This window comes from Lathyrus oleraceus, chromosome 1 (assembly GCF_024323335.1).
Source record: "Lathyrus oleraceus cultivar Zhongwan6 chromosome 1, CAAS_Psat_ZW6_1.0, whole genome shotgun sequence".
Lineage (NCBI taxonomy): Eukaryota > Viridiplantae > Streptophyta > Magnoliopsida > Fabales > Fabaceae > Lathyrus > Lathyrus oleraceus.
Window position 1 is genome coordinate 29,588,757 of NC_066579.1, and position 144,179 is coordinate 29,732,935.

General features: G+C 39.9%; 2 protein-coding genes across 4 annotated transcripts; both read left to right on the forward strand.

Annotated features, from left to right (window-relative positions):
• The first annotated feature begins 32,393 nt into the window (after positions 1-32,393).
• LOC127076130 (uncharacterized) lies at positions 32,394-81,620 on the forward strand. Of its 2 annotated transcripts, none has more exons than XM_051017803.1 (3): positions 32,394-32,717; positions 70,164-70,228; positions 79,712-81,620. In XM_051017803.1, exon 3 carries the CDS (start codon positions 79,757-79,759, stop codon positions 81,455-81,457), a length of 1,701 nt encoding a protein of 566 aa, XP_050873760.1. In that variant the 5' UTR covers positions 32,394-32,717; positions 70,164-70,228; positions 79,712-79,756; the 3' UTR covers positions 81,458-81,620. The 2 variants fall into 2 exon arrangements, with proteins under 2 accessions (XP_050873760.1, XP_050873688.1); XM_051017731.1 differs by lacking the exon at positions 32,394-32,717 and adding an exon at positions 51,535-51,858.
• Positions 81,621-97,667: 16,047 nt separating this feature from the next.
• On the forward strand, positions 97,668-102,569 carry LOC127076277 (uncharacterized). Of its 2 annotated transcripts, none has more exons than XM_051017919.1 (8): positions 97,668-97,844; positions 98,109-98,317; positions 99,075-99,359; positions 99,571-99,636; positions 100,500-100,553; positions 100,673-100,780; positions 101,343-101,427; positions 102,139-102,569. In XM_051017919.1, exons 2-8 carry the CDS (start codon positions 98,120-98,122, stop codon positions 102,324-102,326), a joined length of 984 nt encoding a protein of 327 aa, XP_050873876.1. In that variant the 5' UTR covers positions 97,668-97,844; positions 98,109-98,119; the 3' UTR covers positions 102,327-102,569. The 2 variants fall into 2 exon arrangements, with proteins under 2 accessions (XP_050873876.1, XP_050873947.1); XM_051017990.1 differs by having other exon boundaries at positions 97,682-97,844; positions 98,094-98,317.
• The last annotated feature ends 41,610 nt before the right edge of the window (positions 102,570-144,179 follow it).

The following is a 144,179-nucleotide window of genomic DNA, read 5'->3' on the forward strand; positions in this document are numbered from 1 at the left end:
TCATGAATTTTTGATACCTGGTCAATGAGCAGCAAATTCTGGAACTTAGGTGTGACAATTTGTGTCACACCTCATTATGTCAACTTGCTGGATTTTTTTGAGTGACCTATACTTGTTGGATTAATGTGAAATTTTGCATGATGGTTGATTAACATGTTAAGATGCTGTATGAATTTTTGTGGAATTTTACATTGCATTTTCAATTTGATTGTGATTTTTCATTTTTGTTGGTCAATTATGCAAGCTTGTTTGACATAGGTTGGTAGATTGAATGAGAAATGCTCATATGGTATTGGATTGTCATGAAATTTGATATGCTTGTAGTAGACACATAATGTGACATCCCTGTTTTTGTCTCACTCATTTCTTTTTTGTTTTCATTGAGTTATGAATTTTTGAAGTGAGTTCATGTGTTGATGTTGTGATTTGGAGCCTATAATTGTGTCTGTTTTGTTGATTTTCATTGACATGGTTCCATTTGCCCAATTAAGCTGAAATTTGGTGTGCCATACCTGGATTAGGCCCTGTTTAGGTGTAATTTATTTGAGATTTTTTGGATTTGTTTTGGTGTGGATTTGAATGCAATAGTTCTGTTTGCATGCTTGATGCTTCATTTGAACTAGTTTGCCTTGTTTTGTGCACAACATGAGCATAATGAATGATATAAACATGAGTCCAAGGATGTTTGCTCTTGTTTGACTTTAATTTGAGATTGGTTGGTGGATATCTTGCTGTTTAGGAGTTTTTATTGCCTTTGGACCCTAGGCTTGGCCTAGTGGTCTAGTTGCTAATGTTTGCTTGATTTTTCAGGATCAAAAGCATAATGCACATGGAGAATGATCCAAATCAATTTTAATTGGTGTTGTTGATGTTTGTACACTAACATAACATTGTTTTGTAGGTGGTGAAGCTTAGGCTTGAGCTTTGAGCTTGCTTTATTGTGCATTGCTTTGTATAGTTTGATTGATTGAACACTTGCTGTTTGGTTTTGTCTGTCTGAGTACTAACTGTGTTTGACTGTTTCCAGGTACTTTTAGTTGCTCAGTTCCTTGTGAACTTTTGCTTTGCTTTGCTTAAGCAACTTGCATTGAGGTATAACTTCCTAACTTCATGTAGTCTGGAGACCCGGCTGTTACCGGGCCGGGCAAATAAATGTCTGAAGTCCTCCTTAAGAGGCAATGATTGTGGTTGTTTATTTTTAAGCCCAAGCAGGTGAAAGTCCTTTAAATAAGGCAATTGGTGGAAGGTAGGGGTATGCAGCCTACCCCCCACTATTCAGTTGAGTCTTCTCCTTGCTCCCATTACATGGTTGTAGCATTGAGATCAAAAGCCCAAGATCCGTTGTGTCAGAGTCATCGAGTATAAAAGGGTTCCCCTATTCTGGACCCATGCTCATTTGTCAGCTCTCCCTGGTTAGGGATAAGAGCTGTGAGGTCTGATCCTCACTTCATCCTTTCATCTGCTTCACCTTAGCCTCGTAATGGCAAGGTTAAGAGCAAAACCAGCCTGTACAGACGACTTGCTTAGGCAGTCAAACCTGATTGATTGAGCCCCCTTGTTTGGCTATAGTGCGTGTTATGTGGATATCTGATTGACATGCTTGTTTGAGATACCTGTTCTCATTTGATGATATATGATTGTATGCTTGTGTGCTAGCTTCTTTCCTGGTTAGGTTAGTTTGCTTATGCAAGTAGGATAGAAAACCGAACTTAGGGTTAACGATGCATGACAACATTAGGCTCGAGTCTCAGCTCCCTAGTTGTGTATCTTTCCCCGGTTTCTGGTTAGCAATTCAGTCCCTTTCAGGGGAACTACATCGCCCTGATCCTCGTGCCAGACGAGGTATGTAGGCAGGTGGTCGTGCGAGACCACTCCGGGCAACCTTTTTCTTTTTTGCGTGTGTTTAATTGTTATATGACTGTGTGTTTTGGCTCGGATGCCGACGTAAGTCCAATAATTGGCTGTCGGGCTCCACGTTTGCCGTTTTGTGCGTGTTTTGGTTCGGATGCCGACGTAACTCCATCCAGTGGTTGTCGGGCTCCATGTTTGCCACCCTTGCTTGTTTGTATGTTTTGTGTTGTTTGGCGTGCGTAAGCCGAACTACAGTGGCTCTGATTCTTGTTCCAGACAAGATATGTAGGCATAAGGTGCGATACCTTATCGAGCCCGTTTCTCCTAACCCCACCTGCGTTCCCTTGTGTGTGTGTGTGATGTTTAGCAACCTTTTCTTTTCTAGGACGTGGATCCCGTCGAGTACGACGGACGTGAGGGGTGCTAATACCTTCCCCTTGCGTAACCGACTCCCGAACCTTTTCTCTCTGGTCGCGAGACCATGTCTTTCCAGGTTTCTCTGAGCGTTTCCTTTCCCTGTCTTGGGATAAATAACGTTTAGTGGCGGCTCTGTGTGTTTTTATTTTTAGGCTCGCCGGTTGATTTTTCGCAGGATGCGACAGCCTTCAATCTTTTTGAAGCCAAAAAGCATCATAATGTTAAGCATGACTCCTTCCGAATCGATGCCACCAAGGAGGGACTAGTTGAGATTGCAAACCAGGTTCATGTTTCTAATCCATCAGAGAAATCTCTTATCGGAGTCTACAAAGTTTCGACCAAAAATGAAGGAAAAGAGATGGAGGCAACGTTGCATGAATTAGAGTCTTGTGGAGAACTTGTTTATCATGAAGAGACAAACGAAGGCTTGGATGTGACAAAGAAAGTGGAAGAGCCAAAACTAGAGCCACATTTGAAGTATGTGTTCCTTGGTGATGACTGTACTAAACCGGTGGTCATTAGCAATACCTTGTCCATGAAAGAGGAGAATCAATTGATACGAGTGCTGAAAAAGAAGGAAGTTGTCAAATTAGTAGAGGCCGGGATGATTTGTTCTATCTCCGATGGTGAATGGGTGAGTGTTGTGCAAGTAGTTCCGAAAAAGGGCGGTATCAGATTTTATCGAAGGTTCATCAAGAACCTCTTGAAGACAACAAAGCCCTTGAGGAAGTTGCTCAACAAAGCCGGACCGGGCTAATCATTGGACCGTCGAGCTCTAAACGACGTTAAACAAAGCGCTTGTTGGGAGGCAACCCAACGTTGTAAGTCTGCATTTTAAATTTTCTCAATTATGCTGTGTTGATCTTCTGATGTGTTAAATTTTGTGAAACTTGGATTCTGTCCACTGCAGTTCGCCCCGCGACTATCTTTCGCCCAGCGAACTGAATGCAAAGCTTCAGTTCGCGTCGCGAACAAGGTTCGCCCCGCGAACGGTGCGTGGCAGAACCACTTAAGTTCTGTGTAAGTTATTTTTTCTGTCCACTCTATTTCATTTTCAAAACAACAACTTTCCCTCTTTTCCACTCCCACTTCCAAACTTTCAAAACTAAATTTTTTTTCCTTTTCCATCTCCCAAATCCTCATTTGTAACAAAGAATCAAGTGCAATTCAATAAGATATCTAAGAGATTGATATATTGATAGTTAGGTGGAAAGATCGTCTAAGGATCAATATAGTGATTATCACAATATCATTTAGACATAAATGATATTGAGAGGATACTTGAACATCATCAATAATCTTAAATCTATATAGTTATCATAAGGAAACATAAGCACTTGGAATAGTGAACTCCAATCTTGCCAAGCTTTTACATTTGATTAAAACCATTTTATTGTTTTAGTGACATTTTACTCAAAAGATAACTTTCCAAACAAAACAACTTTGTTACTTTCTAAACTTATAACAATTTGGATTATAGAACGGCGGTAATAACAACCAATCTCTGTGGATACGATATAAAAATATTTGCTGAAGATATACTTTTCAACACATACTGAGTTTTTGGCACAATCAAAGTCTCTGTCCATTTCAGGTCCACACATAAGCACTTCGGGTTGACGTATGAGCCTCTCAGGTCGACACATACGTCGTATAGGCTGACGCATGCTGAGTTGTTTGCAAAATCAAACTTTCTATCAGTTTCAAGTCAACGCATAAAGTTATTAGGTCGATACGTAGAAGCAAGAATGCTTCTATAGGTCGATGCATACTTCCTAGAGATCGACGTATGCAGTGTAAAATTCCAAAAACTTGTAAATTTTTCTAAGTTTTATTTTCCTTCTCTTTTCTCACTTACACACACATAATCATTTTTGTTGCGTGCAATCTAGATTCAAGTTTGATAAGGTCCAATTTATGATTTATAAAATCAAATTAGGTTGAGATTACTTTAGGGGTTTTATTGATAAAACCAATTGGGGGTTCCCTTCAAGATCAAGTGTGATTTGAGGATTTTTGGCATAACATTTTGCAATTAGGATTCAGCCGAGTGAAAGCTTTGAATAAATGGGTTTATGTCAAAGAAGTAGCGCAACCAGAGGATCGAATTGAAAATCTTGGGACACTTGATCTTACTTAAGATCAAGAGAAGAGAAGAAGATAGAATTTATATCAAATTTGGGATTCGGGGGTTTGAATTTCTATTTCTCTCTTGTATTAAACATTTTGCAAAGAATATTGAATATCTCAATTCCGTTTGGAATTGGGGGAAGACGTACCTATAATGGGGACAATTAGAGAATTGTCTAAACAAATCTTTGCTCTCTCTCTCTCTCTCTCATAATTTGTTCATATACTAAAATGTGCAAATTTTCACATATTGATAATTTTTTTGGTGTTGAAATATTTCAAACTATTTTTATTAAGATAATATTAATCTATAACATTGCAATTGGATTTTCATATCAACAATACAAAGGAAAAATCAGCTTGGTATTTATGGCACACCAAGTGTTTAACAAATTTTCATAGTCAATTTTTGTTTCTTAATTTCATTGGAAATTGATTATAGAAGTGTAAAATTGTTTGAGCGCTATTTTGAAAAACTTATTAATTTGGTTTCTCATCATTGTGGTACGCTAATTTCATTTCATCACGAGTTAATATGCATATCCGGTTCTTTTGATAACAGTTTGGGACGCTTTCGCTTGCCATAGAAAATATTTTTAAAATATATTTTTAATCAAAGAAAATTTATTAGCGATCTATCCACCCCACCCCTCTAGATCATTGATGTAACACCATAAAAACCCATGCGTAATTATCAAATAATTTTATTAACGAAATACAATCACTTAAGGTGTCACTCATAACAATCATAGCCTGCTCCATAACATGGGTTACAACAAAATATTTTACTACATACATTTGCACTTAGGATGTTTGCACGATATCCAACTCATCTGAATAACTTCACAGCGAAATCATTATGAAAAACATTTTAATTTAAAAAATCTCATAATAGTTTTCATAACAAAATTAAAAGTACCGACTCGTGAGTCTTCTCTAAGTACATAAAACAAATACGAGAGCATGCATTGTCTCTCAGAAAATTCCAACACAAAACAAATAATTCGCTCCCTGGTGTTACATATCAGAGCATAACCAAAGCTAACAAGAATAAACTAAAAGAAATAGCTCAAGGAGCTAAGTTTCACTCACAACAGCGTCTCTACTCTTGAGTATTTGTGTGATGCCCATGTAAAAAGACAACATTCAAACAGAAGGTGATAATTCATTTCAATAATAACAACATAGAATGTAAAATAAAATACAACATCTACACAATCATGAACAACAATATATCACATTCTCACGACCAATCATTATCAGTATCACATACAACAACAACATCATTACACATAATCATATTTCACGCATATATTTCATTCATGTCATGCGACTCACTACAACGATAACGACAACGACAACGGCAATGACTCATATGCACGTGGTACCAATTCAACATTTGGTTCTTCTTACGAACCCGATTCCCCCTTCGGAATCCCGAACTACCTCTTCTGAGTTTCAGATAAGTCTTTCTCCCCCCTTTAGACCTATGACTTATCTCTTTCAACATATCAACAATGAATGTCTGGTATGATAATTAACCTAACAATTATAATAATATTTAGTGACCCAATGTAATACCCCAAAATTTACCCTTCATTTTTCTTGGAAACATGGAATTGTGTTTCACATTGCATTAGCATCATACTAGGTCATACCCATTGCATACTGCATTAATGACTTGGGAAATCAGGGTTTGATTGATCACTCCTTGCCAAAAGGAGCCCACACAAAGCAAAGTTGAGAGTTGGATTTCATTCTCCAATTATATAAGTTTCAAGGGTCTCAAGAATTTCCATATGTCTTGTTATGTTCCTCAGTTCATCAGTGGAAGATTCAGAGCTCTCAGAGTATGCATATGGAGTTAATCAGAAATCAGGGTTTCAGGGCCATCTGCAACAGGTAATATTTGATTGGAAGTAGAAGGGCTCATTCATGTCATGATTAGAGAGGCATCTTTGCCTAAGAAGATCCACAGTTATCACAACAAGATCCATTGGCAATCAGTGCAATCAGTTCCTAGTCATTTTTGCCCTAAAACCAGGGTTTGGTATAAAATCAGTTTGTTTCTGATTCCTTGAGTGAAACTCATTTCCATGGCCCTCCACATGCCCACAAGGATCTACATGCAAAAAATCAGCTCTTTATTTGAGCCAGAGGTGCTTCAATTGATCAATGGAATCGGGAATCAGACGGTTTGGGAAAAGTCAACTGTGGGGCCAGAAAAGTCAACTCCTGACATTTTGAAGGTGGAATCTCAAAATTCATGCCTAATGAAGTCCACATGTGAAATTTAATCAAGGTTGGATCATGGATTCATCATTTAATCAGGAGTTGGAAAAGTTACCAAATTTAGAAATAGTTGACTTTCCATTTAAGGCAAGTTTTTATGTTTTTTGCAACCACTTTAGGCCTATATTCCATCAATATGCAAGACCCATTTGGAAATTTCTTCAATATGAAAGTTATTCCTCTTGTTTTAAGCTTTCTAGAGATATAAAGTTTGTTTCATTTGGATTAAAATTGAGAAAGTTAGGCTTGGTCAAAGTAAGATATTATTTTAGAACACTTAGAAATTTTTCTAAGTCCAAAATTTGCAAAATTTGTCAAGACTTATGGACCCGTTTTCTTGCACTTCAAGGCATCTTTTGAAAACACTTTCTTCATGACAGTTGTACCTTGATATGTCCTCTTTCACATCTTTTTAGAACCACCCCATTTGGATCATTGGTTTGGAAGATACACTCATCTAAAGTTGGTATCATAGGCTGAATTTTTTTGACAGCATTTAGGCCAAACTGGCCCAACCATTTTGCAGCCATGAAACCTGAACTTTATGGCCATTTTCCACCCCTTTCCACTCACCATTTCAATATGTGTTCAACATGAAAAATGTTAAGTTTCATGCCCTCTTTCTACTGTTTGCATTGCCTTGTCATTTGGATCATTGGTTTAGAATATACACTCATCTAAAGTTGGTATCATAGGCTGAATTTTTTTGACAGCATTTAGGCCAAACTGGCCCAACCATTTTGCAGCCATGAAACCTGAACTTTATGGCCATTTTCCACCCCTTTCCACTCACCATTTCAAGATGTGTTCAACATGAAAAATGTTAAGTTCCATTTCCTCTTTCTACTATTTGCATTGCCTTGCCATTTGGACATGTTCTCATCAAGTTACTAGGTCATAAAGTCACCCTCTTGAACTTATTTCAAAACAGAAAAACCATGTCATGTTGCACAAACCAACCAACACACTCTTTTCCTCATTTGGTCATTTGTTTTATGATCACTCACTTAAGTTTTGCTACTTTTAGAACTTGCTCATACCACCCCACTTTTTGCATCATTTTGCATGAATAAAAAACAAACATTCCAAGCCCATTAGCCATCATTGAATCCAACATATATAAACATCATAAAACCCTAATCTGAGATAGAGGCTGTTGTATTTCGAGCTAGGCAAGGCAAGAGGAAAAAGATCAAGTTGCATTCCCTTCCATTTTCACAAGTTCCAAAAGTTCTCAAAGCACAAGCATCTCATTTTCATTCCATCCTTCCATCTTCAAGGGGCAGTGGACCTTGCATCCACTAGGTAAGCTCTAGTCCATTCTCTTCCATGGTCTTGTTCATTTCATTTCATGCTTGTTCATTAATTTCATTTCATGCTCACTATGCTTGCTACTGTTTTTTTTCCATGTCATACCATGCTTGTTTCATGTTATTTTCCTATGTTAGCAATATACCATACTTGTTTATGAAGCCCTCACCATGAGGCATTGCTTTAAATTGGAGTTTTGCAACTTTGAATTTTCACTCATATCCATGTTCATATGCTTGCCTTGTTGTTCATTTTTCTTCATGCTAGAGTCATCATTTTTCATAAAATAAAATACCATGTTGTTCCTCTCATTTTGTACTTAAGTTTTGCTTTTTACATCATTGCATTTGGAGCCCTATAGGATAAGTTATGTTAGTTGGAAAATGGAAGGATGTTGGCCGTGTTTCACGTATTTTCTTTAGTTGCATGGCCTTAGGTTTCTTTACTGCATGAAAAGGTGGATGTGTCGCGTTGTGGGCCCTCGGATCATGCGTTCGCTGTGCAATCTTGCCCGTCCATGCCTCCTTGTCGTTTAGTGACTTAAGGAAGTCACCATGACCAATTATCATGTTGGACATGCTGTTTTAATAAGAATGCATGTACCTTTATTTTTATTTTTTCTGTTGTAACGTTGGAATTCTTCATGGGCCGGGTTTAACATGCTGCTTTTCCCACCACCCCAAACAAGCCCATCACCATTTCATTCATTTTTCTTTTTAATCCCACATTTGATTTATGTTTTCATTTTAATTAATAAAAATATTCTATTTATTCATAAAAATACCAAAAAATATTTTTTACATTCTTTAATGTTTTATTTAATTTATTTAATTTTTATTTTTATATTCTATTTAATGTTAATATTTTATTTCAATTATTTATTTCAAATGGTTCATTTTAATACACTTTTTTCATTTAATTTATTTCCATGACTTAAAATTATTTTTAGATTCTGATTTTTGGGATGAGGGTTGACCAATGTCTCATGGTCAACCTGAACTTTTATTGGAATTTTATTTACCATTTTAAATTTATTTTGGATTTATTTTTGACCTAGTTTGCTTGGTTGACTTTTCATTTGACTTCTGTTTTATTTCAATTAATTTATACACTAATTTTCATTATTTTAAAAATATTTTTGGGGGATGATGATGTCCTGACCCCACCTCTTTTAATTTATTTTTTCATAATTTATTGAATTAATTTACTATTTATTTGATATTTTTTCAGTTGACTGGACTTTTCGGTTGACTTTTCTATGATTGATGTTTGACATAGGGATTGCTTAGGGCAATTGAAGAGATCTTTTGATCCTCCCTTGTTCATATCATGTGCCACATATTAGAGGCCTTTCATCTTGATTTTATTTGATCCTTGCATCATTTCCCGATTAAATTATTCATTGATTCTTTGTGTGCATAATTTCACTTGTCTTATTCATCTGATATTTTTTATACTTGTTTCTTTCATCCATGTCTTTATTGTGTAATTGTTTAATATGTTTATACTTCTCATACATTGTTTAATGCTTCATTATTTCATTCTTTGATTATTTGATTTGATTATATACTTGTTTATATCTTACTTGTTTGATTAACTGTGGCCTACTTGTATGGTGTATGAGGCATATATTATTATTGTTTGATTGCCTTGTACAATCCCCATTCATTACAAATGTATCCCTCTCCCATGAATTGTATAATGTTTATTTCTCTCATTCTTTATTCATCTGTTAATACAAGAAATAAAATGAACATCCGATAACCATTTCATAACAAGATCAAAACCTCGATTCAACATCGAGTAATCATTTTCAAAACTTAACAGAACCAGCACGTATTCATCCATCCTTTTGTAAGTCGATTGCTTTATGCATCGCCATCAACCTTGTAAGTCGATTGCCTCACGCATCGCCATCTACCCTTATCCCTAGCACCTCTCCTTGCTCCACTCGTCAATTCTTGTTCCGTCTAGATAACACCCATTAGGTAGAACCCTTTGTATGATAACATAGGTAGGATTCCCATATCCTTTGTATGATAACATAGGTAGGATTCCCATATCCTTTGTATGATAACATAGGTAGAATTCCCTTATTCTTTTGTATGATAACATAGGTAGAATTCCCTCATTACTTTGCATGCTAACATTAGGTAGATGTTCCAATTTGTAAATCCTAACACTTAAGTACATATTACATGACAACTCTAGGGCAGTGCTTCCCCACTTCTAGACCTTTCTGAGCGTCTCCGATCTTGTGGCATGTAGTCCGTTCTATTGCAAAGAGGTAACTGCCTAAGACTCGATTCAGCGAGCTGCGACACCTACTGCTAGGACATAAACACATTGCCCACTCTCTTTTGACACAACTGGTGTCTCCCTTTGTAAGTCCATGTTCAGATGGCAATCCCTATGTAGCTGAACTACGGCAACTCTGATTCTCATGTTCAGATGAGATACGTAGGCACAAGATGCGATGTCTTGCCGAGTTTGACTGACAACTAACAACTAATCTTTGCTTGTTTTCGCCCTCGTTGAAATTGTTTTCTCTCGCCCTCGTTGCGATCGAGACATTCCCTTTCTCTTGCCCTAGTTGCAATCGAGACCCTTATTCCCGTAGTTAGCTGAACTACGTTTTGCTCTGATTCTCATTTCCGATGAGATACGTAGGCATAAGACGCGATGTCTTAGCGAGCACACATCCCTTTAACCCATAGGTAGCCGAGCTACGAAGACTCTGATTCTCATATTCATATGAGATACGTATGTAGTGGATGCGACATCCGTGCGAGTCATTTTCTTTTGACCCCTCTTTTAGTAAATAGTACATTAGATAAACACACACCCTTTAGACAAGAACAACAAGAGTGGATCCCGTAGAGTACTACGGATGCGTAGGGGTGCTAATACCTTCCCTTCGCATAATCGACTCTCGGACCCAAGATTTGATTGCGAGACCTTGTCTTTTCCTTTCCTTTATTTAGGTTTACTTCGAGCGTTTCCTTTCCCTCCTTTGGGATAAATAACGCACGATGGCGACTCTTCTGTCATTTTCTTTTTCGCCGGTTGTTTTTTCGCATACTATATTTTTTAGGCTGCGACACCCACAATCGATCACACAATTGAAACCATGCGTAACGTAATCCACCATTTTGGACTATCACATATATAATCAAACACACCATCCCAATCATTCACAACACATCAAATAATTTGTCAATACGGACCTCGCCCATATTCATCACATCATACACTTCTATCCCACCTGCTATCAACCTCTAATAAAATCGTTAAAAACTTTATATCCATAAAACAAAGTTATAGCTCTCTGTTTTAGTTACCTAAGCTTTGAACCCCGTCCTAAAATTATTTACGAGTTGAAAGTTATGATCAAAACAGTGCACGAATGCGTTACTAAAATGTTGTTGTTGTTCTAAAATTTCCAGTACGCTTTTCATCTTCTCCAATCCCAAATACGTCCATGAAATTATCACCAAAAATATTTTACCTCTTAAGCAAAGTTACAGTCCTCTGTTTCAGCTACCCAACACTTCAAATCTTATCCCAAAATGATTTACGAGTTGAAAGTTATGATCAAAACCGTGCACAAACGCGTTACTAAAAAGTTGTTGTTTTTCTGAAATTTTCAACATGATTTTGATCTTCTCTTACCCCAAAAACATCCATGAAATCATTACCAAAAATATTTTATGATTTTAAATTCAGTTATAAATATACCTATATTAAATACTACTTATATTCATATAATCATGGATCTATATACTATATTAATCCATAAAAACTTCAAACATCATAAATGGTGAAAATACATGAACACTTTAGAGCATACATTTCATTCAACAAATATCAACATTCATCATCAATCCAAAAAGAATTAAACATTCCTCTACCTTTTCATTCATATCCCTATTATTGAACCAAATTCTCACCCCTACCTTGTAATTCTAGAAAAATCCAAGCTTTTGGCTTTTGCTTCTCTTCCCTAGAGCTCTCCTTATGCTTTCCTTGCTTTTATCTTCTCTTGCCTCTTTTTCTCCAATTCCAAAAGTTTCACTTCACTTCACTCCTTATAAATCAAAAACCAAATTTCTATCTTTCTAATATTCAACTAAGGTCCAACTTACTACTAACTTACATTATTTATTTTAATTCTCCACAATTCGCAATTTCCACCTCAAACTCATTATTTCCTTTTATTTTATTATTTCATTTAAATAATAACACCAAAACATTATTTAATCAATTAAATAATTCTAAATAAATCTATCAACCTCTAATTACTTGTCACACTCTCTACCTAAGGGTCACCCACCCTTGTTGCCCTAACACATCTTAATTATCACACAAATAATAATTAGATACAAACATAAAATTATAATTAATTAATATAAATAGTTTTTAGAAAAACGAGGTGTTACAACTCTCCCCCACTTAAAGAATTTTCACCCTAAAAAATTACCTCAAGTGAACAGATTCAAATACGAATATCTCATATGGCTCACAAGCTCGCAAATTGTGTTTCCACCAGCTGGTCCTCCCCAAGCTACCTTCACCAAGGTAATCTCTTTACCACACAATTGTTTCACTTCTCGATCCTCTATCTACACGGATGATACCTCAACAGTCAGATTATCTCTCACATGCACATCATCCACTTGGATCACATGAGACAGATCCAGAATTTACCTCCTCAACTAAGACACATGAAACATATCATGAAGATTAGAAAGCGACCGTGGAAAAGCAATCCGATAGGCCACTTCTCTTATTCTTTTTAAAATCTAGTAAGGACTAATGAAATGTGGAGTGGGCTTTCGAGACTTCAAAGCTTGACCAACGCCAGTTACTAGAGTAACCCTAAAAAACAAATGATCTCCCTCTTGGAACTCAAGTGTTTTCCTTAGTCTATCATGATAACTCTTTTAGCGACTATGAGAAGCTTTTATATTTTCCTAAATCACTTTGATCTTCTCTGTCGTATGTTGGACAATCTCAAGTCCAATCACATCACTCTCTCTTGACTTATACTAACACAAAGGCGTCCTACACCTTCTACCATATAATTCCTCAAACGGTGTTATTCCAATACTCTAGTGGAAGCTATTGTTGTATGTAAACTCAATCAACGGTAAAAAAAGTCATCCCAAGCACCTCTTTATTCAAGTACATAGGCCCTCAACAAGTTCTCTAGTGACTAAATAGTCCTCTCAGTCTGACCATTTATCTAAGGATGATAAGCAGAACTCATATGCACCTTCGTACCCAAAGTCATACGCGAACTCTCCGAGAACCTCAATGTAAACCTGAGATCTCTATCAAATACAATACTGGATGGAATATTGTGCAAACTGCAAATCCTCTTGATATACATAATTTCGCTAACCTCTCCAACGGATAATCTAGTCTCATCGGAATAAAATGAGCATACTTTGTCAACCTATCCATAATTACCCGGGTAGTATCACAATTATTCATAGTCCTTGGCAATTCATACACAAAATCCATCAAAATGTTGTCCCATTTCCACTCAGGAATATACAATGGTTGCATTAAGCCCAACTACTTTTGATACTCAATCTTTGACTTCTGGAAAGATACACACATACACAAACTTTCTAATCTCTTTGTTTATCCCAGGCCACCAAAAAAACTTTCTTAAATCTTGATACATCTTTGTTGCACCTAGATAAATACTCAACCCACTTCGATGTCCTTCTTCAAGAATACTCTTCTTGAGTTCAGACACATTAAGAACACAAATTTTGTCATGGAATTTTATGACACCATTATCATCAGTCTTGAAATAACCACCTCGACCTTGATTGATTAAAGCCAAACTATCTACCAATTCCAAATCAGTCATATGACTTTCTCTAATCTCTTCCAAAACAACACTAGTAATCTTTAACATACCTAGATTAACACTCTGTGGTGTAACTTCACAAACCAAACTCAAATCTCTGAATTCTTCTATTAGTTCTAACTCTCTAGCCATTAATGTCAACATATGAAACGTCTCCCGACTCAGTGCGTCGGCCACTACATTGGTTTTACCAGGATGGTAATTCAAACCAAAATCATAATCCTTTAACAATTCAAGCCACCTTCTTTGCCTTATATTTAACTAATTATGATCAAATAAGTACTTCAAGCTCTTATGATCACTGAACAATTTAAATATAGAGCCAAACAAATAATGTCTCCAAATTTTAAGTGCGAACACAACAACGACCAACTCTAAGTCATGCATCTGATAATTCTTCTCATGAACTTTAAGTTGTCTCAATGCATAAGCCACAAATTGTCCACTGTGCATCAACACACCACCCATACCTATCTTGGAAGCATCACAATACACGACAAAAGGTTCAGTTGTACTCGGCAGAATCAAAACTGGAGCATTCGTCAACTTTTTCTTAAGTTCTACAAAACTCTCTTCACAAGCGACGTCCCACACATAAGCTTGACCCTTTCGAGTCAACTGAGTCAAAGGTATTACCAACTTTGAAAAACCTTATATGAATATATGATAATAACCGGCTAACCCAAGGAAACTTCTAATCTCTGTAGTAGACTTCGGAGTCTCCAACTGCAACACATCATCAACCTTCGTATGATTAACCATAATACCACCACTAAAATTACGTGGCCAAGAAAACTTACTTCTCTTAACCAAAACTCAGACTTAGATAGATCAACATATATTTTCTTCTCTTTCAAGAACTTTAACACAATTCTCAAATGCTTAGTATGCTCTTCATCAGTCTTCGAATAAATTACAATGTCGTCAATGAATACCATCATGAGCTTATCCAAATACTGATGAAAGTTCCTATTCATATACTCCATAAACACACCTGGCGCATTGGTCACACCAAACGACATCACAAAATACTCATAGTGACCATATCCCATTCTAAACACAGTCTTCAAAACACATTCTGGTTTCACTCGAATTAGATGGTAACCGGACCGCAAACCAATTTTACTAAAAACACGAGCAACGACTAATTGATCCATCAAATCATGGATTCTCAGAAGACGATATTTATTCTTAATCGTCACCTTGTTCAACTGTCGGTAGTCAACATATAACCTCATGCTACCAACCTTCTTATTTACTAACAATACAGGCACACTCCAAGGAGAAACACTTGGTCTAACAAGTCTCTTCTCAAGTAACTCTTCCAACTATTTCTTTAGCTCCCTCAACTCAGAAGCATATTGTCATACGGTGAACTGACTTCAATGTGTTTTTTAATCGCAATGTCGCGGTTAGCAAGAGTCGCCACCGACTTTTCTTTTATCCAAAAAGGAAAGGTGGAAAAGAACAGGAAAGACCTTAATTTAGATTCTTAGGTTCGGGAGGTACATTATACAAAAGGAAGGTGTTAGCACCCTTTGTATCCATGGTTATCCATGGGCTCTTAATTGCTCAATCATTTATGTTTTTCTAGTTTGAACAAGTGTTTGAGAAATGTGTAAGAAAATGTTTTGAAAAGGAGAATTTAACTTTGTAATGATTCTTGTATGAATGTATACAAAGTGGTTATCTCGTTTAGTTTTGAAAATCGTTTAGAAAAATAGAACTCGGCAATGATTCTAGTACGAATGTATGTCAAGTGGTGATTTTCAAATGGATGTTTGGAAATGTGTAAGATGTGAAAAGTAGTTTTGAATTATGAATGAGCAATTAAGAGTTATACCTATCCGAGGTCTTTCCGGGCATTTCTTATCCTTATGAGGGTAGAACTATCCTTACTATTGAGAAGTAAGTAGTTTTATCCTTCGGATGTAAGAGGGTCATCGTAGGGTCATCGATTGGTCATTGAAGGCAATAGTTGTGAGGATACCTTAGCATTCGAAGGGACTATCATCGTTTAACCGTAGGCTACACCGAAGGGTCATCGAGGGACAAAGGCAACATTCGAGGGACTATGATGATTTAACCGAAGGGTCTTTGCTAAGTGTATCCCCATATTCGTGGGACATTACCATAATACCGTAATCGTGGGGGTAACAAAAGAGAGGTCCGATATCATTTATTTTAAGGCAACAATTTACAATTAATTAAATAGCCGTAATCAGTTAGGTAATTAGGTCCACATTAAAATTAATACATTAAGACCAATTACGCCATTAGGGTGGATCTTCGCCATAAGATTAATACATTAAAATCAATTGAGTAATTCAGGGTGAATTTCCATAAGGGTATCCCACACATAAGGTGGAGTACCTAGCCGGCCGTTTCCTCGGGAATATGTAAACCTTTGCACCATTCAACACACGGGTTAGAGCATCAAAGTAAAGTACAATTGAAAATTGCACTACAACACAACAGTCATAATCTCAGGCCAAATGATGCAGAATTATAATAAGTCTTGGTTAGATAGACATAAGGCATAATAGAAAAGAAACAAAGCAGCCACTGTCCCGTTCGCCTCTGCTTCGCCTGGCGAAGGCTCAGCGAATGCTTGCTACAGGCTCGCTTAGCGATGTGCTAGCGAGCGGCCACGGGTTTGGAGTTTGACAGCAGCATGACCTCCGAAAACCTGAACTTGTATGGCACTTGATTACAGGAATAGCATGGACAAACATTCATGATATTCAAGCATATTTAAATTCGCATGTGAAATCAAATTACATATTCGAAACTTCAATCATGATGCTTTATGTATATAGAGATTACCGATTAAAAGCATAAAACAATAGTGATGCGCAAACCTGCTTGCAACTAAGTTGCTATGTTGAAGAGACTGATCGCTTTTGGTATCGGATGGAGTTGGGCGGCGGTGGCTTCGGAGCGGAGGAGCGGCCTTCAGGGTTTCTTCACTCGGAACTCTCTGAAGTAGCCTCCAGGGTTTCTGTGCCAGGGTTTCCGTCCGTCTTCCTTTGTCTTCGTCCCCTTTTTTTCGTGACTGAAGCTTGGCTATTTATAATGCTCCGGTTGTGACCTAATGGGCTCAGAATGAAGCCCAGAAATTCTGATATTCGCAAGCTTCGCTAGGCGAAGGAATTGCTCGCATAGCGAGCCAGCTAGTTTGGGCTTTTACTGGATCTGGTGCTTCGCCAGGGCGAGTGTCATAACGAAGGGTTCGCTAGGCGAAGGAGTTGCTCGCCTAGCGAGCAGGCCAGTTTGGGCCACTTTCTGGATTGGGCCTGTTGTGGGCTGAGCTTTTGTCCCTTTAATGTCAGTGCCTTGTAGAATAAGTCGGAGTGCCTTGGAAAGTGCCTTGTAATATTAACGGGCAAATTTTGGGGTATGACAGCTGCCCCTGTTCAATATTCTTGAACCGAGAGAGTTAGGATGGCAAGTATGCCGTTCGTGGTCTGGAGGTGGAAGATTATTGAACACTAGAATTCCCCAACAATTTGCACTTGTCAATCGAGGGGTGGGCTTAAAGATGCCATCCAGGAAGTTTGATGATGAGAGCTTCAGAGTGCGTCGTGTAACACCCTTCTACCCAAACGACATATTTAAATAGATTATCAGAGTACAACATGTAGAAGAGTTTACATTTCTTACAACATAACAATTATCGCATCACAACATAAAACATATTATTTATTTTATTAAAACTTCGCAGCGGACAACAATATTAATATTATCATTCATCACATAACAATTCATAATAATGGTTCAACATTATCTCAACAAAACATCTCAACATGTTAGTCATCATAAACAACTTAAATAATAATCAATTATCTATCGAATCCCATAACCCCGGTGTCACATGACCAGAGCATTTGACTCGACTCTGTAGAATAACTCTACACTTAGTCTTCAAACCTCAACAATAGCTACTCCTCTTTATCTGCACATTGCTCATCATAGATGAACATAAACACATGCAGAAGGGGTGAGAATTACATTATTAAATAATAATATAACGACAGAAATATAAACATAAATATATTTCACAGATGCTAACACAGCTCATCATAATCATCATAATCAACATATTCATGAACATCAACAAAACAACATATCAAATGCAATGCACACACCCATGCATGACTCAACACGACTCGGTATACCCATTTTGTGACCAACTACAGGATCACCACTCCCAGATTCATCACCATAGAATCTGAGTTCCCCGCAAGGAACCAAGCCTCTCAACAAGCCCGGAGTCAACAACATCATTGGAACTCAGTCCGTTCATCACTAGGCATCGGCCTTTCATGAATGCATGCACACCAAGCATGCATCATAATCAACATAGCAACAACAGCATCATATAGTCATGTTATCATCATCATTAACACATTCTATCACAAAAGCATATCACATCATGCCACATAATCAAACACAGTATTATCACACTCTACTAATATCTATACCACTCAAAGCAACGGGAAATGATCCCTCGTATACCATGCATCAGCTAAGTTACCTCGCTCAGCCTAAACAATAAAAACTGCTCAACAACAGTCCAGGAAAGACCACAATTCTGCCCATACGCGTATTGCCTATGCCCATACGCGTATTGCCCACGCCTGACCAATTCCATACGCGTATTGCCCATGTCCATACGCGTATGCTACGCGTATCACATTCCCATACGCGTACCAACAGAGACCAAAACACGTTCAAAACATCATCTTCCTCATCCATACGCGTATTGCCTAGTGCCATACGCGTACCAGGCCATCTCATACGCGTATTGCCTAGTGCCATACGCGTATGACCAGAAACCAGATCTCCAGATCTGCAATGGCTTCTCTGCTACGAGATCTATCCAAATTCATCCTTCCACAGTCCAAATTTCGCACAAAATCACTCATATCATCTAACACAATTAGTCTCCTATTCGATTTCACAAATCCTAACATCATTGCATATAATTTCTACGAATTCCTTCGATTAAAATCCCAATTTCGTTCATCTAATATTTCACCATTTTCAGCATATTATTATTTAATAAGGTTCAGACCCCTTACCTCTTTGGATTGAAGGAAGTTCTGAGCAATCTTTGGCCTTTTTCCTCTTTCTTCTCTTCCTCTTCAGCGTTTCCCCCTTTCTCTGACTCTGAGGCAAAATACGTGAAAACACTCTGAGTTCTCCCTTCGGCCTCTTATCAAATTTCCACTTTTACCCTTCCACTCTTCATATTCCATTTATTTTATTATTTAATTATTATTAAAATAAATAACACCTATAATAATAATAATAATAATAATAATTCCCGATATTATTTAATAATTCCTTTTACCTTCCAATAATCATATTAAATAATATTTAAATTACTCTAACAATATTTGGGGTGTTACAACTCTCCCCCACTTTAGAAGTTTTCGTCCTCGAAAACATACCTCAAGCAAATAGAGCCGGATACGACTCCTTCATCTGATCTTCACGCTCCCAAGTCAAGCTCTCACCAGCTGGACCTCCCCAAACAACTTTCACTAGAGCAATCTTCTTACCTCTCAGGGTCTTCTCTTCTCGGTCATCTATCCGAATTGGCAACACCTCAACGGTCAAATTATCCCTCACCTGGATATCATCCAACTGAACAACATGCGAAGGATCCGCAATATATTTTCTCAACTGAGATACATGAAACACATCATGCAGATTAGAAAGCGACGGCGGTAAAGCTATCCGATACGTCACTTCCCCAACCCTCTTCAAAATCTGATACGGACCCACAAACCTCGGAGTAAGCTTTTTAGACTTTAAAGCTCTACCCACACCTGTCGTCGGAGTAACTCTCAAGAACACATGATCTCCCTCTTGGAACTCAAGTGCCTTTCTCCTGTTATCATGATAACTCTTCTGACGACTCTGAGAAATCTTCATTTTCTCCTGAATCATCTTAACCCTTTCAGTCGTCTGCTGCACAATCTCAGGTCCGAGTACAACACTCTCACCTGATTCATACCAACACAATGGAGTTCTACACCTCCTACCATACAATGCTTCATATGGAGCCATACCGATACTAGCATGAAAACTATTATTATAAGTAAACTCCACCAACGGCAAATAACTATCCCAAGAACCACTTTGCTCCAACACACAAGCTCTCAACAAATCCTCCAAGGATTGGATAGTTCTTTCGGTCTGACCATCAGTCTGAGGATGATAAGCTGAACTCAACCTCAACTTAGTTCCCAACGCTTTCTGCAAACTTTCCCAAAATCTAGAAGTAAATCTGGGATCTCTATCAGACACAATACTGGATGGAATACCATGCAGCCTCTCATGAACTTTCAACTGTCTAGAAGCATAAGCTACAACTTTATCATTCTGCATCAAAACACCACCAAGACCCATCAAAGAAGCATCACAATAGACAACGAAGGACTCACCAGGATTAGGCAAGATCAACACTGGAGTACTGGTCAACCGCCTCTTCAACTCAACAAAACTCGCTTCACAAGCTGCATCCCACACATACACTTGACCCTTCTTAGTCAACTGCGTCAACGGCAATGCCAACTTAGAGAAGCCCTCAATAAATCTGCGATAATAACCAGCTAACCCCAGAAAACTGCGTATCTCAGTAGCAGACTTCGGAGTCTCCCACTGTAATACGGCATCAACTTTAGCCGGATCAACAGAAATCCCACCACTCGAAATCACATGGCCAAGGAAACTCACTTCCTTCAACCAGAACTCACATTTAGATAACTTTGCATATAATTTCTTTTCTCTTAACACCTGCAAAACAATTCTCAGATGTCCTGCATGCTCTTCTTCCGTCTTAGAATATATCAATATATCATCTATGAACACCACAACAAAATTATCAAGGTACGGATGAAATATACGATTCATATATTCCATAAACACACCTGGAGCATTAGACACACCGAACGGCATCACAGTGTATTCATAATGACCATACCTCGTACGGAAAGCAGTCTTCGCAATATCATCTGACTTCACTCGGATCTGATGATAACCCGACCGCAAATCAATCTTACTGAAAACATGAGCTCCAACCAACTGGTCCATCAAATCATCAATCCTCGGCAATGGATACCGATTCTTGATAGTCACCTTATTCAACTGCCGGTAATCGACACACAACCTCATCGTACCTTCTTTCTTCTTCACTAACAATACTGGTGCACCCCAAGGAGAAACACTTGGACGCACAAACTTCTTCTCAAGCAATTCTTCAAGTTGCTTCTTCAATTCAACTAATTCAGTTGCCGACATTCTATAAGGAGACATCGACACTGGACTCGTACCTGGTACTAAGTCAATGGCAAATTCGACTTCCCGTTCTGGAGGTAATTCACTTACATCCTCCGGAAACACATCCTGAAATTCACAGACAACAGGCAAATCTACACTCACCACTTTCTTATCCGATTGCAGAGACGCAAATAAAGCGAATATCTGAGCTTCATCTTTCACAAATTCCCCCACCTACCTAGCAGATAGAAATCTTGCCTCATCATTCTCACCAACTTCAGAAAACCGCACCGTCTTACTATAGCAGTTGATAAACACGCCATAGAATTCTAGCCAATTCATTCCTAGAATAATATCAATTTGGTGCAAGGGTAAGCACACCAAATCAACTACGAACTCTCTCTCAAAGATCGTCAAACGACAACCTCGACAGACAACAGAAGTCTTCACAGAACCATTAGCAGGAGTATCTATCACCATACTTCCGCCTAGGGACGACATAATCACACCAATCCTGGTCGCACACTCATACGAAATAAACGAATGAGTAGCACCAGTGTCAACAATAGCAAGCAATTCAACATTATTAATCAAGCAAGTACCTTTAATCAGATTATCTTCTTTAGGAGCTTCAGCCCCACTCAGGGCAAACACCCTACCAGTAGTATGAGCTGCAGTAGCCGCCTTCTTCGGTTTCGAGCACTGCAAACTGATATGGCCTTTCTCGCCACAATTAAAACATGTCGGACCAGCATCCTTACATTCCGTAACTCTATGACCAGCCTGACCGCATCGGAAACATCTCAGCACTTTCTTGGTACAGCTATCCGCACGGTGGCCTGGCTCGCCACACTTGAAACATTTACCAGCTATGGGAGATCCTCCTCCACTTGGCTTCTTCTCATCTACCACTTTCTGCTTACCTTTACCATTCGGAGATGCATAAGGACTACCACGATCCTTATTCTTCTTCTCACTAAGACTCTTGTAATGAGCAGTCCTAGCCTTGCTATCTTCATCAAATATCCTGCACTTATTAACCAGCGTAGGAAACCTACGAATCTCCTGGTAACCAATGCCTTGTTTGATCTCGGGACGCAACCCGTTCTCAAACTTGACACACTTGGATTCCTCAGCATCAGCATTATTATAATGAGGACAATACTGCACCAGCTCCTCAAACTTCGAAGCGTAATCAGCAACAGACATGTTACCCTGCTTCAGTCCCAGAAATTCCATCTCCTTCTTACATCGCACATCAGCAGGAAAATATTTCTCCAGAAAGGCCGCCTTGAACCTTTCCCAAGTCATCTCAGCACCTGGTACTACAATTCTCTGGCGAGTGTTATCCCACCAGTTTTCAGCCTCTTCAGATAACATATGCGTACCAAACTGCACCTTCTGTGCTTCAGTACACGTCATCACCCGGAAAATCTTCTCAATTTCCTTCAGCCAAATCTGAGCACCATCTGGATCATAGCGCCCCTTGAATGTAGGAGGGTTATTCTTCAGAAACCTTCCCAAATTCTTAAACTCGTCGACCGGCGGATTCTGTTGCGCCTGCATAGCCTGCGCCATAACAGCCAAAGCCTCAGCAATCACACGGTCATTTTCTCCAGCCATACTCTGCACAACACCACCACAACCGTTAAATATCGACAGTGTCATTTACACTAATCGATCATCAGGGAAAACATCACATTATGACTCGACTGGACTGACTATGCTCTGATACCACTAATGTAACACCCTTCTACCCAAACGACATATTTAAATAGATTATCAGAGTACAACATGTAGAAGAGTTTACATTTCTTACAACATAACAATTATCGCATCACAACATAAAACATATTATTTATTTTATTAAAACTTCGCAGCGGACAACAATATTAATATTATCATTCATCATATAACAATTCATAATAATGGTTCAACATTATCTCAACAAAACATCTCAACATGTTAGTCATCATAAACAACTTAAATAATAATCAATTATCTATCGAATCCCATAACCCCGGTGTCACATGACCAGAGCATTTGACTCGACTCTGTAAAATAACTCTACACTTAGTCTTCAAACCTCAACAATAGCTACTCCTCTTTATCTGCACATTGCTCATCATAGATGAACATAAACACATGCAGAAGGGGTGAGAATTACATTATTAAATAATAATATAACGACAGAAATATAAACATAAATATATTTCACAGATGCTAACACAACTCATCATAATCATCATAATCAACATATTCATGAACATCAACAAAACAACATATCAAATGCAATGCACACACCCATGCATGACTCAACACGACTCGGTATACCCATTTTGTGACCAACTACAGGATCACCACTCCCAGATTCATCACCATAGAATCCGAGTTCCCCGCAAGGAACCAAGCCTCTCAACAAGCCCGGAGTCAACAACATCATTGGAACTCAGTCCGTTCATCACTAGGCATCGGCCTTTCATGAATGCATGCACACCAAGCATGCATCATAATCAACATAGCAACAACAGCATCATATAGTCATGTTATCATCATCATTAACACATTCTATCACAAAAGCATATCACATCATGCCACATAATCAAACACAGTATTATCACACTCTACTAATATCTATACCACTCAAAGCAACGGGAAATGATCCCTCGTATACCATGCATCAGCTAAGTTACCTCGCTCAGCCTAAACAATAAAAACTGCTCAACAACAGTCCAGGAAAGACCACAATTCTGCCCATACGCGTATTGCCTATGCCCATACGCGTATTGCCCACGCCTGACCAATTCCATACGCGTATTGCCCATGTCCATACGCGTATGCTACGCGTATCACATTCCCATACGCGTACCAACAGAGACCAAAACACGTTCAAAACATCATCTTCCTCATCCATACGCGTATTGCCTAGTGCCATACGCGTACCAGGCTATCTCATACGCGTATTGCCTAGTGCCATACGCGTATGACCAGAAACCAGATCTCCAGATCTGCAATGGCTTCTCTGCTACGAGATCTATCCAAATTCATCCTTCCACAGTCCAAATTTCGCACAAAATCACTCATATCATCTAACACAATTAGTCTCCTATTCGATTTCACAAATCCTAACATCATTGCATATAATTTCTACGAATTCCTTCGATTAAAATCCCAATTTCGTTCATCTAATATTTCACCATTTTCAGCATATTATTATTTAATAAGGTTCAGACCCCTTACCTCTTTGGATTGAAGGAAGTTCTGAGCAATCTTTGGCCTTTTTCCTCTTTCTTCTCTTCCTCTTCAGCGTTTCCCCCTTTCTCTGACTCTGAGGCAAAATACGTGAAAACACTCTGAGTTCTCCCTTCGGCCTCTTATCAAATTTCCACTTTTACCCTTCCACTCTTCATATTCCATTTATTTTATTATTTAATTATTATTAAAATAAATAACACCTATAATAATAATAATAATAATAATAATAATAATTCCCGATATTATTTAATAATTCCTTTTACCTTCCAATAATCATATTAAATAATATTTAAATTACTCTAACAATATTTAGGGTGTTACACGTCGTACATTAGACGATATCCGAAGGCAGAGGTGTCATATTGGGTCATACGCTAGACCGTATAGTGAGCCCTCCATTATGCTGTCGACTTCGATGGGGAGTCATGGTGTGTTATACACTGCTGGGGATAAGGGATCAGAATGGATTGTACGCTAGATCGTATCTGAATAGCGGACTGAATCGTCCATTAGGCGGGTGACTTCACTGGGGATGAAAGATCAGAATGGATCGTACGCCAGATCGTATCTGAGTTGCAGAATGAGCCATCCATTAGGCTGTATTTGAGGAAGGTGGAATTAGAATAGATCGTACGCTAGATCGTATCCGAGTTGAAGATCCAAAGGGGTCGTATGTTAGGCCGCGTCTGAGGATGAAAGGGGTAGTCGTATGCCGGACTACACTTCAGAAATGTACCGTACACTAGGTAGCATCTGAGGAGATGAACATCCGAATGGGTCGTACGCTAGACCGTCTTGAAATAATTGAAGGAATCATATGTTGAGCTGAATCAGAATGAACCGTGCGCTAGGCCATATCTGATAGTATTTGTATATGTTGTATTCGCAATAAATGTCTGGGATGGGCTTAGGGATGCCATCATTAGGAGAATGTCAGGATGAATGTTGACATGGAGTATATCTGAAAGACGTATCTGTAATCGATAAAGATGCCCGCCTGAGTGGATCTTTATTTGACCGTATCAGGAGGATGCTTAACCTGAAAAATCAAGTTAATTTCATGTAATGTCATAATGCATGAGATGTTTTACGCTTCTGAAAATAAATGCGAATAATGTATGCATGCATATGCTGTGAAATGATGTAATGAATGAATTATGCATCTGACAAGTTCTTCCCGAGGACTCTACTGGGGAAATAAATCTCAGTCTTCTGGTCGGAGATATTTGTATTGATGACCCTTTCTTAGCTGAGGATACTTGATTTCTGTCTGATGGTGGAAATATCCAACAGAGCCTGGCTGGGGATAGAAGAGATGACCAGTCTGTATGGTAATGCCAATTGCTTTTGGGGAATAACTGGCTTTGCTGGGGAATAGAATTAGCAACGGATTCGTTGGAAAGCATGGTTAGACCTTTTCCTCGATCCTGAAGTCGCATAGTAATTGCTATTACTATTCTAGGCATGCAATCTTTGTAAACATTGATCATATTCAAATGCATAAATCAATTCAAATTAAATCAATGGACATTTACGCACACAAAATAAAAGCATCTTTTTGGAAATAAAATTATATTGATTTGAAAGAGGGCCTATAAACAGGCAATTTGTGTACAAGGAGACAGAAATCCTAGTAAGAGGAAATTGTCAGGCAAACAAAGAGAAAGATATGCAGAAAAAGTCCTATCGATTCTAATTCCACTACTGTCATTATGTCTTCAAGCCTCTCATCTCCTGCTGTCGGATAGAAGTGATTGGCTTGTTCAGTCCCTTGAACTTGGATAAAGCTGTCTGAGAACGGGACATAGTCATACGCTTTTAATCCCTAACTTTTGCCTGGACCGCCTTTTCAGGTTTTCAGTCCACCAGGATACCCTTTTTTGCCCAAGTCGCCTTTTCAGGTTTTCGACTTGCCGGGTGCACCTTTTTATATGTTTATCCCTAATTTTTGCCCGAACCCTTTTGGTCCGTCGGGATGCCCTTACTTTTGCCTAGGTATGTCGACCTAGCGGGTCTCTTTTATGCGTAGTATTTTTTAACTATGTCTGCGTTCACGGGATGTGGGAGGTCTTCTCCATCCATTGCAGCAAGTATCATGGCTCCACCAGAGAATACTTTCTTAACCACAAATGGCCCTTCGTATGTGGGAGTCCATTTGCCCCTGGGATCACCTTGTGGTAGAATGATACGCTTCATCACCAATTCGCCGATTTGATACACCCGTCTCTTGACTTTTTTGTTGAATGCCTGGGTCATGCGCTTCTGATATATCTGCCCATGACAAACAGCCGCGAGTCTCTTTTCATCAATCAAACTTATCTGATCGAGTCGAGTCTGAATCCATTCATCCTCGTCTAAACCTTCCTCTTTCATGATTCTTAGAGAGGGAATCTGAACTTCCACAGGTAAGACGGCTTCCATTCCGTAGACTAAAGAGAAAGGAGTTGCCCCTGTCGAAGTTCGTACTGAGGTGCGATAACCATGAAGAGCAAATGGTAACATCTCATGCCAGTCTTTATATGTTACTGTCATCTTCTGTATGATCTTCTTGATATTTTTATTAGCAGCTTCCACGGCGCCATTCATCTTCGGCCGGTACGGAGAAGAGTTATGGTGTTTTATTTTGAACTGCGTGCAAAGTTCAGTAATCCTCTTGTTGTTTAAATTCGTACCATTGTCAGTGATAATTCTTTCAGGGACGCCATATCGGCAAATAAGACTATTCTTGATGAACCGTGCCACCACATTCTTGGTAACAGAAGCAAATGAGGCTGCCTCTACCCACTTTGTAAAGTAATCAATCGCAACAAGAATGAAGCGATGTCCGTTAGAAGCAGTAGGTTTAATCTCCCCAATCATATCAATCCCCCACATTGCAAAGGGCCACGGGGCTGTCAACACGTTTAATGGAGCAGGAGGCACATGTACTTTATCCGCATAGATCTGGCACTTGTGACATGTTCTGGAGTGATGGTGGCAATCAGTTTCCATGGTAGACCAATAATACCCTGATCTCAGAATCTTCTTGGCCATTGTATGTCCACTAGAATGGGTCCCAAAGATACCATCATGCATGTCTTCCATAATCTTTTCTGCTTCCTTTTTATCCACACAGCGAAGCAAAGTCGAATCGTGATTACGTTTGTATAATACTCCATTACTCAGAAAGAATTTAGCGGAGAACTTCCTCAGGAATTTTCTGTCATTGATGGATGCCCCTTCAGGGTATTCCTGAGCTTCTAAATATCTTTTTACTTCGTGGAACCAAGGTCTCTCCTCTACTCCCTCAGTGTTAAGTTCATAACAGTATGCTGGTTCATCTAATCGTTCAATAGTGATCCTGGGAGCTTCACTATCCCATCTGACTCTGAACATAGATGACATGGTAGCTAATGCGTCTGCCAACTGATTCTCTTCCCGTGGAATATGTTCAAATGTAATCTCTTCAAAATACGGGATTAACGTCATCACCCGCTCTCGATAAGGGATGAGATTCGGATGTTTAGTGTCCCATTCTCCTTTGATTTGACTGATTACTAATGCTGAGTCTCCGTACACATTCAAAAACTTGATTCGCCAGTCTATAGCAGCCTTGAGTCCCAAAATACATGCTTCATACTCAGCCATATTATTGGTACAATGAAAGCATAGTCTAGCAGTGAAAGGTGTATGGTAACCCCCGGGAGAGATGATTACCACACCAACGCCATTGCCCAATGCATTAGAAGATCCATCAAAAACCATAGTCCATCGGGATCCCAGTTCGGGTCCTTCATCCGGTTTAGGTTTTTCATCATCAGTAACAAACATGACATCCTCATCTGGAAACTCAAAATCCATAGATTGGTAATCGTCCATCGCTTGATGAGCCAAATGATCAGCTAGCACGCTTCCTTTGATTGCTTTCTGGGTAGTATACTGGATATCATACTCTGTTAAGATCATCTGCCATCTCGCTATTCTTCCGGAGAGGGCAGGTTTCTCGAATATGTATTTGATGGGATCCATCTTAGAAATCAACAAAGTGGTATGATTCAACATATACTGTCTTAGTCGGCGAGCAGCCCAGGCCAAAGCGCAGCAAGTTCTCTCGAGCAGTGAGTATCTTGTTTCACAGTCGGTGAACTTTTTGCTAAGGTAGTATATGGCGTGCTCTTTTCGACCAGACTCGTCATGTTGCCCCAATACACACCCCATTGAATTTTCTAACACGGTCAAATACATGATTAGAGGTCTTCCTTCAACGGGTGGTACCAGAATTGGAGGTTCCTGGAGATATTTCTTGATTTTGTCAAAAGCTTCTTGGCATTCATCATTCCATATCATCTCTTGATTTTTCCTCAGTAATTTGAAGATGGGTTCGCAGGTAGCAGTTAAATGGGAGATAAATCGGGCGATGTAATTCAAACGTCCCAAGAAACCTCTGACTTCTTTATCTGTACGGGGAACTGGCATTTCTTGAATAGCTTTCACCTTAGCCGGGTCGACTTCAATTCCTTTACCACTGACAATAAAGCCCAAGAGTTTACCGGATCTCACACCAAAGGTGCATTTGTTCGGGTTCAATCTCAGCTTGTATTTCTTCAACATCTCAAACAGTTTGTATAAATGATCGAGATGTTCTTCTTCAGTATGAGATCTGGCTATCATGTCATCCACATATACTTCTATTTCATGATGAATCATATCATGGAACAAGACTACCATAGCACGCTGGTATGTTGCTCCGGCGTTTTTTAAACCGAATGGCATTACTTTGTAACAGAAAGTGCCCCATTGCGTCACAAACGTAGTTTTCTCCATGTCCTCAGGTGCCATCTTAATCTGATTATAACCCGAGAATCCATCCATGAAGGAGAATACTTTGTGTTGAGCGGTGTTATCTACCAGAACATCGATGTGCGGGAGTGGAAAGTCATCTTTGGGACTCGCTTTATTCAAATCTCTGTAATCTATGCACATTCGCACCTTACCATCCTTCTTCGGCACTGGTACCACATTAGCAACCCATTGAGGATAAGAAGTAACGGCTAGAAAACCGGCATTGAATTGTTTCATAACCTCGGCTTTGATTTTCTCAGACATTTCAGGACGCATGCGGCGAACCTTTTGCTTGACAGGACGACAGTCTTCCTTCGTTGGCAGACGATGCACTACTATGTCAGTATCCAATCCGGGCATGTCTTCATAAGACCAAGCAAAAATCTCTACGTAGTCACGTAACATCTGAATCAATCTTTCTTTGATACTGTTTTCCAAGCCTGCTCCTATTCTGACTTCTTTCTTGTCTATTTCAGTACCCAGATTTACAATTTCGATTGACTCTTCATGCGGCTGTATGGTCCTTTCTTCTTGCAGTAATAGTCTGGCAAGTTCACCAGGGACTTCACAATCTTCCTCACTTCCATCCTCGGCTTGGCAGATCGGATTTTCAAAGTCATAATGAACAGTAGTAAACCTATTATCAACAGGATCCAGAGTGGATACGGATCTGCAATTTGTTACGTGAGTGTGTGTAAGAGAGCATAGCTTGTTTGAAAAACTGACAGGAAAGATAAAGAGCGCAATATTTGAATGCAAAAAGGTCCATTGATTTATTGAATATGAATATGCTTATGAAATGACAAACCCTTAACAAACTAGCTATTGTGCCCCGGGCCTGGACACAACGCTTTAAGAGGTTCAATTGAAAAACTAAAAAATTTGCAACACTAAATAGACAATAACAATTACTCCTGACTAAAGGAGATCGGGATAGTGTCTTCAGCCTTCCAATTATTGAGTCTGTCACCAATTGTTGGGTAAATCCAGCTATCCAGGTCGCAATCGCTGTCAGCATCTTCTACGGCATTGATCTGGTCTTTGACCATCTTTTCAGAATTGAATCCCAGGCCAAATTTATCAGACTTGTAGGGTATGTTGATCAGTTGACCCCAGCCAGTACGACCACCATCTTCAACCACGGCCTGAGCATCTTTCAGAGAAATCATAGCAGGAGGAGCACGAACAACCTTGGGCACACGGGGAGTCGGCTTAAGGACAGGACTGGTCGGAGGAACTACTTCAAATGACTGAGAGGGAGTCTCAAAGAATTCGCCATCCATCTCGACGTATCTGAAGGTATGCACACTACTGACGATATACTCTTCTTCTCCACACACAGTGACGATCTTACCCTCCATTGGATATCTCAGCTTTTGATGGAGAGACGAAGCTACAGCACTTGCCCCGTGAATCCAAGGGCGTCCCAGCAAGCAGGAATAGGCAGGACGGATGTTCATTACATGAAAGGTAGTGTTGAAAACCTGAGGTCCTATCTTGATAGGGAGAACCACTTCACCATGGACAACACTTTTCGCACCATCGTAAGCACACACCACAATGTCACTAGGCTTCAGTTCAATGCTCTGGCAGTCAAGTTTATCGAGCACGGCTTTCGGTAGCACATTCAAAGAAGAGCCATTATCGATCAGCACATGAGACAAGGTTGTAACACCTCAAAATTTGCCCTCCTCTCTTGGGACTAGCATTAACATATTTGCATTTCATTTTAGGTCATTAGGCATTGCATATTGCATATCATGTGGTTACATTGTGCAAGCTATCCTCCCAAGTCTTGATCAGAAGATGAGGGAGTCAAAGTGCAAGCCTAGGGTTTATTGACTGATCATTAGCCATCTGAGGATTGGGCTGTGAATTAGGGTTTTATGATTCTCAAAGGATATTGGTCTTCATCTTGATTGAAGTGATACATCATCATCATCATGGTTGGATGTCATCAGAAGATTGAAGAAGATTCCTTGAGATTAGGGTTTTGACCATTGGTCAACCCTAATCAGTTGCATTGGGCCAATCAGGGCATGATCAGGAGATGAGGTTTATGATGGTTATGGGGTTCATTCTATGATTATATTGTGTTAATTGAGGCTAGGGTGTCACCCTTGAGCCATTTCAGTTGAAGATTGGGGCTTAATTTGATCTATGCATTGCCAAATTCATCTGTCAGATGAAAAGTCAACTGTGGTCAACTGTACATGATCTGGTGGATTTGAAGGTGGAAACAAGTTAGACACACTTCATTCATGTTGGAACAAGTGTTATATGACATCTCAAAGCTTAAGAATGAAGAAAATCAAGTCAGGACAAAAACTGCCAAAAATAGCAAGTGACTTGTAACTGAAGTTTCCAAAAATGGAAAGTTTTTGACCCCAAAAACAGATGTCCAAGGAAGCTTCAAATGAAAAATTGTTCAACATGACAGATGTAGATCTTGCTCTCACCTTTCTAAAAAGTCCAAGAACTTGAAAATCCAATGTACGGTTTGCAAAATATGGCTCAGTGAATTTCAGAAAAGACCCGTAATCAGGAGGTCATAACTACCACATACTTTGTCCAAATTGCAAGTTCTTTATATGCACAAACTCCATTTGACATGTACTTTGAGGGTGCATCATTGGATTTGTTCAAAAATGGCCAAGGCAAAAAGTCACTTTTCAACTGGACAGCTGAATTGGACCAGGGGCAAAATGGTCCAAATGTCAAAATAATTGGAATTTTTGAATGGGACTTTTTCCAACACCTCAAAAATGGCATTTTAAGTTTGTTTGAATATTCATTTCATGGCTAAGGCATGTAAATTGGATTTTGGCTTGGAAAATGAAAGTGCTAAAAATGGACATTTTGCAAATACAAGGTGAAATTGAGAAATACTCCACCAATGGACATGAAACAAGTTTCTACACATCACATATGTCATTTGGGGATTGCTTGAGCTGTCAAAACAGCTGGCACTAGCTGTCATAGTGCATTGACCATTTTACCCTCCATTTGCAAAATTGCAATTTCACTAATTATGCCAAAATGCTAATTAACATGATTAGTGATGGATTAAGCTACCATATATATTCTAAATCATTGCCTAATCATAACAGAAAATCATTCACCAAAATTCAGATCTAAAAACCTCTCATTCTCTCAAAATTTCATCAAGAACACATAGAACTTCAAATCCAAAATTCTTCCTCATTTCTTGCTCAATTTGCGAAGTTCCTCTTGCATTGATCTTCAATCTTCATTATCTCCATCTGTTTTGGAAGAGTGGAGTGAATAGAGCTTCGAATTACAACTGTTCACACGAGCTCCATTGATGGTGAACTAAGAATTCGTGCACTAGAAGTGGAATTGATCGAACCTGAGCCTATCATTCACTTTCTTGAAGTTTTTTCTGCATCTGTTTCGGACCTAAAAGCTTCGAAACATCAAGATCAATACTGTCTTCAAGATTAAGGTCAGCATTCGAATTCCTCTATTGTGCAAATCTTGATATGGTTTAGGTAGGTCTTATCATGTAGAACACCGTGCACTTTGTCGTTTTGGATTTGGTGAACTGTGGATCGAGATATTATGAATTTTAGTTAGGAGATGAAAACTTAATTCCTTCGATTTGAGAAATGTATGAACAATTAGGTGAAATTACTTGCATATTTGGACTCTACGTGACGATACCTTTCCAACGCCTATTCGCTTGTTGATTTTCATTGAAGTTTGTTGTTCGTCATGTTTACGGATTGCCGGAAAAAACGCGTTGAAGAAGGAGGAATTCTGTGAAAAAAGAGATGTTTGATCCTTGTTTTCGTTTGATTTTGTGATTTTGGTGTTTCCCGCGCCTGGCATTGGTCTGTGTAATTACAATACTGCTGTTAACACATTTAATTAATTATATTAATTCTAAAAAATTTCTTAAAATTCATAACATGTTTAAAAATTCACCAAAAAATCATTAACACATGAAATAATTCATAAAAAATTGTAGAAAAATCAGAAAAATATGGAAATTTTTGTGTTGACTTTGTGGTTGAGTGTAGAATTTTTTTGACCTATTGGTCAAAGTTGTGCTTGGCAAATATTTTATTTGGCATAGGCTTTTCTAATGTATGTCACATTTTGATACATTTTGGCAATTTGATCATGAAATACTCATATCATAAAATAAATGGCTGAAAATTTTTGTGGTGGTTCTTGACTCATTGAGGATTATTTATATGTAAATTTCATGAATTTTTGATACCTGGTTAGAGAGCAGCAAATTCTGGAACTTAGGTGTGACAATTTGTGTCACACCTCTTGATGTCAACTTGTTGAATTTAATTGGATGATCTATGCATGTTGGAATTGGCTGAAATTTTGCATGATGACTTGTTGATATGTTAGGATGTTGTATGAATTTTTGTAGAATTTTTCACTGCCTTTTCTAATTGATCATGATTTTTCATTTCTGGTTGTTGAAATTGCAAGCTCATGTGATACATGTTGGTAGATTGATTGGGAAATCCTCATATTGTATTGTATGGCCATGAAATTTGATATGCATGAACTAGACACATTGTGTGACCTCCCTGTTTTGGTCTCATCCATTTCTTTTTTGTTTTCAATGAGATATGAATTTTTGACTTGGATGTATGCATTGATAGTGTGAATTGAAACATGTAATTGTGTCTGTTTTTGTGGATTTTCATTGACATGGTTTCATTTGCCCAATTAAGCTCAAATTTGACATGGTAGACCTTGATTGACCCCTGTTTAGGTGTATTTAATTTGAGATTTTTTTGATGTGTTTTGGCATGGCTTTGAATGCAATACTTCTGTTTGTATATTTGGTGCTTCATTAGAACCAATATGGATTGTTTTGTGCATGAATTGAACTTGATGGATGATATAAACATGAGACCAATGATGTTTGATCTTGTTTGATGTTAATTTGATGTTGGATGGTGGATACCTTGCTGTTTTAACTTTTTGTTGCTTTTGGACCCTAGGCTTGGCCTAGTGGTCTAGTTGCTAATATTTGCTTGGTTTTTCAGGATCAAAAGCATAAGGCACATGGAGAATGATGCAAATCAATTTTAATTGATGTTGTTGATGTTTGTATATTAACATAGCATTGTTTTGTAGGTGTTGAAGCTTGGGCTTAAGCCTTGAGCTTGCCTTGTGTTGTGCATAGTTTGTTTAAACTGGTTAACTGTTTGTTGTTTATGGTTTGTCTGCTTGAGTACTGACTGAGTTTGATTGTTTCCAGGTACTTTAGTTGCTCAGTTCCTTGTGAACTATTGCTTTGCTTTGCTTTGCTTAAGCAACTTGCATAGAGGTATAACCTTCTTACTTCATGTAGTCTGGAGACCCGGCTGTTACCGAGCCGGGCAAATAAATGTCTGAAGTCCTCCTTAAGAGGCAATGATTGTGGTTGTTTATTTTTAAGCCCAAGCAGGTGAAAGTCCTTTAAATAAGGCAATTGGTGGAAGGTAGGGGTATGCAGTCTACCCCCCACTATTCAGTTGAGTCTTCTCCTTGCTCCCATTACATGGTTGTAGCATTGAGATCAAAAGCCCAAGATCCTGTGCAGTGCACATTGTGTCTGAGTCATCGAGTATAGAAGGGTTCCCCTATTCTGGACCCATGCTCATTTGTCAGCTCTCCCTGGTTAGGGATAAGAGCTGTGAGGTCTGATCCTCACTTCATCCTTTCATCTGCTTCACCTTAGCCTCGTAATGGCAAGGTTAAGAGCAAACACAGCCTGTACAGACGATTGCTTAGGCAGTCAAACCTGATTGATTGAGCCCCTTGTTTGGCTATAGTGCGTGTTATGTGGATATCTGATTGACATGCTTGTTTGAGATACCTGTTCTCATTTGATGATATATGATTGTATGCTTGTGTGCCAGCTTCTTTCCTGGTTAGGTTAGTTTGCTTATGCAAGTAGGATAGAAAACCGAACTTAGGGTTAACGATGCATGACAACGTTAGGCTCGAGTCTCAGCTCCCTAGTTGTGTATTTTTCCCCGGTTTCTGGTTAGCAATTTAGTCCCTTTCAGGGGAACTACATCGCCCTGATCCTTGTTCCAGACAAGGTATGTAGGCAGGTGGTCGTGCGAGACCACTCCGGGCAACCTTTTTCTTTTTTTGCGTGTGTTTAATTGTTATATGACTGTGTGTTTTGGCTCGGATGCCGACGTAAGCCCAGTGATTGGCTGTCGGGCTCCTCGTTTGCCGTTTTGAGTGTGTTTTGGTTCGGATGCCGACGTAAGCCCAGTGATTGGCTGTCGGGCTCCATGTTTGCCACCCTTGCTTGTTTGTATGTTTTGTGTTGTTTGGCGTGCGTAAGCCGAACTACAGAGGCTCTGATTCTTGTTCCAGACAAGATATGTAGGCATAAGGTGCGATACCTTATCGAGCTCCCTTCTCTTAACCCCACCTGCGTTCCCTTGTGTGTGTGTGTGATGTTTAGCAACCTTTTCTTTTCTTAGAACGTGGATCCCGTCGAGTACGACGGACGTGAGGGGTGCTAATACCTTCCCCTCGCGTAACCGACTCCCGAACCTTTTCTCTCTGGTCGCGAGACCATGTCTTTCCAGGTTTCTCTGAGCGTTTCCTTTCCCTATCTTGGGATAAATAACGCGCAGTGGCGGCTCTGTGTGCGTTTTATTTTCGAGCCTCGCCGGTTGATTTTTCGCAGGATGCGACAGCTGGCGACTCTGCTGGGGACTTGCGATGTAGACCTATGCTGGTCCATCGTCCCTAAGCGAGTCCTTCCTAGCGTTCTAGGATTAGTTTAGGTTGCTTGTTTGTGTTATTTATTGCATTTATTATTCTAACCAGTGTGTATATATTTGCATTAAATGTTTGCATGCATCATACTATCATGTTGTTGCTGTCCTCTGCAGGTGGTTCTGTTGTGTGGGGTGGGTGTTCTGAGTGGGGCTAAAACCCAGGCCCGAGTATACACCTAGGACTAGTGTGGTCTCACGTTGCCTCTTTCATGTTAAGTCAACATGTGCCTGGCGGCGTGATGTGCCACAAGCCGGACGAGGCTCACTTGATAGTGCTCATCTCTGTGGATATTCCGCTTTGTTTGAGTCACTCCATTTGAGTTGTTGACTCTGGTGACCGATCATTCCCGGATCTTTGGTTTAGACGATTTTAAGGGAGCTACAATGGCACACCCGAAAGGGCAAACCCATTGAGTATCTCCGCCCGATTGTCGAGACCATTATCCGCCTTAGGATGACTTGATTAGAACTTACCTGTGAGGGGAGGGTTGTTCTGTCAGATGTTTGTTCAGATAGCCTTCAGATGGTGACTTTTGATCTGTGATTCAGAGACATAATTATAAGTCGGATTTATGGTCATTTATTGCCGTGACGCCGGAGTGCTGTCTGTGACTTATCAGTGGGGATCCGTTTATTTCGGATTTCCCGGGCCGAGATATTTTATCAGTGGGGATCCGTTTATTTCGGGTTCCCCGGGCCGATTCAGATAAGGGTGATGTGTCTACTCGGATATGGTTTGGTGATGATGGTGATGATGATGTATCTGTCTTCCGTTTATTTCGGAACCCGTGGGTCAGAATTGGGATTGTACATTCCTCAGATGGTTATGATCAGTTCAGAGCCCAGATTCAGTGCAAATGATCAGATGGCTTGGAGGATGGCAACGCATTGCATTCATTCATCAGCATCATTACATTTTGCATTAATTGCATCTAACACATGTTTACCCATATGCAGGGACATTTTTGATCGACATCCTGGTTGAGAGATTTCTGCTCCAATATGAGGACCGGTTTGAAGAACAACATTGCTTACAGTTTCTTTGATCCAGAGATTGGTGTGCTCAAGGATATGATAACATTGATTACTCCTGACCATGTGGGAATGTTTAGAGAGTCATACGGCGGTATTCTGAAGATGGTTTTCAGACTCACTGACTGCGACAGGAGCGCCATCCACACTCTTCTTCAGTTCTATGACCCTGGGTTGAGGTGTTTCGTTTTTCCAGACTATCTGTTGGGACCTCTGATGGAGGATTATGTCAGCATCCTGGGTATTCAGATCCGTGATCAGATTCCTTTTCATGTCACCAGAGCAGAGCCAGATGTCCTTGGAATTTCACGTGCTCTTTATTTGAGTCCGGAAATGGTCAAGGAAGGTTTGAAGGAAAAAGGAAAGCTACCCGGGTTTCATTTGAGTTTCTTGGAGGCCAATGCCAAGGAACATGCTGCTGTGGGTAACTGGAAGACGGTCTGTGCTCTGATTGCTGTGAGCATTTATGGGATTGTGCTGTTTCCTAACCAGAAGAATTTTGTGGACCATAATGCTATCAGATTGTTTATGCAGAGAAACCCTATTCCTATCCTGATTGGAGATGTTTACTATTCAGTGCATAACAGGAATGAGAAGAGGCGTGGGGGTCTGGTCAGATGCTGCTCTCAGTTGCTCTTTAGATGGTTCATGGGGTATTTGCCTTCCCGAGGTGCTTTTGTTCAGATTGACCCTAGTGTCAAGTGGTCCTTCCGATTGATGGGTCTGCGGGCTGATGACATTGCTTGGACTCATAATGGTTTAGCTGGTCAGGACTTCATATGCAGTTGTGGGAGTTTACCTAATGTGCCTTTGGTGGGAGTTCAGGGTTGCATTAATTACAACCCGATGCTTCTCCGGAGACAGATGGGGTTTGCTATAGAGGGTCCTCCTCTCGGGCGAGAGATTCAGGAGTCCTTCTATTTCCCGATTGATGGTAACCAGACCAAGCTGAGGCAGGTATTGGACGAATGGCGAGATATCCAGAGGAGGGGTAAGGTTCCTTATGGCAAAGTCAACTGCCGGTATTTTCCACTATTTGAGGATTGGTTGCGGAAGAGGATTGAGTCTACATTTCTACCGTTCCCTGGAGGTGACTCAGTGTGTCCTAGGATTGAGGGTCCAAGTTCTTCTGTCAGCATGGAGGAGTTCCTTGAGATGAAGAGGGCCAGAGATCAGTTACTTGCAGAGAAAGCGGAGTTGGAGAGAAGTGTTGCTCATTTTCAGGCAGCTAATCAGGAAATCAAAGTGAAGATGGAAGATCAAGACAAGCGACATGCTTTGGAGGCCAAACGCTTCGAGATGGATACAGCCTACTATGGGAAGATCAGCCAAGCTTTAGCATCGTCCAACAGGGAACATGACATCACAAAGGAGAAGCTGTTCAGAGCATCGAAGGTGATTGAAGATGAAAAGAGGAGGCAGATCATTGTCCGGGATCAGAGAGATGACAGAGTCAGGGGTCTCATTGCTGAGTGGGAGGCAAAGCTGCAAGTCAAGGAGTCAGAGAAGCTAAAGATCATTGCAGAGAGAGATCACTATATGGCTGAGAGAGACCACTACTTCAGGCAGATGAAGATTCATCAGAAGGAAGTTGGAAGACTACAGCAGGAGAATACCGAGCTCAGGTTCGCCGCAGAGTTCGCGAGGATGGAAGATGAGATAGGGCCATCTGTGGGACCCTCATCTAGCTAGATCTTTCATTTGTGTTGGATTACCGTCAGGCTCGTTGACGGAATTCACTTGTCTGTATTTCTTTCCAATTTTGGAGGATTGTATTTGACTTTGTCTGGTTGATGTATGACTATGGCACTGTTTGTGCACTTTTTGGTTATGTAATGATGGTTTCTATTCAGTGATTGGTTGACAAGCTTTATTTGCTTTACCGTATGCACTTACACAAGCACACACATGGTTGGGGGGAATCATGCTAAATCACATATCTCCGATCTGCACGATGAAATCAAACACTGCTAATCAGAATGTTAATGTCGGCTTATTATTTGTCTCGATGATGCCAGGGTCGAGAGACAAAGTGTCCTTCATATGGATAGACACTGCATACATGCATTAATCATGATAACTTGTGTTTTATTTTGCAGGTGACTATTACTAACGTGCTTGTTTGTAAACAGGAACCATTGCTCGCGCTCGAAGAGTAGTACCCCTACACTCAACTCGCCCTCACCGATATTACACAAGAAGAAACACTCCCAGACTCATGGAGCTTCCCAGTGCTGATATGCTGGAACTGAAGGAGAAAATGAACGAACTGATCAATATAATGCAAGGTTTTGCCATTGGTCAGAAGGCTCTCGCAGATAAGGTTGAGAAACTCGAGCGGGTTTCTGCTGTGAGCAGTGGGGTCAACCTGGATGGAGTCTCCAACCAGGGGCAAGGATCTCGTGATGGTGGGAAGAGGACAACAGTTGGTCTGGTGAATAATGCTGGTGGTGTTGGTGGCCAACCGGGGCAGAATACGAAAGACAACTTTGTGCCTCCGTTTTATGGTTTTGACGAAGATCAGGAGGAAGATAGAGAGGCTGACCAGTTCTCTATGCGAAATGAGCCTTTTGTGCCTTATGACATTCCTCCTCAGAACAAGGAAATTCAGCTGCTGGCTGAGAAGATAAAAGTGCTTGAGAGCTATGCCACGCCTGGGGTGGTAAACATGTCCAACATGGGATTGGTGGAGGGAATTGTGATTCCTCAGAAGTTCAAGGCGCCTGCGTTCGATAAATACAACGGTAGTTCCTGCCCGGAAACTCATCTCCAGGCATTTGTCCGCAAAATCTCAGCATACACCGCGGATCAAAAACTGTGGATGTACTTTTTCCAGGACAGCCTGTCTGGAGGCTCCTTGGAATGGTACACCAAGTTGAGATCGTCCGATATCAAAAGCTGGCAAGATTTGGGAGATGCTTTCTTTAAGCAATACCAATTTAATGCTGATATGGCTCCGAGTCGTACCCAGCTGCAGGGTATGTCTCAAAAGCATAACGAAGGATTCAAGGAGTATGCTCAGCGATGGAGAGAACTGGCTGCGAGGGTGCAACCTCCTCTGGTGGACAGGGAGATGTCGGATTTGTTTATGGGGACCCTGCAGGGGCCGTTTGCAGAACGAATGGTGGGGTGTCCTGTTACCAACTTCTCTGATATCGTGGTAGCTGGAGAAAGAATAGAGAGTTGGTTAAAGCTGGGCAAAATTCAGGGTGCGTCTTCTTCTTCTTCAGGGTCGAAAAAGCCGTTTGGTAACAATGGTGGACAGAGGAAGAAAGAGGGAGATACCAGTGCAGTGTACGCTCAACGCGGACCCAGTAGGGACCGTTACTTCCAGCACAATGCTGCAGTAACAATTCCTGCTGAGTCTCATTCAGCACAACCGCAACAACAACAACAGCAGCAACAGCAACAAAGACAACAACCCTTTCAGCAGAGACAACAAAGGGCTGGTTATCAGATCCGAGGCAGAGCGCAGGATCGTCAATTTGATAGGCCTCCAGTGAGTTATGCTTTCTTGTTTAAGAAGCTGCAGGATTTGGGCCTTGTGCAGACCAGAACTCTGGCACCTTTGAGACCTGATCAAAGGCCAGCCAGTTATGATGAGAATGCTAAATGTGAATTCCACTCGGGTGCGCCCGGGCACAACATTGAGAACTGTAAAGCTTTTAAGCACACAGTTCAAGACCTGGTGGATTCCAAAGCCATTAATTTTGCGCCATCTCCCAATGTCAACGCAAATCCCATGCCTGCGCATGGTCAGAGGGGGGTGAATGCAATTTTTGAGGAAAGTCGAGTTGGGCTATTTGATGTTGATCAGCTGAAGACGCCTTTGGCTGAGGTCAAGAGGCAGTTGTTAAGAAATGGGGTTTACCCGGGCTGCGGGTTTGAGTGTGCTGAGTGCACTATTTCTGCAAATGGTTGTGAGCTTCTGAGGAAGCATGTCCAGGGGCTGATGGACGATGGGGAGATTGTGATCGAGAAGTCTGAAGGGAAGAAGGAGGAGGTCTCCACCATAACCATTTTCTATGACCCGGTTGATTTGTCTAACCTGGTGGAGGAGGCTCCAGTTACCATCACGGTACCTGGGCCGATTCCATACGACAAAGAGGATGCCGTGCCATGGCATTATGGGGGAGAGGTATATTGTAATGGTGAGAGGTTGGAAGAACAATCTGCTAGTGAAACCACCGTGCTAAAGGTGGATAATGCCGGTCCCAGCGGTTTCACTCGCAGTGGAAGGTTATTTGCTCCCGATGCTTTGAGGAGGGGGGAGGAAGAAAAAGATAAAAAGGAAAAGGCCGAGGCTTTAGCCAGGGCAAAGGGGAAGGCTGTGGCAGATAGCGGTAATACTCCTGTGATGACACCGGCGCCTGCGGGGTCGGATAACAAATTTGATGATGAGGCTGAAGAGTTTCTGAGAATCATCAAAAAGTCGGAGTATAAATTGGTGGATCACTTGCAGCAAACACCTTCTAAGATCTCGATTCTTTCACTGCTGTTGAGTTCTGAGGGTCATAGGGAGGCTTTATTGAAAATTCTGAAGAAAGCCTATGTGCCTCAGGAAATCACAATCAACCAATTGGAGACGGTCGTATCCAACGTGCATGCTAGCCATGGGTTGGGCTTTACTGATATGGATTTGACCGTAGATGGAAGGAACCATAATCGGGCGCTACACATTGCGATGGAATGCAAGGGAGCCGTGCTTTCGCATGTGCTGGTTGATACCGGTTCCTCTTTGAATGTGTTGCCTAAGAAGGCCCTGGCAAAGCTTAATTGTGATGGGCTGATTTTGACCCCGACTGATTTAATTGTGCGGGCTTTTGATGGGTCAAAGCGAGCCGTATTCGGGGAGGTGGAGTTACCAGTAAAGATTGGCCCGGAGGTGTTTAAGTCAACCTTCTATGTTATGGACATCCAACCAGCTTACAGTTGCTTGTTGGGTCGCCCATGGATTCATGCTGCGGGAGCAGTTACGTCGACTTTGCACCAAAAGCTGAAATATGTTTGGGGAGGCCAGGTCGTTACTGTTTGCGGAGAGGAGGACATCTTTGTCAGCCACCTGTCTTCTTTCAAATATGTTGAGATGGACGGCGAAATATGGGAGACGCCTAGCCAGTCATTTGAAACTGTTAAGGTGGAGAATGCCCTGTTCGCCAAGCAAGAGGAAGAGAAACCGTCCATCGCTTCTTATAAGCAGGCTGCTGAGGTAGTCAAAAGCGGAGAGGCTCCAGGCTGGGGCAGAATAATGGAGGTCCCTGAGAAAAAAGACCGTTTTGGGGTTGGATATCAACCGGGCCGAGGCTTGGGACGAGGAAGAGGGGGTCGTACGTCTGTAACTTTCACGAGTGCCGGAATGCTGGATCCGGACCACATCTACATGATGGGTGAAGATATTGACAGCGACTGTGACATGGACCGATGGATAACGTCGTGCGAACCAGGGATGGAAATCCACAACTGGAAGGCCGAAGAAATCATCCGGGTCACTCTCCTCGAAGAGTAATATTTTTCTTGTTTCTTTCTTATTTGCATGCAAACCTTACGTGTTGCCCGACACGTAATGGTTCATTGTAAGGGCCACCTCATGTCATAATTTGCAAAATTCTGCATCATTAATAAAAGGATGTTTTTCAGTCAAAAGCGGTGTTCCCTGTTTTTCATTTATTTTTGCAGTTTAAAAAAATAAAAACAAATAAAAATGGCAATGTTTTCATTTTTCCTTTTTTTAAATTTCTCACACCGGTTCTAAAGCAATGCATGAATCAACATTCATGCAGATGCGATTCCTCTCCGGATCTCATTGATAACAATCCTGTTACGCCTCTATATGATTTCGACAATCCGATCTATCTTGCTGAAGAAAAAGACGAAGAAGATTGTGAATTGCCGGAGGAATTAGCCAGGTTGTTAAGACAAGAGGAGAAGGTGATTCAGCCGCATGAAGAGCCGATTGAGGTCGTGAACTTGGGTACCGACGAGGTCAAAAGAGAGGTGAAAATCGGGGCTGCTTTGGAGGAAAGTGTTAAGGGCAGATTGGTGGTGCTATTGAAAGAGTATGTCGATATCTTTGCCTGGTCTTATCAAGATATGCCAGGGTTGGATACCGATATCGTTGTGCACAAGCTACCGTTGAGAACAGATTGTCCTCCAGTGAAGCAGAAGTTGCGCAGAACTCGACCTGATATGGCGATGAAGATTAAGGAAGAAGTGCAGAAGCAGTGGGATGCTGGTTTCCTTGCTGTCACTAACTATCCGCCATGGGTTGCGAACATTGTGCCAGTCCCGAAGAAAGATGGGAAAGTAAGAATGTGTGTGAACTACCGGGATCTGAATAGAGCTAGTCCGAAAGATGATTTTCCATTACCTCACATTGACGTGTTGGTAGACAATACAGCTCAATTCTCGGTGTTTTCCTTCATGGATGGCTTTTCTGGCTATAATCAGATCAAGATGTCGCCAGATGATATGGAGAAAACAACGTTCATCACACCATGGGGTACCTTTTGTTACAAGGTGATGCCATTCGGTCTAAAAAACGCCGGTGCTACTTATCAGAGAGCTATGGTGACTTTGTTTCATGATATGATTCATCATGAAATTGAATGCTATGTTGATGACATGATAGCAAAGTCCCAAACAGAAGAGGGGCATTTGGTTGATTTGGCTAAGTTGTTTGACCGGCTGAGACGATTCAGACTGAGGTTGAATCCGAATAAGTGCACGTTCGGAGTGCGGTCCGGTAAACTGCTGGGGTTCATTGTAAGTGAGAAAGGAATTGAGGTTGATCCTGCAAAAGTAAAAGCAATAAAAGAAATGCCTGAACCGAGAACAGAGAAGGAGGTTCGTGGTTTCTTAGGTAGATTGAACTACATTTCACGGTTCATATCTCACTTAACAGCCACGTGCGAACCGATATTCAAATTGTTGAGAAAAGATCAAACGGTTAGGTGGAATGATGATTGCCAAGCGGCGTTTGAAAAAATAAAAGAGTATTTGCAGGAGCCTCCGATTCTGATGCCTCCTGTGGAGGGAAGACCGTTAATTCTGTACCTGACAGTCCTCGAGGGGTCTATGGGGTGCGTATTGGGGCAGCATGACGAGTCTGGTCGAAAAGAGCATGCCATATACTACCTTAGCAAAAAGTTTACCGACTGTGAAACAAGATATTCACTGCTCGAGAAAACTTGCTGTGCTTTGGTCTGGGCTGCTCGCCGACTAAGGCAGTACATGTTGGTTCATACCACTTTATTGATTTCCAAGATGGATCCGATCAAGTACATTTTTGAGAAGCCAGCATTGACCGGGCGGGTTGCGAGGTGGCAAATGATTTTGACAGAATATGATATACAGTATACCTCTCAGAAAGCGATCAAGGGGAGTGTATTGTCTGATTACCTCGCCCAGCAACCCATTGATGATTATCAACCGATGAAGTTTGAATTCCCTGATGAGGACATCATGTTTCTCAAATCGAAAGATTGCGAGGAACCAATCCCGGAGGAGGGGCCTGACCCTGAATCCGAATGGATTCTGATGTTTGATGGGGCCGTTAACGTGAATGGAAGCGGTGTTGGTGCTGTTTTGGTTACGCCGAAAGGATCTCACATTCCTTTTGCTGCCCGGCTAACATTCGAATGTACCAACAACGTAGCTGAATATGAAGCTTGTATCTTGGGTATTGAAGAGGCGATTGATTTGAGGATCAAGAACCTTGTTATATATGGAGATTCAGCTCTAGTTGTGAATCAGGTTAACGGAAAATGGTATACGCATCAATCTCATTTGGTTCCGTATCGAGATTATACGAGGAGATTGTTGACGTTTTTCACCAAGGTGAAGATGCATCATGTGCCCAGAGAGGAGAATCCTTTGGCAGATGCTTTGGCTACTCTGGCTGCCTTGATTAAGGTGCAGAGGTGGAATCAGTTCCCCAGTGTGGAGATCGGACGTCTGGATAGACCGGCTTATGTGTTTGCTGTTGATACAGCGCCTGATGATGAGAAGCCGTGGTATTATGATATCAAGCGCTATCTTGAGACACAAGAATATCCTGAGGGAGCATCCAAGAAGGATAGAAAGACTCTGCGGAGATTAGCCATGGTATTCTACCTGAATAAGGATGGGGTTCTGTATAAGCGGAATTTTGATTGGGTCTTGCTCAGATGTGTTGATGATAGTGAAGCAAGCCAATTGATGAAAGAAGTTCATGAGGGATCGTTCGGTACCCATGCCAGTGGGAATGCAATGGTAAAGAAGTTGCTGAGAGCGGGTTATTATTGGATGACAATGGAGGCCCAATGTTTTAATTTCGTGCGGAAGTGTCATAAATGCCAGATTTATGCTGATAAGGTGCACGTGCCTCCAAATCCGTTGAGCTTAATGTCGTCTCCGTGGCCGTTTGCTATGTGGGGCATTGATATGATTGGAAAGATTGAGCCTACAGCTTCGAATGGGCACAGGTTCATATTAGTGGCTATTGATTACTTCACCAAGTGGGTAGAAGCAGCCTCTTATACGAATGTGACGAAGCAGGTCGTGGCCAGATTTCTCAAGAGAGACATCATTTGCAGATATGGGGTTCCCGAGAGAATCATTACTGATAATGGTTCTAACTTGAATAATAAGATGATGGCAGAGTTGTGCCGGGAATTCAAGATCGAGCATCACAATTCTTCTCCCTATCGTCCGAAGATGAATGGGGCGGTTGAGGCAGCCAACAAGAATATAAAGAAGATTGTGCAGAAAATGGTGGTAACCTACAAGGATTGGCATGAGATGTTGCCGTTTGCGTTACATGGGTATCGAACGTCGGTACGCACATCTACTGGGGCAACTCCTTTCTCATTGGTGTATGGGATGGAGGCTGTATTACCTGTCGAGGTTCAGATTCCCTCTTTGAGAGTCCTGATGGACGTGAAGTTGCAAGAGGCTGAATGGGTAAGGACCCGGTATGAAGAGTTGAGCTTGATTGAGGAAAAGAGGCTAGCAGCCATTTGTCATGGGCAGTTATACCAGCAAAGGATGAAGCGTGCTTTTGACAAGAAGGTGAGACCTCGGGTATATCACGTGGGTGATATGGTGTTGAAAAGGATCCTTCCTCCTCAAAACGATCGTAGGGGCAAATGGACACCGAATTATGAAGGTCCATTCGTGGTCAAGAAGGTTTTCTCTGGCGGAGCCTTGTTGCTAACGACCATGGATGGCGAAGATTTTCCATCCCCTGTGAATGCGGACGCAGTTAAAAAATACTTCGTATAATAGACCCGCTGGACGAAAAGAACAAAATAGTCCAGGCAAAAATGGGCATCCCGGCGAACCAAAAACAGAAAAGGGTTCGGGCAAAAATTAGGGATAAAATGAAAAATGTACACCCGGCAAGTCGAAAACCTGAAAAGGCGACTTGGGCAAAAAAGGGTATCCCGGTGGACTGAAAACCCGAAAGGGAGGTCCAGGCAAAAGAGGGATTGAAACGAACAACTGCGTCCAGCATGATCGTTTGCGCTTTGGTTGAAGCATCATGGATAATACCCGGTAGGGATCAGTCGGAATCGTCTTGTTCAGAAGGCAGAAAGCATGGAGAGTCTGAGGACATATGGGGTGTAACTGAGTTGGAACTCGATGAGATTACGGGTTTCACATTGCCATCAGGATAGACTTTTCCTTTTGTGCGCAATTACCTCTTTTCAGGAATTGCTTCCTTTGTATTGCTCATTTGAGCCACACATTTTTTCCAATCAATAAAATGCATATTCAGTCAAATAATTTTGTTTTTGTCTTTCATTACCGCTTTGATTGCAAAAACATCCGATTATTTTGATAAAGAATCTTTGCATTTTAAGACATACAGGTTTCCTTCCAATGCATGTTTATAAGATTGAAAGCTTGAAATCTTATTTGGAAGGTTGAGTGACCCAAGTGTTGAAATCTTGACACGCCTGGGGCACGGTTTTATCTAACGATCTGTTTTGCAGGAACTGTTAGATATTTTCACTCACTTGCAGGTTGTGATGTGGAAGCTTTGTAAAAGATCCCCAGAGAGTTCGCTCAGGAACTAATGAATGGAAAAACGACGAAGTGACGTTGCGGCGTACGACGATCCTTGATGGTAATCAAGAAGACTCTTCAAAGTCGAAAGGCTTGAAAGTGTGTAATTCCCCGTAAAGTCCGCTCAGGGACGAATGCATGAAGAAAGGACGGAGAGACGACGAGACGTCCGACGACCTTTGGAATTAACCAAGAAGACTCTTCAAAATCGGAAAATCGAATTTCTGTATAACTCCCAGGAGTACGCTTTCCGTCAAGTGCGGAGCGACTTGGAATATAAGATGATGGGGCAGAAAAGGTCCAGACGAGTCTGGGAATTCTCAAAAGTGGAAAGCTGATACGAGATTGGGAGGTGGAGTACCATGGGTCGACGAGTCGATGGGTGTTCTGTACCAACTTTTCTCATTTCCCAGCTAGGTCCCCAAGCAGTGTCAGGAGGACCATTTCCCCAACAGATCCGAGGTCTGTAACTTCCCCAGCCGAGTCGTGATGGTTATCCCCGGCGGGTGTAAAACGGTGTTTCCTCAGCAGCCAGGCCAGAAGGTTGTTGTTCCCCGAGTGGAGCGGGTCTTTTTCAAAGAAATATATCTCCAGCAGTTCCCCGAGTGGAGCGGGTTTCAAAGAAATATATCTCCAGCAGTTCCCCGAGTGGAGCGGGTTTTTTCAATGACATATCTCTCCAACGGTGTTCATTCTACCAGTGGATTGGACAAGTTCCCGTAGCGGACGGATTTTTTGCATCCCCAGCTGAGTTGATTCTATCTATGGATTGCATGGGTAATCCCCAGCGGGTGATAGATTGATGCTTCCCCAGTCGACAGTCCTGGAGGTTGTTGTTTCCCCAGCGGAGTATTTGCGAGCACTTCCCCAGTGAAGTCAGCAGGTATCTGTGAGGGTTTTCCCAATGCAGAGTCAGGATTAATGTCCTCAGCGAGTCAAAGACTGTTGTATCCCCACAGAGTGTTGGTGGTGCTTATCCCCAGCAGTTTCTCGAGTGGATTGGGTACAAAGGAGGTTCTTCCCCAGCAAGGGTTGCCTTATTCCCAGCAGCAGTTATTCCCCAGCATGGTGGAAATCGGAGCGTTTACGAGTCCCTCAGCGGAGTGTCTCGTATTCCCCAGAAGAGTCCCTTGAGGGGGATACCTTTTTATGCATTCATCATGAAAAAATAAACATGGCATATTGCATAGAAAAATAAATAATCGCGTAGCATTTCCATAATTATGGAGCATTACGCAGAAAAAATCAATCATGCATCATTACGAGCATAAGCTAGTCTCAAACCGTGGTTACTGTTCGAGAAGTGGTTTTGCCCAAAGGTGAAGAGGTGTTACTCCGAGGAGTTCAGCATCGTGATTGAATCAAAGGATGTACCCCAGTAGTGCGATACTGGAGGAAGCTTTTCCGTCGGGCAGAGATGGAAATGAAGATCGGAGAATGTTACGCGATCAGCGCGATTCGAGCCGTGGTTACCGCTTGAGGATTGGTTTTGCCGGATAGTGAAGACGATACTCCGAGGAGTTCAGCATTGTGAGCAACGGTATTTCCCAGTCATTGTTTAATGTCTGGTCGAGTTTTCTTTGGTGTCAGTAAACATCATCATTCGATGTCCAGTAAACGTCGAGTTATTTCCCGGTCATTGTTTAATGTCTGGTCGGTCATTGTTTGATGTCCCGTCAACATCCTTGTTTGATGTCCTGTCAACATCATTGTTTGATGTCCTGTCAACATCATTGTTCGATGTCTGTCCGCATCATTATTTGATGTCCTGTCAACATCATTGTTCGATGTCCTGTCCACATCATTGTTCGATGTCCAGTAAACGTCGAGTTTTCTCCCAGTCATCAGTCAGTGTCTGGTTGAAAATGTTACTCTGAGGAGTGTGGTACCATGACGTCAGATCAGCAGTGTTCCCCAGTAGTGCGATATTGGAGGAAATGTTTCCGTCGGACAGAGATGGAAATGATATCAGAAGACGTTACGCGAGCAGCGCGTATTCCGGGGTTCAAATGGAGAAAAGGAGATGTTGCGACATTTTCTGGAGATCGGGGTTCAATCAGAGAAGAGTATATGCTGAGGCATTTTCCGGGGTTCAATCGGAGAAAAGAAATGCTGAGGTATTTTCTGGGGTTCAAATGGAGATTGGAGTTGAAGATTGTATCCGGGATGCGGTCCGCAGGATTATCTTCTGTTCATGTGTCGCCTTAGACTCTGGCGGAGGCCAATGGAGGTCGTTATAGGTGTCTTCTGAGGAAGAGATGCACATGCTACCTTCCTTTTGTGAAGGTTTACCCTCTGACATGTCGCCCTCAGAGTGGTTTGGTGTTATTTCCGACGTTGCCAGCGGAATTATCACGGAAGAATGGAGAAAAGGATATGCTGAGGCATTTCCTGGGGTTCAAACGGAGAAAAGGAAATGTGGAGACATTTTCTGGAGATGGGGTTCAAATGGAGAAAGGGAGATGTTGCGACATTTTCTGGAGAACGGGGTTCATTCTGGCGATCGAGAGTTATCGTCAGGCGACTGGGGTTCAAACTGGAGATGGGGTTCATTATTTTGGCAAAGAAGGAGTGCTGAGGCATTTTCCGGGGTTCAAATGCAGAGATCCGAGGATCATTTGCGCAAAGAGAAAAATTGCGGGGTTCAAGAAAATGAAAAAGAAAAGAAGAAAATTTCGGGGTTCAAGAAAAGCATGAAAAGAATGATAATCCCGAGTGGATGTGTGGTGATCAGGCCATGGTTATCCCTGCGTTACCATTTATTTTGGTATCCAGGTCGACGTTTTTGAGTTTGTTTCTTCGCCGATGCTGACAGGCGTTGCTAATTATCTCATCAGAGTGCAAATTGTTCGTCTGTTCTTGGTATTCAATCACTCTTCATCCTGATCATCCGAAAGCCGAGGCTATTTCGTATCGACAGGTTCACAGTGGATTGAATAGGGGCAACTGTAACACCTCAAAATTTGCCCTCCTCTCTTGGGACTAGCATTAACATATTTGCATTTCATTTTAGGTCATTAGGCATTGCATATTGCATATCATGTGGTTACATTGTGCAAGCTATCCTCCCAAGTCTTGATCAGAAGATGAGGGAGTCAAAGTGCAAGCCTAGGGTTTATTGACTGATCATTAGCCATCTGAGGATTGGGCTGTGAATTAGGGTTTTATGATTCTCAAAGGATATTGGTCTTCATCTTGATTGAAGTGATACATCATCATCATCATGGTTGGATGTCATCAGAAGATTGAAGAAGATTCCTTGAGATTAGGGTTTTGACCATTGGTCAACCCTAATCAGTTGCATTGGGCCAATCAGGGCATGATCAGGAGATGAGGTTTATGATGGTTATGGGGTTCATTCTATGATTATATTGTGTTAATTGAGGCTAGGGTGTCACCCTTGAGCCATTTCAGTTGAAGATTGGGGCTTAATTTGATCTATGCATTGCCAAATTCATCTGTCAGATGAAAAGTCAACTGTGGTCAACTGTACATGATCTGGTGGATTTGAAGGTGGAAACAAGTTAGACACACTTCATTCATGTTGGAACAAGTGTTATATGACATCTCAAAGCTTAAGAATGAAGAAAATCAAGTCAGGACAAAAACTGCCAAAAATAGCAAGTGACTTGTAACTGAAGTTTCCAAAAATGGAAAGTTTTTGACCCCAAAAACAGATGTCCAAGGAAGCTTCAAATGAAAAATTGTTCAACATGACAGATGTAGATCTTGCTCTCACCTTTCTAAAAAGTCCAAGAACTTGAAAATCCAATGTACGGTTTGCAAAATATGGCTCAGTGAATTTCAGAAAAGACCCGTAATCAGGAGGTCATAACTACCACATACTTTGTCCAAATTGCAAGTTCTTTATATGCACAAACTCCATTTGACATGTACTTTGAGGGTGCATCATTGGATTTGTTCAAAAATGGCCAAGGCAAAAAGTCACTTTTCAACTGGACAGCTGAATTGGACCAGGGGCAAAATGGTCCAAATGTCAAAATAATTGGAATTTTTGAATGGGACTTTTTCCAACACCTCAGAAATGGCATTTTAAGTTTGTTTGAATATTCATTTCATGGCTAAGGCATGTAAATTGGATTTTGGCTTGGAAAATGAAAGTGCTAAAAATGGACATTTTGCAAATACAAGGTGAAATTGAGAAATACTCCACCAATGGACATGAAACAAGTTTCTACACATCACATATGTCATTTGGGGATTGCTTGAGCTGTCAAAACAGCTGGCACTAGCTGTCATAGTGCATTGACCATTTTACCCTCCATTTGCAAAATTGCAATTTCACTAATTATGCCAAAATGCTAATTAACATGATTAGTGATGGATTAAGCTACCATATATATTCTAAATCATTGCCTAATCATAACAGAAAATCATTCACCAAAATTCAGATCTAAAAACCTCTCATTCTCTCAAAATTTCATCAAGAACACATAGAACTTCAAATCCAAAATTCTTCCTCATTTCTTGCTCAATTTGCGAAGTTCCTCTTGCATTGATCTTCAATCTTCATTATCTCCATCTGTTTTGGAAGAGTGGAGTGAATAGAGCTTCGAATTACAACTGTTCACACGAGCTCCATTGATGGTGAACTAAGAATTCGTGCACTAGAAGTGGAATTGATCGAACCTGAGCCTATCATTCACTTTCTTGAAGTTTTTTCTGCATCTGTTTCGGACCTAAAAGCTTCGAAACATCAAGATCAATACTGTCTTCAAGATTAAGGTCAGAATTCGAATTCCTCTATTGTGCAAATCTTGATATGGTTTAGGTAGGTCTTATCATGTAGAACACCGTGCACTTTGTCGTTTTGGATTTGGTGAACTGTGGATCGAGATATTATGAATTTTAGTTAGGAGATGAAAACTTAATTCCTTCGATTTGAGAAATGTATGAACAATTAGGTGAAATTACTTGCATATTTGGACTCTACGTGACGATACCTTTCCAACGCCTATTCGCTTGTTGATTTTCATTGAAGTTTGTTGTTCGTCATGTTTACGGATTGCCGGAAAAAACGCGTTGAAGAAGGAGGAATTCTGTGAAAAAAGAGATGTTTGATCCTTGTTTTCGTTTGATTTTGTGATTTTGGTGTTTCCCGCGCCTGGCATTGGTCTGTGTAATTACAATACTGCTGTTAACACATTTAATTAATTATATTAATTCTAAAAAATTTCTTAAAATTCATAACATGTTTAAAAATTCACCAAAAAATCATTAACACATGAAATAATTCATAAAAAATTGTAGAAAAATCAGAAAAATATGGAAATTTTTGTGTTGACTTTGTGGTTGAGTGTAGAATTTTTTTGACCTATTGGTCAAAGTTGTGCTTGGCAAATATTTTATTTGGCATAGGCTTTTCTAATGTATGTCACATTTTGATACATTTTGGCAATTTGATCATGAAATACTCATATCATAAAATAAATGGCTGAAAATTTTTGTGGTGGTTCTTGACTCATTGAGGATTATTTATATGTAAATTTCATGAATTTTTGATACCTGGTTAGAGAGCAGCAAATTCTGGAACTTAGGTGTGACAATTTGTGTCACACCTCTTGATGTCAACTTGTTGAATTTAATTGGATGATCTATGCATGTTGGAATTGGCTGAAATTTTGCATGATGACTTGTTGATATGTTAGGATGTTGTATGAATTTTTGTAGAATTTTTCACTGCCTTTTCTAATTGATCATGATTTTTCATTTCTGGTTGTTGAAATTGCAAGCTCATGTGATACATGTTGGTAGATTGATTGGGAAATCCTCATATTGTATTGTATGGCCATGAAATTTGATATGCATGAACTAGACACATTGTGTGACCTCCCTGTTTTGGTCTCATCCATTTCTTTTTTGTTTTCAATGAGATATGAATTTTTGACTTGGATGTATGCATTGATAGTGTGAATTGAAACATGTAATTGTGTCTGTTTTTGTGGATTTTCATTGACATGGTTTCATTTGCCCAATTAAGCTCAAATTTGACATGGTAGACCTTGATTGACCCCTGTTTAGGTGTATTTAATTTGAGATTTTTTTGATGTGTTTTGGCATGGCTTTGAATGCAATACTTCTGTTTGTATATTTGGTGCTTCATTAGAACCAATATGGATTGTTTTGTGCATGAATTGAACTTGATGGATGATATAAACATGAGACCAATGATGTTTGATCTTGTTTGATGTTAATTTGATGTTGGATGGTGGATACCTTGCTGTTTTAACTTTTTGTTGCTTTTGGACCCTAGGCTTGGCCTAGTGGTCTAGTTGCTAATATTTGCTTGGTTTTTCAGGATCAAAAGCATAAGGCACATGGAGAATGATGCAAATCAATTTTAATTGATGTTGTTGATGTTTGTATATTAACATAGCATTGTTTTGTAGGTGTTGAAGCTTGGGCTTAAGCCTTGAGCTTGCCTTGTGTTGTGCATAGTTTGTTTAAACTGGTTAACTGTTTGTTGTTTATGGTTTGTCTGCTTGAGTACTGACTGAGTTTGATTGTTTCCAGGTACTTTAGTTGCTCAGTTCCTTGTGAACTATTGCTTTGCTTTGCTTTGCTTAAGCAACTTGCATAGAGGTATAACCTTCTTACTTCATGTAGTCTGGAGACCCGGCTGTTACCGAGCCGGGCAAATAAATGTCTGAAGTCCTCCTTAAGAGGCAATGATTGTGGTTGTTTATTTTTAAGCCCAAGCAGGTGAAAGTCCTTTAAATAAGGCAATTGGTGGAAGGTAGGGGTATGCAGTCTACCCCCCACTATTCAGTTGAGTCTTCTCCTTGCTCCCATTACATGGTTGTAGCATTGAGATCAAAAGCCCAAGATCCTGTGCAGTGCACATTGTGTCTGAGTCATCGAGTATAGAAGGGTTCCCCTATTCTGGACCCATGCTCATTTGTCAGCTCTCCCTGGTTAGGGATAAGAGCTGTGAGGTCTGATCCTCACTTCATCCTTTCATCTGCTTCACCTTAGCCTCGTAATGGCAAGGTTAAGAGCAAACACAGCCTGTACAGACGATTGCTTAGGCAGTCAAACCTGATTGATTGAGCCCCTTGTTTGGCTATAGTGCGTGTTATGTGGATATCTGATTGACATGCTTGTTTGAGATACCTGTTCTCATTTGATGATATATGATTGTATGCTTGTGTGCCAGCTTCTTTCCTGGTTAGGTTAGTTTGCTTATGCAAGTAGGATAGAAAACCGAACTTAGGGTTAACGATGCATGACAACGTTAGGCTCGAGTCTCAGCTCCCTAGTTGTGTATTTTTCCCCGGTTTCTGGTTAGCAATTTAGTCCCTTTCAGGGGAACTACATCGCCCTGATCCTTGTTCCAGACAAGGTATGTAGGCAGGTGGTCGTGCGAGACCACTCCGGGCAACCTTTTTCTTTTTTTGCGTGTGTTTAATTGTTATATGACTGTGTGTTTTGGCTCGGATGCCGACGTAAGCCCAGTGATTGGCTGTCGGGCTCCTCGTTTGCCGTTTTGAGTGTGTTTTGGTTCGGATGCCGACGTAAGCCCAGTGATTGGCTGTCGGGCTCCATGTTTGCCACCCTTGCTTGTTTGTATGTTTTGTGTTGTTTGGCGTGCGTAAGCCGAACTACAGAGGCTCTGATTCTTGTTCCAGACAAGATATGTAGGCATAAGGTGCGATACCTTATCGAGCTCCCTTCTCTTAACCCCACCTGCGTTCCCTTGTGTGTGTGTGTGATGTTTAGCAACCTTTTCTTTTCTTAGAACGTGGATCCCGTCGAGTACGACGGACGTGAGGGGTGCTAATACCTTCCCCTCGCGTAACCGACTCCCGAACCTTTTCTCTCTGGTCGCGAGACCATGTCTTTCCAGGTTTCTCTAAGCGTTTCCTTTCCCTATCTTGGGATAAATAACGCGCAGTGGCGGCTCTGTGTGCGTTTTATTTTCGAGCCTCGCCGGTTGATTTTTCGCAGGATGCGACAAAGGTGATCCCCTTACACTCAATGGAGATATGCAGAGCTTTATTGTGATTCTTCCCTGCTGGTGTCAGGTCAGCATTGGAAAAACCTAGGCCATCGTCAACAGTCAGGTTAGCAACATAGTTTTCGAACTGATCGACGGAGGTCTCCTGAGGTACATGAGCAACCTTCAAGAATTTTATCAAGGCATTAGCATGAGCTTCAGAAGATAACAACAAGGATAACATCGAGATTTTAGACGGGGTATGCCCCAACTGATCTACCACATCAAAATCACTCTTGCGGATGATTTTCAGCATTTCTTCCATTTCTTGTTTAGCAATATCTTCAGTAGTAACTTCGACCGGTGTCTCCGACTGAGAGGGGTTGACTGGTTCCTTGCCTCGAGTTTCAGGGACGGGAGGTGAGATCTCTGAAGAGAAGATCCTTCCACTTCGAGTAACTTTACTAGTCCCAACAATGTCATTAGGATTAGCAGAATTATCAACTTGTTTTACGCCATGGATGTAAACATCACCTCCGTAATTCCACGGAATGGCCTTGCTTGAGGAATACGGTACTGGGCCAGGTGCAGTAATGATCAGGGGAGCTACCTTGGGCTCAGCAGTAATCTTCACAGGTAATCTGGGAGCAGTAATCTTCACCGGAACTTTGGACCTTGCAATCACAGATATTTCTTCAACAGTGTTTTCCACCTTAGGAATCCTTTCGAAGAGAATCGTACGATCATCTATCAGCCGTTGAATACCGTTCCTCAATTTCAGGCAATCATTGGGTCGGAGTATACAGAGATCGCAATTTTCAGCACAACCTGGAAATAAACCAGCTTGCAATAAATTCTTCTTGATGATCAGGAGAGGAGACGTTAAATCAGCCACACTAGAAATGTGAGAATTGTTATCCACAGCATTAACAGTCTTGTCATGGTTAGGCATAGGTGCAGTGATGACGTTAGGAGTCTCCGGAGGCTCAAATTCAATTTCTCCAGCTTCGATCATATCCTGTATTTTGTTCTTCAACGACCAACAATCGTTTGTATCATGTCTGGGGCTATCGGAGTGATACGCACACCTGGCATTGGGATTATAACGAGAAGAAGCAGTGTTGGGTTTCATAGGAGGATCTCTGAGGGTGATCAGATTCGCCTTTAGCATACTTTGCAGTGCTTGTGCTAAGGTCATATTGATCCTGGTAAACTGCTTTCTTGGCTTGTCTTGTTTGGGCTGGAAGTTTTGAGATGGCGGTGCTGCAATCGTAACTGCTCCAATGGTATGGTCACGATTTTTCTTGTTACGACCCTTTTGACCGTACACAACATTTGATTCATTCCTCCCCTGATAAGACCTTTTGGTGCTTGCAGAGGTGGTCGCCTGTATCTTTCCACTTCGGATGCCGCTTTCAACATGTTCACCTGTCAATATAAGTTCAGTGAAACCTGATGAAGAACTTCCCAGTAGATGGCTGTAGAATGGGCCAGTCAAGGTGCCCATGAACATGTCCACTAATTCTCGGTCAGTCATAGGGGGTTTGACTCTGCCAGCCAAATCTCTCCATTTCTGAGCGTACTCTTTGAAGCTTTCTTTGGATCCCATAGTCATATTCTGCAACTGTAGCCGAGTAGGTGCTAGTTCAGAGTTATACTGGTACTGTTTATAGAAAGCTGTTGCTAAATCAGTCCAGGTGCGGATGTCAGAGCTCTCGAGCTGATAATACCATTCCAACTGTGTGCCAGACAGACTCTCTTAGAAGAAATGGATCCATAGCTTCCTGTCAGTGGTATGCGGCTGAATCTTTCTCACATAAGCTCTCAGATGCATCTGAGGACAGGATGCACCATCGTACTTAGTGAAAGCGGGGATCTTGAATTTGCGAGGAATGGTCACATCGGAGACCAGACCCAAACTTTCGAAATCCAGACCGGGCGCCTTCTGACCCTCCATGGCTAGCATACGTTCTTCCAGCAGCTTGTACTTATCATCTTTTTGAGAGTACTGTTCGTTTTCATAATATTCATCGTCATCCTCAGGGTTGGTGAAATCAACATTCTCCTCCTCTGAATCATTCTCCGTCTCCTCTTCTGGACCATTCGGAATTCCAAACTTGACTCTCACGGCCTGTCTTTTAAGCCTTCTTCCTGGGTTGATGTAACTCACAGGTTTCGGGTCTTTCTTCTTCTCGAGCAAGAGAGCCTTCAGTTCTTCCCGCCCCTTGGATAAGCTCAGCATCATCTCCTGGAATTGAGCATTCTGAGCCTGGAGATCTTTGACAGTTTGTTCGAGAGCCATTTTTCTGCTTAAGAGGAAGACCGTGAGAATATGGTCTTTTGGAATACCTGTTATGCAATGTTATGTCATGCAATGCAATGTATGAAATGTTTTCAAGGACTTTATGAATTTAACTTTGCGTAAAATACCAAAAAGAGGGAAACTTTCACTAATAATTTCTTTAATCAAGGTTCATTACAACAAGGAAAAAATAAAAAATACAATAAAAGCTCAAGTCTCCCAGGGGCGGCTTCCTTTTGGGCGAAGATATGTATTGAGTCTTCGTTCCTCATTAAGCTGGCTGGTGAGCTCTAGTACTTTCTTCTTTTCTGCATTGAACTGAGCTTCGAAAGTATCCCTTTCCTCTCTCAACTGGGTCCAGGATCTCTTCAATTCCTCAACATCGGTAGGCATATCTGGATAAGGAATGATCTGAGAAGCACCTCCTTCAACCCCTGGTTCAACAATCAATGGTCCGACTGCAAGATATGGCATAACGAGTTCACGAGCTCTTGCGCGTACCCATCTGAGATAAGGTTCCATAGGAATAGAATTTTTCGGTCCTAACGTGCTTCTTTTCACCATGCCCCAAGCTCGTACAAACCTTTGACAGAGCCCTTGGGAGTCATTGTCATAGTCAAACACAGTGCCTTGAATAATCATTTCATGTGGCCCATCTCTTCGAGCATAACCAAACTGGCGTAGGGCTAAGGCAGGATTATAAGTAATACCTCCTCTTATCCCCATGAGTGGTACATTAGGGAATTCTCCATAACGGTCGATGAGGATAACATTTTCTCTGAGATTAGAACACCAACGGATGTCTGAATGGGAGAGTGCCATTATCCTTTGAGACCATTTCAGATTTTGATCACTCTTCAAGACTGATTGAGGAAGGTGCGAAATAAACCACCTAGACAACAGAGGTACGCAACACATGAGAGTCCCTTGCCTTTTCATAGTACGAGTGTGAAGGGAATGCAAAATATCTCCGAGCAAGGTAGGCACAGGGTTATGAGTGAGGAATATCTTAATAGCATTCATGTCTATGAATTGGTCTGGATTAGGGAATAGCACCAAACCATAGATCAGTAATGCTAAGACATCTTCGAAATCATGGACATTCATAACCTTTAGGAATTCTCGGGCCTTATTTATCAGAAATTTGGCAAGTAAACCCTTAACTCCACTTCTCGTTACCCAATTGGTTTCAATGTCGGACTTTGTCATGTGTAAAGCTGCGGCAACTTCTTCAGACTTCGGAATCTTTTCTAAACCACTGAAAGGTGTTTGATCAAGAATAGGTATCCCCAGCAGCCTGGAAAATTCTTCTAATGTGGGTACCAACTGATAATCTGGGAAGGTGAAGCAATGATGTTTAGGATCGAAGAACTGGAATAGAACTCTCATCATATCTTCTTTGAACCCAGTGGTAACCAAATTGAGGATAGAACCATGTTTCTTGATGAACTGAGCCTGATCGGGAAGCTCTGACACTAAATCCTTGAGTTGAGGAGAGATCGTTACAAGATTGATCCGGATAGTCTTCCTGGAAGCCATAACCTGTTTAACAGAGAAAAGCTAAATTCCTAAGTCCTTGAAATGGTAGTACAATGATGTTATGATGTTATGATGTTATGATGTTATGATGTTATGATGTTATGCAAATAATAAGCATAAACGAGTCCCACAATCATTCCTAGGTTTTAAGGCTTGCATGAGTTCCATAGGTAAGTACCCTCCCCACTGAAGTTTGGTTGGTTCAACCTGTCCTAGAATAGTAGCCGGGTTCTAGAAGGATCTCCAATCATTGACCTTCCTTTAAGTCCACTTCAGCGCAACACCAAGTGGTTGACCAAAGCTTCCCTAAAGTCCAATCTCAAAGAGTGTAGTATCGAGTATCAACCAACCCCAGTCGGAACCGAAGTCAGTTATCTCACTACTTTCTAATGGCTAGGATGAGTCAATTAGGGTTCTAAAGGTCTGGTTAATGCTTTGATGACACCACGCGAATGCCAAATTTTTCCTCAAGTAAACATGAGGAACATCAGGACATCCAAAGTGTCGCATTAACCGTAGCCATCATTTTGACCATTCCAGTATACGCCGGATAGTCACGATGATCTATTGCTACTTACCTAAGGTACGCTAGATCCGGGTGTAGGATCTTTCACTCAAGCATTCCCTTAAAAGAAGGAACAACTTGAAAACATAAATGATTTTTTTAAGGTGACCTCTCATTGTAATCCCCAGCAGAGTCGCCAGTTCTGTCATACGGTGAACTGACTTCAATGTGTTTTTTAATCGCAATGTCGCGGTTAGCAAGAGTCGCCACCGACTTTTCTTTTATCCAATAAGGAAAGGTGGAAAAGAACAGGAAAGACCTTAATTTAGATTCTTAGGTTCGGGAGGTACATTATACAAAAGGAAGGTGTTAGCACCCTTTGTATCCATGGTTATCCATGGGCTATTAATTGCTCAATCATTTATGTTTTTCTAGTTTGAACAAGTGTTTGAGAAATGTGTAAGAAAATGTTTTGAAAAGGAGAATTTAACTTTGTAATGATTCTTGTATGAATGTATACAAAGTGGTTATCTCGTTTAGTTTTGAAAATCGTTTAGAAAAATAGAACTCGGCAATGATTCTAGTACGAATGTATGCCAAGTGGTGATTTTCTAATGGATGTTTGGAAATGTGTAAGGTGTGAAAAGTAGTTTTGAATTATGAATGAGCAATTAAGAGTTATACCTATCCGAGGTCTTTCCGGGCATTTCTTATCCTTATGAGGGTAGAACTGCCCTTACTATTGAGAAGTAAGTAGTTTTATCCTTCGGATGTAAGAGGGTCATCGTAGGGTCATCGATTGGTCATTGAAGGCAACAGTTGTGAGGATACCTTAGCATTCGAAGGGACTATCATCGTTTAACCGTAGGCTACACCGAAGGGTCATCGAGGGACAAAGGCAACATTCGAGGGACTATGATGATTTAACCGAAGGGTCTTTGCTAAGTGTATCCCCATATTCGCGGGACATTACCATAATACCGTAATCGTGGGGGTAACAAAAGAGAGGTCCGATATCATTTATTTTAAGGCAACGTTTTACAATTAATTAAATAGCCGTAATCAGTTAGGTAATTAGGTCCACATTAAAATTAATACATTAAGACCAATTACGCCATTAGGGTGGATCTTCGCCATAAGATTAATACATTAAAATCAATTGAGTAATTCAGGGTGAATTTCCATAAGGGTATCCCACACATAAGGTGGAGTACCTAGCCGGCCGTTTCCTCGGGAATATGTAAACCTTTGCACCATTCAACACACGGGTTAGAGCATCAAAGTAAAGTACAATTGAAAATTGCACTACAACACAACGGTCATAATCTCAGGCCAAATGATGCAGAATTATAATAAGTCTTGGTTAGATAGACATAAGGCATAATAGAAAAGAAACAAAGCAGCCACTGTCCCGTTCGCCTCTACTTCGCCTGGCGAAGGCTCAGCGAATGCTCGCTACAGGCTCGCTTAGCGATGTGCTAGCGAGCGGCCACGGGTTTGGAGTTTGACATGACGTCCGAAAACCTGAACTTGTATGGCACTTGATTACAGGAATAGCATGGACAAACATTCATGATATTCAAGCATATTTAAATTCGCATGTGAAATCAAATTACATATTCGAAACTTCAATCATGATGCTTTATGTATATAGAGATTACCGATTAAAAGCATAAAACAATAGTGATGCGCAAACCTGCTTGCAACTAAGCTGCTATGTTGAAGAGACTGATCGCTTTTGGTATCGGATGGAGTTGGGCGGCGGTAGCTTCGGAGCGGAGGAGCGGCCTTCAGGGTTTCTTCACTCGGAACTCTCTGAAGTAGCCTCCAGGGTTTCTGTGCCAGGGTTTCCGTCCGTCTTCCTTTGTCTTCGTCCCCTTTTTTTCGTGACTGAAGCTTGGCTATTTATAATGCTCCGGTTGTGACCTAATGGGCTCAGAATGAAGCCCAGAAATTCTGATATTCGCAAGCTTCGCTAGGCGAAGGAATTGCTCGCCTAGCGAGCCAGCTAGTTTGGGCTTTTACTGGATCTGGTGCTTCGCCAGGGCGAGTGTCATAACGAAGGGTTCGCTAGGCGAAGGAGTTGCTCGCCTAGCGAGCAGGCCAGTTTGGGCCACTTTCTGGATTGGGCCTGTTGTGGGCTGGGCTTTTGTCCCTTTAATGTCAGTGCCTTGTAGAATAAGTCAGAGTGCCTTGGAAAGTGCCTTGTAATATTAACGGGCAAATTTTGGGGTATGACACATATATTCCGTACGTAGCCATAAAAATAGGACTAGTACCGGGTACCAAGTCAATAGTAAACCCAATTTATCGATCTGGTGGTAAATTACTGATGTCTTCAGGAAACACTTCCAGAAATTCACACACTGCAGGAAGATCATGAACTACTCCCTTGCCTTTGGCTTCCAACGAAGCTAAAATCACAAACACTTCCGCCCCATCTTTCACGGACTCTCTCACTTGCTTAGAAGATACAAACATCAACTTTTCACCTCCATCGAACTCATATTCACGCTCTAGAGGCAAGTCACAAATATCTTCAGGAAAACATTAGGAATCACACACCACTTGCATATCACTAGCCGTCACATTTATCCTCACTCTATGAGAAGCAAATATCAACCATACCTGATCGTTTTTCCTCAAAGACATCCCAATTGGACCAACAGATGGGAGTCTCGAATCCACATCCTCTTTGGATTCAAGAAACTACATTTACTTATCAAAACAATTGGTAAACACTTGGTTTAACTCTAACCAATTCATTCCAAGAATAACATTAACTTATTCCAAGGAAAGACAAACCATACAAATCCTTAAGAAACACGTCGGGATACTCAACACATCATTGGCTCATCTCTAGCCAAAACATTGCCTCCCCCTCATAAGGAAGCGAATAACAAGAACACCCGACTGTCTTCCCTCAAGGACCAGACCATTTTGCTAACCGACACCATCCTCAAATTCGAATTCTCTTCGGGTTAAGGAAAAACACAACATTCTCAAAATAGTTGAGCTAGCCAACACTACACTCTCGCATCCAGTAACATGATGTCCAAGCTCTCTAGAGTTATAACATCCAAGAGAAACAAACGCTTCTCGCCCACTTGTTTCATTCCCAATTTGCAAATAGAAAACAAAACAAACATTGATAGTGTTTTCACACACATGTCGCATACTAGGGAACAAACATAATTAAACAACTTGACCAGGCGAATTGACCTTCTCTGATACCACTATGTAACACCCTAAAATCCCTCGCATAATTATCAAAGAATTTAATTAACGAAATACAATCACTTAGGGTGTCACTCACAACAATTATAGTCTGCTCCGTAACACTGGTTACAACAAAACATTTTACTGCATACATTTGCACTTAGAATGTTTACAAGACATCCAACTCATCTAAATAAATTCACAGCAAAATCATAATAACAAACATAGCAATTTAAAATCTCATAATAATTTTCATTACAAAATTAAAAACACCGACTCGTGAGTCTTCTCCAAGTATTATCACACCAAAACATAAAACAAATACAAGAGCATGCATTGTCTCTCAGGAAATTCCAATACAAAATAAATAATTCGCTCCCTAGTGTTACATATCAAAGCATAATCAAAGCTAACAAGAATAAACTAAAAGAAATGGCTCCAGAAGCTAACTTCCACTCACAACATCGTCTTTACTCTTGAGTATCTGCGTGATGCTCATGTAAAGGCAACATTCAAATAGAAGGGTGATAATTCATTTCAATAATAAAAACATAGAATGTAAAATAAAGTATGACATCTACATAATCATGCACAATGACATATCACATTCGGATGTCCAATTATTATCAGTATCACATACAACAACACCATTATCATACATAGTCATATTTCACGTATATATTTCATTCATGTTATGCGACTCACGATAACGACAACGACTCATATGCATGTGGTACCAATTCAATATTTGTTTTTTATTACGAACCCGATTCCCCCTTTAGAATCCCAAACTCCCCATTCTGAGTTCTAGATAAGTCTTTCATCCCCATTCGGACCTATGACTTATCTCTTTCAACATATCAATAATGAATGGGTGGCATGGTAATAATGCAATTAACCTAACAATTATAATAATATTTAGTGATCCATAATCGATCACACAATTCCAATCATGCGTAACGTAATCCACCCTTCTGGATTACCATAAATTTAATCAAATACATCATCCCAATCATTCACAACACATCCAATAATTTATCAATACGGACCTCGTCCATATTCGTCACATCATACACTTCTTTCCCACCTGCTACCAACCTCTAATAAAATCGTTAAAAACTTTTTATCCATAAAACAAAGTTATATCTCTCTGTTTCACTTACCTAACGCTTCGAACCCCGTCCCAAAATGATTTATGAGTTGAAAGTTATGATCAAAATCATGCACAAATGTGTTACTAAAAAGTTGTTGTTTTTCTGAAATTTCCAGCACGATTTTCATCTTCTCCAACCCCAAAAACATCCATGAAATTATCACCAAAAATATTTTATCACTGAAACAAAGTTACAGTACTCTATTTCAGCTACCCAATGCTTCAAATTCCGTCCCAAAATGATTTACGAGTTGAAAATTATGATCAAAATCGTGCATGAATGCGTTACTAAAAAGTTATTGTTTTTCTGAAATTTCCAGCATGATTTTCATCTTCTCTTACCCCAAAAACATATGTGGATCATCACCAAAAATATTTTATGGTTTTAAATTCAGTCATAAATATATCTATATCAATCACTACTTATATTCATATAATCATGAATATATATACTATATCAATCCCTAAAAACTCCAAACATCATCAATGGTGAACATACATGAACACTTTAGAGCACAAATTTAATTCAACAAATATCAATATTCATCATCAATTAAAAAAGAATTAAACATTTGTCTACCCTTCCATTCATATCTCTATTGTTGAACCAAATTCACACTCTTACGTTGTAATTCCAGAAAAATCTAAACTTTTGACTTTGGCTTCTCTACCTTATAGCTCTCATTAGGTTTTCCTTATTTTTCTCTTCTCTTTCCTCTTTTTATCCAATTCTAAAAGTTTCACCTCACTTCTCTCCTCATAAATCAAAAACCTAATTTCTATCTTTTTGATATTCCACTAAGGCCCAATTTATTACTAACTTACATTATTTATTTTAATTCTCCATAATTCGCATTTTCCACCATAAACTCATTATTTCCTTTTATTTTGTTATTTCATTTAAATAATAACACTAAAATTTTATTTAATCAATTAAATAATTCTAAACAAATCTACCGACCTCTAATTACTCGTCACACTCTCTACCTAAGGATCACATCCTTGTTGCCCTAACACATTTCAAGTATCACTCAAATAATAATTAGATACACATATAAAATTATAATTAATTAATATAAATAGTTTTTAGAAAAATGGGGTGTTACAGTTGCCATCGTCTAACTAGTGGTATCACGAACACCAATTTATCTTGTGCTTCGAAATTACTTATTAGATTATGCTTCCCGAACCTAAAAGGGCGTATAATAGAGTGCCCGTTTTCAATGGCGAAAATTATGAATATTTGAGGGATTGTATGTGTGCCCATATCAATTCTATTGATAAAAATGTATGGAACGACATCAAAAATGGTCCTTTTGATATTACTATGACCAATGTGGATGGTGTTGTTGTACCTAAACCGGAAGCACAATGGAACACATTTGATGATAAAAGTGGTTATGTAATTGGAAAGCAAGGAATATTCTCATATCCTCTTTAGGAGTTTATCAATATTATCGTGTTTCTCATTGTACAATCGCTTAAGCATTGTGGGGCTCATTGAAAGTTTCCCATGAGGAAACAAATGAAGTAAAACAAGCTAGAACCAATACTTTGGACCAAAAGTTTGAACTTTTTCATATGAAGCATGGTGAAACCATTGCAGATATGCAAAAAAGGTTCACTCATCTTGTAAACTATTTGAACGCACTTGGTAAGCCCGTTTCTAATGAAATTGCTACTAACAGAGTTTTAAGATGTCTTAATAGGGAATGATAACCGAAGGTTACCACAATCAAGGAAGCTAACAATCTTTTGACATTAGATATTACTATTTTGTTTGGAAAGCTTAAAGAACATGAGCAAGAGCTCATTTGTTTGGAGAAGCATGAGAAGAAGCTTAAGAAGGAAAAGAACAAGGAAAATGAGGTAGACAAGAGGTCAATTGCTTTTGTGACTTCTAGTTCTAGGTCCTCTACTATAGAGCAAGATGATAGTGGAACTAGTGGTGGAGAGTGTCCGGATGATGGAGAAATTGAGCTATTTGTTAGAAGGTACCATAAGTATATTAAGAGAAATGGATTTAAGTATTCCGACAATAATCTTATCAACTATAGAAGGCAATTAAATACCTCAAAGCAAGATGAGAGTAAGAATGAAAAATATAAAGGTTAATGCTATAATTATGGAAGAGTCAATCATTACAAGCCGTATTGTCCATTGCTTAAGAATGATAAAGGAAATGGTCAATAAAATAAGTCTAGCAAGCCTAGAAGAGAATACATTGCATGGGATAATGATAATGAATCCTTCAAGGCGAGTAGCTCAAGTGAAAGTGATGAAATGAAAAATCTTTGCCTTATGGCCAAGCACAAGAATAATAATGTAGGCCATTCCAAATCTGAACCTATTGATAAAATGTCTTATTTTAATATACAAATTGCTTTTGAAAATCTATATGGTGAATCTAAATAAGCTTTTAAAAGGTTGGCTTCAAATAAAATAATAATTTCATACTTAGAAGCCAAAGTTTTAGAAACGGAAAAACAAATGTAAGCTCTTAAGCAAACCATGCTAGAGGTTGCAATAGTTAAAATTGAGGATGATAAGTCTTCTTAGTTTGGTTGTGAAACTTGTCACATGGGGTAAGAAGTTATTACTCTAAAAGCCAAATTGAACAAGGATTTAGAACCAAAAGTTACCTTCGTTATTGATCCAATAAAACTTAAAAGATCTTTAAACGTATCATACAAAAATTATAAATTTGTTGTAAGGGAATCAAATAACAAAATTCACTTTCATCATCACTTGACTTGTCATTATTGTTGCAAGAAAGGTGTAACACCTCAAAATTTGCCCTCCTCTCTTGGGACTAGCATTAACATATTTACATATCATTTTAGGACATTAGGCATCTCATATTGCATAGCATGTGGTTACATAGTGCAAGCTATCTTCCCAAGTCTTGATCAGAAGATGAGGAAGTCAAAGTGCAAGCCTAGGGTTTATTGACTGATCATGGGCCATCTGAGGATTGGACTGTGAATTAGGGTTTCATGATTCTCAATGGATGTTGGTCTTCATCTTGATTGAATTGATACATCATCATCATCATGGTTGGATGTCATCAGGAGATTGAAGAAGATTCCTTGAGATTAGGGTTTTGACCATTGGTCAACCCTAATCAGTTGCATTGGGCCAATCAGGGCTGGATCAGGAGATGAGGTTTCTAATGGTTATAGGGTTCATTTTGTGATTATATTGTGCTTATTGAGGCTAGGGTATCACCCTTGAGCCATTTCAGTTGGAGATTGGGGTTCAAATTGATCTATGCATTGCCAGATTCATCTATCAGATGAAAAGTCAACTGTGGTCAACTGTACATGATCTGGTGGATTTGGAGGTGGAAACAAGTTAGACACACTTCATTCATGTTGGAACAAGTGTTGAATGACATTGCAAAGCTTAAAAATGAAGAAAATCAAGTCAGGACAAAAACTGCCAAAAATAGCAAGTGACTTGTAATTGAAGTTTCCAAAAATGGAAAGTTTTTGACCTCAAAAACAGAAGTCCAAGGAAGCTTCAAATGAAAAATTGTTCAACATGACAGATGTAGATCTTGTTCTCACCTTTCCAAAAAGTCCAAGAACTTGAAAATCCGATGTACGGTTTGCGAGATATGGCTCAGTGAATTTCAGAAAAGACCGTAATCAGGAGGCCATAACTTCCACATGGTTTGTCCAAATTGCAAGTTCTTTATATGCACAAACTCCATTTGACATGTACTTTGAGGGTGCATCATTGGATTTGTTCAAAAATGGCCAAGGCAAAAAGTCACTTTTCAACTGGACAGCTGAATTGGACCAGGGGCAAAATTGTCCAAAAGTCAAAATATTGGGAATTTTTGAATGGGACTTTTTCCAACACCTCAGGAATGGCATTTTAAGTGTGTTTGAATATTCATTTCATGGTTAATGCACATGGTTTGAGTTTTGGCATGAAAAATGAAATGGTTAAAAATGGATACTTTACATACACATAGTGAAAATGAGATTTAAGCAACCAATTGCAATGAGAATTGTTTCTACACTTCACATATGGTGTTTTGGACATGTTGGAACCAATTTTGAGCTGGCATGTGCTGTCATGAGGAAGTTACCATTTTGCCCTCACTTACAAAATAACAATTTCCATTAACCATGTCATTTTGCTAATTATGTGATTAGAGCTACAATTAAGCATCCATATATAATCCAAATCATCTCCTAATCATAACTGAATATCACAATTACCAAGAACAGATCTAGATCTCTCACATTCTCTCCATTTTCATCCAAGAACAAAAACTTTCATTTCCAAAATTCTTGACCAATTCTCAACCAAACTTGAAGATTTCTTTTGCATTCATCTTCTCCAATCATCTACATCAACTGTTTTTGCAAATTGGAAGGAAAAGCTTGGCCAAACGCGACTGTTGAAGAACTCACCATCAATGGCAAATCGAAAATTCGCATGACTGGAGCAGAATCAAGCTAAGGCAAGGCTTTCATTCATCTTCTATATCCTTCTAGTGCGACTGTTTTCAAGAATTAGAGCTCAAAGCCGCGCGCATTACACTGCAATTTCCAGGTTTGAGTGAAATTCGACTTTAACCATTTGCTTGATTATGATATGCGTTTTAAAGTGCGTAGCATGTAGATCGTCATGATAGCTTTAGTTTTGCAAATGCTTGCCTGTAGTGTGAGAAATCTTGAAATGAAAGTATGAATGCGAAACTTTAAACGATCGATCCGGTTTACACGGTTAGGTTTAGGTTGATTAGATTATATATTCGTGATCTATGCATCGAGACCTTTCCAACGGTTATTAGTTTGTTAATTTTGGTGATGAAATGAGCGAAACCGCATTTACCGTTCCAAGCTTGTGTGCGCGCGAGGAAGATGAAGCTGTTCTGGATTTTTTCCGCGTTTGATTCTGTTTTTTGGCTTGGCAATTCAAATTGTTGTTTCCCTCCCTGGACGACCAATAGCGGTGTGACAACACATTAATGAATTGGAATGGCCTTGGATTATTACAATAATGCCACTATAATTTAATGTAATTCGTTTTCATGCTAAATAATTATTTAAAAATTACTAACATCTTAAAAAATTCACCAAAAATTCATAAAAAATCAGAAAAATGTGAGGATTTTTTCCTTGACTTTGTTGACTTGTGTAGAATTTTTTTGACCTATTGGTCAAAGTTGTGCTTGGGGAATATTTTATTTGACCTAGGGTTTTCCATTGTATGTCCATTTTTGATACATGTTTGTAATTTGATCATGAAATACTCATAATGTAGAATAAATTCTTGAAAATTTTTGTGGTGGTTCTTGACTCATTGAGGATTATTTATATGTAAATTTCATGAATTTTGGATACCTGGTTAGAGAGCAGCAAATTCTGGAACTTAGGTGTGACAATTTGTGTCACACCTCTTGATGTCAACTTGCAGGATTTTTTTGAGTGACCTATACATGTTAGAATTGGCTGAAATTTTGCATGATGACTTGTTGACATGTTAGGATGTTGTATGAATTTTTGTAGAATTTTTCACTGCATTTTCTATTTGATCATGATTTTTCATTTCTGGAGATCATTTGTGCAAGCTCATATGACATAGGTTGGTAGAATGATTGGGAAATGCTCACATTGTATTGTATGGCCATGAAATTTGATATGCATGAACTAGACATATTTTAGGACCTCCTTGTTTTGGTCTCATCCATTTCTTTTTTGTTTTCAATGAGATATGAATTTTTGAAGTGGATGTATGCATTGATGGTATGAATTGAAGCATGAAATGGTGTCTGTTTTTGTTGATTTTCATTGACATGGTTCCATTTGCCCAATGGATCTCAAATTTGACATGGTAGACCTTGACTGACCCCTGTTTAGGTGTATTTAATTTGAGAATTTTTGGATGTGTTTTGGTATGGATTTGAATGCAATAATTCTGTTTGTATGTTTGGTGCTTCATTTGAACCAATATGGATTGTTTTGTGCATAACATGAGCTTGGTGGATGATATAAACATGAGACCAATGATGTTTGCTTGTGTTTGATGTTAATTTGATGTTGGTTAATGAATACCTTGCTGTTTTAACTTTTTTTCTTGCTTTTGGACCCTAGGCTTGGCCTAGTGGTCTAGTTGCTAATATTTGCTTGATTTTTCAGGATCAAAAAAGCAATGTACATGGAGAATGATCCAAATCCAATTCTGATTGATGTTGTGGATGTTTGTACACTAACATAACATTTTTTTGTAGGTGTTGAAGCATAGGCTTGAGCCTTGGCTTGCCTTGTGTTGTGCATAGTTTGTTTAAACTGATTGATTATACACTTGTTGTTTGGTTTTGTCTGATTGATTACTGATTGAGTTTGATTGTTTCCAGGTACTTTAGTTGCTCAGTTCCTTGTGAACTATTGCTTTGCTTTGCTTAAGCAACTTGCATTTGAGGTATAACCTTCTTACTTCATGTAGTCTGGAGACCCGGCTGTTACCGGGCCGGGCAAATTGTCTGAAGTCCTCCTTAAGAGGCAATGCTTGTGTATGTTTATTTTTAAGCCAAGCAGGAAAAGCCCTTCAAGTAAGGCAATTGGTGGAAGGTAGGGACAAGCAACCTGTCCCCCACTATTCAGTGAGTCTTCTCCTTGCTCCCATTACATGGTTGTAGCATTGAGATCAAAAGCCCAAGATCCTGTGCAGTGCACATCGAGTCTGAGTCACTGAGTATAGAAGGGTTCCCCTATTCTGGACCCATGCTCATTTGTCAGATGCTCTCCCTGGTTAGGGATAAGAGCTGTGAGGTCTCATCCTCACTTCATCCTTTCATCTGCTTCACCTTAGCCTCGTAATGGCAAGGTTAAGAGCAAACACAGCCTGTACAGACGATTGCTTAGGCAGTCAAACCTGATTGATTGAGCCCCTTGTTTGGCTATAGTGCGTGTTATGTGGATATCTGATTGACATGTGTTGTTTGAGATGCCTGTTCTCATCTGATATATGCTTGTATATTGTATGCTTGTGTGATTGCTTCTTTCCTGGTTAGGATAGTTTGCTTATGCAAGTGGGATAGAAAACCGAACTTAGGGTTAACGATGCATGACAACATTAGGCTCGAGTCTCAGCTCCCTAGTCGTGTGTCTTTCCCCGGTTTCTGGTTAGCAATTCAGTCCCTTTCAGGGGAACTACATCGCCCTGATCCTCGTGCCAGACGAGGTATGTAGGCAGGTGGTCGTGCGAGACCACTCCGGGCAACCTTTTTCTTTTTTGCGTGTGTTTGTTTGTTATCTGATTGTGTTTGGGTTCGGATGCCGACGTAAGCCCAGTGATTGGCAGTCGGGCTCCACGTTTGCCCTTTTGAGTGTGTTTTGGTTCGGATGCCGACGTAATTCCATCCAGTGGTTGTCGGGCTCCATGTTTGCCACCCTTTCTTGTCTGTATGTTTTGTGTTGTTTGGCGTGCGTAAGCCGAACTACAGTGGCTCTGATTCTTGTTCCAGACAAGATATGTAGGCATAAGGTGCGATACCTTATCGAGCCCGTTTCTCCTAACCCCACCTGCGTTCCCCGTGTGTGTGTGTGATGTTTAGCAACCTATTCTTTATTCTAGGACGTGGATCCCTAGGAGTACCTAGGACGTGAGGGGTGCTAATACCTTCCCCTCGCGTAACCGACTCCCGAACCTTTTCTCTCTGGTCGCGAGACCATGTCTTTCCAGGTTTCTCTGAGCGTTTCCTTTCCCTATCTTGGGATAAATAACGTTTTTGATCTGAATTTTTGGTGAATGACTTTCCTCCCCCGCCATAATTAATTATGAATCTGCCATTACTAATTCTAATTAATTTGTTTAATTATTAAAAAATTCATATGACCTTTAAAAAATCGTAAAAAATAGTAAAAAAATCCAAAAAATATGGAAATTTTTTCTATAGCTTCCTTGGTGAGTGTAGGTTTTTTTTGACCTATTGGTCAAAGTTGTGCTTGGGGAATATTTTATTTGACCTAGGGTTTTCCGATGTATGTCCATTTTTGATACATTTTTGCAATTTGATCATGAAATGCTCATAATGTAGAATAAATTCTTGAAAATTTTTGTGGTGGTTCTTGACTCATTGAGGATTATTTATATGTAAATTTCATGAATTTTGGATACCTGGTTAGAGAGCAGAAAATTCTGGAACTTAGGTGTGACAATTTGTGTCACACCTCATTATGTCAACTTGCAGGATTTTTTTGAGTGACCTATACATGTTGAAATAAAATGAAATTTTGCATGATGATTGGTTGGCATGTTGTGATGTTGTATGAATTTTTGTAGAATTTTTCACTGCATTTTCTATTTGATCATGATTTTTCATTTCTGGAGATCATTTGTGCAAGCTCATATGACATAGGTTTGTAATTTTGATGTGAAATCCTCATATTGTATTGTATGGCCATGAAATTTGATATGCATGAACTAGACACATTTTAGGACCTCCCTGTTTTGGTCTCATCCATTTCTTTTTTGTTTTCAATGAGATATGAATTTTTGAATTGGATGTATGCATTGATGGTGTGAATTGAAGCATGAAATTGTGTCTGTTTTTGATGATTTTCATTGACATGGTTCCATTTGCCCAATTGAGCTCAAATTTGACATGGTAGACCTTGATGGACCCCTGTTTAGGTGTAATTAATTTGAGAATTTTTGGATGTGTTTTGGCATGGCTTTGAATGCAATACTTCTGTTTGTATATTTGATGCTCCATTTGACTTAATGTGAATTGTTTTGGGCATAATATGAACATGATGGATGATATAAACATGAGACCAATGATGTTTGCTCTTGTTTGATGATAATTTGATGTTGGATGGTGGATGCCTTGCTGTTTTAAAATTTTTCTTGCTTTTGGACCCTAGGCTTGGCCTAGTGGTCTAGTTACTAATATTTGCTTGATTTTTCAGGATCAAAAGCATCATGTACATGGAGAATGATACAAGTTGATTTTAATTGATGTTGTGGATGTTTGTACACTAACATAACATTGTTTTGTAGGTGTTGGAGCTTGGGCTTAAGCCTTGAGCTTGCTTTGTGTTGTATTGTTTAAACTGTTTGTTTGCTGTATAGTTTGTCTGATTGAGTACTGACTGAGTTTGATTGTTTCCAGGTACTTTAGTTGCTCAGTTCCTTGTGAACTATTGCTTTGCTTTGCTTTGCATAAGCAATTTGCATTGAGGTAACTTCTTAAAACTTCATGTAGTCTGGAGACCCGGCTGTTACCGGGCCGGGCAAATTGTCTGAAGTCCTCCTTAAGAGGCAATGCTTGTGTATGTTTATTTTTAAGCCAAGCAGGAAAAGCCCTTCAAGTAAGGCAATTGGTGGAAGGTAGGGACAAGCAACCTGTCCCCCACTATTCAGTGAGTCTTCTCCTTGCTCCCATTACATGGTTGTAGCATTGAGATCAAAAGCCCAAGATCCTGTGCAGTGCACATCGAGTCTGAGTCACTGAGTATAGAAGGGTTCCCCTATTCTGGACCCATGCTCATTTGTCAGATGCTCTCCCTGGTTAGGGATAAGAGCTGTGAGGTCTCATCCTCACTTCATCCTTTCATCTGCTTCACCTTAGCCTCGTAATGGCAAGGTTAAGAGCAAATCAAAACCATGTACAGACGACTCGCTTCGGCGGTCAAACCCCTTTGATTGAGCCTCTTGTTTGGTTATAGCGGGTGCTCTGTGAATCTCTGATTGACATGCTTGTTTGAGATGCCTGTTCTCATTTGATATATGATTGTATGCTTGTGTGCTAGCTTCTTTCCTGGTTAGGTTAGTTTGCTTATGCAAGTAGGATAGAAAACCGAACTTAGGGTTAACGATGCATGACAACATTAGGCTCGAGTCTCAGCTCCCTAGTTGTGTATCTTTCCCCGGTTTCTGGTTAGCAATTTAGTCCCTTTCAGGGGAACTACATCGCCCTGATCCTCGTTCCAGACGAGGTATGTAGGCAGGTGGTCGTGCGAGACCACTCCGGGCAACCTTTTTCTTTTTGCGTGTGTTTACTTGTTATCTGACTATGTGTTTTGGTTCGGATGCCGACGTAAGCCCAGTGATTGGCAGTCGGGCTCCACGTTTGTCGTTTTGAGTGTGTTTTGGTTCGGATGCTGACGTAATTCCATCCAGTGGTTGGCGGGCTCCATGTTTGCCACCCTTGCTTGTTTATTTGTTTTGTGTTGTTTGGCGTGCGTAAGCCGAACTACAGTGGCTCTGATTCTTGTTCCAGACAAGATATGTAGGCATAAGGTGCGATACCTTATCGAGCCCGTTTCTCTTAACCCCACCTGCGTTCCCCGTGTGTGTGTGTGATGTTTAGCAACCTTTTCTTTATTCTAGAACGTGGATCCCGTCGAGTACGACGGACGTGAGGGGTGCTAATACCTTCCCCTTGCGTAACCGACTCCCGAACCTTTTCTCTCTGGTCGCGAGACCATGTCTTTCCAGGTTTCTCTGAGCGTTTCCTTTCCCTATCTTGGGATAAATAACGTTTAGTGGCGGCTCTGTGTGTGTTTTTATTTTTAGGCTCGCCGGTTGATTTTTCTTTTCGCAGGATGCGACAGCTGGCGACTCTGCTGGGGATATAGATCCCAACTCTGCTTTGGGAACCCTCACAGATACTCCCGCTGGGGAAATGAGCAATCTTCAACCTGCTGGGGGAATACCATCCAGACCCTGCTAGGGGACCGCATACCATTCCGCTTGGGACAACCCACGCAATCCATAGGTAGAATCATCTCAGCTGGGGGATGCAAAAATTTGTCCACTACGGGAACTTGTTCAATCCACTGGTAGGATGAACACTGTTGGAGATATATTTCTTTGAAAAAGACCCGCTCCACTCGGGGAATAACAACCTTCTGACCTGGCTGCTGAGGAAACACCGTTGTAAATCTGCCTGGGTATAACCATACTGACTCGGCTGAGGAGCTAGTCCCCGGATTCTGCTTAGGGACTTAGCTGGAAAATGAGAATTCCCAGACTCATCTGGACCTTTTCTGCTCCATCATCTTGTATTCCAAATCGCCCCGCGCTCGACGAGAAACGTGCTCCTGGGATTTATACAGAAATTTCAATTTTCCGACTTTGAAGAGTCTTCTTGGTTAATTCCAAAGGTCGTCGGACGTCCCTCCGTCGTCTCTTCGTCACCCTTCTTCGTCCCGGACCGAACTCTGCGGGGAATTCCTACAGACTCTCAAATCTTCTGACTTTGAAGAGTCTTCTTGATTATCATCAAGGATCGTCGTACGCCTCAACGCCTTCGTCATCTTTCATACACTCGTCCCTGACCGGACTCTCTGGGGATTTCTCTTGCCAAAGCTTCCACATCACAACCTGCAAGTGAGTGAAAAGTATCTAACAGTACCTGCAAAACAGATCGTCAAATAAAACCGTGCCCCAGGCGTGTCAAGATTTCAACACTTGGGTCACTCAACCTTCCAAATAAGATTTCCAGCATTCAATCTTATAAACATGCATTGGAAGGAACCTGTATGTCTTAAAATGCAAAGATTCTTTATCAAAATAATCGGATGTTTTTGCAATCAAAGCGGTAATGAAAAACAAAAACAAAATTATTTGACTGAATATGCATTTTATTGATTGGAAAAGTGTGGCTCAAATGAGCAATACAAAAGGAAGCAATTCCTGAAAAGAGGTAATTGCGCACAAAAGGAAAAATCTATCCTAATGGCAATGTGAAACCCGTGATCTCATCGAGTTCCAACTCGGTTACACCCCATATGTCCTCAGACTCTCCGTGCTTTCTGCCTTCTGAATAAGACGATTCTAACTGATCCCTACCGGGTATTATCCATGATGCTTTAACCAAAGCGCAAACGATCATGCTGGACGCAGTTGTTCGTTTCAATCCCTCTTTTGCCTGGACCGCCCTTTCAGGTTTTCAGTCCACCGGGATACCCTTTTTTGCCCAAGTCGCCTCTTCAGGTTTTCGACTTGCCGGGTGTACATTTTTCATCTTATCCCTAATTTTTGCCCGAACCTTTCTCTCTGTTTTTGGTTCGCCGGGATGCCCATTTTTGCCTGGACTATTTTGTTCTTTTCGTCCAGCGGGTCAATTTATACGAAGTATTTTTTAACTGCGTCCGCATTCACAGGGGATGGAAAATCCTCACCATCCATGGTCGTTAACAACAAGGCTCCACCAGAGAAAACCTTCTTGACCACGAATGGACCCTCATAATTCGGCGTCCATTTGCCCCTTCGATCGTTTTGAGGAGGAAGGATCCTTTTCAGCACCATATCACCTACGTGATATACCCGAGGTCGCACCTTCTTGTCAAAAGCACGCTTCATCCGCTGCTGGTATAACTTCCCATGACAGATGGCTGCCAGCCTCATTTCTTCAATCAATCTCTCTGAGTGAGAAAGGCGTGTGCCCCAGCAGATGTACGTACCGACGTTCGATACCCATGCAATGCAAACGGCAACATCTCATGCCAGTCTCTGTAGGTTACCACCATTTTCTGCACAATCGCACCGTCGGTGCATTCAAACGTTATCCGGGCAACAAAAGCTCATTCACCTTAACCTCCCCATCAGACATCAGAATCCGTTCGGATTCAGGGTCAGGCCCCTCCTCCGGGATCGGTCACTCTCAATCTTTCGATTTGAGTACCTCGAGATGTCCTCATCAGGGAACTCAAACTTCATCGGTTGATAATCATCAATGGGTTGCTGGGCGAGGTAATCAGACAATACACTCCCCTTGATCGCTTTCTGAAAGTATTACGAATTGATCAACATTTTTCCCTTCTCACAACCCGTCCGGTAAATGCTGGATTCTCAAACCCATACTCGATCAGATCCATCTCGGAAATCCACAAAGTGGTATGAACCAGCATATACTGTCTCAGTCGGCGAGCAGCCTATGCCAAAGTACAGCAAGTTTTCTCGAACAGTGAATGTATTGTTTCACAGTCGGTAAACTTTTTGCTAAGGTAAATTGCATGCTCTTTTCGACAAGACGCGTCATGCTGACCCAATACACCTCGTAGACCCCTCGAAGGCCGTCAAGTACAGATTGACAATTGTTCCTTTCACAGGAGGCATCAGAATCAGAGATTCCTGCACCTTTCTTTTATTTTTCAATGCCCCTTGGCAATCATTATTTCACCTGACCGTTTGATCTTTTTTTTTCAACAACTGGAATATAGGTTCACCCGTGGCTGTTAGATGAGATGTGAACCATGACAGGTAGTTCAATCTTTCTAAGAAACCACGAACCTCTTTCTTTCTTTCTCGGTTCAGGCTTTTTTTCCCTTTTTTTTTTTTTTTTTTTTTTGCAGGATGAACCTCGATTCCTCCCTTACAATGAACTCCCAGCAGCTTACCGGCCCGCACTCTGATAGTGCACTTATCTGAATTCAACCTCAGTCTGAATTATCTCCACCAGATGCCCCACTCCTGTTTGGGACTTTGCTATCATGTCATAGCATAACATTCGATTTCATGACGAATCATATCATGAAACAAAGTCACCATGGCTCTCTGATACAGGCACTGGCGTTCTGCTTCTCAAGAGGACAGTCTTCTTTCCATAGTAGCTTGAGCATAACGATATCGGTATCTGTCCCGGCATACCCTGACATGACCAGGTAGAGACATCCACATGCTCTTCCAACAAGCCTACCATCCTGCTTTCAACTTGCCTCTGAAACGGCCTCATTTTCTTTCTCCTTCCTGACCTCGACGGTGCTTGGAACAACAACCTCAATCTGCTCCTCATGTGCGGCTGAATCACCTTCTCCTCTGGTTTTAACATCCTGGTTAATTCCAGCAGATCACAATCTTCTTCGCCCTCTTCTTCAGCCTGATTGCTCGGATTGTTGAAGTCATATGAGGGTGTAACCAAATTGTTGTCAACGAGATCCGGAGAATTACTTTTGACTTTGGGACGAGACAAATCAAAAAAGAAAAATGAAAACAAACATTGCCATTTTTATTTGTTTTTAAACTGCAAAAATAAATGAAAAAACAGGGAACACCGCTTTTTGACTGAAAAACATCCATTTATTAATGATGCAGAAAATGCAAATTTAAACATGAGGTGGCCCTTACAATGGACCATTACGTGTCGGGCAACACGTATGGCTTTCATGCATATAAACTGAAAACAAGAAATAATACTCTTCCAGATGAGTAACAATGTTGATCTTTCAAACCCTCCAGTTCAGGATTTGCTGCCCCGGTGCACACGGTTTTACCCAACCATCCAGCTTACAGTCACTGTTGGTCTTTCCACCCACCGCCCGGGTGTAATCTGAATCTTCAGCAATTGCACTCACCGTCGCTTGACCATGGACCGGTATGGGATTAGCATTAACATTCGGTGACGGCGCAAAATTGATAGCTTTGGAGTCCACCAGATCTTGGACGACATTCTTGAATGCTCTACAGCCCTCAATGTTATGCCCCTGCGTACCAGAATGAAATTCACACTTGGCATTCTCATCGTAATCGGGAGGCCACTGATCTGTTCTTATCGGAACCATCGCCCTCGGCTGGACCAACCCCAAATCCCTCAACTTTTTGAACAGCACGGCATATGACACGGGCGGCCTGTCGAAGTGACGATCAACTCCTTTCCCTTTCACCTGGTACCCGACTCTCGATTGCGGTGGCTGACGTTGCTGTCTGGCTGACTGATTACCAGCAGGGATGTTTACCGCAGCAGCATGCTGATAATAACGACCCCCACTATATCCTCTTTGCTCATACACAGCACTCGAGTCACCCTCATTCTTGCGCTGACCGTTCCCGAATGGTTTCTTTGATCCCGATGACGAAGCATTACCACCCTGGATCTTCCCCATTTTCAGCCAACTTTCAATTTTCAGCCAGCTGGCGACTCTGCTGGGGACTTACTGATGTAGACCTGTGCTGGTCCATCGTCCCTAAGCGAGTCCTTCCTAGCGTTCTAGGATTGGTTTAGGTTGCTTGTTTGTGTTATTTATTGCATTTATTATTCTAACCAGTGTGTATATATATTTGCATTAAATGTTTGCATGCATCATACTATCATGTTGTTGCTGTCCTCTGCAGGTGGTTCTGTTGTTTGGGGTGGGTGTTCTGAGTGGGGCTAAAACCCAGGCCCGAGTATACACCTAGGACTAGTGTGGTCTCACGTTGCCTCTTTCATGTTAAGTCAACATGTGCCTGGCGGCGTGATGTGCCACAAGCCGGACGAGGCTCACTTGATAGTGCTCATCTCTGTGGATATTCCGCTTTGTTTGAGTCACTCCATTTGAGTTGTTGACTCTGGTGACCGATCATTCCCGGATCTTTGGTTTAGACGATTTTAAGGGAGCTACAATGGCACACCCGAAAGGGCAAACCCATTGAGTATCTCCGCCCGATTGTCGAGACCATTATCCGCCTTAGGATGACTTGATTAGAACTTACCTGTGAGGGGAGGGTTGTTCTGTCAGATGTTTGTTCAGATAGCCTCCAGATGGTGACTTTTGATCTGTGATTCAGAGACATAATTATAAGTCGGATTTATGGTCATTTATTGCCGTGACGCCGGAGTGCTGTCCGTGACTTATCAGTGGGGATCCGTTTATTTCGGATTCCCCGGGCCGAGATATTTTATCAGTGGGGATCCGTTTATTTCGGGTTCCCCGGGCCGATTCAGATAGGGGTGATGTGTCTACTCGGATATGGTTTGGTGATGATGGTGATGATGATGTATCTGTCTTCCGTTTATTTCGGAACCCGTGGGTCAGAATTGGGATTGTACATTCCTCAGATGGTTATGATCAGTTCAGAGCCCAGATTCAGTGCAAATGATCAGATGGCTTGGAGGATGGCAACGCATTGCATTCATTCATCAGCATCATTACATTTTGCATTAATTGCATCTAACCCATGTTTACCCATATGCAGGGACACTTTTGATCGAGATTCTGGTTGAGAGATTTCTGCTCCAGTATGAGGACCGGTTTGAAGAACAACATTGCTTACAGTTTCTTTGATCCAGAGATTGGTGTGCTCAAGGATATGATAGCATTGATTACTCCTGACCATGTGGGAATGTTTAGAGAGTCATACGGCGGTATTCTGAAGATGGTTTTCAGACTCACTGACTGCGACAGGAGCGCCATCCACACTCTTCTTCAGTTCTATGACCCTGGGTTGAGGTGTTTCGTTTTTCCAGACTATCTGTTGGGACCTCTGATGGAGGATTATGTCAGCATCCTGGGTATTCAGATCCGTGATCAGATTCCTTTTCATGTCACCAGAGCAGAGCCAGATGTCCTTGGAATTTCACGTGCTCTTTATTTGAGTCCGGAAATGGTCAAGGAAGGTTTGAAGGAAAAAGGAAAGCTACCCGGGTTTCATTTGAGTTTCTTGGAGGCCAATGCCAAGGAACATGCTGCTGTGGGTAACTGGAAGACGGTCTGTGCTCTGATTGCTGTGAGCATTTATGGGATTGTGTTGTTTCCTAACCAGAAGAATTTTGTGGACCATAATGCTATCAGATTGTTTATGCAGAGAAACCCTATTCCTACCCTGATTGGAGATGTCTACTATTCAGTGCATAACAGGAATGAGAAGAGGCGTGGGGGTCTGGTCAGATGCTGCTCTCAGTTGCTCTTTAGATGGTTCATGGGGTATTTGCCTTCCCGAGGTGCTTTTGTTCAGATTGACCCTAGTGTCAAGTGGTCCTTCCGATTGATGGGTCTGCGGGCTGATGACATCGCTTGGACTCATAATGGTTTAGCTGGTCGGGACTTCATCTGCAGTTGCGGGAGTTTACCTAATGTGCCTTTAGTGGGAGTTCAGGGTTGCATTAATTACAACCCGATGCTTCTCCGGAGACAGATGGGGTTTGCTATAGAGGGTCCTCCTCTCGGGCGAGAGATTCAGGAGTCCTTCTATTTCCCGATTGATGGTAACCAGACCAAGTTGAGGCAGGTATTGGACGAATGGCGAGATATCCAGAGGAGGGGTAAGGTTCCTTATGGCAAAGTCAACTGCCGGTATTTTCCACTATTTGAGGATTGGTTGCGGAAGAGGATTGAGTCTACATTTCTACCGTTTCCTGGAGGTGACTCTGTGTGTCCTAGGATCGAGGGTCCAAGTTCTTCTGTCAGCATGGAAGAATTCCTTGAGATGAAGAGGGCTAGAGATCAGTTACTTGCGGAGAAAGCGGAGTTAGAGATGACTGTTGCTCGGATTCAGACATCCAACCAAGAGATGAAAGTAAAGATGGAAGATCAGGACAAGCGGCATGCCTTGGAGGCCAAACGCTTCGAGATGGATACAACCTACTATGGGAAGATCAGCCAGGCCTTAGCATCATCTAACAAGGAGCATGACATCACCAAGGAGAAGCTGTTCAGAGCATCGAAGGTGATTGAGGATGAGAAGAGGAGGCAAATCCTTGCCAAGGAACAGAGAGATGAGAGAGCCAGAGTTCTTGCTGCAGAGTGGGAAGCGGAGAAGGCAAAGATCAGGGCTGAGAGAGATCATTACCTAGCTGAGAGAGACCATTACTTCAGGCAGATGAAGATTCATCAGAAGGAAGTTGGAAGACTACAGCAGGAGAACACCGAGCTCAGGTTCGCCGCAGAGTTCGCGAGGATGGAAGATGAGATAGGGCCACCTGCGGGACCCTCATCTAGCTAGATCTTTCATTTGTGTTGGATTACCGTCAGGCTTGTTGACGGAATTCACTTGTTTGTATTTCTTTTCCTGATTCTGGAGGATTGTATTTGGCTTTATCTGAGTTGATGTATGACTATGGCACTGATAGTGCACTCTTTTGGTTATGGATGGTGATTTTCAGTCAGTGATTGATCTTCAAGCTTTATTTGCTTTACCGTATGCACTCACACAAGCACACACATGGTTGGGGGTATTCATGCCAAATCACATATCTCCGATCTGCACGATGAGATTGAATGCTGAATATAAGAAGTTTGCCGCGGATTGTTATATGTCTCAATGAAGCCAGGATCGAGAGACAAAGTGTTCTTCATATGGATAGACATTGCATTCATGCATAATAACTTGTTTTCTGTTTTGCAGGTGTCAGTTTCTAACCTGTTTTGATTGACACAGGAATGATGAATTCGTCCAACGCTGACATTCTCGAGCTGAAAAAGAGGATGGGAGAACTGATCAGTGTCATGCAAGAGTTCGCCTTGGAGCAAAAGGTAATTGCCGAAAAGGTGAGGAGGATTGAAGACTGGCTGAAGATGGGGAACATGCAAGGAAACACTTCGTTGTCTGGACCGAAGAAATCCTTTGGTAATGACCAGTGCAAGGATGAGGGTGACTCGAGTGTTGTGTACGCCCAGAGAGGACACGGTAGAGGTCGTTACTACCAGCACACTGCTGCAGTAACCATCCCTGCTGGTAATCAGTCAATCCGGCAGCAACCTCAGCCAACTCCACAGAAGAGACAGGGAGCTGGGAATCAGGTGAAAGGAAAAGGGGTTGATCGTCATTTTGACAAGCCACCCATGCCATATGCTGCTCTGTTTAAAAAGTTGATGGATCTGGGGATGGTTCAGCCAAGGACGTTAGCTCCATTGAGAGCAGATCAGTGGCCACCAAACTATAATGAGAACGCCAGGTGTGAATTTCATTCTGGTACGCAGGGGCATGACATTGAGGGTTGTAGAGCCTTTAAGCATACTGTTCAAGACCTGCTGGAGTCCAAGGCCCTCCATTTTTCACTATTGACAGATGTTAATGCTAATCCCATACCGGCGCATGGTCAGGTGATGGGGAATGCAATTACTGAAGATTCAAATTACACCCGGGCAGTGGGTAAAGAAACTAACAGTGACTGGGGAATTGATCAGTGGATAAAATCGTGCGTGCCAGGGAGCTGGAAGGCCTAAAAGATCAACACTGTTACTCGTCTGGAAGAGTATTATTTCTTGTTTTCAGTTTATTTGCATGAAAGCCATACGTGTTGCCCGACACGCAATGGTCCATTGTAAGGGCCACCTCATGTTTAAATTTGCATTTCTGCATCATGAATAAAAGGATGTTTTTCAGTCAAAAAGCGGCGTTCCCTGTTTTTCATTTATTTTTGCAGTTTAAAAACAAAATAAAAATGACAATGTTTATTTTCATTTTTATCTTTTTGTTTTGTCTCGTTCCGACTTCAAAAACAAGTTTCCGGATCTCGTCGATAACAATTTGGTTACCCCTCATATGACTTCGATAAACCGATCTATCTTGCTGAAGAAGAAGACGAAGAAGACTGTGATCTGCTGGAATTAATCAGATTGCTAAAACAAGAGGAGAAGGTGATTCAGCCGCCCGAGGAGCGGGTTGAGATTGTTATTCCACGCACCGCCGAGGTCAGGAAGGAGATGAAAATCCGGGCCGTTTCAGAGGCAAGTTGAAAGCAGGATGGTAGGCTTGTTGGAAGAGCATGTGGATGTCTCTACCTGGTCATGTCAGGGTATGCCGAGACAGATACCGATATCATTATGCTCAAGCTACTATGGAAAGAAGACTGCCTTCTAAAGAAGCAGAACGCCAGTGCCTATATCAGAGAGCCATGGTGACTTTGTTTCATGATATGATTCATCATGAAATCGATTGCTATGTTGATGACATGATAGCAAAGTCCCAAGCAGAAGTGGGGCATCTGGCAGATCTGGCCAAGTCGTTTGACTGATTGAGATAGTTCAAACCGAGGTTGAACCAAAGTAGGTGCACGTTCAGAGTGCGAGCCGGTAAGCTGTTGGGGTTCATTGTCAAAGAGGAATCGAGGTCGATCCTGCTAAAAAAAAAGAGAAAAAATAATAAAAAAAAACGAGAAATGCCTGAACCGAGAAAGAAAGAAAGAGGTTCGTGGTTTCTTAGAAAGATTGAACTACCTGTCATGGTTCACATCTCATCTAACAGCCACGGGTGAACCTATATTCCAGTTGTTGAAAAAAAAAGATCAAACGGTCAGGTGAAATAATGATTGCCAAGGGGCATTGAAAAATAAAAGAAAGGTGCAGGAATCTCTGATTCTGATGCCTCCTGTGAAAGGAACAATTGTCAATCTGTACTTGACGGCCTTCGAGGGGTCTACGAGGTGTATTGGGTCAGCATGACGCGTCTTGTCGAAAAGAGCATGCAATTTACCTTAGCAAAAAGTTTACCGACTGTGAAACAATACATTCACTGTTCGAGAAAACTTGCTGTACTTTGGCATAGGCTGCTCGCCGACTGAGACAGTATATGCTGGTTCATACCACTTTGTGGATTTCCGAGATGGATCTGATCGAGTATGGGTTTGAGAATCCAGCATTTACCGGACGGGTTGTGAGAAGGGAAAAATGTTGATCAATTCGTAATACTTTCAGAAAGCGATCAAGGGGAGTGTATTGTCTGATTACCTCGCCCAGCAACCCATTGATGATTATCAACCGATGAAGTTTGAGTTCCCTGATGAGGACATCTCGAGGTACTCAAATCGAAAGATTGAGAGTGACCGATCCCGGAGGAGGGGCCTGACCCTGAATCCGAACGGATTCTGATGTCTGATGGGGAGGTTAAGGTGAATGAGCTTTTGTTGCCCGGATAACGTTTGAATGCACCGACGGTGCGATTGTGCAGAAAATGGTGGTAACCTACAGAGACTGGCATGAGATGTTGCCGTTTGCATTGCATGGGTATCGAACGTCGGTACGTACATCTGCTGGGGCACACGCCTTTCTCACTCAGAGAGATTGATTGAAGAAATGAGGCTGGCAGCCATCTGTCATGGGAAGTTATACCAGCAGCGGATGAAGCGTGCTTTTGACAAGAAGGTGCGACCTCGGGTATATCACGTAGGTGATATGGTGCTGAAAAGGATCCTTCCTCCTCAAAACGATCGAAGGGGCAAATGGACGCCGAATTATGAGGGTCCATTCGTGGTCAAGAAGGTTTTCTCTGGTGGAGCCTTGTTGTTAACGACCATGGATGGTGAGGATTTTCCATCCCCTGTGAATGCGGACGCAGTTAAAAAATACTTCGTATAAATTGACCCGCTGGACGAAAAGAACAAAATAGTCCAGGCAAAAATGGGCATCCCGGCGAACCAAAAACAGAGAGAAAGGTTCGGGCAAAAATTAGGGATAAGATGAAAAATGTACACCCGGCAAGTCGAAAACCTGAAGAGGCGACTTGGGCAAAAAAGGGTATCCCGGTGGACTGAAAACCTGAAAGGGCGGTCCAGGCAAAAGAGGGATTGAAACGAACAACTGCGTCCAGCATGATCGTTTGCGCTTTGGTTAAAGCATCATGGATAATACCCGGTAGGGATCAGTTAGAATCGTCTTATTCAGAAGGCAGAAAGCACGGAGAGTCTGAGGACATATGGGGTGTAACCGAGTTGGAACTCGATGAGATCACGGGTTTCACATTGCCATTAGGATAGATTTTTCCTTTTGTGCGCAATTACCTCTTTTCAGGAATTGCTTCCTTTTGTATTGCTCATTTGAGCCACACTTTTCCAATCAATAAAATGCATATTCAGTCAAATAATTTTGTTTTTGTTTTTCATTACCGCTTTGATTGCAAAAACATCCGATTATTTTGATAAAGAATCTTTGCATTTTAAGACATACAGGTTCCTTCCAATGCATGTTTATAAGATTGAATGCTGGAAATCTTATTTGGAAGGTTGAGTGACCCAAGTGTTGAAATCTTGACACGCCTGGGGCACGGTTTTATTTGACGATCTGTTTTGCAGGTACTGTTAGATACTTTTCACTCACTTGCAGGTTGTGATGTGGAAGCTTTGGCAAGAGAAATCCCCAGAGAGTCCGGTCAGGGACGAGTGTATGAAAGATGACGAAGGCGTTGAGGCGTACGACGATCCTTGATGATAATCAAGAAGACTCTTCAAAGTCAGAAGATTTGAGAGTCTATAGGAATTCCCCGCAGAGTTCGGTCCGGGACGAAGAAGGGTGACGAAGAGACGACGGAGGGACGTCCGACGACCTTTGGAATTAACCAAGAAGACTCTTCAAAGTCGGAAAATTGAAATTTCTGTATAAATCCCAGGAGCACGTTTCTCGTCGAGCGCGGGGCGATTTGGAATACAAGATGATGGAGCAGAAAAGGTCCAGATGAGTCTGGGAATTCTCATTTTCCAGCTAAGTCCCTAAGCAGAATCCGGGGACTAGCTCCTCAGCCGAGTCAGTATGGTTATACCCAGGCAGATTTACAACGGTGTTTCCTCAGCAGCCAGGTCAGAAGGTTGTTATTCCCCGAGTGGAGCGGGTCTTTTTCAAAGAAATATATCTCCAGCAGTGTTCATCCTACCAGTGGATTGGACAAGTTCCTGTAGCGGACGAATTTCTGCATCCCCAGCTGAGTTGATGCTACCTATGGATTGCATGGGTAATCCCCAGCGGAGTAGTATGTGGTTCCCTAGCAGGGTCAAGATGGTTATCTCCAGCAGGTGATAGAATGATGCTTCCCCAGTTGAGTCTGGAGGTTGCTATTCCCCAGCGGAGTATTTGTGAAGCATTTCCCCAGTGAAGTCAGCAGGTATCTGTGAGGGTTTCCCGAAGCAGAGTCAGGATTGATATCCTCAGCAAGTCGAAGACTGTTGTATCCCCACAGAGTGTTGGTGGTGCTTATCCCCATCCGTTTCTCGAGGGAATTGTGTGCAAAGGAGGTTCTTTCCCAACAAGGGTTGTCTTATTCCCAGCAGCAGTGCTATTCCCCCAGCAGGGTGGAAATCGGAGCGGTGACGAGTTCCTCAGCAGAGAGTCTCGTATTCCTTAGAAGAGTCCCTTGGGGGGGGGGATATTTCTTTTTTATGCATTCATCATGAAAAAAATAGCATGGCATATTGCATAGAAAAATAAATAATCGCGTAGCATTTCCATAATTATGGAGCATTACGCAGAAAAATCAATCATGCATCATTAAAAGCATCTGCTAGTCTCAAGCTGTGGTTACCGTTTGAGAGGTGATGTTGCATCAAAGTTTCTGTCGAGCGAAGTGGCGTTCAGGCCGATTTTCCGATTCTCAGATCGAAGAAGTTTCCGACGATCAGGTCGATGTACTTATGGCATTCAGGCCAGTTTTCCGGTATTCAGACCAAGGCGGTATTCAGACCGAAGTGGCGTTCAGGCCGATTTTCCGATTCTCAGATCGAAGAAGTTTCCGACGATCAGGTCGATGTACTTATGGCATTCAGGCCAGTTTTCCGGTATTCAGACCGAGGCGGTATTCAGACCGAAGTGGCGTTCAGGCCGATTTTCCGATTCTCAGATCGAAGAAGTTTCCGACGATCAGGTCGATGTACTTATGGCATTCAGGCCAGTTTTCCGGTATTCAGACCGAGGCGGTATTCAGACCGAAGTGGCGTTCAGGCCAATTTCCGATTCTCAGATCGAAGAAGTTTCCGACGATCAGGTCGATGTACTTATGGCATTCAGGCCAGTTTTCCGGTATTCAGACCGAGGCGGTATTCAGACCGAAGTGGCGTTCAGGCCAATTTCCGATTCTCAGATCGAAGAAGTTTCCGACGATCAGGTCGATGTACTTATGGCATTCAGGCCAGTTTTCCGGTATTCAGACCGAGGCGGTATTCAGACCGAAGTGGCGTTCAGGCCGATTTTCCGATTCTCAGATCGAAGAAGTTTCCGACGATCAGGTCGATGTACTTATGGCATTCAGGTCAGTTTTCCGGTATTCAGACCGAGGCGGTATTCAGACCGAAGTGGCGTTCAGGCCAATTTCCGATTCTCAGATCGAAGAAGTTTCCGACGATCAGGTCGATGTACTTATGGCATTCAGGCCAATTTTCCGGTATTCAGACTGAGGCGGTATTCAGACCGAAGTGGCGTTCAGGCCAATTTCCGATTCTCAGATCGAAGAAGTTTCCGACGATCAGGTCGATGTACTTATGGCATTCAGGCCAATTTTCCGGTATTCAGACCGAGGCGGTATTCAGACCGAAGTGGCGTTCAGGCCAATTTCCGATTCTCAGATCGAAGAAGTTTCCGACGATCAGGTCGATGTACTTATGGCATTCAGGCCAATTTTCCGGTATTCAGACCGAGGCGGTATTCAGACCGAAGTGGCGTTCAGGCCGATTTTCCGATTCTCAGATCGAAGAAGTTTCCGACGATCAGGTCGAAGTACTTATGGCATTCAGGCCGGTGTTCCGGTGATCAGACCGAAGTGGGTTTCAGACCAAGAAGAAAAGTTTTGGGGTTCAAGAAAAGAAAAAAAGATAAAAGGAAAGAGAATAATGATCCCGCGTGGATGAGTGGTGATCAGACCATGGTTATCCCTGCGTTACCATTTATTTTGGTATCCAGGTCGACGTTTTTTGAGTTTGTTTCTTCGCCGATGCTGACAGGCGTTGTTAATTATTATCTCATCAGAGTGCAAATTGTTCGTCTGTTCTTGGTATTCAATCACTCTTCATCCTGATCATCCGAAAGCCGAGGCTATTTCGTATCGACAAGTTCACAGTGGATTGAATAGGGGCAGCTGTAACACCTCAAAATTTGCCCTCCTCTCTTGGGACTAGCATTAACATATTTACATATCATTTTAGGACATTAGGCATCTCATATTGCATAGCATGTGGTTACATAGTGCAAGCTATCTTCCCAAGTCTTGATCAGAAGATGAGGAAGTCAAAGTGCAAGCCTAGGGTTTATTGACTGATCATGGGCCATCTGAGGATTGGACTGTGAATTAGGGTTTCATGATTCTCAATGGATGTTGGTCTTCATCTTGATTGAATTGATACATCATCATCATCATGGTTGGATGTCATCAGGAGATTGAAGAAGATTCCTTGAGATTAGGGTTTTGACCATTGGTCAACCCTAATCAGTTGCATTGGGCCAATCAGGGCTGGATCAGGAGATGAGGTTTCTAATGGTTATAGGGTTCATTTTGTGATTATATTGTGCTTATTGAGGCTAGGGTATCACCCTTGAGCCATTTCAGTTGGAGATTGGGGTTCAAATTGATCTATGCATTGCCAGATTCATCTATCAGATGAAAAGTCAACTGTGGTCAACTGTACATGATCTGGTGGATTTGGAGGTGGAAACAAGTTAGACACACTTCATTCATGTTGGAACAAGTGTTGAATGACATTGCAAAGCTTAAAAATGAAGAAAATCAAGTCAGGACAAAAACTGCCAAAAATAGCAAGTGACTTGTAATTGAAGTTTCCAAAAATGGAAAGTTTTTGACCTCAAAAACAGAAGTCCAAGGAAGCTTCAAATGAAAAATTGTTCAACATGACAGATGTAGATCTTGTTCTCACCTTTCCAAAAAGTCCAAGAACTTGAAAATCCGATGTACGGTTTGCGAGATATGGCTCAGTGAATTTCAGAAAAGACCGTAATCAGGAGGCCATAACTTCCACATGGTTTGTCCAAATTGCAAGTTCTTTATATGCACAAACTCCATTTGACATGTACTTTGAGGGTGCATCATTGGATTTGTTCAAAAATGGCCAAGGCAAAAAGTCACTTTTCAACTGGACAGCTGAATTGGACCAGGGGCAAAATTGTCCAAAAGTCAAAATATTGGGAATTTTTGAATGGGACTTTTTCCAACACCTCAGGAATGGCATTTTAAGTGTGTTTGAATATTCATTTCATGGTTAATGCACATGGTTTGAGTTTTGGCATGAAAAATGAAATGGTTAAAAATGGATACTTTACATACACATAGTGAAAATGAGATTTAAGCAACCAATTGCAATGAGAATTGTTTCTACACTTCACATATGGTGTTTTGGACATGTTGGAACCAATTTTGAGCTGGCATGTGCTGTCATGAGGAAGTTACCATTTTGCCCTCACTTACAAAATAACAATTTCCATTAACCATGTCATTTTGCTAATTATGTGATTAGAGCTACAATTAAGCATCCATATATAATCCAAATCATCTCCTAATCATAACTGAATATCACAATTACCAAGAACAGATCTAGATCTCTCACATTCTCTCCATTTTCATCCAAGAACAAAAACTTTCATTTCCAAAATTCTTGACCAATTCTCAACCAAACTTGAAGATTTCTTTTGCATTCATCTTCTCCAATCATCTACATCAACTGTTTTTGCAAATTGGAAGGAAAAGCTTGGCCAAACGCGACTGTTGAAGAACTCACCATCAATGGCAAATCGAAAATTCGCATGACTGGAGCAGAATCAAGCTAAGGCAAGGCTTTCATTCATCTTCTATATCCTTCTAGTGCGACTGTTTTCAAGAATTAGAGCTCAAAGCCGCGCGCATTACACTGCAATTTCCAGGTTTGAGTGAAATTCGACTTTAACCATTTGCTTGATTATGATATGCGTTTTAAAGTGCGTAGCATGTAGATCGTCATGATAGCTTTAGTTTTGCAAATGCTTGCCTGTAGTGTGAGAAATCTTGAAATGAAAGTATGAATGCGAAACTTTAAACGATCGATCCGGTTTACACGGTTAGGTTTAGGTTGATTAGATTATATATTCGTGATCTATGCATCGAGACCTTTCCAACGGTTATTAGTTTGTTAATTTTGGTGATGAAATGAGCGAAACCGCATTTACCGTTCCAAGCTTGTGTGCGCGCGAGGAAGATGAAGCTGTTCTGGATTTTTTCCGCGTTTGATTCTGTTTTTTGGCTTGGCAATTCAAATTGTTGTTTCCCTCCCTGGACGACCAATAGCGGTGTGACAACACATTAATGAATTGGAATGGCCTTGGATTATTACAATAATGCCACTATAATTTAATGTAATTCGTTTTCATGCTAAATAATTATTTAAAAATTACTAACATCTTAAAAAATTCACCAAAAATTCATAAAAAATCAGAAAAATGTGAGGATTTTTTCCTTGACTTTGTTGACTTGTGTAGAATTTTTTTGACCTATTGGTCAAAGTTGTGCTTGGGGAATATTTTATTTGACCTAGGGTTTTCCATTGTATGTCCATTTTTGATACATGTTTGTAATTTGATCATGAAATACTCATAATGTAGAATAAATTCTTGAAAATTTTTGTGGTGGTTCTTGACTCATTGAGGATTATTTATATGTAAATTTCATGAATTTTGGATACCTGGTTAGAGAGCAGCAAATTCTGGAACTTAGGTGTGACAATTTGTGTCACACCTCTTGATGTCAACTTGCAGGATTTTTTTGAGTGACCTATACATGTTAGAATTGGCTGAAATTTTGCATGATGACTTGTTGACATGTTAGGATGTTGTATGAATTTTTGTAGAATTTTTCACTGCATTTTCTATTTGATCATGATTTTTCATTTCTGGAGATCATTTGTGCAAGCTCATATGACATAGGTTGGTAGAATGATTGGGAAATGCTCACATTGTATTGTATGGCCATGAAATTTGATATGCATGAACTAGACATATTTTAGGACCTCCTTGTTTTGGTCTCATCCATTTCTTTTTTGTTTTCAATGAGATATGAATTTTTGAAGTGGATGTATGCATTGATGGTATGAATTGAAGCATGAAATGGTGTCTGTTTTTGTTGATTTTCATTGACATGGTTCCATTTGCCCAATGGATCTCAAATTTGACATGGTAGACCTTGACTGACCCCTGTTTAGGTGTATTTAATTTGAGAATTTTTGGATGTGTTTTGGTATGGATTTGAATGCAATAATTCTGTTTGTATGTTTGGTGCTTCATTTGAACCAATATGGATTGTTTTGTGCATAACATGAGCTTGGTGGATGATATAAACATGAGACCAATGATGTTTGCTTGTGTTTGATGTTAATTTGATGTTGGTTAATGAATACCTTGCTGTTTTAACTTTTTTTCTTGCTTTTGGACCCTAGGCTTGGCCTAGTGGTCTAGTTGCTAATATTTGCTTGATTTTTCAGGATCAAAAAAGCAATGTACATGGAGAATGATCCAAATCCAATTCTGATTGATGTTGTGGATGTTTGTACACTAACATAACATTTTTTTGTAGGTGTTGAAGCATAGGCTTGAGCCTTGGCTTGCCTTGTGTTGTGCATAGTTTGTTTAAACTGATTGATTATACACTTGTTGTTTGGTTTTGTCTGATTGATTACTGATTGAGTTTGATTGTTTCCAGGTACTTTAGTTGCTCAGTTCCTTGTGAACTATTGCTTTGCTTTGCTTAAGCAACTTGCATTTGAGGTATAACCTTCTTACTTCATGTAGTCTGGAGACCCGGCTGTTACCGGGCCGGGCAAATTGTCTGAAGTCCTCCTTAAGAGGCAATGCTTGTGTATGTTTATTTTTAAGCCAAGCAGGAAAAGCCCTTCAAGTAAGGCAATTGGTGGAAGGTAGGGACAAGCAACCTGTCCCCCACTATTCAGTGAGTCTTCTCCTTGCTCCCATTACATGGTTGTAGCATTGAGATCAAAAGCCCAAGATCCTGTGCAGTGCACATCGAGTCTGAGTCACTGAGTATAGAAGGGTTCCCCTATTCTGGACCCATGCTCATTTGTCAGATGCTCTCCCTGGTTAGGGATAAGAGCTGTGAGGTCTCATCCTCACTTCATCCTTTCATCTGCTTCACCTTAGCCTCGTAATGGCAAGGTTAAGAGCAAACACAGCCTGTACAGACGATTGCTTAGGCAGTCAAACCTGATTGATTGAGCCCCTTGTTTGGCTATAGTGCGTGTTATGTGGATATCTGATTGACATGCTTGTTTGAGATACCTGTTCTCAGTTGATGATATATGATTGTATGCTTGTGTGCTAGCTTCTTTCCTGGTTAGGTTAGTTTGCTTATGCAAGTAGGATAGAAAACCGAACTTAGGGTTAACGATGCATGACAACATTAGGCTCGAGTCTCAGCTCCCTAGTTGTGTATCTTTCCCCGGTTTCTGGTTAGCAATTTAGTCCCTTTCAGGGGAACTACATCGCCCTGATCCTCGTGCCAGACGAGGTATGTAGGCAGGTGGTCGTGCGAGACCACTCCGGGCAACCTTTTTCTTTTTTGCGTGCGTTTGTTTGTTATCTGACTGTGTGTTTGGGTTCGGATGCCGACGTAAGCCCAGTGATTGGCAGTCGGGCTCCACGTTTGCCCTTTTGAGTGTGTTTAGGTTCGGATGCCGACGTAATTCCATCCAGTGGTTGTCGGGCTCCATGTTTGCCACTCTTGCTTGTTTGTATGTTTTGTGTTGTTTGGCGTGCGTAAGCCGAACTACAGTGGCTCTGATTCTTGTTCCAGACAAGATATGTAGGCATAAGGTGCGACGCCTTATCGAGCCCGTTTCTCTTAACCCCACCTGCGTTCCCCGTGTGTGTGTGTGATGTTTAGCAACCTTTTCTTTATTCTAGGACGTGGATCCCGTCGAGTACGACGGACGTGAGGGGTGCTAATACCTTCCCCTCGCGTAACCGACTCCCGAACCTTTTCTCTCTGGTCGCGAGACCATGTCTTTCCAGGTTTCTCTGAGCGTTTCCTTTCCCTATCTTGGGATAAATAACGCGCAGTGGCGGCTCTGTGTGTTTTTATTTTTAGGCTCGCCGGTTGATTTTTCGCAGGATGCGACAAAAGGTCATACCATTGCAAAATAAAAATTTAGGAGACACTTAGTTCCTAAAGGTGTATTTAAATGGTTGTCTAACTGCAACAATATTTCTACTCACTCTCAAGGACCCAATGAAAGTTGGGAACCTATCACTCTTGTTTGAGCTTGTAAGTTGAATGTCTCCATGAAGAGAATGTGATTTCTCGACAATGGATGCTCAAGGCATATGACAGGTGACATTTCCCTAATCATTGACTTTAAGACAAAGAATAAGGGCTATGTGACCTATATAGAAAATAATAAGGGTACTATACCCGGTAAAGGTAGTGTAGTCCGTGCATGTCACTTTTGACGAATCTTATATGAGAAATGTCAAGAAAGATATTTATTTTCATGATGAAGGTGTATCTTCAGAAGACATACTCAAAGACATCGAAGAAGGAACTGATCATCCTCAGGTGGTGGAACCTAAGAAGGAGGAAAATGACGAACATGAAAAAGAGAAGGAATAGAGTCCAACTGAAGTGGATGACCTTGCTTTTGCTTGGAAGTCTGCCAAAGACCTTCCATTTGACAATATTCTTGGAGACATCACCAAAGGCATAACTACACGCTCTAAGATAAGTAATTTATGTTATCACTTTGCATTTGTGTCTCAAATTGAACCTAAAAATACAAAAAAGGCCTTACTTGATGAGCATTGACTTATGGCCATGCAAGATGAGTTGAATCAATTTAAAATAAATGATGTGTGGCATCTTGTCCCACCTCCGCGAGATCATCAAGTTTTAGGCACTAAGTCGGTTTTTAGAAATAAATTGGACGAAAACATAATGATAACAAGGAACAAGGTCCGACTAGTGTCCCTAGGATATAACCAAGAGAAGGTCATATATTATGAAGAAACTTATGCTATGGTTGCCCACCTTGAAGATATATGCCTTTTACTAGCTTTTGTATGCTTTACAGATTTCAAACTATTTCAAATTTATGTTGATGATATTATATTTGGTTATACTAACATGAAATTGGTCAAAGAGTTCTCAAAGTTATTGCAAGGAGAATTTGAAATGAGTCTAATGAGAGAGTTGACTTACTTTCTCGGACTTCAAATCAAGCAGCTCAAAGAAGGGATGCTTGTATGTCAATCAAAATTCTGCCAAGAGTTGCTTAAACTCTTCGGAATGGAAACTGCAAAGTAAATTGACACTCCAATGCCCACTAACGGGAACTTGGACAAGGATAAAAGTGGTAAGGACATTGACGTCAAAAGGTAAGGAGAAAGTTCCATTTCATGTGAGTGCATCCTCCGTATCTCATCCCGCGAGGTAGTATCGTTTCACTTTTCTGTTTGTAGGTAAGTTTTTCTTGTAAAATTCTTGGATTGCTTATATGCCTCTCATATGTGATTGTGTGTTTATGTTCCAAAATTTGTGATATATTTGATGAATAATACATTTCATGAATGCTCACTTCCAAGAATTTCATTGTTAAACCATGTGTTTTCAATCTATATTTTTATAGTGGCTTCATGTTATTATATCATCATCATATGGGTTTCATGCCCTTATATCTTCAATTTAGAAGCACTTTTGAATCATTTGGTGTTTGAGTATGTTATTTATCGATTCTTGCATGAAAATTGAAGTTTTTACATGATTTTTTCTCGACCACGTATTTGGAACCTATTTTGCATGCACTTTATCTCCCGTCTTTCATGTTATTGTGTTTCGTCCTTATGCTTTTTCTATTTTGACAATGTTATATTATGTTTGTAATGAACTCCATATAATTTTGTATGAATTGCATGTTTATTTATGTTTAGGAAATTTTAACTTTAACATCATTCTAATGAAATGTGGTTGCACATTATTGTTGGACAATTTTTTTTTTCAACACCTTTGAGTGTTATATGTATTTTTGTAAGTTTTACATGATGCTTCTCACGTTTGTGGTTTTGTCTCTTTTTGATGTTGTCAACGGAGGAGAAGTTCATGCAAGAATGAAGTCTCCAAGGTGCACATATTCAGGGGGAGCTTTTATCAAGACATCAAATACTTCGTACGTTTTGCCATCATAAAAAAAGGGAGTATATGGGTGCACTTTCCTTTTAGAAATATTTTGAATGATGTCAAAACTAGTAAACTTAGTATTTATGTATATTTGACCTTATCCTCTGTGTCTAGATGTGCATTTTATCCTTAGGATACTTAAAATAAGTTTAGAAATGTTTTTACAAGTTAAAATTAAGATTTTTTGAGAAAAACTTTGGTATGTGTCAACGCATAGAGTTTTCAGGTTGATGCATAAAAAGCTCTGTTCAGTATGTGTTGACGCACAAGCACTTCAGGTCGATACAACCATAGAATATACAAAGCCATCTTCATCATCTTCAATCTTTTTCTATGCATACACACAACAATTACACATAATTATTTTTGTTGGCTGCCATCTAATTCATGTTTGATAAGGTTCAATTTAGGATTTGTAAAATTAAATTGGGTTGAGATTACTTTGGGAGTTTCAAAATTAAATTTGTCGATTATATTTGAAACATATAAAATGGTAAAATAAATAAGTTAATTTAATTTAATTAAAAAGTAGCTAATAATATATTAATATAATATATCATAATTATATAAAAAATAAAAATATTAATAGATAAGTATGTAGTTTGATTCAATATTCAATTTTAAAAATTCAATCTAGTATAAATGCTTTTTAAAAATTAACATTAAAAAATTATTTAATAATATTTAATTTTATGCAAGTTTTTTATTTTTTAAATTGATTTATAATTTTATTTTAGATCGATTTAAATTTAAATAATCCTACAAATTAATCATTTTTCATAACCAAATTGTCTAATATTGCTAATCTATCATATAAGAAGAAAATATGCTCCATAAAAACCAATTTTACCCCTTTGACTTATGTTGGAACCAACCAAACATTCTCTTTTCCCAATGTCTCATCTCTTTTTCTCACTCTTAATAAACTTATTGTATATCTTTCTTCTTCCTTTTTTCTATCATTTGTAATCAAATTTTCTCTTTCCTTTTTCATTCTCTTTCTCAACCCTATTATCTCTCTCTTCCTCACACTTTTTCTCTCTTTATTTTCTCAAATTTCTGCATTTCTATTACTTCTTCATTACTCTCTCATTGATTATTCTCCAACCTAAATCCTTATCAACTCTCCATTTTTATAATGGGTTCTCTCTCTCAATTTATTCATATACTAAAGTGTGCAAATTTTTATATATTGATAATTTTTTTAGTATTGAAATATTTCAAACTATTTTTATTAAGATAATTGAAATATATAACATTGCAATTGGATTTTCACATCAACAATACAAAGGAAAAATCAACTTGATGTTTATTGCACACCAAATATTTGACAAATCGTCATAGTCAAATTTTTGTTTCTTAATTTTATTGAAAATTGATTATCGAAGTGTAAAATTGTTCAATCGTTATTTTGAAAAATTTATTGATTTGTTTTCTCATAATTGTGGTACGTTAATTTCATTTCGTTAGGATGTAATATGCATATTCGTTTCTTTCTATAAAAGTTTGAGATAAATAAATGTTGATTTAAAATTTCTTTCGCTTGTCATAAAAAATATTTTTAAAATAAATTTTTAATCAATTTTATTTAATTACTGATCTATTTTTAAAAACAAAAGGTAAATAATACGAGACTTATTTTTAACTATTAAAATATACAGGAGTATAAGTGGGGATTCCAAGTAAATTTCTAATTGAAGAAACGCTAAGGTATATTCAAAATCCAATCCATTTAAAATTGAGACCCATTTAATAAAGATTTTTTTATTCAAAAAATAAATATAATTTCAATTAAAATAATATAACCATAAATGTGATATACGTTATAGTAAAGTTGTATGTTTGTTTATCTCCATAAAAATCTAACAAATTTCAAATAATTAATCATATTTCATTAATTTTGTAAAAAAAATCTAAATTCTGTTTTTATTATAATATTTTATTTTATCAATACTTATATATAAAAATTATACTAACTTTTGATATAGTTTCACATTTTACAATATATTTAAATTCTTTTATTTATATTTTTTATTGAATGAAATAATTGGATTTAATTTTGATCTTAAAATTTACTGACCGTTTTTATTTACTATATATTTAAACTCTTTTATTTACATTTTTTTTCAATTAACTAATTAAAATTTAATATAATTTAAATTTGAATTTTAAATAAAATCAATTATAATTCAAATCTCTATCCTTAAATCAAATCTCTATTAATAAATCAAATCTAAATAAGCTTTAAAACAGATTTGAATTTAAAATTTTAAAAGTTAACTTAAAAATCTTAAAAATAAGCCTAAAAACAATCTTTGTAAAGTCATCACAATTTTTATTTTTTTTGCATTCACCCTTTCCTATCTACTGACCCGTCTCCACCTCCGCCCAATCTCGCCATCTCCACCTCCGCCCAATCTCGCTATCTCCACCTCCATCTCTCAACGCACCACCCCATCTGTTCCACGCTTCGGTACGAAACCCCTCTTCCTCATGTCTCACTCTTTCTCTCGAAATGCACGATGAATTTTTTTTCCGCCTCTTTCTTATATCAATTGAAACCAAATGATGAAAAAGCTTCTCCTTTGTTTTTGCTTAATTTCTAGTATAGTGAGAGATCTTTCTAATTAGCCATTTACTTGGGTTTTTGAACCGTGAAATAGTACTCAAATTACTATTTGTTTGTGATTTTGATTGGTGTTTGTTTTTATAATTTGGGAAGTAATTTGAATCTCAGGTTAAGGAAAGATGGGTGAGAGGAAGGTTTTGAACAAATACTACCCGCCTGATTTTGATCCGGCCAAGCTTCCTAGAGTAAGAAGACCTAAAAATTTACAAATTAAAGTTCGTATGATGCTTCCCATGAGCATTCGATGCAACACCTGCGGCAATTACATTTATAAAGGAACAAAGTTCAATTCGAGAAAGGAAGATGTTATCGGCGAGGTATAATTATTTTCTCAGAATATTTTTAACTTGTTCAATTTCAGATTCTTTAGGTTTAGTACATGTATTTCAGTGTCCTTTGAGGTTGATTTTAGGGAAGCATGCTAAAATGTGTGTTTTTTATATTTATTCCAACTATGCTCCCTTCTCATATTAAATCATGTTTTTGGTTTTGCAATGATAAAAATTGATTTTAGTTTAAGGTGAGTTGAATGTGAAAGTCAGTTGAACAATGAATTTGAAGTGGTTTATGATTGAATACATTACATGAAAGTAAGTTGAACAATAATTTTGAGTCTAAAACTATCATTTGGTGTCAAAAGCTAAGTATCCAATCAACATTATTCAAAGATCTCAAAATTAATTTTATGTGTTTGGAATCGCATTTAGCTCTCTCTACTGTGAAAGCAAACCAACATCTTGTGTCACAACTTTTGAAATATTTGTTTGCTCTGCTTTGCTTTTTATTATCTGTTGTTCCTGATAACCATGAAGTATTAATTACTTTATTTCACTAATATATCCTTATTTCTTGTATCTATACCCACCTAACTACTCCACCGACTATTACTTATTAGGGTACTTTAATAAATAAAAGTCATTTTTCCATAGAAATCACGTACATTCAATTATTTTCTTGAGAAGTGGGCTTAAGGATGGAGTATGTTTTTGCGAGTTTCTTCTTTCTTTGTGTGTGAGTTGGTTTTGATTATGATATTGACTTTGAATTTATTTGATTTGATATTTTTTTGTGCAGACATATCTAGGAATCCAGATTTTCAGATTCTATTTTAAATGCACCCGGTGCTCTGCCGAACTTACTATGAAGACTGATCCGCAGAATTCTGATTATATTGTTGAGTCTGGTGCAACCCGAAATTTTGAACCTTGGCGGGCAGAGGATGAGGAAACTGATGAAGTGAAAAAGAAGAGGGAAGCTGAAGAAATGGGAGATGCTATGAAGTCCTTAGAGAATCGAACCCTTGATTCTAAAAGAGAGATGGACATTCTTGCTGCACTGGATGAGATGAAGTCAATGAAGGTATACTTACTACTATAACATCAATGCATTTTGCAACATTTTTGATGGGATGCTTGTGAGTGCATAAATGATTCTATATCGATCTGGATGTTTAGATTTTATAATATTCCTCATGTTGCCTACAAAATATGAAATTTCTATTTGGGATCATTTGTTCTTATAAAACATTACATTGTACTAATTGCTGACATGAATCTCTTTTGTTTTCCAGTCCAGGCATGCAACTGTCAGTGTTGATGAAATGCTTGCAGCCTTGCAACGGACAGCAGCAGACAAGGTATGGTTAAGCTTCCTATATAATATTATTTGTTTTGTATGAGAAATTTCTTATTTGAAGGAACGCGTTGTTATTGATTACAAGTTGAAACTCTTAAAATCTGTTTGACATTTAATTGGTTGGTACTGGTAGCTATGATGTACATTCAAACACGATGACACTAGACTCAACATTAACACACCAAACGATCAACATTATCTCCTCTGACCTACTCACACGAGCAGGGTACATGAAGGAGACTTTCTTTTAACATTTAGTATAACCTTGCAATGCGAAGTCAACTTTTAAAACCGGAATTGGAGATCCGAAAGAGAGAGAGAGAGGGAGAGAGAGAGAGAGAAAGAGAGAGCTGAGAATACTAAGAGACAAAATAAAGAGCAGTTGTGTAATTCCTTATTGAATCACTAACCGGGAGCAAGCAAGGAAGTTCTCCTTTCAACAAGGGTTTTCCCTATCACAACTCTGTTTTCAATATTAGCAAATCTTAATACCTCGCTTCTACCCTCTCCTAGAGTCCTACTATTTAAATTCCCCACACTAAACAGATTTTAACTGTCCAACCGATTCACTTCTGTAACTATTATAAGTTAACTAACTTTTGTGCGGGTCCTTGCAGCTTCTAGTACAGAAAACTGGCCCTCAATGGAAACTTAGGCAGCAAACTCTAGCTTATGCCATTTAGTGGATAACCCTGAACCTTAGCATCATAAAACAGCTCGCATAAAAACTGTTATTCTAATTGTTGAGTTTCAGGCTATGACTCAAATTGAGCATGTAATTGTATGTGCATTCTTTAGTTCTTACTTTTCAGTTCCCCCTGCCCGAGATGATTTGACTAAAACCTTGTTGTTTTTTGTTCTTAGGAGAAAAGAATCGAAGAAGAAGATGAAGCCCTTATAAAATCAATTTTCTCTAATGTGAGTATTTCTGTCCTATACTCCCAATTCTCCTTCTTACTTTAACTACTTTCAATGCCTGTTTATTTTTTTCTTATTGAAATTAATCTAAGCAGTTTTCTTTGTGCTGTCTTAAACAGAGTTCAGAAGTTTCGATCAGCAGGATTCGTGATGAAGATTTTGAAACTGAGGAGGAATTGTTTCAGCTTTCAAGTGGAGATGGTGAAACATCCAATGACAATCCTAAGGTATCGAGATAAGTAATAATAGTTTTTCTTTAATGTCTTTTTAGGCTGGTATAAATCATAGTGGCATCATTATTTCAGAACCTTGCTTCGAATCATTTTCATCCCATCCTCAACTGTTGAAATCCAGGAACTTAACTCTTCAGCCTTGTAACTGCTCTTTGAACTAAGATTGATATCTCACATTTTCAATCAATTATCCTGGAAGTGGTTTTTAGACTTTATTTTTCTAAACCAGCTATTATTATTCTCTGCAAATTCGAGATTTCATTACTTGTTCAGAACTTTTTGAATCACATGCTTTAGTATAATTTATTGCTAGATTCTGTAAAGCTCCTTTTTTCTTTCTTTCTTTTCTTAATGCTAGAAAATAATTCTAACTATATATTTGTTGATAATCTTTATGTGCAGTTGCACAATATTTTTCTACCCTATTTCAAGTTTTAAGAGTGCAGTTCATATTAAGCAAAAATCAGCATTTACTAAGATGTCCCATTCTCATTTCCTTAGAATGTTGGAATCATATAATAACTGTCTCATCTTTGTTTTTCGTATCTGTATGCAGAGGCAAAAAATATCAGAAGATCATCTTCCAGGAAAAGCAACTGACACTTTGACAAAAGCCAGTTTGGACGACTCCGGCAAAGAAGGTATTTGACATTTTTGGGCATGTTTTCAGGCAAATCAATTCGATACATTAAACTTCATTATTGCATTATGCACATCGAATAATCAGTCACATCATCACTACTAAGTGACAGGTAGATTTATATTGTAAATGAAGTAACACTGAGAAGAGACAGCATGATCAATTTAAGTGACCATCTTCCATTGTGTACTATATTTATTGTTCTGCTTCAATATCTATCTTACATTCCAAGTCTCATGCTTAAAATGCAGTATTAGTAAAAAAAAACTGATCCTAATCAACCATCTGTTTGACTTGCCATTGATATGATGTTGTCAAATATAGGCTATAGCGCTTGTAGTGCAGTCGAATTTGAACAAATTGCTAGTGTTCTTGATGCACTATTAGTACAAAGTGTTGATTAGTAGCAACTCTAGTGGGCACGCTATAGCATTGTAACATAGCAAATCCAAACAAATCTCAATTTTCTGCAATCTGTGACTGAAAACTGACGTTCTTAGTTTGCCTAGTAGTTAAGTCATTTTCGTGATTTGTAGAAAAGAGGGGTTGGGGGCACATAATTAATACATTTGACCACCATCCATATATGCATTATTTCATTTTGATTCAAGTGAACTGTTATGGTCTAATTTTTTTTGTTGGATGGGATTTTTAGGATACCGTCAACACGAGACACATTATTTTTCTAACGCCATCTCATCTGTTTATGCAGAAAAAATGAGCAGCAGTCGAGGAAAGCCTAATCCATTGGTGACGATTTCTGTTATTAAGAAACCAGGGACCTCCAATGTTAAAAGCCCTGCAGAACCCATCGAGAAGGAGAAAGAGGAAGATGATAAAACAAATACTACTACTGGACTACTATCGTTGTGCCAAAGTTATGGAAGCGACGATGATTAGTTGTCATGAATATTTGGAATGACTATATTCAACAGTTTCTTCCAATGGATTGTAAAATAATATGATTTTTAGAATTTAGATTCTTCAATTTCAAATTCTTGCAGAATTTCCTGCTGTCATCTTTTTTAAGACCAATGGAAATGAGGAAGAAAATAGAATATGCTTTATTGGCTTTTTTCCCTTTAAGACCAAGGGAAAAACAATATTGAAAGAAGTTATGATAATTTCAACTGCTTTATACAATCATTTGTACATTATTTTAAATTCTATCTTATCCAAAAGTATAGTTTTGTTATAATACTTAGTTGAAGAAAATAGAATAAAGGAAATAGACCGTGACTGAAAGGTTTTATAGTCCCATGTCACAATAATGAATTCAATTTTGTGTTGGAAGCCAATTTTTAATAGGTTTGAGATCAAAAAGTGGCTTCAAAGTTTCCAACAAGTTAATCTGGCCAAAAGTTGGCATGTTCTATCCTTTGTATATGAGAAGAATCTTGGTTTGTGATACCTACCTAGAAAATCTATTATGGCCTTTAACCTTTGATTCTTGTTCCTTGTTTAAACACCATTTCAATTACTTTTGTTTTTTACAGTTTAAATACCACATCTCTATCTTCTGTCTGGTTTAAATACCATTTTTTCACTTACATTATCCTTATCTTTGCTTTGGTTTAAACACCATTATCCGGTTTAAACACCATTTATCAATTCTTTCATCTTTCATTCAAATCTTTTTTTATCTCGTATCATTAGTTCTATGATCTACGGAGCTCTAATTTCTTTATTGCACTATGAGGATATATAGGCATAAAGACCTAAATCATCGGCGAACATACTAATTATTAAATTCTTCTTTTCTTTCTCTTATTCACAACATTCACGAATAATCTTAAGATAGTGACACCCATTTAAGTAAAGAACAATCAAAATGGTTCTCGTTAAGTATAACAAATGTGAGGGGGTGCTAATACCTTTCCCATTGCGTAACTGTTTTTCTTACCCGTTTCTCTTCCCATGAATTTTATCAATATTTTCCATTTCCTTCACGAATAAATAAAGTTCGGTGGTGACTCTATTGTATCTTTGAGCGTGCGATGCGCTCAGGTATTTTTTGTGTAGCTTCACATCCATAACGCATAACGCCTTGTTCTCCATGTGAATTTTGTAACCCTTCTCAAGTAATTGGCTAATACTTAGAAGATTACACTTTATTCTTGGAATGTACAATACATCTTTGATCAAGGAATGTTCACCATTCATTCTCATAATCAAAACACACTACAACGAAAAACGCCTTTTACCTCGGTTGAAAAAGAGACCTTACCTCGGTTTCACAGGCGAGGTAATGAAGGGTGTCATGGAAAGTGTCCACTTTACCTCCCGGTTTAAAAAAATTGACGGGTATTGTGTAAAGGTCATGAGTTTGATCCCTATGGAGACCTTTTTGGAATTCTAAAATGGCAAAAACACACGTCCCTTCAGGTTTGACATTTCACCGACAGGTATACCACTTTTTCACCTTGGTTTTCTCATAAAACTGAAGGTTAAAACAAATTTGAGTTTATTAAATCTAATGTGGATTACTTGTTTCACTAAATCCTATATTGAACATATAACTTCTCAAAATTGATTAGAAGAATAATTATATGAACAATTGTCTTATATTTGAAGAATAACTTACATTGATTAATGATTTTGAAGCATCATGTAACTCATCACTCATCTCACGTTCTTTCATTGTTAAAATCTCTTCAATGTTTCAAGTTCTTTATTCAACACTTACTTTTCTACTAATTCATTCTTGAAGGCATAAAATTTGACGCTTTAAAAAATGAACAAATATGAAAGAAAGTTGAAAAGAAACTAGAAGTATTGAAGATATTTTAACCATAAAAGAGTATGAGATAAATGATGAGTTGAAAAATGTTAGAAAAACATTCATCAATGTAAGATATATTTCTAATACAACATAATTTTTCATAGGATTATTTTCAAAATCAATTTAATAGGTTATATGTTCAAATAAGGGTAAGTGAAACAAACAATCGACATTAGATATGATAAATTCAACTCGATGGAACAAGATGAGAGTTGCACAAAGAATCATAAAAAGAATAATCTCAAACTCAAACACAATAACATACACTAAACTACAACACATAGATTTAGTAAACTCAACTAAAAAACAATAACTTACATTAAACAACAACAAAAAAAAGTCAACAAAATCAAGAATGACAACATCAATAAACAACCTCTAGGATTTAGGGTCTCAACAACAAGAATAACAACATAAACAAAAACAACATCAATAAACCTATAATATAAATCTGTTTAATTAGCAACAACAACAATAACAACAAGATTAAGCATATAGGATTTAGGGTCTCAACAATAAGAACAAAAACATTAACAACAACAACATCAATAGACCTATACCATAAATCTATTTAAATAACAAAAACAACAAGAGAAAATGTCTAGGGTTTCATATCTCAACAACACAACAACAACAATATGAATAGTGATGCTTGACGTACCAGATCTCTGAAGAAGAAGTAAAACAAAATGGTTTGGATCTCTGAAGAAGAAACGAGAGCCCTAAACACATATTCACCATAGTTGGAAAGAAAACTGAGGTGAAAAGTGACGTATTTTTTATATTAAATATAGAATATTCAAGAAGACACCACTTTTAATGGGATAAAAACATAATCTAAAGCTATTGAGGTTCGAAACATGTACACTGAATAAGTTTACCCATAAATTTTCAAAATAACCGACACAATATATTGTATATTAAAAAAAATAGGGCGGGTCCAGCTATTTTACCTCAGTTTTTAGATATGTGAGGTGAAACTGTTGTCATAAAAATTAGTTTTTTTAGTAGTGACATCACCAATCCCATTGGCCGCTAAAATGGTATCATCTACGAACTTCACTTTGTTCTTCATGGCATGATTGATTGTAACAAACCAATTGTTGTTACCCATTGAATCTTAGGTTAAGATGTGTTAACTTCAGATTGGGTTGCTATCATTGTCGGAACCCTTATTCAAGGAGTTTTAATCCCATACCTTTCGAGGTAGTCTTTACTAAATCTCTGGCCAGTGGTTTAGTAAATGGATCAGCCAAATTATAGCTTGTTTGTATATATGTTAGTGAAATGATCCCATCCTTTATCATTTTTCTCACGAGAGAGTGTCTAAGACCTATGTGTCTAGACTTTCCATTGTACACTTCACTGAACGCTCTAGCCAGGGTGGCTTGACTATCACAATGTATCAATACTTTCGAAACATTGTCCTTAGCTAACGGAACCTCCAATAAGAGGTCCCTCAACCATTCTGCTTCTTGTCCAGCAGACGCAAGAGCCACAAACTCTGATTCCATGGTTGGGAGAGTAATGCATGTTTATTTCTTTCTTTTCCAAGAAATTGCACCTCCAGCTAATGTGAATATCCATCCAGTTGTAGATTTATAATCTCCAACACTTGATATCCAACTTGCGTCGGTATATCCTTCTAGTACGGCAGGAAACTTACCATAATGAAGGCCAAGATTTTTGGTCTTTAACAAATATTCGAAAATCCTAGTTATGGCCTTCCAATGTTCATCATTTGGATTGCTAGTAAATCTACTCATCTTACTAACTGCAAAAGCTATGTCAGGTCTGGTGCATTGCATTAAGTACATTAGACATCCAATTGCACTTGCATATTCCAGTTGTGCCACGGTTCTCCCATTGTTCTTTTGAAGTTTGACACTAGGATCGAATGGAGTGTTTACTTCCTTAAAGTTTAGGTGTTTGAACTTTTCCAACATTTTCTCAATATAATGTGTTTGATTAAGTTCATAACCCCCACTATTTCGTTTTACTTTGATCCCTAGTATAGTGTCAACTAGTCCAAGATCTTTCATCTTGAATGTGGAAGTAAAAAATTTCTTTGTTTCTAATATTCCATTCATTTCATTCTGATAATCAACATGTCATCAACATATAGACATAGAAATATCACAACACTTCTGCGCACCTTTGTGTACAAGCATTTGTCACAAGAGTTTGGAACAAACCCATTTGAAATTATGGCGGTGTCAAATATTTGATGCCATTGTTTTGGTGCCTGTTTTAAACTGTATAAAGACTTAACAAGTTTGCATACCTTTTGTTCATTTCCAGGAAACATGAAGCCTTCTGGTTGCTCCATGTAGATCTCCTCATCGAGATCTCCATTTAGGAATGCTGTTTTAACATCCATTTGATGAACAATAAGGTTATTCAAGGAAGCTAGTGCAAACAGGATTCTAATTGTCATAGTTTTTGCTACCGGTGCATATGTGTCAAAATAATCGACACCTTCCTTTTGTCTAAATCCTTTTGCTACTAGTCTAGGCTTGTAGGTGTTTAATGTACCGTTACTATGATAATTTTTTCTAAACACCCACTTGAATCCAATGGGTCTTGATCCCTTCGGAAGATCAACTAGTTCCCAAGTATGATTTGACATAATTGAATCCATTTCATCTTGGATAGCATCTTTCCAAAAAGAAGCGTCCCTAGAAGCCACTGCTTCCTTATATGTTATGAACATCATTCTTGCTATTTCCTTCAACTAAATAAAGAGAAATGAGTTGGGAATTGATTTCATCTGGTCCTAGATCCTTAGTTTTTCGTGCCCTTTTGCTTCTCCTTGGTTCTGATTGTGTTTCAACAATTCGTGTCGAATCTTTGTCACCAGATTCTTCAATTGTGGGATTTTCAGGTCCCTTATCCTTTGTGATGAGATTTTCAAAGAATTCCACATCTCTGGATTCAACAATTACATTAGAGTCTAGATTTAGAAGTCTGTATGCTTTGATATTTGGTGCATATCCTTTGAAGGCACATCTGATTCCTCGAGGACCCAATTTTGTCCTTTTGGGATCCATGTTCTTGTAATAAGCTACACAACCCCACACTCTGAAATAACCAATACTTGGTGGTCTTCCTTTCCATTTATCATATGGAGAAATACCAGTTGTTTTTAAAGGAATTATGTTCATTATGTGACATGCGGACAATAGTGCTTCACCTCATAAATTAAATGGTAATTCTGAATGCATTAACATAGCATTTATCATCTCTTGATATGTTCTATTTTTTCTTTCGGCCATGCCACTTTGTTGTGGTGTGCGGGGCGCAGAACATTCGTGTATGATGCCATATTCTTCATAATATGCATCAAATTCTGCTGAGAAATATTCTCCGCCTCTATCGCTCCTAAGTACTTTTATAGTTGTACTTAATTGATTTTCTACTTCTGCTTTATATGTCTTAAAGACATTAAAAGCGTCATCTTTATCCTTTAAGAGATATACATGTGTGAACCTAGAGCAATCATCGATAAACGTTATAAAATAACGGTTCCCCCCACGGGTCAACATACCATTAAATTCACACAAATCAGAGTGCACAAGATCTAGCACGTTTGTTTTTCTTTCAACTCTTTTGAAAGGTTTCTTTATCATTTTTGATTTAACACATATTTCACATTTTCCGAAATCATGAATGTTGCATGATATCAAATCGGATTTAATTAGTCTATTCATAGTACTAATACCAATATGTGCCAATCTAGAGTGCCATAAGAAAATAGATTCAAGCATATAAGCAGAGTTAGAAATCTCATTAATAATATTGTCGGTAGTACAAAGTTTGATCATTCCTTCAGCGGAATATCCTTTTCCTACAAATATACCATTACGGGTCAATATGAATTTGCCCGATTCATATACAGATTTAATACCCGGTTTTCCCAATAAGTCCCCACTAACAAGGTTTCTATTCATATCAGGAACATGAAGCACATTAACAAGAGTGACTTTCTTTCCGTAAGTGAAGTTGAGTTCGACGGATCCTGTTCCAACGACTTTAGATCGCACTTCATTTCCCATTTGCACTTTTTGTCCATCATTGACTTCGGTATAGGTTTTGAATGTTGTTTTATCATAAGATACATGCACAGTTGCACATGTGTCATACCACCATCCTTGCACTTTGCCTTTGATTGCCATAATTTCGCTTACCGTAGCGATTATGTCGTCATCGGCATGAACAACATTGACCTCATTTTTGGACTTATTGTGCCTACAATCTCGAGCATAATATCCGAGTTTGCCACATACATAACAACCATTTTTAGTACCTTTTGGTCCGCCAGAATTTTTGAACTTGTTGTGTTCTTTCCTTGGGCCGAGATGGTTTTTCATGCCATCATATTTTTTCTTTCCTTTAGCGGCAACAACATTTGCTTTAGCAAATCCAGCAGACTCAGTTTTTTCTTGATCCTTCGTTTCCTCCTCGATACGAAGGTGTTTCTGAAGTTTCTCCAAAGAAAAGTCCTCAGAACTATGCAGCAATTTCTTTCTGTATCCTTTCCACGAAGGTGGCAATTTTACTATTATTGCACCGACTTGGAATGCTTCAGGAATGTCAATTTTCACGGCTTTTATTTTATTCACGAGAACCTGTAACTCGTGTACTTGTGCAAGAATCAGCTTGGAATCCAACATCTTAAAATCAAAGTATTTAGATATTAAAAACTTTTTCGTACTGTAAGACCCCAATTTTGGCCCTAAGATCCCTCATGGCCCATATCATCTCATATCATAGCCTCAAGGATCATTGCATGCCTTTGCTTCCCTCCTAGTGGGTAGGTTGCCTTGTGTGTGTGGTTCTTGATCACCAAGCATGTTTTGCATTTGTATATTATTGCTTTTCATATGTTTATCATCCAAAAAGTACAAAAATATTGTCAGTCTAACCTTGTTGCTTGCAGTTGAAGCAATTATCAGCAATTAGGTCAAAGACAGTCAACAGTCAGTCAAAGCAATGGATGATGGTCATTCTTGCAGAATTTGGGCACCATGACCAATAATCAAGAGTTCACACAACTTGGGACATCATTGGAAATCAAGGTCTCAAGGAATTAGGGTTTGGAATTCATCAGAAGTGGTTCAATCATGCAAAACCCTAGAAAAGTCAACAGAAAGTCAAACTTGGCCAACTGGCCATTTAATCAGTGATTTGATGGATGGAATTGATTTGAAGGAGTTCATTCATGTCTATACAAGCCTCATATGTCATGTCCAACCTCATCATGGAAGAATTTGAAGCCAGATCATAAATTTCTAAAAATGGAAACTGGGCCTGTAACTGAAACTTACCAGAAATGGAAAGTTTTGATCCTCAAACTTACATCATGATACAAGCCTCAAATGAATTTTTGCCCAACATGAAAGTTGAAGATCTTGTTCTCCCATTTCCAAAAAGTCCTAGAACTCTTAATCCCCATGTGTGGTTGGCAAGTTATGATCGAATCGATTTCAGAAAATCTTGAACTTCAAAGGGCCATATCTCTCAAACCGTTTGGCCAATTTTGGTGGGGTTTTTTCCTACAAGTCACATTTGATCCCCTCTTTCCAAAAATATAAATTTCATGAGCCAAAACTTCACCAATCAAAATGGCATATTTTGACTTTTCTCATTTAAATGCAAGTTTGACCAAGAGTTGACTTTTTGATATAAACATTTTTTCAACATTTGGCCAATTGGAAAAGCTCAGAAATGTCATTTAGAATGTGTTTGCAAAGTCAAATATGCAGTACATGAGGCCATTGCTTGGTTGCTTGAATTGTAAGAAAGGTACAATTTCACCATACTTGTCCATGCTTCCACAACCATGCCTTGTACCAGCAGCAATTATGCAGCATTTCCTCTGTCAATTGAACACATCTTAGCAGCCTAAAACCTCAGAAAAGGAACCATGCTTGCTTACTTGAATTTTGGAAGGAAAAGTACAAAGCAACCACACCCTCCTTGCCTTACCTTGTACTGTCCAGCAATGCAGCAGGTTTTCTATCATTCTTTGAATCCCAATAGCAGACAAGCCATAATTGGATGGAAAAATCAAGAGAACTTCACTGATGCATTACCACAAACCCTTGGCATTTTTTCTCTTCTAAAAAACCTGTCATAACACTGAAGCACAAAGTGACCAACCTTGCCATGCTTCTAACAGCAGAGAAACCACCATTTCCTGTCATGAAATTAGCAGCCTACCACAACCACATGACAAAAACTGATTCATTGAGACTCACCTGCTACTTTGCATTTTCTGTCCAAGTTTCCAAATAACTCAAACCTAGCCTTACCACAACCACATAACAGGACTGCTGCATTGATACTCATTTTCTTGGCCACTTCATAAAAAAGCTTCAAAAGACCCCACTTGCATTTACCAAGAACTGTCAAAGCTCACAATGAAAAAACTGAGCCTTGCATTATGCACCATAACCCTGCTACAGCAGCCACAAACCACAAGACCATAGACCATATTCCACTCATCTTTCATTCACCTTGCTATTGACAGATTTGAAGAAAACTGTCAAGGCTCAAAAACCACAAAGAACCTTCACTCATTTTTCCAACCAAAACCCTTGCTAGCTGCAGCCAACACACCAGACATCTTGCAATTTTGCTGTCAGAAACAAAACAGACCAACCAAGATCAACCATTCACCTTGCTTTGGCCAAACTCCAAAAAACCTGTCCAAAACCAAAGTTGCCTGAGCCCTGCATTGCTTCTTCAAACCTTGCCTTGCAACCAATATGACCAACTGCACACATCATTCATTCCTCTAAAAGACCACACTTTCCAAAACCTGTCCAAGGGTACTTCCAAACCTAGGCCTGGCACTGTTATGTCACCATCATTTTCATCATGTTAAACCAACCAAACCATTAGAACTTCATGGATGCACACTCACTCAAAAACCTCACACTCTCACATTTTGCATTTGGCTCGAGGACAAAATTCTGCACAACCATTCAAAGAACTCGAGCAACCCTTGCATCCTTCATCATTTAGCCAACCTTGTGAAACATTTTGAATCATCAACAGTCATCTGCACAGCCTTTCCTTGTTCTGTTTTTCCTCAAGAACTAACAATGGCAAAACATGAGCTGAGCATTTTCAAGCGTGGTTGAGCTAAAGGGCCTCAAGGATTCATCACTCCAAAGCATCATCTTCACCTGTTTGCACTTAAATCACTCAAAGAACCACTGTTTTACAACTTGCTTCAAAAACAAGTAAATTTTCGAATCCCTTCTTTCTCCATGCTATGCTATGTTTATGAAAGGTCTTTCCATGCTCGTTCCATTGCAACTTGAATCGTTTGAAATGGTCAACTATATCATAAGAAATCTGGATTTACATTTGTATGCATGAACTTGTTTTGCTCGATTCTTGGTTGTGGTTGCGTTTTAATGATTATGTTTGATGGATTTATGCTGCCTGGTGTTTACTGAAGCTATTGATATGCTTGTTGCCATTTTCTGGGCACACTTTTTCTTGATGATTTTGCATGATGATGATGAATGCTGCTGTTTGAAACCCTAGAACTCTGCCCAGAAAATCCTCATGAATTGTATTTGGTATGCTGCTGTTTGGTTGCCGTATGAACATTACTTAAATGCCATGCTTTTGAATGATGCTTGTTTCGAATTTTGTTTATTAAAGATGATGATGCTTGCTGTTATGATGAGTATGCCCAGGAATTTCGCCTGAATGTGTTTGGTTTATTGCTGTTTAAGATGTGCATGAACATAGTTGTGTCATTGCCCTGCTGTTCACCATGTTGGAATTTCGATTGCCATGACCTCAAATGTTGATTACATGATGAACCTTGCTGTTAAACCTTAGGGTTTTGTTAAACCCAGAAACTTTGAACTTCATTGGCCAGCTGCACTGTTCCATTGGCCATCAGCCAATGAGAACATTTCGTTCTCCATGCCCAAAACGCACAGCTTTGATAAGTGATGCGTTATTTACAACTTTGCCATGCTGACCCTTGTTTGACCATGCTTTTGTTCATGTTTTGTTCCAATTATGTCTCAACTTCCATAATTCATATTTAACTCATTTCAACTCCAAAAAATATGAAACTTTTTCCATCATGTTCATGAATGTGTCTAGTATTTAATCATGAATTTTATTTATTTTTTGGTTAACTGGATTTTAATTGGTGTGAGATTTCTTGATATGTATGCACATTTGACACCCTTTGCCATTTCTTTTGTGAAATTGTCATGATGTATCCATTGCCCCTGAAATTTTTTGTGGTGAAACTAGACTCACTCATCTTCATTTTGGTATAAAGATTGTGCATTTATCATTTGTGGTTTGCTAGTTATGATTTTTTGAACTAGGGTGTGACAATTTGTGTCACACCAATGATGTGCATTTTCATGATTTTTGTTCACATGTCTCCTGGCATCCAAATGACCCCAAATTTTGCATGAATGATCTCTTACATGTCTAGTTTGTGTATGACTTTTCTTGGAATTAATCATGCTGTTTTCCTTTTGATTGTGAATTTTCTTCCATGCTTAGTCATTTGTGGACTTTATGTGATACACATTGCCAAATCTTTTGTGAAATTCTCAAATCTTATTGTATGACCATGAAATTTCATATGTGATAACTAGACATCTTGAGCTTTGCATTGGTGTTAATCTCATTCATTTCTCTTCTGTTTTCAATTTGATATGATTTTTTGAAGTTGACCCATGTTTGTTGACCTTCATTGTGCATGCTTGAAATTATGTTGACTTCTTGATTTTAATTGACTGCCTTCCTCTCATCCAAATGCCATGAAATTTGATATGCTTGCCATGCTAGGTGTTAGGATTGAATGTGATTTATTTGATAATTTTTGGGATTGTTTGGGTTGACTTTTGAATGAAGTCTTGCTGTTGACCTTTTTGTATGCTTCTCTTGCCATGCTTTGCATTCCTTGGTGTATGAAATGACAATGGTGCATGATTTGATTATGAATCCAATTGAGATTGCTTCTTAAATGTTTGAACATGAATTGGGTTGACTTTCCTTTGCTGTTTGACTTTTTTCTTTCACCTTTGACCCTAGGCTAGTCCTAGTGGTCTTTTGAGCTTACATTTGAGCTATTGTTTCAGGTTAAGCACCAATGCCTCAAAGACCATTCATATTTGATTGAGTTGGATCATATATCACGTGCTAACCCTTGTTTTGTAGGTTGACTCATGTAACTTGAGTCTTTGTGCCTTGCACAATTGGTCCCTCTGTGGTTGACTATTGGTTCATTTCCTTTTGTTGAACTGTTTACTAATTGGTTTGCCTTTTTCAGGTACTTTAGTTGCTTAAGTTCTTTGAACTTGCTTGCTTTGCTATTTAGCATTTGCTTTGAGGTATAAACCTTTCTTCTTCATGTAGTCTGGAGACCCGGTCTGTTATTTGACCGGGCAAACTGTCTGAAGTCCTCCTTAAGAGGCAATGCCTGTGTGTGTTTAAAATTGTCCCAAGCAGGAAAAGTCCTTCAAGTAAGGCAATTGGTGGAAGGTAGGGATAAGCAATCTATCCCCCACTATTCAGTGTGTCCTCTCTTTGCTCCCATTACATGGTTGAAGCATTGAGATAAAAACCCAAGATCTAATCGAGTCAATAAAGGGGAAAGAGTTCCACCTTTCTGAACTCCCCCACTTTCTATTTGATGCTCTCCCTGATCAGGGATAGAAGCAATGAGGCACACCCCTCATCTCCTTTTCATCTGCTTCACCTTAGCCTCTCAATGGCAAGGTTAAGAGCGACGTTTACCTATTACAGTGGACTTTTATAGTCAAACCCTCTTGTGTGAGCCCCCTTGTTTGGCTATAGAGTGTGCTGTTTGATATTCATTGATTGATTGATTGCTTCATATGCACACGTTTGCTTGTATGCTTCATGCATTTATCATCATCAATTGCCATTAATGCACAATCATCTCATTTGTCTTTGTGATATTGTCATTGTTGTTTGCCCATTGAGGACAATTGTAAGACCATCCATTGGCCATTGCTCCCATGATATGGAAGTGAGTATAAGACCATCACCTTGGCCACTCATCTTATCTTTGCCTGATGCATTTACTTGATTGTATGTGAGGAAGCAACTGTAAGTCCCTGCAAGTTGGCATTTGCTCTCCTATGATCACATGTTGTTTTGTTTGTTTGTATGTGAGGATACAACTGTAAGTCCCTGCAAGTTGGCATTTGTTTTCCTAGGACCATACTGTGTATGTTAGAGTAAGTCCAGACAGATTGGCATCTGACATCCATGTTTTGCTTTCTCTGTTTATGTGAGGTTGCAACTGTAAGTCCCAGCAAGTTGGCATTTGCATTCCTGTAATCATATTGTTGCTTCTGTTTGTATGTGAGGATCCATTGTAAGTCCCTGCAAGGTGGCATTGGATTTTCTAGGACCATACTGTGGAGTTAACCTAAGTCCAGACAGATTGGCAGTTAACTTCCATTTCTCATCTTTGTCTTTCTTTTTGAGGAGATTAGTGTAAGTCCATTGAGTGGCATCTGATATCCAGTTTTATTTTAGGAGATTGGTATAAGACCAGTGATTGGCATCCGATATCCGCCTTTCTTGCTTTGTTTGTTATTTATTATCCATTGCTATTCCAAAGGACACACTTGAATCATCTCCCATATGATTTCAAGAAGTGAACCTTCTAAGAAGTTTTACTATCCATACTCATCCATTCATCCCCATTATGTCCTAGAACCTTTTCACATTCTTTACTTTCAAGCTCGACATAGATATTGTGCAAACATCTTCATGTTTTCCAAACTAAAAACCTGGACCCCGAGTCCTTGACTTTTTTCAAACCCCATTTCATAACACTTCTCTGAATCAATCTTAATCATACTTTGACTCCACTTTCATAATCACAATCAATTAACTTCACTCATTCACTTGTTTTGGCTTTGTCCATTGTTAATCTTTTCATGCATTAGCCATAGGCTTCAATTATCTTTGTGGTTGATGTAAATCTTGCCTATCCTTAGTGAGTCGACAGTAAGACTTCCGTACTGAAAACAGGGCTAACCCCTCTAGTGCGTTGAAGCTATCCTCGCATGGTGGATGTTGTTTTTGGTCGAGTTTTCTCCCATTGATAATGAAAAGCCTCAGTGCTATTGTTTAAAATTGAATCCACCAACCTTTTGAAAATCTTTTAGCCGAACTACGGCGTTTTGATCCTTACCTTTGATGGAAGGTACGTAGGCAGCGGGTTCATCCGTTCAAACCCAATAATAAAATTGTATATTCTTTTCTCACCATCCCAATCATGTTTGCACAATGCTTATGTCATAACAAATAACAATTTAGTACAACAAGTGTGAAAAGGGCTCCCTAGGAGTACCTAGGACGTAGTGGGTGCCTAACACCTTCCCATTGCGTAATTTACCCCTTACCCAGACTCTCTGATCTTTTATTAGTTTTCTACGTGTAAAACTTCTTAGGCTTTTGTTCGCTTTTTAGCCAGTCCTTTGGATAAATAAAAGTGCGGTGGCGACTCGAAAATTTCATTGTATCTCTTGCTTATGGTTTAATCGATAAATCATATAGCGACGAATACACCGCTACAGAAAAGTGGCGACTCTGCTGGGGATTTCATCGATCCTTGGTGGTATTGCCTACTTTTCACCCTTGTTGTGCTATATTATTATCTGTTATTTGACATATTTTTGTACAATTTGGGATAACTGTATTGATTGTAATGTGTGAATTGCTTGATATACATTGCTGTTTGCTTTGGTAATCTGTGAGATGAGTTCCATACCCGAACTCGAGTGCACTCTAGGATAGGAGAATGGCATAGTCTTGTCGATTGGTGTGGAGTATTCCTTAGCCAGTTGACTTGCGAGTCCATTCACTTGGTGGAGGTCATGTTGAACTAATAATGTCACACAAGTTATTTGTGGTTAGGCATTATTCTTTCAATCATGTGCCGCAGAAGCCAAGGACCTTAGTTTACCAAACCCATCTTGGCCTATTTTTTAGGACCGTAGTGCGGAGGTCGTTCAGATGTCAGTTCTGATACGATTGTCACGCGATACTACACTCATGAGAGTTTCTCTTGAGAATATTCTTGGAATACGAGTATTCGTTCCTCCGATAATATTCGAAAGATGGAACGATGATTATGGGAACCTCTGATAGAACATGTCTGGCAGGTTTAAACCCTAGTACACTCCCTTTGGGTGGTTCTTAACCGAGACTCCATGCTCGTGACTCTCAGTAAACCCATGATTCGTGGTTGAGTCGTTCAAACATTGTTAATATCAATGGATCCCGGATCAGGTGTAAAACCTAAATCCATCAAAGCGGCTGGTTGATATTAAGAATGTCTGAACCGGTTCATGTACCGTTAATATCAATGGAACTTGGGTGTCGATAAGGTGAAAACCTAAATCCACCAAAATGGATGATTGATATTAGGGATACAATGAGCTTTCCCACGACCTTTGTGTGGTGTGCTTTGCTTGATCCTTGAGTGTGTTTGTTGCATTCATGCATTCACGCATTCATCCGCATTCATGTCATCAAAAGAAGATTTTCAAGGAACTTAAAGGGTTTATTTGCAAAATTTTCAGACATGGAAAGACCAAAGAGGCATACAAAGAAGTACAGCTTTAGACAGCCCGATGTAAAAGAGTTAAGGAATCTGACATCGTATGTACTAGATCCCTTGGGTTTCAAAGCTCGCTATGGGAAGCTTCTACCACTGCTCACCACTCAGGTTGACGAAGGGTTGATGAGTACTCTGGCTCAGTTCTACGATCCGTTGCATCACTGCTTCTTATTTCCGGACTTCCAGCTATTGCCAACCTTGGAGGAGTATTCTCGTCTCATTGGGATTCCAATTCTGGATCAAGTGCCGTTCAGTGGCTTAGAGGATATTCCATCTGCTCGAGAGATTGCTAGCTTGTTGCATATAGATGAAGATCTGATTAGAGCTAACCTGACTACCAAAGGCGGAATTCAGGGTTTTCCTTCCGAGTTCCTCATTGCCCAAGCTACCTTCTATGGGAAGGCCATGAGTGAGGATGCCTTTGAGGCTCTCTTTGTATTACTCATCTATGGATTGGTGCTATTTCCCAACTTCGACAAGTTCGTGGACATGAACGCCATTAGGATCTTCTCGGTTCTTAATCCAGTTCCGACTTTGTTGGGTGATACATATGTCTCCTTGCACCTGAGGAATATGAAGAATGGAGGAGTCATTGTTTGCTGTTTACCCCTGCTGTACAAGTGGTTTATTTCGCACTTGCCGCAGACGGTTGCTTTCAAGGAGAACAAGGGATGTCTACGGTGGTCTCAGAGACTCATGTCTCTCACCAATGATGATATCACTTGGTATGATCGCGTGTACGATACCGTCCAGATCATCGACTATTGTGGTGAATTCCCTAATGTGCCCCTTCTTGGTACATGTGGTGGGATCAGCTACAATCCTATACTTGCACGTCGCCAGCTTGGGTTCCCCCTAAAGGATAAACCTAATAGCATTCTGTTAGAAGGTGTGTTCTTTCAGGAGGGTAAAGATCCCCAAGGCCTGAAAGCCAGATTTGTCCGTGCATGGCGCAGTGTTCACAAGAAGAGTAGGAATGAGTTGGGCCCAAAGAACTGCATTGCTTTGGAGCCATACACCTCTTGGGTCAGACAGAGGGCTGCTACCTACTTGATGCCGTATGATTATCCAAGACCTACACCGTTGGATGTGGCTGGGCCTTCAACCCTCCCTACCCAACGAGTAGAGGAGTTGAGAGAAGAAGACCTTTCGCGTGCTTGGATCCGTGAGAAGGAGGAATTGCTGCAGCAGCTCAAGGAGAAGGACGCTATGATTGAATTCCTCGAGCACCGAGTGATCGATGATCCGAACGACGCTTGGACTTCTCTGCTTCCTCAGTCTTCCAAATTCTGGAAGAGGAGGTATGATCGACTTGCAAAGGAGAAAGCTGACATGGAAGCGGCCTATGAGAGAGAGATCAAGAAGTTGTGCACTTCTCGTCTTCCAGCATCCCGAGCTTTTAGGGATCCATAGGATGTCATTTACCTTTTCTCTTTGTAATTTAAAATGCTGTACTTTTTGTCTTGATGTATTGAATGAAATATTTTCCATGAGGAATCAAAAATGCTTAAATTAATCAAAATATTGCAAATAATACCCTAAGGGTTCCTTGAAAACAAAGCATTTGCACAAGCATTTCATGCATCATTCTTGCATAAACAGGTACCCTTTGTTTCTGGTCTTCTTGTCCTAACCTCTGTTCTTCATTTATTTTGAAGACAAGCTGATTCACCGGTATTATACACGAGTCAACTCTGCAAGAATCATGGAGCAGTTGGAACAAGAGAACAGAGAATTGAAGGAAGAGGTCGCCAGACTTGGCGCTTTGATGGAGCAACTCCTTGCCGCTCAGAATCAACCTGCTCCGACGCCTGCAACTCCTGCTCAGAGGACAGTCATTTCAGAGGTAGCTACTTCTACAGTGCCAGTCAGCACCCACGCACCCAATGCCATGCCGCCCGGGTTTCCTTGGGGCATGCCCCCAGGTTTTATGCCAAATATTCCTGCGCCAACCTTCGCTCAAATGCCGGCGTCTAGCTCGGTCCCTATCGCCGCTCCTCCTGTCGTGCATACCATGCCAAGGGTAGACGACATCATCTATCACTCCGAGCCATCTGAGGGCGCAGACGTTCATGAAAAGATGGATGCCATGAACGATCAATTCCTTGAGCTGAGAAAGGAATTGAGGACTCTTCGAGGCAAAGACCTATTCGGCAAGTCTGCAGCCGAACTCTGCCTAGTTCCCGGTGTCAAGATACCGATCAAATTCAAGGTCCCGGACTTTGAAAAATACAAAGGGAACACCTGTCCGCTTGCTCACCTGGTCATGTACGCCAGGAAGATGTCAACACAGACTGATAATGATCAACTCCTGATTCATTATTTCCAAGACAGTCTATCTGGTGCCGCGCTCAGATGGTACATGAGCTTGGACAGCGCCAACATCAGATCTTTCAACGACCTTGGCGAAGCTTTCGTCAAGCAATATAAGTACAACGTCGATATGGCGCCTGACCGAGATCAACTCAGGTCCATGTCCCAGAAGGACAAGGAATCGTTCAAGGAGTACGCCCAGAGATGGCGAGAGCTGGCAGCTCAAATCACTCCACCGCTGGAAGAGAAGGAAATGACCAAGATCTTTCTGAAGACTCTTGGCTCATTTTATTATGAGCGGATGGTAGCAAGCGCTCCCTCTGATTTCACCGAGATGGTGAACATGGGGATGCGTCTCGAAGAAGGTGTCCGTGAAGGACGGTTGGCTAAGGATGATAGCTCTTCCTCTAAACGATATGGGGCATTTAAGAGGAAAGAAGGTGAAGCACATGCCGTTCAATCTCAGCCCAAACACAGAAGACCCTCTGCTCAGAGGAATCCTGCACGACATGTCAGTCATCAGCACCAGGTGGCTCACATAGCACCTGTTTTCAAGGACAACACTCCTCAACATCAGCAATATCAACATCAACAGTATCAGCGTCAGCAACAATACCAACAACCGCAGTACCAACAACAACAATCTCGTCCACAGCAACAGGCTTATCAGCCTCGTGGGAGTACGAGTAATCAGGCAAACATGGGTTACGAAAGGAAGAAGATCAGTTTTGATCCGATTCCTATGTCGTATGCGGAGTTATATCCCTCTCTAATAGAGCGGAAGTTGGTTTCTCCGAGAGATCCTCCGGCTATACCGGTCAACCCTCAGTGGTGGTATAAGCCTGACCTACACTGTGTCTATCATTCTGGTGCTCCGGGCCATGATATTGAGAATTGCTTCCAGCTGAAGACTAAGGTGCAAGACCTTATGAGAAGTGGAATCCTGAGTTTTGAGGACTCAAGCCCGAACGTCACCAAGAACCCATTGCCTGCGCATGGGAAATCTGTCAACATGATTCAAGAATGCCTTGGGAAGTACAAGGTCAAGTATGTCAGCCACATCAGGCAGTCGTTGGTTGAATTACATCGGATGCTGTGTCAGTACAGCTACTTGGAGCATAACCACGACAAATGCCGCGTTTGCTCAATTAACCGTTCGGGTTGCGACCAGGTCCGCGAAGAACTTCAGAAGTTGTTGAATGAAGGTACCATTGAGATTCTGCAGAATCGCAATGTTGATGAAGTTGAGCCTGAAGTGAATGTCATATCACCAGTGTTCAAGCTGCCCGAGCCAGTTGTTATCCGCTATAATAGCAACAAGCCGAAGGCTTCCCCTTCCTTGGTCATTAAACCAGCTGGCCCTGTGCCCTATTCATCTGACAAAGCTGTACCTTTCAGATACAATCCTGTTGCTGTCCAGGATGGGGTCGAAGTACCTTTGCCTTCCACTTCCGTAACTAATATTGCTGATGTCAGTGGGTTGACCCGAAGTGGTCGTGTGTTTTCCGCACCTGCTAAAGCCCCTGTTGCTTCTGAATCTGTTGAGCGTCCTATGGGGACAGCTGTGAATGCTCAGAATCCGACACTTGATGTTGCCCAACCACCCTCCTCCTCTGTACAGAAGACTCCTGTTTCTTCAGTTGGCCCGAGTGGCATTGTTGATGAAGAATCTGATGAGATGCTGAGGCTCATCAGAAAAAGCGAGTACAACATTGTAGACCAGCTTCTACACACGCCCTCCAAGATTTCTATTCTTTCTCTACTGCTGAATTCAGAACCCCATAGGGAATCTCTGCAGAAGGTCTTGGACCTGGCATATGTTGATCACGACATCACCCTGGAACAATTTGATAGTATTGTTGCAAACATTACCGCTTGCAACACCTTGAGCTTTTGTGACGCTGATCTCCCTGAGGAGGGAAGAGACCACAACATGGCTTTACACATATCCATGAATTGCAAATCAGATGCAATGTCCAATGTGCTGGTGGACACTGGATCTTCTCTTAATGTATTGCCAAAATCCACACTCTCTCGATTATCATATCAAGGTCCTCCTATGAGGCAGAGTGGGGTTGTTGTGAAAGCATTTGATGGGTCGCGCAAGACCGTGACTGGGGAAGTTGATCTCCCTATCAAGATAGGACCAAGTGATTTCCAAGTCACTTTCCAAGTAATGGATATCCACCCATCTTACAGCTGTCTCTTAGGCAGACCATGGATTCACGAGGCTGGCGCCGTGACATCCACCCTACACCAGAAGCTGAAATTTGTGAAGAACAAGAAATTGGTTGTAGTAGGGGGAGAAAAGGCTCTCCTGGTTAGCCATCTGTCTTCTTTCTCGTATATTGACGCAGAGGATGAAGTTGGAACTCAGTTCCAAGCTTTATCTATTGATGAACCAATCGAGAAGAAGTCTCCTTCATTCACTTCCTACCGTGATGCTAAGCTGGCCATTGAATGTGGTGCAGTTGCTGGTTTGGGGAAGGTGATTGAACTTGAAGACAACAAATCCCGGGCTGGCATTGGCTATGGTTCTGGGGCATGCAATGAGCAAGGTCTGTTCAAGAGTGGAGGGTTCATTCACGCCGATCAACCTGAAGAAGAAGAAGCTGCTGCCATCATTGAAGAGGAAGCAGAGGACATGAACAATTTTGTTATTCCTAGTGGTGTCTGCCACAATTGGGTCGCTGTAGATGTTCCTACAGTCATCCATAGATCAGAGTAAATTGTTCATTTTGTTTAAAACCTTCTCCCATGCCAAAAGGAGAAGTGATGACATTGTTGGCAGCATTTAATACAATGATGTTTTCATTCAATTAATGCATTGTTTAACATTTGTTTTTCCTTTGTTTTCACTTTTTGCTTTTCTGCATGAAATCAGTGATCACAAAAAACCCTGAAAAACAAAAACAACATTTTTCATCTGCATAATGGTTTGCTTGTTTAAATGCTGAAGTTTTTTCCTTAACCAAAATCATTATGCAGATTGATCCTAAAACCCATTGAACATAATGATCCAACGCCATCTCCCAATTTTGAATTCCCTGTATTTGAGGCAGAAGAAGATGACGTTGAGGGGATTCCTGATGAGATTACCCGTCTTCTTGAGCACGAAGAGAAGATCATTCAGCCACATCTCGAAGACTTGGAAACAGTCAACTTGGGGTCTGAGGATTGTGTTCGTCTGGTGAAGATCGGGGCACTTCTCGAAGGGTCTGTCAAGGAAGATTTGGTCAGTTTGCTACGAGAATATTCAGATATCTTTGCTTGGTCCTATGAAGACATGCCGGGTTTAGATACAGATATTGTGCAACATTTCCTGCCTTTGAAGCCTAAGTGCGTGCCTGTGAAGCAGAAGCTCAGAAGAACTCATCCAGATATGGCAGTAAAGATCAAAGAAGAAGTTCAGAAGCAAATTGATGCGGGGTTTCTGGTGACTTCTACATATCCTCAATGGGTGGTCAATATTGTGCCTGTTCCTAAGAAGGACGGAAAGGTCCGTATGTGCGTTGACTATAGAGATTTGAATAAAGCTAGCCCAAAAGATGATTTTCCTCTACCACACATTGACATGTTGGTAGACAACACAACCAAATTCAAAGTCTTTTCCTTTATGGACGGATTTTCCGGTTATAATCAAATTAAGATGGCACCAGAGGATATGGAGAAGACAACATTCATCACACCTTGGGGAACATTCTGTTATCGAGTGATGCCCTTCGGTTTGAAGAACGCCGGAGCCACGTATCAACGAGCTATGACTACCTTGTTTCATAACATGATGCACAAGGAGATCGAAGTCTATGTTGATGATATGATCGCTAAGTCCCGAACGGAAGTTGAGCACGTTGAGCATTTGTTGAAGCTTTTTCAGCGTTTGAGAAAGTTCAAACTTCGCCTGAATCCGAACAAATGTACATTTGGAGTCCGTTCCGGCAAATTGTTGGGTTTTATGGTAAGCGAAAGAGGTATTGAGGTTGATCCTGCAAAGGTCAAAGCAATACAAGAGATGCCTGCACCCAAAACTGAGAAGCAAGTCCGAGGTTTTCTTGGCCGCTTGAACTACATTTCCAGATTTATATCCCACATGACTGCCACATGTGCGCCGATATTCAAGCTCCTCCGGAAAGATCAGTCGCATGATTGGACCGAGGATTGCCAGAAAGCTTTCGACAGTATCAAAGATTATCTGTCTGAACCTCCGATTTTGTCTCCGCCTGTGGAAGGAAGACCTCTGATCATGTATTTAACAGTTCTTGAAGACTCGATGGGTTGTGTACTCGGTCAACAAGACGAATCAGGGAAGAAGGAGTTTGCTATATACTACCTCAGTAAGAAGTTTACTGATTGTGAGTCTCGATACTCTACACTTGAGAAGACGTGCTGTGCTTTAGCTTGGGCTGCTAAGCGTTTGCGCCAGTACATGATAAATCATACAACTTGGTTGATATCCAGAATGGACCCAATTAAGTATATCTTCGAGAAGCCTGCTTTAACTGGGAGGATTGCCCGTTGGCAGATGTTGTTGTCTGAGTATGATATTGAGTATCGAGCTCAGAAAGCTATCAAAGGTAGTATCTTGGCTGACCATCTAGCGCACCAGCCGATTGAAGATCATCAGTCTGTTCAGTATGACTTCCCTGACGAGGAAATTCTGTATTTGAAGATGAAAGATTGCGATGAGCCTACACTTGATGAAGGTCCAGAACCTGGTTCCAGATGGACGATGGTGTTTGATGGCGCTGTTAATCAATATGGAAATGGAATTGGGGCAGTGATTATCACTCCTCAAGGTTCACACATTCCGTTTACAGCAAGGCTAACTTTCAAATGCACGAACAACATGGCGGAGTATGAAGCCTGTATAATGGGACTTGAAGAATGCATTGATTTGAGAATCAAGTATCTTGATGTCTATGGTGATTCGGCCCTAGTTATCAATCAGATCAAGGGTGAATGGGAGACGAACCAGCCAAGTCTCATTCCGTACAGAGATTACGCAAGGAGAATTTCAACATTCTTTACAGAAGTTGAATTTTATCACATTCCTCGAGAGGATAATCGGATGGCGGATGCTCTTGCAACGCTTGCTTCCATGATAGTGGTCAGACGGTGGAATGATGTCCCCAATATTACTGTGATGCGCTTGGACAGACCAGCTCACATATTTGCAATCGAAGAAGTGAAAGATGACAAGCCTTGGTATTTTGATATCAAAAATTTCCTCCAGAACCAGGTCTACCCGCCTGGGGCATCTGTGAAAGATAGGAAAACTTTGAGAAGGTTGTCAGGCAGTTTCTACCTCAGTGGTGAAGTGCTGTATAAGAGGAATTTCGATATGGTTTTGCTCAGATGCGTGGATAGACACGAAGCAAACCTATTGATGACTGAGGTCCATGAGGGTTCATTTGGTACTCATTCCAATGGACATGCCATGGCTAAGAAAATGTTGAGAGCGGGCTATTATTGGCTGACAATGGAGTCTGACTGTTGCAAGTATGTGAAGAAATGTCACAAGTGTCAGATTTATGCGGATAAGATTCATATTCCTCCGACACTCCTGAATGTGATTTCATCACCATGGCCTTTCTCTATGTGGGGAATCGACATGATCGGCATGATTGAGCCGAAAGCATCCAACGGGCATCGGTTTATTCTCGTAGCGATTGATTACTTCACCAAATGGGTTGAAGCCGCTTCATACGCGAATGTAACCAGACAGGTGGTTGTGAAGTTTATCAAGAACCAGCTGATTTGCCGTTATGGTGTGCCAGAGAGGATCATTACTGATAATGGATCCAATCTGAACAATAAGATGATGGATGAGTTGTGCGCTGAATTCAAGATTGCACACCATAACTCCTCTCCTTACAGACCTAAGATGAATGGGGCTGTTGAAGCTGCTAACAAGAATATCAAGAGGATCATCCAGAAGATGACTGTCACGTATAAAGATTGGCATGAGATGCTGCCATTTGCTTTGCATGGATACCGTACGTCTGTACGCACTTCAACAGGGGCAACCCCTTTTTCTCTTGTTTATGGCATGGAAGCCGTTCTCCCAGTAGAGGTGGAGATCCCATCAATGCGAGTCTTGATGGAAGCCAAGTTGACTGATGCTGAATGGATTCAGAGTCGTTATGACCAGTTGAATTTGATCGAAGAGAAGCGATTAACTGCCATGTGTCATGGTCAGTTATATCAGCAGAGAATGAAGAAAGCATTCGATAAGAAGGTCAAGCCTCGTGTGTTCCGAGAAGGTGACCTCGTGCTCAAGAAAGTTTTGTCTTTCGCGCCCGATTCCAGGGGCAAGTGGACTCCAAACTACGAGGGTCCATATGTTGTTAAGAGAGCCTTTTTAGGCGGTGCTTTAATGCTTACAACAATGGATGGGGAGGATTTCACTCGTCCTGTGAATTCAGATGCAGTCAAGAGATACTTTGCCTAAAAAAAAAAAAAAAAAAAAAAAGAGTATACGCAAATGAAAAAACAGAATAGCTCGCTAAGTTGAAAACCCGAAAGGGCGGCTTAGGCAAAAATAAGCGTCTCGGTGGAGAGCCCGCAAGGGTAATCCAGGCAAAAATTAGAGACATGAAAAAAGAGAGAATATTTGCATCCCGCTAGATTGAGTACCTCACCCTGGGGCAATCTAGGCAAAAATTAGGGATTCGGCAAGTAACTGCATCCTGACAAGACTTTCTGGTTTATCGGTCGTCATTTCGTCAGAAGATTCTCGATTCGTCGTCAACCGAAGCTTCGGATACATCGAGATTCAAATTGGTAGAGAAAGGATCATTATGTTCAATGTAGCCCTCTTCCAATATATATCACTGATTTCAAATTTGTACAGATCTATGGAGTCTTGCCATTTGCAGACTACCATTCTATCAAGTCAATTTGAGCTTTTATCCAATTATTTGCACTCCTATTTGTTTCAATTCAACAAATGTTTTGCATGTTTTAAATTGATAAAATATCATTGTTTTAAACAAATCAAAATTTTTCAAAAAAAAAAAATTGTTTTAAACAAAGTGAACATTCACAAGATTGAAAGGATACTCAAGAATATCTCAGTGCTCTCCCGAGGGTGGCATGATTTCCAACAGGTAGGACATTGGTTCATATTCCTGGTTTGGTGGTATCTTCTTTCTTCAGATCTTTGTTGGGGTTGTTCCTCAAATAGAGTTGTTGTTGGGGTTGTTCCCCCAGTATAGTCGCAAGCAGAGTGTTGTTGAAGACTTCGTTTTCTCCAGCAGCAGTTTTCCCAGCATGGGTGTTTCCTTGTGAGTTTCGGCGGTTGATGGTTTGTCATCTTGGTGCCCCGTCACTTTCACCAGTGGGTCGTATGCCCCAGACTTTATTTGTCTCCTCGGCAGTCATGAGTAGAGCTGTTATGGATATCCCCATCGGATTCGCGAGCAGAGTTGTTATCACTCTTCCCAATGCAGTTGCCAGCGGAGTTGTTTCCTCAGCACGATCGCTTTCTTTTGAAGACTCGGTAAGCCGGCGGTTTAATACCCGGTACTTTACCTTTTCCCCGGCGAAGTCGTCTGCGGAATTGTTGCTATCTCTCCATCAGAGTTTGTTCTCTTCAGCAGAGTAGGATTTATTTTCCTATTCAGCGGTTGATTGGGTCGACATCCCAGTGTTTTCAACCATCTTTTTTCCTCAGCATAGTCTGCAGAGTATTTGTTATGGCAATTTCGCCTGTTGAGTACTCCTTCAATCCCCGGTATGGTCGGATGATGGCTCTACCATCCAGAGAACGGATTAATTTCCTGACTGTTTGTGATCCCCAGTAGAGTGGCTTATATTGCAGAATCTACTTGTTGTGATCAGTTTGCTATGCATATTCTTTCCCAAGTAGAGTGGTTCGTTGCAGAATCTACTTGTTTGATCTGTCCTCCCTCAGTGGGTTGTTCCCCAAGAGAGTAGCCGACAGTTTTCCCCAGTAGAGTTGCTTATGCAGTTAGATTCTATTTGGATGATATCACTCTCCCTCAGTGGGTTGTTCCCCAGCGGAGTTATGTGGAGTTGCTTCTACAACAGTTCGTGCTTGTGCAATGCATCCTTTTGTTTCTCAGTTGACACTGAGATCCCCTGCAGATACTTTGGGACTTCTCTTGTTCCCCTACAGATTCGTCTTGGTGACTGCTTTGCCCATTGTGACTTTCTGTACCCTGATTGGGTTGTTTCCTGATATCTCTGATCCTCTGCTTCTTCAGCAGTACCCGCAGATCTTTGCTTTACAGCATGAAGATCTCCGCAGATTGGCTCTCCAGCTGGTTGTTCCCCTGGAAGTACAATATCAGACGTTTTGATTCCTGAACCTGTTTGTGTGGGAGTTGTCTGTTTTGTCAGCATTCATCAAACATAAATCACGCATATTCATGCATATTCATAAACATTCAGATATTCATGTTGCATTTCTTGCCATGTATCTTTTGCTTGTCGTGTTCTCCTGCACGGGTGATATAGATCTCTTTATAGATCTCCCCAAGCAGATGTCGGGTGTTTAAAATCTCTCCATATAGAGTCAGCCCCATAAGCAGAAAATGTTGCCTTTCCTTCTGCAGTTCCCCACTGAGATATATCCTCGTGGATGACGGTTTCTTCTGTTTCCTCCCAACACATATATTGGGATGGATGTTCCTATTTGAGTTACATCCTCATTAGGACGTGTCTTGATTCAGTCTGTCTTTTCGGATTATTCCCGAATTGGCTATTTGTCAAATGTCTTGTGCTTCCCAGTGGGTTGTTCCCCAGCGGAGTAATTTTGGGCCGCTACCCTCATACCTGTGGTTATAAGTCCTACTTTTCCTGGCTTTCTTGACAGAATTTGTGGTTATACACCTTTTATTCTCCAGCCAGAGTTTTGGTTTTCTACCTAACAGTCGGTAGTTGTAAATCCTATTTTCCTGCTCTCTAGCAGTTTGTGGTTTGTTATAAACCCTATTTTGGTTTCCCGTGCGGATTTGTGATTCGTTCTATCCCCACGTGGAGTTGTTGGTCTTCTATCCCGTATTCGGTAGATGTAAACCCTAATTTTGTGGTCATCTCCACCCTTTTTGGCCCTCTGCCTACGAACCAGCAGTCGTAAGTCCTATCTTTGCGGTTTTTCTACTTACAAACCGGTAGTCATAAACCCTGTTTTCTCCACTTGCAGAGTTAACTTTGTTGTTCATCTCAACCGATGACAATTTCCCTTGTGGTTATCTTCATCTAGTTCTTGATGTTGATTTTTCCTTTGCTTGGATAAGTTGCTCAGATCAGCACTTATATCCCTCGCAAGTCTTTTGTGGATAATTGCCGTATGCTAGCAATTTTATCCCCAGTGGGTCCTTTCACCTTGTGTCAGTGATTGTGTTCCCTGGATCATTGGTTTTCACCAGTGAATCCTCAGCAGATCGCCTTTCATTTACCCTTTTGTCGGTAATGTCTGTTGCCCCTTTTGATTGGTCATCATTATATACCTATTCTGGTATCCTGATGCCTTTCTTTTCGGATTTTTATCCTATAAACAACCTACGACCCGGTTCAGGATAATCTCCCTTTGTGAGTATTCTATCCACGTTCTGACGGTAATGGATATTATATCTCGTTCACTCTCGAGTCAATCTTTTGATTGTTTTCTCCACAGAGTCAGATTCGTTTTCCCGTTGTGGATTCGAATGTCCATCCTATAAACAAGTCTGCTGTTCTAGCTTTCTTCAGGGTGATGAGTGTCTTGGAACACAAACCAATTCACGATTTCGGATTTTTATCCTATAAACAACCTACAACCCGGTTCAGGATAATCTTCCTTTAGTCAGATTCGTATTCCTTGTGGAATCGAATGTCCATCCTATAAACAAGTCTGCTGTTCTAGCTTTCTTCAGGATGATGAGTGTTTTGGAACACAAACCAATTCACGATTTCGGACTTTATCCTACAAACAACCTACAACCCGGTTCAGGATAACTTTCCATGCGAGTACATTATCTACGTTTTGACGGCTATAGATAATATATCTCATGCACTCTCTTGTCGAACACTTTGTTTGTTTCCCCAACTGAGTAAGATTTGCATTCTTTACAGAATCAAATATCCATCCTATAAACAAGTTTGCTTTCGCTCTCTTCAAAATGATGAGTGTTTTGGAACACACACCAATTCACGTCTTTGGTCGGTCACCTGTTACATACCTACAACCCGGTATCCTTGGTGTTCCTTCCTGATTTTTGTTACCCTTATACCCGGTGACATCTCATTTGTTTGGTGCTTCCTCAGTGAAGTTTTCTATTGCTTCTCCCCAGGAGTCAGCTTTTGTCTTGCCAATGGATTTATTTTCCTTTGGAATTCTTTTCCCAGTGTGAGTCCTTCACTCCCCAGTGAGGCCTCCAGTCTGTTTTCTGTTATCCTCTAATCAGAGTTATGTCTTGTACACGCTGTGTCAGTTTTGTTTATCCCCAACCAGAGTCTTGTTAGAGTCTCTGTTCCTGGTGAGTATATTACTCCGATGGATCGTCTTTTCTTCTGTGTGAATCATATTCCCCACAGAATTTGTGTCTTTTGCATACATACATTTGCATCATGAGGTCTCTTAGGGACCAAAATTTGTCTCATTACTGTTATTTAAGCCCATTCTACCGCGTCGAGATGAAGATTTCTAAACTTCACTTCTCCGGCTAGCATGACCTTAAATAGGGGCATCTGTAAGACCCCAATTTTGGCCCTAAGATCCCTCATGGCCCATATCATCTCATATCATAGCCTCAAGGATCATTGCATGCCTTTGCTTCCCTCCTAGTGGGTAGGTTGCCTTGTGTGTGTGGTTCTTGATCACCAAGCATGTTTTGCATTTGTATTTTATTGCTTTTCATATGTTTATCATCCAAAAAGTACAAAAATATTGTCAGTCTAACCTTGTTGCTTGCAGTTGAAGCAATTATCAGCAATTAGGTCAAAGACAGTCAACAGTCAGTCAAAGCAATGGATGATGGTCATTCTTGCAGAATTTGGGCACCATGACCAATAATCAAGAGTTCACACAACTTGGGACATCATTGGAAATCAAGGTCTCAAGGAATTAGGGTTTGGAATTCATCAGAAGTGGTTCAATCATGCAAAACCCTAGAAAAGTCAACAGAAAGTCAAACTTGGCCAACTGGCCATTTAATCAGTGATTTGATGGATGGAATTGATTTGAAGGATTTCATTCATGTCTATACAAGCCTCATATGTCATGTCCAACCTCATCATGGAAGAATTTGAAGCCAGATCATAAATTTCTAAAAATGGAAACTGGGCCTGTAACTGAAACTTACCAGAAATGGAAAGTTTTGATCCTCAAACTTACATCATGATACAAGCCTCAAATGAATTTTTGCCCAACATGAAAGTTGAAGATCTTGTTCTCCCATTTCCAAAAAGTCCTAGAACTCTTAATCCCCATGTGTGGTTGGCAAGTTATGATCGAATCGATTTCAGAAAATCTTGAACTTCAAAGGGCCATATCTCTCAAACCGTTTGGCCAATTTTGGTGGGGTTTTTTCCTACAAGTCACATTTGATCCCCTCTTTCCAAAAATATAAATTTCATGAGCCAAAACTTCACCAATCAAAATGGCATATTTTGACTTTTCTCATTTAAATGCAAGTTTGACCAAGAGTTGACTTTTTGATATAAACATTTTTTCAACATTTGGCCAATTGGAAAAGCTCAGAAATGTCATTTAGAATGTGTTTGCAAAGTCAAAATATGCAGTACATGAGGCCATTGCTTGGTTGCTTGAATTGTAAGAAAGGTACAATTTCACCATACTTGTCCATGCTTCCACAACCATGCCTTGTACCAGCAGCAATTATGCAGCATTTCCTCTGTCAATTGAACACATCTTAGCAGCCTAAAACCTCAGAAAAGGAACCATGCTTGCTTACTTGAATTTTGGAAGGAAAAGTACAAAGCAACCACACCCTCCTTGCCTTACCTTGTACTGTCCAGCAATGCAGCAGGTTTTCTATCATTCTTTGAATCCCAATAGCAGACAAGCCATAATTGGATGGAAAAATCAAGAGAACTTCACTGATGCATTACCACAAACCCTTGGCATTTTTTCTCTTCTAAAAAACCTGTCATAACACTGAAGCACAAAGTGACCAACCTTGCCATGCTTCTAACAGCAGAGAAACCACCATTTCCTGTCATGAAATTAGCAGCCTACCACAACCACATGACAAAAACTGATTCATTGAGACTCACCTGCTACTTTGCATTTTCTGTCCAAGTTTCCAAATAACTCAAACCTAGCCTTACCACAACCACATAACAGGACTGCTGCATTGATACTCATTTTCTTGGCCACTTCATAAAAAAGCTTCAAAAGACCCCACTTGCATTTACCAAGAACTGTCAAAGCTCACAATGAAAAAACTGAGCCTTGCATTATGCACCATAACCCTGCTACAGCAGCCACAAACCACAAGACCATAGACCATATTCCACTCATCTTTCATTCACCTTGCTATTGACAGATTTGAAGAAAACTGTCAAGGCTCAAAAACCACAAAGAACCTTCACTCATTTTTCCAACCAAAACCCTTGCTAGCTGCAGCCAACACACCAGACATCTTGCAATTTTGCTGTCAGAAACAAAACAGACCAACCAAGATCAACCATTCACCTTGCTTTGGCCAAACTCCAAAAAACCTGTCCAAAACCAAAGTTGCCTGAGCCCTGCATTGCTTCTTCAAACCTTGCCTTGCAACCAATATGACCAACTGCACACATCATTCATTCCTCTAAAAGACCACACTTTCCAAAACCTGTCCAAGGGTACTTCCAAACCTAGGCCTGGCACTGTTATGTCACCATCATTTTCATCATGTTAAACCAACCAAACCATTAGAACTTCATGGATGCACACTCACTCAAAAACCTCACACTCTCACATTTTGCATTTGGCTCGAGGACAAAATTCTGCACAACCATTCAAAGAACTCGAGCAACCCTTGCATCCTTCATCATTTAGCCAACCTTGTGAAACATTTTGAATCATCAACAGTCATCTGCACAGCCTTTCCTTGTTCTGTTTTTCCTCAAGAACTAACAATGGCAAAACATGAGCTGAGCATTTTCAAGCGTGGTTGAGCTAAAGGGCCTCAAGGATTCATCACTCCAAAGCATCATCTTCACCTGTTTGCACTTAAATCACTCAAAGAACCACTGTTTTACAACTTGCTTCAAAAACAAGTAAATTTTCGAATCCCTTCTTTCTCCATGCTATGCTATGTTTATGAAAGGTCTTTCCATGCTCGTTCCATTGCAACTTGAATCGTTTGAAATGGTCAACTATATCATAAGAAATCTGGATTTACATTTGTATGCATGAACTTGTTTTGCTCGATTCTTGGTTGTGGTTGCGTTTTAATGATTATGTTTGATGGATTTATGCTGCCTGGTGTTTACTGAAGCTATTGATATGCTTGTTGCCATTTTCTGGGCACACTTTTTCTTGATGATTTTGCATGATGATGATGAATGCTGCTGTTTGAAACCCTAGAACTCTGCCCAGAAAACCCTCATGAATTGTATTTGGTATGCTGCTGTTTGGTTGCCGTATGAACATTACTTAAATGCCATGCTTTTGAATGATGCTTGTTTCGAATTTTGTTTATTAAAGATGATGATGCTTGCTGTTATGATGAGTATGCCCAGGAATTTCGCCTGAATGTGTTTGGTTTATTGCTGTTTAAGATGTGCATGAACATAGTTGTGTCATTGCCCTGCTGTTCACCATGTTGGAATTTCGATTGCCATGACCTCAAATGTTGATTACATGATGAACCTTGCTGTTAAACCTTAGGGTTTTGTTAAACCCAGAAACTTTGAACTTCATTGGCCAGCTGCACTGTTCCATTGGCCATCAGCCAATGAGAACATTTCGTTCTCCATGCCCAAAACGCACAGCTTTGATAAGTGATGCGTTATTTACAACTTTGCCATGCTGACCCTTGTTTGACCATGCTTTTGTTCATGTTTTGTTCCAATTATGTCTCAACTTCCATAATTCATATTTAACTCATTTCAACTCCAAAAAATATGAAACTTTTTCCATCATGTTCATGAATGTGTCTAGTATTTAATCATGAATTTTATTTATTTTTTGGTTAACTGGATTTTAATTGGTGTGAGATTTCTTGATATGTATGCACATTTGACACCCTTTGCCATTTCTTTTGTGAAATTGTCATGATGTATCCATTGCCCCTGAAATTTTTTGTGGTGAAACTAGACTCACTCATCTTCATTTTGGTATAAAGATTGTGCATTTATCATTTGTGGTTTGCTAGTTATGATTTTTTGAACTAGGGTGTGACAATTTGTGTCACACCAATGATGTGCATTTTCATGATTTTTGTTCACATGTCTCCTGGCATCCAAATGACCCCAAATTTTGCATGAATGATCTCTTACATGTCTAGTTTGTGTATGACTTTTCTTGGAATTAATCATGTTGTTTTCCTTTTGATTGTGAATTTTCTTCCATGCTTAGTCATTTGTGGACTTTATGTGATACACATTGCCAAATCTTTTGTGAAATTCTCAAATCTTATTGTATGACCATGAAATTTCATATGTGATAACTAGACATCTTGAGCTTTGCATTGGTGTTAATCTCATTCATTTCTCTTCTGTTTTCAATTTGATATGATTTTTTGAAGTTGACCCATGTTTGTTGACCTTCATTGTGCATGCTTGAAATTATGTTGACTTCTTGATTTTAATTGACTGCCTTCCTCTCATCCAAATGCCATGAAATTTGATATGCTTGCCATGCTAGGTGTTAGGATTGAATGTGATTTATTTGATAATTTTTGGGATTGTTTGGGTTGACTTTTGAATGAAGTCTTGCTGTTGACCTTTTTGTATGCTTCTCTTGCCATGCTTTGCATTCCTTGGTGTATGAAATGACAATGGTGCATGATTTGATTATGAATCCAATTGAGATTGCTTCTTAAATGTTTGAACATGAATTGGGTTGACTTTCCTTTGCTGTTTGACTTTTTTCTTTCACCTTTGACCCTAGGCTAGTCCTAGTGGTCTTTTGAGCTTACATTTGAGCTATTGTTTCAGGTTAAGCACCAATGCCTCAAAGACCATTCATATTTGATTGAGTTGGATCATATATCACGTGCTAACCCTTGTTTTGTAGGTTGACTCATGTAACTTGAGTCTTTGTGCCTTGCACAATTGGTCCCTCTGTGGTTGACTATTGGTTCATTTCCTTTTGTTGAACTGTTTACTAATTGGTTTGCCTTTTTCAGGTACTTTAGTTGCTTAAGTTCTTTGAACTTGCTTGCTTTGCTATTTAGCATTTGCTTTGAGGTATAAACCTTTCTTCTTCATGTAGTCTGGAGACCCGGTCTGTTATTTGACCGGGCAAACTGTCTGAAGTCCTCCTTAAGAGGCAATGCCTGTGTGTGTTTAAAATTGTCCCAAGCAGGAAAAGTCCTTCAAGTAAGGCAATTGGTGGAAGGTAGGGATAAGCAATCTATCCCCCACTATTCAGTGTGTCCTCTCTTTGCTCCCATTACATGGTTGAAGCATTGAGATAAAAACCTAAGATCTAATCGAGTCAATAAAGGGGAAAGAGTTCCACCTTTCTGAACTCCCCCACTTTCTATTTGATGCTCTCCCTGATCAGGGATAGAAGCAATGAGGCACACCCCTCATCTCCTTTTCATCTGCTTCACCTTAGCCTCTCAATGGCAAGGTTAAGAGCGACGCTTACCTATTACAGTGGACTTTTATAGTCAAACCCTCTTGTGTGAGCCCCCTTGTTTGGCTATAGAGTGTGCTGTTTGATATTCATTGATTGATTGATTGCTTCATATGCACACGTTTGCTTGTATGCTTCATGCATTTATCATCATCAATTGCCATTAATGCACAATCATCTCATTTGTCTTTGTGATATTGTCATTGTTGTTTGCCCATTGAGGACAATTGTAAGACCATCCATTGGCCATTGCTCCCATGATATGGAAGTGAGTATAAGACCATCACCTTGGCCACTCATCTTATCTTTGCCTGATGCATTTACTTGATTGTATGTGAGGAAGCAACTGTAAGTCCCTGCAAGTTGGCATTTGCTCTCCTATGATCACATGTTGTTTTGTTTGTTTGTATGTGAGGATACAACTGTAAGTCCCTGCAAGTTGGCATTTGTTTTCCTAGGACCATACTGTGTATGTTAGAGTAAGTCCAGACAGATTGGCATCTGACATCCATGTTTTGCTTTCTCTGTTTATGTGAGGTTGCAACTGTAAGTCCCAGCAAGTTGGCATTTGCATTCCTGTAATCATATTGTTGCTTCTGTTTGTATGTGAGGATCCATTGTAAGTCCCTGCAAGGTGGCATTGGATTTTCTAGGACCATACTGTGGAGTTAACCTAAGTCCAGACAGATTGGCAGTTAACTTCCATTTCTCATCTTTGTCTTTCTTTTTGAGGAGATTAGTGTAAGTCCATTGAGTGGCATCTGATATCCAGTTTTATTTTAGGAGATTGGTATAAGACCAGTGATTGGCATCCGATATCCGCCTTTCTTGCTTTGTTTGTTATTTATTATCCATTGCTATTCCAAAGGACACACTTGAATCATCTCCCATATGATTTCAAGAAGTGAACCTTCTAAGAAGTTTTACTATCCATACTCATCCATTCATCCCCATTATGTCCTAGAACCTTTTCACATTCTTTACTTTCAAGCTCGACATAGATATTGTGCAAACATCTTCATGTTTTCCAAACTAAAAACCTGGACCCCGAGTCCTTGACTTTTTTCAAACCCCATTTCATAACACTTCTCTGAATCAATCTTAATCATACTTTGACTCCACTTTCATAATCACAATCAATTAACTTCACTCATTCACTTGTTTTGGCTTTGTCCATTGTTAATCTTTTCATGCATTAGCCATAGGCTTCAATTATCTTTGTGGTTGATGTAAATCTTGCCTATCCTTAGTGAGTCGACAGTAAGACTTCCGTACTGAAAACAGGGCTAACCCCTCTAGTGCGTCGAAGCTATCCTCGCATGGTGGATGTTGTTTTTGGTCGAGTTTTCTCCCATTGATAATGAAAAGCCTCAGTGCTATTGTTTAAAATTGAATCCACCAACCTTTTGAAAATCTTTTAGCCGAACTACGGCGTTTTGATCCTTACCTTTGATGGAAGGTACGTAGGCAGCGGGTTCATCCGTTCAAACCCAATAATAAAATTGTATATTCTTTTCTCACCATCCCAATCATGTTTGCACAATGCTTATGTCATAACAAATAACAATTTAGTACAACAAGTGTGAAAAGGGCTCCCTAGGAGTACCTAGGACGTAGTGGGTGCCTAACACCTTCCCATTGCGTAATTTACCCCTTACCCAGACTCTCTGATCTTTTATTAGTTTTCTACGTGTAAAACTTCTTAGGCTTTTGTTCGCTTTTTAGCCAGTCCTTTGGATAAATAAAAGTGCGGTGGCGACTCGAAAATTTCATTGTATCTCTTGCTTATGGTTTAATCGATAAATCATATAGCGACGAATACACCGCTACACGTACCTTCTTCTTCTGCCTTGAATTTGAATTCGAGTGCGTTCCAGATTTCCTTTGCGGATGCAGTGTTGGTGTAGAGATCATAGAGACGATCAAATAATGTGTTCAAGATGTGTCCACGACAAAGCAGTTCATCTTCTTTTCGTTTCTTTCTCTCATTTTTTACTTCATCAGTGTCATTCTCAGTTAGTTCTGGAATTGCCTCCAGATCAGGATCCAAGACATATTGAATTTTCAGGGCGGTCAGGAGAAATGTCATTTTGTCTTGCCAGCGGGTATAGTTTGTTCTATCGAAACGATCTAACTTAACAAGGTCCTGGTTCATCAGTTTGATGCTTGAAATAGAAGCGTCGGTGACCATGATTTGATATACTATAAGACTGTTAGAAATTTCGGAAAGATTAAAGGGATCCAGACTTGAATCGTGAACGCAACACTTTCCTTATAGTATTTCAAGCACTCTCGATTGTCTTAGAGTTCTGATGCAGGAATACCCAGGATAATTCAGCCTTATCGAGTTTGCGCAAGATCGGCGAAAACCCGAATGCAGCGAAGAGCGTCTGGAATTATTTAGAGGATTTTTGGATTTTGTGTATTGTATTCTGAATCCGGATTTATGCTTTTATAGGCCATGTTGATATTGTTTCACAAGGTAGCGACCCTTGGTGAAGCAATGTCCTTTTCCAATAATCATAATGGTTGACCTGCAGCATGTTTCACCAATAGTTGCATAGTTTCGCCTTTGCAACATCTCATGAAGAGTTACAATCTCCGAATTCAAAATTCAAATCGTAGGCACTGACCAAAAGGGAACAACGATAATAGCCCGACCGAAGGCCGGCCGGCCGCCGGAGCGTCGCCGCCTCATTAACGCCGCGAATAGCCCAAGCGCTCAAGTGCTGTCTACAAGCCACCACTAGCGCCCTACGCCCACGGTCCCGGTCCCGGAGTCGGAGCCGGTGCCGCCGGTGGCGACACCGGCGAGTGGTTGTAAGGTTGAGACAAGTGGCATAATGTTTGGGATCATCATGTGTGTTCATGTGACACTTTATCCTCTTTTGTCCTTTTGTTGAGTTAATGATATTAACTCTTTATAAGGACTTACAAAGTGAGTAAATCTTCCAATGTGGAACTTTATCTCATGCATTTGTTAGCATTAACTCACTTCCACCATTTGTCATTTTGGAACACACTTGTATTTAATTAATTACAACAAAATCACCTTCTTGTTTTATGGAATGATGAATGGTTATGTTAGTTGAAGTTAGGAAATCCAGTTTTATAGGAGATGCTAAAATTTTATTATGATTTGAATTCAGTTAACAATTTTGTTAGTGAAATTACAGTTAATTTTTTCCTGTTAGTTCTGATTTGAAAATGTTAGCTCTGCTTTTAAAGTCAAAAGAAGTTAGTTTAAGAATTCAAGTCATGTTAACTTGTGGTTAGTTCTTCAGTGTGAATGTATTATGTAGGTGTGTGTGCTATGAAATCATGAGGGGTTCACTCTAATCGTATTATGAATGAGTTTCTGCAGGTTATGTTTAATATATTATCGTGGAATTCACATTATGGTTGCTAAACTGAAATTCAAGTTCAGTTCTGTCGTACCCCAAAATTTGCCCTCCTCTTTTCATCTTTCCACCCAATTTATGGCTTAAGATTCATCTGTATACATTAATCTTCATTCATATGGATCATGCATTCATGTTAATACAAACATCATAGATGTAAAGCTTGTGAATAATAATTGGGTTTTGCTTGATCTTAGGGGACAACATATTGACATATTATTCATGCAAACCCTAGTTTGCTGGGCTGGGCCTTGACGGACTATCTGGTCCTTGAAACCCTAATTTCATCCCCTTTTGGACTTTGGTTCGAGAAGAGTAGAATCATGCTATTCATTCATAGATTCAAAACCCTAATTGCTTGAGATATGGATTCATAGTATGGAAACCCTAATTAGGAAACATTAGTTCTTATGTGCCTTATTGACATGTATTTCCACCTTGTGATTATTTCAAACCCTAATTCATTAAACAACGGTTCCTAGTCATTATCATTATCATGCATCATCATTCATCAAGTCTCTTCTAACAAGTTGACTATTGGATTTACATACCTACATGCTTGGTGATTCATTGGACCCAAAGCCTCATTCAAGTTTTTATTCAATTTATCATTCAAGTCCATTGATTTATACTTCATAATCCACCAGATTCATTGATTTATACTTCATAATCCACCACATTCAAAATCCTCACAAGGCATAGTTCATTCAAATGTCATAATTCATTAATTTAAGCCCTTGAGGCATACATTGCTTCATGCTTCATGGTGCATAGTTTGCTTCATGTTTTATGGTATACCTAGTACATTAGTTGGTTCTTGATTCATGAATCTCGTTCGTGATCCATTTGCTAATATCCATTAATGCATATAATGATCATGATTCAAGGTGATTCAAACTTGAATTTTGGAGGGAAAGTTCAAATTAAGAATTAAAGTATTTTGCATTAAATCATTTTTCTTTCAAATTTGTTCATATCATTTACAAATTCCAATGTTTACAAATGTCCATACAAACAATTACAAAAAAAAAATATAGATTTTGGTAAGGTTGACTTTGTAGTCAACTGTTGACTTTTAGGTCAACAGTTGACCAAAGTCAACCACTGATTTCTAAAACCATTTCCCACTTTCTTCTTCATCCATTATCTTCATGATCATATCCTTTTAAGCTTCATGCCGATTTTCTTCCATGCCATGCCACTTTGTCCTTGCACATGAATGCCTACAAAGGGCAAAACAAAGCCATAAGTGTTATTTTCAAGTTCAAAACATGACTTTCTAAAGGTAACCATGACATGTCATTCATTGGCAATGTAATATCAATACCATTGATTTAATAGCAACAACATTGACACATATCATAATATTTTAACAAACTCATGCCATTCAAGTCATAACCATCTTTGAATTTGCTACCACTAACTTTTTCTTAACATGAACAAACCATTTCCAATCTATAATTAAGCATTGACCAAAGCAAATTGAACTAATAATTAATCATAATTTCAGTTGTCATAATAATGCTTTCATCAACCATTCCAAAACATGACTAGAGTGCACCAAAACTAGGCACCAAGACTTCAAAATTGCAAATAAATTTCTACGTAATTACCTTACCACCAAGCTTGTGGGTTTTTGCTTTATACTGTTGCTGCCCCTTTCAACAGGATGTAGACTTTCCATAATCCAAGCATAGAATGAATAAAGTGTATAATAAACAGGTTCAAAATGCATATCAACCTGCAGAATGTACTAAGTAAAGTAAAATAGCGTCGTTGCATAAATAATTGCACCTGCAAAAACTCAACTTGACAAGAAATCCCAAATAAGGTAAATCTGCAAAAGATTCTAACAGGACTTAACATATCACTTCACACAGACTTAACTTCAAAAACTCCACCCTTTTCTTCTTCTCTTTCACGATTTGGTAATGGAAGAAACCTTTGGACCCTTGTCAGATCTCTTGTCTATCATAAAATGGTGGACTTTCAATGTTACTGTTATCATCGTCAACAAGTGGATCTTTCAGAATTTGGATTTCAAGTCTCTCTATCAGCATCCTGTGTCCGTTTTATCTACTCAGCCATTGTAGCATATATGGTAATTAAGGTGTTGAAGCTTAAATAGTTGATAATTGTCGGCCCTGGATCAGACTAAGTTGTTAACCATTGTATCATCCATTGATGATCAGAACTACCTTGCAAATTTCATGCCAAGTTCAGCAACTAACTCAAATCATTTTTAACCAAGCATTATGACTAGTTAACCAATAGAACTGACAGCAATAACTGCACCAATTAACAAGTCTTCTTTTTCCAACTAACTTAACCCTTTCTTTTAACATAATTGGATTACTAATAGAGGCAAATGATGTCAGAACACCACCTGCATCATTTTGTTTTAACCAAAAACACTTACACTAACCAACCAAATGCAATATGGAAAAAGAAACTCAGATTCCTAATAGAACCATGTAATTCAATCAACAACATAAAGCAGGATTCCACGATAAGTTAATGGAAGCACATTACAGAGAATAATAACCATAAGTTGGAAACTAACTCCTATTAAAACCTAACGGAATTTTGCATCTGCAATTAACTCTTGCATTTCACACGAATCTTACGCAAATTTCATCTGCATCTCTAACATAATTTAGGAAGGAGGAAATCTATAAATACAACTTACCTAGTTCATTCTCAGGAGAAATTTTTTGATTCATTCTTCAGCAGATTTTGTAGCGGTAAATTCATGACCATCAAGCTATGGATAAGCTAGACGTCAATTAAATCAGAGTCGGCACCACACTTTTATTGTTTCCAAGAGAAAATGGAAAAGTACGAACAAAAACCAAAGATAAGATGTTTTCAAATCAAAACTAATAAACTGACAGAGATTACAAGTAAGAGGGTTGGTTACACACAGAGAAGATGTTAGTACCCAAAGTGTTCTAGGTACTCCTTGGGAGCCCTTTCTTGTGTGCATATGTGTTTTTGTACAAAATGATATTTGCAATAAATGAAGTGGAGGGATGAGAAAAGAATTCATTAATTATATTTTTGTGTTTGACAAGACCTTCGGACTTGTGCCTACGTACCAACATAAAATAAGGGATCAAAACCTCGTAGTTCGTGGTAACAATTTCAAAGTGAACGCATTGTTTTTAACAAAAAAAATAGTTTAACAAAGACACAAAAGACCTAAAAAGGTTTGAATGAGTGTTAGTTCTTTTTGTCTTTTGAAATTTTAAGTCAAGTATAATTATGTTCATTTACAAGTTTGATTAAGGAAAGAGTTTAAAAATGCAATGGCATAAGGTCAAAGTTTCTAATTTGCAATACGGTCTAAGTTTAGAAAACACAAGCAGAGAAGATTTTAAAAAGAGAGAGAGATTTGAAATTAAAGAAGTAGGGAGGAGATGAAGAGACTAATCCTAAGCAAAAATTTAAAAGTTAAGAGTTGAAAAGATCTGACCAATGGGATGCAATCCAATAGACAAGAATGTCATATAGAAACCCAAATTTCCCTTGGACTTTAGAATCAAGCAATATCAATATACAAATAGTAAGATGAAGAGCAAGACATCAAATAAAGATAGCCACATCCAAGCTTAACAACTCCATAATCTTCTTCATAATCTCCCATGTATCAGATGAACTCAAAGATAGGCACTAGACACAGGTTCAAAGTAACAACTTCAATAAGACCATGTAGTAGATGAACTCAAATGAGATCTCAACACTTGCTTCAGATGAAGTTCACTTCACAAGTACTTGATTTCATGAAAGTTGGCATTGGCCAAGTCCTTTTGCATAGGGAGTGTTGCCTAATTCTAAGTCCAATGTCTCAAACCCAATCCAACAGTCCACACAAATGTCTTTTAGGGTTTTTTGTTGTTATTATGTACATTCAAGTCAAAGGACCACAAATGCAAACAAGTATATACAATCACAATATAATCACAAAGATAAGACTCAAATGAGCAAAATGAAAATGACATTAAAGTAAACAAGTTAAATGGTATGAATAATGGCAAATGAATAAATACTTCAAATTATAGGACATAAAAGTAAATGACTTGAAATTAAATGTTAATTATTAGTCGATTAGAAGTTAGTATTGCTTTTGCTTTTGTTTAAGTCATTCTTTGGAGAACACTTAACCCACTATTCACAAGCATGGATCCTTGAAACGAAGACATCTTCCAAAGAAAGGAAAAAGGCCAAGTTTCCACACAATACCATGAAAGAGGAGAGACTTACAATCTCACTTACTTGAATGCTATGCCTTTGGGTCAAAATTTAGCGCTATGTTAAGCAATCGTAATTTGACTTATGTAGAAGTCACAACTATTCGAGGTCGGGCAATAGAAATTTTAGTGTTAATGCATGTTAGAGGTATGGTATTATGAACCATACTCCTAAAAGATACCACACTTAAAAGAATATGCAAAAGTGGTGGACCTAATCTCATCCACACTTATGTTGATTTTGCAATCAATTAGCCTTAGGATATAGAGACATCATGGGTCCATGAAATGAATGAGAAGAGAATGGGATTGGGATGAAGAGGGAGGGGAAATGGAATCAACACAAATTGGTCAAAGGAGGACTTTTATCAAATTAAAATCATTCATTCATTTTCGGAGATGAAATGTACATTTCATCAATCCCCTAAATCCAATGATTTTAACTCAACAAAGTCAAATCAACCTTGACCAAGGCCCAACAACACAAATCAAACTCAACAAGTCAATATCAAAAGCTCAACACAATTTATTTTGCAATTAAACAATTAAAATCAATTACAAAATGCATTAAATTAAATTATGGTTGGTCAAAATCCTAAAACCTCATCAAAACATCAAATAAATGGCCATGAGATTTATCATAGGTCAAACAAGGTCAAAGGACCTTGGAGAAAAAATTTCATTAATTTTGGAAACTTCAAACTATTTTTAAACAATTAAAAATATTCACAAAAACAATTAAATTATAAAACATATTAATAACGATCCAAAAAATAATTTTAATTCATAAAATAAAAGAGGAATTTATTTAATTTTTTTGGGTGAAACTCTCATATTTTTTGGGTCAATATTAAAATTAATATGAATTAATGAAAATAAACCAAATAAAATGAAAATCAGAAAATAGCAAAAAACGTGAACCACTTGATCTCCCTCATTAATTGAGGTGGGAAATCAAGTGGCTCCTAGCGCGCGTTCCATAATAGACTTTAGTCAATGCGCAGTAGGAAAGGTAATCAGAACCAACGCGTGAGATTATAACATTTAAAAAGGATCCTATGGCTCAGATGAACGCCAACACACCACCGGAGCCAAAGCTTCGGTCTCCTTCTCCGATGAGCCTCACCAGACTGGTTCACTCTCAACCGTCACCAAAATAAAAAATAAGGACATGAATTCAAAGAAAAAATGCTCAGGAGCTCGAATCTGGCCTCAATTTCATCTAACTCCAAGTATATTGAAAGATACAGGGAGTTGAAATTTGAGGATCATGATTTGAGTTTCTTCGATTTGACCTCAAAGCAACTCAATCTTGTTGCCTACATTGGTAGGACTTCAGACAACCAAAGATCAAAAAGAATTATGGAGAATTGAGTGAGAATCGAAGAGATGAAAAATCCTGAAAATTACCTTCAATGCATGTCTGTATGAACACGATCTTGCTTCTAATTACTCTTGATCTTGCTCTGGACACTTAATAGAATGGAATTGAATCAACAAAAGGCACATGACTCTTGGAGATTTGAATCTCAAAACAGTGGAGATTCAAACTCAATTTTCAAGGGAAATTCTCAAGGTTATCCTTT

Coding starts and splice junctions, on each gene's coding strand:
- LOC127076130 (XM_051017803.1), top strand. CDS start 79,757: ATGAGGACCGGTTTGAAGAACAACATTGCTTACAGTTTCTTTGATCCA.
- LOC127076277 (XM_051017919.1), top strand. CDS start 98,120: ATGGGTGAGAGGAAGGTTTTGAACAAATACTACCCGCCTGATTTTGAT. Junction 99,637..100,499: donor AACGGACAGCAGCAGACAAG/GTATGGTTAAGC, acceptor TTTTGTTCTTAG/GAGAAAAGAATCGAAGAAGA. Junction 101,428..102,138: donor GGACGACTCCGGCAAAGAAG/GTATTTGACATT, acceptor CTGTTTATGCAG/AAAAAATGAGCAGCAGTCGA.